At 38.1% G+C, this 144,179-nt stretch overlaps 1 protein-coding gene across 1 annotated transcript; it reads right to left on the reverse strand.

Moving 5' to 3' along the window:
- Positions 1–284: 284 nt before the first annotated feature.
- SESN3 (sestrin 3) lies at positions 285–65,925 on the reverse strand. Its single transcript, XM_010358691.2, has 10 exons — positions 65,511–65,925; positions 28,198–28,263; positions 26,149–26,346; positions 24,531–24,713; positions 20,093–20,329; positions 19,246–19,420; positions 13,217–13,335; positions 12,225–12,415; positions 9,704–9,848; positions 285–8,129 (listed from the first exon to the last, which is right to left on the reverse strand). Exons 1-10 carry the CDS (start codon positions 65,586–65,588, stop codon positions 8,043–8,045), a joined length of 1,479 nt encoding a protein of 492 aa, XP_010356993.1. The 5' UTR covers positions 65,589–65,925; the 3' UTR covers positions 285–8,042.
- Positions 65,926–144,179: the final 78,254 nt, after the last annotated feature.

Genomic DNA, 144,179 nt, shown 5'->3' on the forward strand with positions numbered 1-144,179 from the left:
GGTTAACAAGAGACAATAATAAAGTTAATTTGCCTCTTGCTGAGATCACAATTATTTTAAAAGGTAACAATGACTATACATTTTGCACAACTTACACTACTGCAATATTCTACAAATAGAATATTGAGTGATAAGAAATGTCACCAGGAAACTGGGTTAGGAAAAAAATAGTGAAAATAATGACTCCTATAATTGTGATATCTTTAAGAATACATGTCTCAATAATCAAGCAGAAATAAATCAAGCGAGAATGCTACTCCAATATAAACAAAGTAGGCAAATGATTGGTGTTCAGTTTTGCCAATTTTATTGAACCAATAAAATTCCTACTAATAACAATGAAATAAATTTCTGCAAGTATAAATGTGATACAGTTTAACAAAACCCATTGTTCTGTACCTATAAATAGATTTTCAAAATGTCATAAAAAGTGCAGTTATGAATTGTTAACATGTTAATACACAGTTCCTTTATTTCAAATGTGTTTGTCTTGACTCACTAACAGTTCCTTCTGCATCTGTCCAAATAATATTACCCATCCCTCCAAAAAAAAAAAAAAAAAAGAGGCATTAAAGCACTAGAATATTACACATAAACTGATCCATTTAGGTCAGCTTTAGTCAGAACTGTAAAATCAGCAACATAAGAAAAACAAAACCTAGTAATACATACAAAAGCTTTCATGGGTTCTAGAACCTTCTTAACTGCTGACTCATGTGGAGGGCATTAGGAGTTGAAAAGGCTTATATGGTTAACTACCTTAGACTATATCTACAGCAGGGTCTGGTTTGCCAGAACAAGTTTAAAGTGGCTGTTTACTAAGTTTGTTATCTTCAGAATTGAAACTATAAGACCGCCATTTGACCCTGAAACTTGTGTGAATCTTAAATTGCATCAAATATCTATTTGATAAAAGCTTATTCTAATTTAAAACCTTATAGAGTAAGAGACTGATATATATAGCAGTCTTAAAGATCACGTCATCTGCCTTACATTAGTCCAGTCACGTGCTTCGTAAAAAAAAAAAAAAAAATTACAGTAACAAAGCACAGGACTACAAAGGCAAAACATCACAGCTTCTGATTACACTGAATAAAAAGTACCAAGAAACGCAAAAGATAATTCTGTATTAATACTGATGAATTAAAGAACTATAATAGACGTTTCACAGCATGCTACATATATCGCTCACAACTTAAGGATAAATGTCTAACGTTGAAAGTCAAGAAGTTGGCAATCTGATTTCATGTGCAATTCAGCTACAAAGTCTTAATATATACATTCATTATGTAGCTGTCCTGCAAAACCAGGATTTTTTAAAAAGAGTTTTCAAGTTCAACTTCTATTTCATAAGTTAAAAGATGCATCCAGTTCTTCCATGACCAGGAAAGTTATTTTCAGGCTTAAAGGAGCTAATCCAAGTAGCAAGGCCGTGTTCCAAGTGGACCTGACAGGGTTCTTTATTACCTTGCTCAGACTGTGTATGTGTATGTGCCTATAGTAGTAGCACTGAGAAGATGCCAAACTGGCTGTGGTTTGCTTTCTGTGTCTCTTATTTTGGATTGAAAAGAGTAAATGTGAAGAGAAAGAGGAAGGGGAAACTGTATTTTCTCTCCAGAGAAGACTAAATAATGCAAAGGAAATATCTGCACTAGATATATAGTTTGGATCACTTTCCTTGGTGAACAAGGGTACCATTTAACTCTTTTACCTTAGAGAACCAGTGAAATTCAGAAAGCGGAAGTCTCTCATTACAAAGGAAACTTCTTGGCCACCCAACTAATACATTTCCTTTTTTCTACCTTTTAATCCTTCCTTATCAGACTTGGGGAGCCAGTTGAAAATGTGTAAAGATATTAATTTAAGAAAGAGATGTACAATAAGTTTTATTCTGTAAGTTTCATAATGTATGCCCTTAACTAATCAGGATTTGCGAACAATATTTTAACACTATAGACCAGAGAGATTCTCTCTGATACTCTTTCGGTAGAAATTATACATTCATTTTTTTAAGAGGTTAACTTGAGGGGTGCAAGAAAATAGACTGTTCTAGCAAAATTGACATAACAAAAATTCTATTCATCATATTTAGACTTACTAATGTTTGATGTTGTCCTGTGAACTGTAAAATTGGGTATTTGTTCTAAAGGCTATTTTGTGGTATGCCCTGCACTATTTCAAAGATTTCCACAAGCATTCAAAAGAATCAGATATTCATTCTCTGTTCCCCCCATATATATATATATAATATATATATATAAATATATTTTTTCATTCTGTACTTCATGGTGGTACAGTCATAATTAGTTTAAAGCTAAAATGAACACTTCATGGCATATAATTTAATACAAACCGCCTCATTCAGTCTCCATTATTAAGTTTCATTTCTTAACTAGGACATCAATTCATTCCTGAGCCCTGAAAGGCATTTACTGGAATCTACTATCAGGTTGAGTTGTTCATGAATGAGATGGAAAACATCCAAATACCGCAAGAAATAATAATTATCTATACTTGCAAATGGGATGGTTCATCAGGTCAGACAACCGTGTACAGTGTCCCATGTTAGAAACCTGACATAATTTTACATTTATGAACAACCTCAAGTGCACCTAGCTGGAGAGGAAGAACTATTACATCTTCTTCCTCTTTGCATTTCCTCTTCCTTCTGGATAGGAAGGAAGTGCAGCTGGATATACCCTAAGTGCAGCTAGGAGAATAAAGACTACAAAGTCAATGCATTTTCTTTTCATCCCATGGAACATTTTTTTCCTCCCATAAGAATAGGATAGCAACAGAGGTTAGAGGCTTAGTCTAACCCAGGAAAGCCTGGTTAAACCCTTATGTACCCAATTTTGTGTTATTTTATTATATTATAAATCAAATGGGCTTCTGTGATCCCATGGGACCATCTAAATACCCTTTGCCATATGTCCTTCTATTAGAAATGTGTTTCAAGGCCCAAACACCACCAATAAAACAAATGTCTGGAACACCACCCTATTTGCATGCCAGAAATTTCCCATTCCACTGAAGGGTTATCAGTCATTCTGGATTGCTGGAGAATTTTAACTTTACATTCAAATAGCTTGGACTAACAACAGTATTCATAACCTAATGCAAATCCAAGTTAGGATGGCAATTCAATCACTTTAAAATTCTGCTATATGCTAAATTCTGAATGATAGAAATAGTTCAATTTCTGTATCATGTATAAATATAAAGATTCCTACTTTGATAGAAGGCAAATATCTTTTATGATTTATTTAAAATATGGAAGTTGTATTACTGAACAACAGTGAGTGAATCCATGAAAAGGTTAGATATTCTGAATTTATAGGCTCTTTGGGGATGAGGTAGAGGAGAGCAAGATATTTCGGCAGCTGGGAAAAGGGTAGAACAGAATAGGGTGACACAATTTACACTCGATACTGCATAACATCTGGTAGAGTGTCTAGGGCAAAGGTTAGCCAAAGTATAGCTGGATGGTTGAGGGATTTAGAAGGAGTTGGGATGAATCCATAGTCTCAATGAATGGAGAAAAAGTAACTCAGGAAAGTAAATGCTGGTGACTTATCAGCAGGTGGCTGGTGATGTTTGGTTTGGATTGTGAAAGCTGCTTAGACCAAGATGGGCTGAGGGAAGGGGAGGAGAGTAAGCATGTAGAGGTTGAGGCACTTGGAGGAAGAAGAAGCAGGCAGGAAAGGGTGAACTGAATGCAGATAGGAGCTCCCACATGGGAAATATTTTCTCTAGATTAGGAGTACGATGCTGAGGGCAGCCACGCTCTCAGCACTATGTTCCTTGTATTCTTTGAAAACTTTTCCTTCCTCATAGGGCTCTGCCTTGACATATACCTCTACCTCTATTATCCATTTCACCCCAGCTATTTTTAAGTTCTAGGTCTCACCTGGGCAGATTCTAGGTCTGTTAACCAAGCCAAATTAGCATTGAAATAAGCTCCACTTACAGTGGGCATATAAGTTCTGTTGACTGAGATAAATACATTCATGTTACAGTACTGTTTTGAAGAAAGACTATTTAATTTGATTCTCAGTCTCCAGAGGGATATAATAGGGAAACAGAGTTTATGTTGACGGCCACCTAGAATAGGTTCTGATTACACAAATTAGGTAACTTAAAATTCAATCTGAGCAGAGGAGCCACAACTTTCAGTTCGCTGTGGAATTGTACTACTAAGCAAATGTGACATACTATTTACATAACATTATTGTTATATACTGTTTACTCCATGTAAGACCATCTCTTTGCATAAAAGCAGTCCTATTAGAGAGAAGAATTTAAGGTCTTGTTTTCCAGAGAAATGATTTAGAATTGTCTTTAAAATACAACCTAAAACACCTTATTTTGCTAACACAGTGCAAATCATTTTTATAACATGCACTGTAATTTATTTTTTCCATAAGGAATTGTCCTTAAGAGTTCAAAAGAATCTTACCATCAAATAGGCATGTACCCTCCCTCCACTAAAAATGGTGAACTATTTTAAGTACAGATCTTTAATTATTTGTTGATCATTTTATTTTGCTGTGGCACAGAAAACTAAGATTTCGGATTTTAAAATAACGTTATAAGGAGGAAAAGGAAAAGGTCACTCTGGAATAATAATTAGCGTTTAGGAGCATTTAAAATCTTTAGGAGACATTATAACAATTAAATAGGAGACCTGGTTCAAATTTTATAGGATTCTTACATAAAACTTATATTGACTTTTCTGTTGTAAAAACAGCCCTGTGTTTCTCTGCCATTATTTGGGCTTACAACCATAATTAAAGGCCAAGGCTATGCCCCAGATTCCATGTTAGCCATCTTTTATTTTAAAAATACCCCAAATGGGACAAATTCATACTGGGACTGAGACAATGTACTTAGTTCAAAAAGGTGAAGGAGGTAATAAGCTGTCTCAAAAGCCTCTTTTCCCCTAATGGTCATGCATCCACCTGAGGAAGCCTCATCTGAAGAAGCCAGTGAGGCACCAGCCTGGCTACTCCCATAGTCAGGTGGGTTAAAGAACAGATTATTTTCAGATGGGGGAGTATCTCAATATTTCTTGAGGTGATGTGAGAAATTACAAATTACCATTGAAGCTGGAAATCTTGAAATTCCAAAGTAAATAGACATTATTCAAGCATACACATCAGTGGACTATTAAGACTAATTTTAACATAATAAGCAAAGAATTAAAGAATTCACATTCACATGTGCTTTTCTCACGTACACTTGCACATTTAAGTTTGGCACAATGTGAGTGCAAGGTGTAGATCAGCATATTGCATAATCACATCATTATACCAATTGAACCAGACATCTCTTTTAAAAATATCACATTTTAATATAAAAAGCTATACTATAAATTACTAAATAGTAAATTCAATACTCTGAAAAAATACCACCCTGGAAAACCGCATCAGAATTTCAAGTTTGCATTGGATAAAGAGAATTAACAGCAAACTCGTTGTAAAATGGTATTCACAACCTGAAATGCTGTGCATGCTGCGTATTAGTAGGTGCTTTAGCACCTGCAGAAGTCAATTTTTCTAGGCTGGTTCACTGAGGTTCATAAATATATTGTTTTGTTTTTGTTTATAGTTCCAAGTCAACTTATTTTCCTGACTATTGATGAAATAGATCAATGCTGAGCTAAAAAGAAACTTTGCAAGGAAAGAGATCTATTAAAGGCACTAATATTTCCATAGCCTAAACTCCAACTACTTACATTTCCAGGGAAAAAAATAAACAACAACTAAGTGGCCATTTTAGTTACTTAAACCTTGTTTCCCCTTTTGGTCTAAAGCTCATATGGTGTTTTGTGAGAATTTCTCCTCCTTTCAATACATACAAATCATTTTTTATCCTGTTATACAGTTCACCTGCACAAAAATATAGGGCTATTAATTGAAAGCATCTGGTAAAAACACAAATTCAAGAATAAAAGACATCCTCAACTTGAAAGTTGTAAAGTTAGGGAAGTCAAATGGACATTTATGTTGCCATTTGTGTTTTGCCATTCTCCTAAATATTTTCTTCGTATTACATATCTACATAATGTAATATTGAATAAAACACATGGCATATGCAATAAAACAGAAGAGATATGGCACAAGTTCTCTGAATAATCTCTTTAAACCACCCTGTCTTCAAAAATATTAGTAATTTTTTCCTCACATGGAAGATTTCAAACAGGATCCTGGAATCCAAAAATGCAGAACTACCTTATGTTAATAAGTGTACAGTCATATTTGTTTTCCTTTCTGGAACAAAATTTAAAAGAAAGCAACCCAATATATTGTACCAGAAGAGGATGATAAATGGAAGAGGAAAATGATTTAATGAAACACTAGTTCACGATTCTTTCACAAAAGTTAAATCTTATATCACAAGTAAGTCTAAAATGAAATCTTTGCTGGAACAGAAAATTGTATCTATATTATTTACTGTGAAAAATGGATATGTTTTCAAAAATTAGCATGTATGTGTACAATTCAAGTCACCCTTAACTAACCAAAAAGTGTTTAAAAAGCAGTGCAGTTGTGTCCTACTGGATAGTTGTAAGCATCTCTTTAGGCACTTTACTGGTTCGTTGACATAATACAAATTAAAGCTATAAACACATAATGTTGTGCTCTCTGAAGATAGTCTAATCAAGCAAGCAACGTAAACCAATGCAAAAATGTGACTTTTTGGCCGCTTATTCCTCCCCTATGACTTGATAACTTTTTAAAACCAGTTGTCCAAGGAGATTTTTCTGGGGAAGGGAATGCTTTGGCATTATGAAAGGAACATTGTTCAATCCCAGTAAGGTAAAACTGAAAAAAGCCTGTGCAATAAAGAAATTTGAAAAAAATTTCTTTATGGCTCTGTTGAAAAGGACACTTTTGCAGTGACATGACGGGGAACGTTTAGTTGAGTAATTTTTGAACATATTGCACTCTGTTTTTGTTGTTCAATCACATTAATGCATAGAAACACAATTTTTACCTTTGAATAATAAACTGTCTAACCTAAGAACAAAAGTCATGGAAAATAATTTCTAAAAGCCTAACAGGAAAAAAATAGGCATATTAACCTTCTTTTGCTTAACGAAATATAGAAAAAAAACTATGAGAAAGGAAAAATGTGCAAAGAAAATTTTTGGTCAGTCTTGTGTGGGTATGGTTTATATGTGCCAACTAAATGAACTGTAAGCAGCACTGTGAGCACTGATTATTTAAGGTGACTGAGGATTACTGTCAGTGATAGGATTGTGTATAATTCCACTTATAATATATACATCTGATACGGAAAACTGAAACTTCTGTTTTAGAAGAGAAAGAAAATAGCTGAATTTGGCATTTCAGTAGCATGCTATAGAATTCATCATGATTAATTTCACATTAAATTATGGGCAATGGCTGTATCACATTTCATGTTATCGCCAATAGCAGTAAAACAACAACAAATGAACAAACAAACAAAAAAAACAGTGCCTGACAAATAATCTCCTGGGGACACAAATACGTGTCCAGTGAGCAGCTTGGTTCAACAGCGCATGCTTTTCCTCCACCAGATTTAGGACACAACATTAAAATTTTAGAATGGCCAGAGAGGTCACTCTTTGCTGAATTCCAACATCTGAAAAACAATTGCTTGAGCAGATTGTAAGCACTTGTCCTTATTCTTAAAAAAAAGGGTGGGGTTGGGAGGGAGAAAAAATACACATACACACAACTCAAAAGCGCTGAAGTTAAGCACTAATAAGCCAGATTCATGATTTATGATCAGTATCCAAAACTCCAACTATCAACAATGCAAAGTAGTGCTCCTCAGTATTATTTTTGCAATTGTTAGTAATGTTAAGCATCAAGGAAAATAAAACACATCATTGCACATTACAGCCGCAAAAAACAGAAACAAAAAACAAACGGCTAAACTTTGACATTAGAGAACTGAATAATTTTTGATGTTATATCACAAATAGCTTCTGATATTTATCTTATGTGAAAGGTCTTTACACATGTATGACATTTTCCTTGGGTGATACTTCAGGTCAAATGCCGAGTTATGGCACGAAGAGCATAAAGAAGTTCAGCTTGCATTCGTGCTTCCATTAAAAGTAGATTGACATGAACCTAGAAGTGAAAATGTCATCAGTTTAGTAACCATTATAAACACCTAAAATATCTTATTAGACATTCACAAAGGTTTTTTAATGTCTATATAAGCAATATTCACACACACCCCTAGACATATTTATCCATGTTCATGATGCAACACTCAAACCTGTGTCTATAAAAAATGGCTCTGTGAGCAGTAAAAATAACCCATAAAATCTAAAAAATTCTGATAGCTTTATTAAAGTTGTTATTCTTGTAAAGTCAATCTTTTGGGTTATAAAATAAAACTAATTTTTATAAATTATAATTTTCCTACAAATTATATTTCTTTCTAGTTATAAAATTTTACATGGCTAAAAATCAGCCCTCATTTTTTTTTGACAGTTTATGCTTATCCTGTGAAAAGCTTTAACATTTATTAGGTTTTCTAACTTAATGTTTCCTATATATTTCTTTCAAATAAATATTTTTATGTAACAGTATATTTGGCACAAAAGTCCTGAATTATATTGTCAAAACACTAAATTACCAAGTTTGGGAAAAATCTATCGTCTTTTTTTTTGAGAGATGGAGTCTTGCTCTGTTGCCCAGGCTGGATTGCAGTGGAGTGATCTCGGCTCACTGCAACCTCCGCCTCCTGGGTTCAAGCGATTCTCCTGCCTCAGATTCCCAAGCAGCTGAGACTACAGGCATGTGCAACCATGCCCAGCTAAAATTTTTGTATTTTTTAGTAGAAAAGGGGTTTCACTATATGTTGGCCTGGCTGGTCTTGAACTCCTGACCTCAAGTGATCCACCTGCCTCGGTCTCCCAAAGTGCTGGGATCACAGGTGTGAGCCACCGTGCTCAGCAGAAACCATTGTCTTAATAGGTTAATTCTAGTGGTTAAAAAATCTCAAAATGGATGTGCCTTCTGGGCCAAAATACAATTACACCTAACACAACATTTCAGTATGTCTGATTTTTATTAACAGGTTGAACTGTAGACAGTTTTCCAAATGTACTTTGAAGATATCAATGCTTAGATCTAGTATTTCAAAGGCTCGTGATAAACTTTTATTTTATACACTATGTTGAACACAGCATATAACCATAATTGGGTTACTATTCAATAAATCTGAATTTAAAAAATATTTAAAAAACCCAGATAGTGGCTGGGTGCAGTGGCTCCTGCCTGTAATCCCAGCACTTTGGGAGGCCGAGGTGGGCGGATCACCTGAGGTCAGGAGTTTACGACCAGTCTGGCTAACGTGGTGAAACCCCATCTCTACCAAAAATACAAAAATTAGCCAGGCGTGGTGGCGGGCACCTGTAATCTCAGCTACTCGGGAGGGTGAGGCAGAAGAATTACTTGAACCTGGGAGGTGGAGGTTGCAGTGAGCCGAGATTGCACCACTGCACTCCAGCCTGGGCGAAAGAGTGAGGCTCATCTCTAAAAAACAAACAAAAAAACCCCAGATAGCTAGATGATGCCACTTCCATGTCAATGGCAATAATTTATTAATACTTTCATGTGTTATTTTTTCATAACTATTACTTCTTATACTGAAGAACTGTCCTTGGTATAATGCTTAACATTGAAACGCTTACCTTTTCTGAGTGTTTGAACTGCCGCCAGTAACTATCATACATGCGTTTTGTAGTCCTCTCAGGATAGCAGGTCACTGTTTTAATGTAAACCTTCAGGCTTCTTTCAAGTAATTGATTAACTTCTCCATAATCATAGTCATCATACCTATGAGCAACACAACAATAGCTTTATAATGACAAAATTCAAATATTTAATTTCCAAAGCTATACTAAGGACATTTATTGTCTAGTAATTAAATACTAAAAGCTCGTTAATTAATTGAATCCACAAATGTTTACTGAGTACCCATTATGTGCCATGGGTACTCAGTAGTAGTGATATACCAGTGACCAAAATAGACAAAAATCCTTGGTCTCATGGAGCTTAAATTTTGTTGAAGTAAAAAGGAAAAAAAATTAAAAAGATAAACATATTGTAGTCAGATGATAACTGCCATGGAGAGGAAATGGAACTTGGTCTGGGAGGAGAGCAGTTGTTACTTTAAATAGGGTGGGCAGGAAGGCTTCTCTGAAAGGTTGATATTTGAACAATACCAGATGGTGGTAAAGAAGCAAGTGTAAAGGACTTGAGGTAGGAGTCAAGTGTTTCAGGGAAGAGGAAGTAATCACTGAGTCCCATGCTGCCAAATAGACAAATAAGATAACTGGGAACTGACCACTGGAAGTAGCTATATGGAGGTCACTAGCAACCTCGGTAAGAGCAGTTTTGTTGGTTGATAGGGACAAAAGCCTGATACTGTGAATAGGTTCAAGAGAGAATTGGAGATAAGAAAATAGTGACAGTAAATATATACAATTTTGTCAGAGATTTGCTTTGCACAAAAGCAGAAAAATGAGGCAGTAGCCAGAGGGAAATGAAAGGTGAAACTGAAATTTTCTTTAAAGATGGGAGAAATTAAGTGTGTTTCTATACTGATGGGAAAGATCCAATAAAGAGAGTAAAGCTGATTATGCTGGAGAGAGAAGGGAGTATTGCTAGAATTGAGATCTTTAGAAAATGAGAAATGGGATTTTGTGCATAAGTGGATAGGAACATAGACAGTAATGACAGCAGAGTAAATGGGCACAGATGCAGACAGGTAGGCAAATGTGGTATTGGGAGCTTGTGGAATTTCTCTGTTATATTTTCAGTTAATTTTTAACCCATATAATGCTTAGTTTAATAAAAAGAGTATCTCGATGCATTTATGTAAGCTTTATTTTGTAGCATCCAACAGATAAATATACTCACTACATTTGTTGCCTTGTATCCAATACATATTTATTGCATTTAAATTTAGTTCTATTAGTGTTTATTTTTCTTAGGTAGGTAGATATGATATATATGTGTTTTAAAATGTGTTGATTCTTTGATAACATTGTCTAGCATGGTAAATGGACAAATAGCTCAGTTATTATGTACAACTATAATCTATTACATGGAATATCATGTTATTAGTCGATTTATCAGTAAATTTTGGGGTTCTTTAGCTAAAATTATGGGAAATACTTTGCTTAACAGATTAAATTCTAATTATCATAAAGTCTTTCTGATATATATCGGATATATGGTCAAGTTGAATAATTTGTAACTGGAAATTTTTTGTCTGTTAATCTATTTCCATAAAAGCCTCAAACCACAAGTCAAAAAGGCACATTCTTCAATAAGTGCTTTCTTGATTAGACTATTCAATCTCATTTACTTACTGTCCTCTCAATGCCAATTTTCTAAATTTAAAGGTCATTAATTTATATTGGCTGATATATTTAATTTCAGTGTTATGTGATGTTATGTAAGCTTATGAAGGCACAACCTACTATAGTTTTGTTTATACTGTAATTGCCATTCCTTAAAAAATGTTTTTTTTTTTTTTTTTTTGAGACGGAGTCTCGCTCTGTCGCCCAGGCTGGAGTGCAGTGGCCGGTTCTCAGCTCACTGCAAGCTCCGCCTCCCGGGTTTACGCCATTCTCCTGCCTCAGCCTCCCGAGTAGCTAGGACTACATTAGCTGGGACTACAGGCGCCCGCCACCTCGCCCGGCTGGTTTTTTTTTTGTATTTTTTAGTAGAGATGGGGTTTCACCGTGTTAGCCAGGATGGTCTTGATCTCCTGACCTTGTGATCCGCCCGTCTCGGCCTCCCAAAGTGCTGGGATTACAGGCTTAAAAAGACCAAACTAACTAAACAAACCAGAATTTATTATAGTGATCTAAAGGGACACTACAACTGTTTTTTTAAAACTCACCTATTCTTCCAGGAAGGATTCTCAGATTTGGTCTAATTCTATCCTATCCCCAATGATTACTGATGCTTTTTTCCCTCCTTAGTAAATTTTTACCACTGTATTTATATGTGCATCAATGTTAAGATTCATGACACTTAAAGAAAAATGCTTCTCTATAAAATGAAATTAATTTTTAAAATCAGAAGTCTACATGTAATATTTTTTTCCCAGAGTCATATACCCCCAAACAAGATAAAAATAAGACTTATGCTTGAATTTTCACTTAGAAATGTATAAAACTGTCTCTACAATGAACATACCTGATTCCAAACATACAGTGAACGTAGTTAAATAAAGCTCTGCGCAGCATGGTTGTGTCAACATCCTCATGGGTGGCCATAGTGTTATATGTGAGATTGTAGACCATCCGAAACTTTTCATCAAGAAGATGTCCAATGTCAGAATAAAGTCTGTTCACCAGGGAGAACCCATGATTTTCCCAGGTATAGTCCTAAAAGAATAAAATGTATTTAATTACAAAGTGGGCATTTTCCATGTAAATGTATGTATTTATTAAATATAACTAATGAAGCAAGTAAGTGAGGCTATTTCTAATTTAATTCTAGGTTTGCAGCTTTACTAAGGCTTTACCTAGAACCCTTCACATCAGTTAGTAGATCAGAGTGTCTGGATGTTTCTTCAAAGGGTATGGGATTTGTCATGTTAGTGATGAACTCTAGTTATCTCCTACACTCAGGTACTATGCACATTATCCCCTTATCTGGAAGGGCCCCAGGAGATCTTGGAATATTCCTATGTGAACAAACCTACCCAGTGACACAGACAGTTAACAGATCATCTAAAATAACCATGAAGGAGTTTGTCATAATTCAATCTCATACCCTCTTTAGGAGTCACATCACTGCTGTGGCTATTTCCTAGGGGTTAAGATTAGAGTAGCCCTTAAGCCCACGACTACTGGTGTATGATATTATTCCAAGAAAAAGTGATGTCACCTGTTTTCCTCTCTGTTCCCTTCCAAAAAAATGGTATAAACATTATGCAAATACCATGTAGTAACAGAAGTAACTGAATAAAGCAGACTGTTTCCTTTTGTCTTCTTAGGGAGAAAAATGTTGAAATAATTATACATCTATTGGGAACTCCAATTAGACTAGGCTGAAACTAGGTTAGATACAAAGATTTATAGATCCTATCAAAAATTCTTTAGATGCCAATTTTTAAAATTTCAACACTTAACAGTTAAAATGACAGTATTTTCTAGTTTCTCTGAATTAATGACATATTATACCTGAGCTCGAAATGTTGGCAAATGCTCTTCTCCTCGTCTCGCAAAGTCTTCATAACCAAAACCAGGGTCTTCAATGTATCGAGAGACATCAGATGTTATAATCATGTCATCCTCAAAATCTAAGGACAATAATGAACAATCTAGTGTTAAGGATACTGTACGTGGTTAAGACAATAAATTGGAACTCCATTTTCTTCCACTTTTTAGCTTTTCCATGGATTTCTAAAGTGAAACCATTGACTCTGTGACTTAAATTTATATAAAATATCTACTGCTAAAGTTTTAAATATAATTTCATTACCAAATACTAGCAATCTTACCATTTAACTAGTTTTCCAGGTAAACTGACTAAACTATCTAAACAGTAGTAGCAAAGGGTAAATATGCTAGTTTTACTAATTTAGGAATGGAAGATAGCACAGGCCTGTAAGCATAAAGCTTAACCTTTTTTTTTTTTTTTTTTTTTTTTTTTTTTTGAGATAGATTCTCACTCTGTCACCCAGGCTGGAGTGCAGTGGTGCAATCTCGGCTCACTGCAACCTCTCTGCCTCCTGGGTTCAAGCGATTCTTCTGCCTCAGCCTTCTGAGTAGCTGGAACTACAGGTGCGTGCCACCATGCTCAGCTAATTTTTTGTATTTTCAGTAGAGAAAGGGTTTTGCCATGTTGGCCAGGCTGGTCTCAAACTCCTGACCTCGTGATCTACCCACCTTGGCCTCCCAAAGTGCAGCTTAACCATTTTTTGTTTTGTTTTGTTTTTATCTCTCCAGGGGATGAAGTGGGATGAGAGGAAGAAGAAGAGATGAAGGTGAAAGACCACTATGAGTTTAAGATAAACTTTGTTAAAATTACATGGTGTTTTACCTGGGTGTATTCACAATAAAAATTAGTTCAATATAGTTTATATTTAGTTTGCAAAAAAGCACATAGGGAGAAGGATCAGAAAGGACACTCAGTGGGGAGGTGAGCAGACTTTTGGATGCCGTTATCATTATCTTAATACACTTGAGTGCTAAATAGGGGGGCTCAGTTTGTGAACATTCAGTGAGCTTTATGCCTAAAATATGTGCACTTTTCTATGCATATGAAAACAAAAAGTATGCAACATATGGACTAAACAATGTCCTAATGAGACTGTGACTAGAATATTACCAAAGTGGCATTCAGGAAGATAGCAAGGCAATAATAATATTTTAAGAAAATTGATTTCTGCATACTTGATGACATTAACAATTTGCCACCAAAAAAGTTTAAATATCCAATGCATATTAATTTATGCAAAAATAATTCTATCTCACTTCTTATTTTAGGTTTGTCTGTCTTTACTATTTTTTCTGATTTTAACTATTAAAAGGGGATGAACAAGCTTCATTTACTAGCTTCTAGTCTAGAAAATGAACATGTATTTCTCAAAATAAAAGAACAACCTAGCTATTTTCCTGAAAGGAACAATATTTTCATTATAAGTATTTTAGTATTAAATGTCACATTTCATAAATAATAGTAAAACAGTATTATGGAATAATAAAAGACAAACTATAATTCTTAACTGTGAAAATTTTTGAGAGACTTAAAAAACAAGTGTAATTATGTTAATTCTTCCAAAAGAAAGGCCTGGTGGTAATACTTCATTATCTTTAATCTTTGCTATTGCATGAAAATCCTGACATTAAGTATTCTTTTCTCACAAGTTTTCAGCTGCCTTTAGGTCATTGCTGTGGACTAACTGGGTGCTTGATAATGGCAGGAAAGATTAAGTGCTCTGGCTACCCAATTTCGGATAAATCTTATAAAAATTCTTACCAAACTTCTTTATTACATATAAAGAAAGAGATGGTCTTTATTGAGTACTTACCATACACAAGTACTATACTACACACTTAATATCTATTTTTTGTTTCATTAATACAGAAAGAAATATCCATTTAAGAAATAAATGAACTGTATCTTACTAATACCATGGTCAGTACTGTGTCAGTAAGAAATACAATGTGTAGATGTTTAAGTATAAGATGATGTGAAAAACTTCCAAAATTAAATGCTTAAATTGATCTGAAGTTTTTAAGTGATTTTTCAGTCCTGTGAAGAGAATTTTCAGGCTTATTCCCAGCCTGATCCCATAACCACTTTATTTTCTCCTTGTGCTCTAGCACTCTATTTAGCTCAATAGAAATACTTTTAAAATGGTATTTTCAATGCATTATCTCTTAACATTTACAAACCAGCTTATACTTTCCTTAATTTGGTTCATTACATAATAATATAAATGAAGCAAACATTATAAAATGTAGTAGCAATCACTGAGGCTGCTATGAAAAGTAGTTTTATAGGTTGTAAAGTTTATGGGTTGCAAAGTAAAATAAAGCCAAAAACAGTAAGTAATAACTAAACTCTATAAAACAGTGTCTCTCTAGAAGCGATTCTTCCTTTGACACTGCACAACCAAGTGGTTTCATTTGGTAAATATTGATATCGGAGTTGACCATTACATAGTTGGCTCTTTAGTTTTTGTTTTGCTGATACACATTTTCAAGTTGTATGACTTTTTTTTTTTTTTTTTTTTTGAGACGGAGTCTTGCTCTGTAGCCCAGGCTGGAGTGCAGTGGTGCCATCTCAGCTCACTGCAAGCTCCGCCTCCTGGGTTTACGCCATTCTCCTGCCTCAGCCTACCGAGTAGCTGGGACTACAGGTGCCCACCACCTCGCCTGGCTAGTTTTTTGTATTTTTTTAGTAGAGCCGGGGTTTCACCGTGTTAGCAAGAATGGTCTCGATCTTCTGACCTCATGATCCGCCCGTCTCGGCCTCCCAAAGAGCTGGGATTACAGGCTTGAGCCACCGCGCCCGGCCATGACTTTTTAAACATTTTAAAATAAACAGTAAAAAGTAAGTAGTCAGCCAAATAAGAGAAGTGATCCTAGGAAAAATCTCTACACATTAATTTTTAACTTAAGAGTCAATTAACACCTGTTTCCTAGACAATTTTTATTCACAGAAAGAAATGTACAAAGGTCCCTCAATCCACAAATACTTTTCTCCTAAATTTATCTTAAGAAGTTAAAATTAGCATTGATTATTAAATCTAAAACTCTAGTTTTAATCCTATCTAAACAAATATTTCAAAGTCTGTACTCAAAAGAAATAGTATTTTGTTCATTATCTGCATTATTCTGCCCCTAAGAAGTAGTTACTGACATAATACAGGAAACGTTCTGTTGCAGTAATGGTATGCCTAACTGAAAAAACAAAAAACAGTAAAAGCTAGTTAACCCTGTTACCAAGCTACAGAATATGACACCTGTAGAATACTTTAAACGTTTATTTTCTTCAAAAGACTTGAAAAACTATTCTTAGAATCCTTACATAGAATCTGGAATACTTTATAACACTGGTCAAACCAAGACTTTTTTTATGCCGGAAAAAAAAAAAAATCTTTTTATTTCTGTTTTAAAACATGGTAAGTCTACACAAATGACTCAATTAGCTATTGTACTGAGTCTTTTTTCTATATTTTCTTTGTGCAGTCAGCAAATTTGGTACTGGCAATGATTAAGAGTGAAATATGTATTTATATATATGTGTTTAGATATATAAATATATACATATGTGGAGAGGTGTATGCATGTATATTGACATTATTTCCTTGAAATAGCCTCTTCTATTAAAATTAGAACATAATTTTTGGCTAAGGTCCAAGGCTTGCTAGTCAAAATTCACTTTTGAAGGCTGTAGTCCTGGCTTAAAGTTCCAAGAAGGTAGAGACTGAAATCGAAAGTATATTTTTAATATTTCAAAAGACCTAAGAGGAATAAAACATTGACATTTTTCAAGCTTTAGTTACTTAATGAAGCTCTTAAAAATTAATTTCTTAAAACACAGATACTACTAACTTTAATAAAAATGTTTACATTTTTAGACATTAGTTTACCTAGAAGGTTCATCATATATTCATTATTTTCCTTCACCCTCACCCGTTCTCTCTGGATGAATTTTATAATCAACTTTTAATTTCTGCTCCCAGTTATATGCTGGTAACTTCTAAAATTTTACCTTGACCTTAAAGTCCTCTCCTGATTTCCCATCTCTTCTACACTTTGTATTCCAAGAGTGGTTTGCATACCAGCAGCACCAGCATTACTTGGAGGCTTGATAGAAATGTGGCCTATCAGGCCCTACCCTAAACTGACTGATTCAACTTCTGCATCTCAACAAGATTCCCCAAGTGACTCATGAACACTGAAGTCTGAGAAGCACTATGCAAGACATTTCCTACTGGTTGTTTTACAGTCATCTCTACTCAAAATGTCCAAAATATGGTAGGTTGCATATTTCTTAAGGTTAGCAAGATCCTTACAGTAGGGCCTCTACCTACCTAACCAGATTTCTCTTTACACTACCTGTTTCATGATGTATGTCCTAACAACAAAGAACCACTTGTTCTTGGACCCAGCATCCTGTTTCCTTACCATCGTGCCTTTGCTAGGGCCTGGATGCCGTTTACGAGGTCCTCTTGTGCCCCTCAGTCATTACCTGACTTCCTCACACTCAACTGTGTTAAGACTTATTCTAGAGCCAAGGGTTGCAGGCATTCTTCCTTTAGGTTCCTCTTCTGCCAACACTGTTTGCCTATCAAGACTGGGTTCAGTGCCCTCTTCTAGGCTCATATCTTTCACATTCTGCTATGCGTTACAATTGTTTTTTTGCTACTAGAATGAGAGTGCCCTGAGAGCAGGAATCACACCTTATTTAGCCTTAAAACCTTAGTACCTAACATCATGCTGAAACTCTATGGGGTACTCAATAAGTGTTTGCAGAGTGAATATTAAACCAATAACCCAAACACTAGGTTTCTTTGTTTGGAATTTCCTGCTGACTAGAGGCTCTGATTTTAGTGACAGTAATCTTCAATGGATTAAATTAATTGAAAGGATTAAAATGGTTACTCAATTTGGTAGATAAAATTTTTCATAAAAAAGATCATCAGGAGAAATGATAAAAAGGGTTCTTGTTCTTCCTGGTAAAACTGAGAACTACTTATCAATATTTTATGTTTAACAAGTTACAGCTGAAACAATTCTCAAAATTTATGAGATTGATGAGTTTTAAGACAGGCAGTAGTTTTGAAGCTCTTTTAGATCAACAGAACCCTATTTTTAAAAAATATGTTATGTTATGTGTGATCCCAGCTACTCAGGAGGCTGAGGCAAGAGAACCGCTTGAACCCAGGAGGCAGAGGTTGCAGTGAACCAAGATAACGCCACCGAACTTCCAGCCCGGGTGAAAGAGCGAGACTCAGTCTCAAAAAAAAAAAAAAAAAAGTTATGCAGATGGATTACTTTTAAAGGGTTTAAGCTTTGTATGAGTCTATGCTATTTTAATATCATTTACTATGCGGTGCTCAATATCTTTTTGGTTGTAATTGAAAAGTTTCCCTCCTATTTCAGTCTCTTCGAATGTTAGAAAAACTGTTTTCAAGACTACAGCAAAGAATCTCAGCTTTTACACAGGATGAATTCCTCCAAATTCAATCAAAGAAAATGACCTAAATAATACATTTTTATAGAATTCCAAAGAAATGTAAATGCAAGTGCAGTGTAATTTTAGAACTAATCTGGAAAAGCAGCAGTGTGAGAATAATCTTCCCACACACCCCACGCACAAAAAAGGCAAAGTTTTTTTTTAAATTTTAACTATTGAAACAATATTTCACTTATCATTTTAAAAAATCACAAAAGTAGGATAAATTAAATATGCCTATCTAACTTTATAAGCAACTGATCTGCTTTAAGTAACATTTTATCCAGGATAGAGTATGAACTACAAAGCTGAAAGGTCCTCTCAACTCAATCTGAAATACATTCAAGGATGAACCAGCCTGAGGGAAAGCAATAGCATGACAGTAAGATAGAAGAGGAGAACTAAATAAGAGAAAGATGATAGCAGAATCATTTTTACATATCCATATGGAAAACACTGAAGTTGCTCTGTCAAGGGTTCTAACAACTACTAAAAGGCAAAAAGTACAAAAAAGCACCTGAATGAGGAAATGAATGAAAAGTATCTCCAGAGACCACAAAAAGACTTTCTTTCTTCTCCTTTTCAAAACGAGTGCTCATTTCTTCCTGAGACGCCTCTTCATCTTCCCTTTCTTCTTGAAGTCTTTTCATCCTTTCCATTAAGGCCTCTAGCTCACTTAGAGAATCCACAATCTGGAACCAGATAAGATAATGTTGGGTGCTATTCATACTAAAAGTGTTCCAGTAAATATCTCCATCTCCCAATGTCACCCTACTATGTACAGTGGCACAGGCACAGTTACGAAGTTCTTAAGTTGGTTTTTCACGAATTTCAAAGGAAATCATGACAGATTCCAACATTTTCAGAAGTATGATTTTTTTCAGTTATAAATATAAAAGTTTCTAAGTATATATGTGTGTGTGTTTGTTTGTGTGTGTGTATAAAATCTAGAATTCCAGCATTTGGTATACATTAAATATTACAATTTAGCTTCAAAAATGAGGGAGCACAATTGTTTTACTTTTTCCTGTCAGATATGTTTTCCATTGGTTGTTCCAGCATCTTATACATACAAGTATATTGTTTTGGGATCTACTGTCCAAAGGGTCTAACATTAAAAGCCTGTGATCACTAGAATGCATCACTGTTTAGTCTTCATGATTTGCAGTAATATGAATTTGCTTTAAAAGCCTCTTTAAAATAAATCAGAACTTCAGGTACCAAATTTTTACAGTAATAAATACTATGCAAAAATATTTTAAGTATATAATATCCTATCTAATTGGAGAAAAATTCTCTCTAGATATTTTTAATATTAGAAGTTCAAAGCAAAAAAGTAAAGAAAAATAGCTAAGAAAACTAACCCCAAAGTTGCTGCCTGAAAGGGATGCGTTCTCTATGTTGTTGTCATTAGCAAGATCACAAACGCAGAAATTGTTGACTGATATTAGCGTGAATCCATTGGAGATTTCTGGATCTCTCTCTGGATTGATACCACTACCAAAAACAAAGCTTGCCAAAGCATGATAATGTGCCAGGAGGACCACAGCATGTACCAGTTCAGGCAGAGACCAATTATTTTCTCCAGTTTTGACAAGTTTCTGAAATGAGAAAGCAAATCAGAGCAAATATAAAAATTCTAGAATGCTACAAAGCAATTTCAATGAAAATCTACCAATATTCATATATCCATTTAGAGTAACAAAACTTAAAACTCTCTTTAAAAAATGTTTCACATGTTAAAAATATGATTTTGGCCAATGCTCCATTAAAACTATCATACCTAACAATGTAATTACATTGTAGTGTCTTCTAAATCCCTTACACAACAGATCTTCTGCTTCCAAAGCATTTTTTATATAGTATGCTATTTTAATGAAATACTTTCAAAGAATCAAAGAACACTGGAGCTTGATAGGACTTTAAAGATCATCGAACAAAACCATTCATTTTAAGGTGTATTGGAAACTTCATCTCACAAAATCACAAAAAACCCCAATTCAACAAGTCAAGTTTCAGTTATCCTTTAGATACCTTCTAATGGAGAAAGACCCTGCAGCAGATGACAGAAATTGTAGAATAATACCTCACATTTCAATAAGAATTTTTAAAATTTCCAAGCACTTTTTCATATTTCACTTGACCCTCCAGCTGAATGATGGGATCACAAATGAAGTCATTAAAATCAGTAATTCCTCCACTTTGTCCAAGAGTGAATTCCACCAATTAATCCATCAGGCATTCTTTCCCATCAGTGTTCATTTTCTCTCCCTTTCTCTCTCTCTCTCACTCTGTGTGTGTGTGTGTGAGGTGTGCGTGAGGGGGAATCTCATCCCTCTCTTTCTCTCCTTCCAAATCTAGAACTTTCATTTGGCTTACTTAGTGGCTAAACCAAACCAAAACAAACAAACAAAAAAACTGCTTTATTTTGCTTTAACTACACACCATATACAATTTCATATATTACCAAAAGCTCAGGGAAAAGAAAAGAAAATCAGTCAAATTCTATCATCCTATGGTGGGGGGAGATAGGGAAAGATCTGTTAAAGAACAAAATTACAGCTAGATAGAAGGAATAAATTCTAGTGTTCTACACCACTGTAGGATGACTATAGTTAACAATAACATACAGTTTCAAATACCTAGGAGGAGGATATTGAACATTCTCAAAACAAAGACATAATAAATGTTTGAGATGATGGATATCCTAATTAATCTGATCGTTGTACATTATATATTATCAGAATATCACTATGTACCCAATGGATATGTACAATTATTTGTTAATTAAAAAATAAAATTTAAAAAGTGACCTTAAGACAAAAATATCATTATTACAATCTGTAATAATGTAAATAAAGAGGGTCATTAATTAATAATAAAATAATATACACCAGAAAATATACTTGCTTTACATCTGTATGCACCTAACCTTGTAGCCACAAAATATACTAAATGGTTGCAATACAGACTGAAAAAAATTCTACCACTCTTTTACATATTTTCTTTTATTTTTTATAAGCAAGCAATTATATAGTTATAAACACATATACCTGTATTTTTCTGATTTTCAGACATTTTGACAGGTTCATTTTTCATGAGGCCACAGTGTCATATTAATTTTTAAGCAAGGCCTCTCCTGTGTATCAATGGATGTATATAACTACTTCTTTCTTATACCATTATTCATATTCTAAATTTGTTTTGTTTATTTGCTTCTATAAACAGCATCTTCATACTATAGTTTTGTTCTTATTTTAGAAACATTTCCTAATGGGATTTTTAGAACAAAGAGTATTAATATTTTTATGATTTCAATAATACTGCCAAAGAGCTTTCCAAAAGGATTGTTACAATTTACAATGCCTTCACTAATCTTTGCAGGATTATCATTAAACCTGTAAGGACAGCCAACACTCACTATCTGTAATTTCTTGCCTCACATTCATTTCTACTTTTAAAAATTCATTACAATCTGGTTTCTTTTTCAAGCAAACCCCTGAAGCTACATTTACTAAGATTACACATGACCTTCCAAATGGCCAAATTTGACTATTTCTTTTTAGTCCTTATTTTATTTGATCTCTGCAGACTTTACATTGTTTACTTTCTTGCTTCTTGACATTAATCTCTCTTGACTTCAACAATTCCACATTTTGGGGAGGGAAGTATATTTGCTACCCTGAGAAAGATTTTTCTCTATTGCTGTATTCCATCCACAATCTTCCTTCCTTGGGCAATATCTCCCTTGGGCCATTCATTACTTCAACCTGACCTTTGCTTATCTGTAAACAACTATCCAATTTAACTTTTAACTCACACTTTATCTTGAGTTACAGATCTGTATTTCCTTTAGTAAGTGGGCATCACTTTGTGGATGTCATTATTTGTTGTTGTCAGCCTGTATATGCTCATGTCAGCTCATGTCATGAAGAAGGACACCTTAGTCATTCTCTTGTCCCACCCACTTTCTCCATCCTCACATCCCATCAGTCACCAAAGTCCTACTTATTTTCATGCAGAATCATTACTATAATCTTACCCTATGTTTCTCCCACGGTTTTAAAAAAAATCACCTCTCAGGTGTAGTACTATGACTGGTCTACTGCTTCCAGTCTGTACAATCTGTAATTCATCTTCTAAATCACCTAATGTATTTATATTACAACTTGGCACAAAAACCTTTAATGATTCTTGATTCTCTATCATGATGATCTCCAAGTTCTTGTGATCAAATGTACTTCCAAAAGTAACAGTTGGGAAACGTCCAACCCCAGATATTATATGTATTTATTTGTGAATTTATACACATAAAATATATTTTATATAGAATATATATGTGTACTGTAATAACATAAAATACACAAATACAAAAATTTAGAAGAATGAGATAAGAATATACACACATACACAAATATTTTGTTAATATTTTGGAAATTTTTCTTGTGTACCTCCTGAGTACTATAACATAATCCTGAAGACCATAACTTTCTGAGAATAAAATACAAATCCTTTAATACAGTATTCACTGGGTCATACAATATGATCTCAATTCTTCCCAGTTCCCACCTTACATAAACATCGCTACCCTTCAATCATCTGAAACTGTTGGCTATTCTTCCAGTATACCATATTAAATACTCTATTCTTTCTTTGAAATGCCCTGCTCTACTTGAGAACTCCCACTTATTCTTCAAGACCTAGCTCAAATGTTACCTCTTTTAGAAAAGAAACTTTCTGGTTCCATTCTCTTTATTCATACATTCATACACTGTTGTGCTGTGATTACTGTCATTACCCTGTTCTTCTTCTACCCTAGACTCCAAGCAAATCTATGGGCAGGGTCTTTACCCACCAAAGTATCTGGCACAAAGTAATTAAGACATGACATTAAAAACAATGATTAATTCCCCTATCTAGCTAACATATTATCAAATCAGAACATAAATCTAAAGGCAGCATCGTGCTTCACAGTTTCCCAGATACTTCATCAAAATCTGAGAGTATGCAGATTGATAAACACTATGATTGGTTGAAAGGGCAAATAACAAAAATGTAGTCTAACAAGAGGATCCACAAAACCAAGGACATTTCTATGCATTAGGAACAGATATTTTAAATAACAAAGATTTCCACTGATAATTTAGATGATAGTTCCTATCTATTGAACAGTTACCATGTGCCAAAAATAGTGCTAAGCATATTGAATAATGACCTCACCCTGTAGGCCTCGATGGAAGCACCTTCAGAAATACAAGTACTCTTAGTTAATCACGACAACTCTATTTCTCGTCTAAGCTCTAGTTTTAAAAGACATTTAAGCATTCACACACCAGCTGGCAAATCACTTTTTTATTTGCAAAATCATTTTTTGAGAATCTAAAACTTATGAAATGTTAGAACTATAAAAAAGTTTAAAACTCATTTAATCTAGCTCCCTCATTCTGTAGAGGAGAGAATTGAGACCCATAGAAGTTAATTTACTAAAAGGACACAAACTTGTAACAGAGTACAGACTAGATCCCAGGCATCCTATCATGCTAGTGTATTTTCTTCAGTCTATCTACTACTTAAAAATAGAAACGAAATTTTCTCATAGCCATTCACCAAAGTATTTGTACAAGGTAATTAATGATTACTTAAAGTATTCATTTGTGCTTAAATTAAACCCACTGACTTTCTAAACTTATCTTTTCTACACATATTAAGACACTATTATTTATGTTCCAAGTTCCTAATATACACATATTTAAAATAAAGTCCTAAGCAAATTCCTTTTTATTTCAAAGAAACACTCAGTACCTGAATGTGCTCTTTTGTGATCAGCCAAGGTCGGTGTGCTAGCAGCTTATTAATTTCATTAAGATTTTTCAGTCTTTGTGGCACATATTCCAAACCATTCAACCATTCAGCAATACCTCCAGTCTTTAAAAATTCATCCACATGCATGTTTATTAAGTAAGAACACTGATGTCTAGCTGCAGCCTGAAGCACAAAGAAAAACATTCATTGATAAAAGAATCACAGTAGAGTTTCATTCCACTATTTCTAAACAAATAATTCAGATGGAGCTAATGATTTTTATAGCCAGTACCTCTTTTCTTACAGAATCTCTTGTCTAAAACATCTGTCATAATGATGTAATAGATTCAATACATGAAGCTGATTACTTGTATAAGCAAATAATATCACCTGAAGCCAGTCATTTCCTTGTCTGGAAGTTGGTATACCTTAAGCCACCTTCTAGCTATGAATAGGAAATACAGGTCCATTTCAATATGACAAATATACCTACTACATTCTACTTAAAACATAATAAAATCTCATTAACTTATATTCTAATAACTCAGGATTCATCCTAATTTGATTACTTCTCTTATCCTCTTTAAGATAAATGTGATTTCAGTCATATTTGTACACATCTTCCTACTCAGATGACATGGAAGCTCACTGACCCTTTTCTTCCTATGCAGTCAGAATCAGCCCTCAATTGACCTCTCTTTTCTTTTCCTCAGGCTGCTTCTCAGTAAAACAGTATTATTTTATTCTTTCTATTCTCTACATCTTATTTTTCCGTATTTTACAAGCATTCTAAGTCTGCTTTCAGCCTTACTGTCATCAAAACCTTAAGCTAAAATTACAGCCTCAGTGAGGTTCATCATTCAATAAAACATGGAATGTTGCTTTTTGTTGTTGTTAAAAGTTCAGTAAGACTATAAAAAAGACAATCAAATCAAACGTGGTCAAACTTAATCTGCTAACTCCTGGCTAGTTATGCCAGCCCTGTCAGCCCAGTTTCTTCCCCAACTTCTCCACATATATAGCATTTTCATCATGTTCTTGTTGTTCTTTTTCTCCATTAAAGTCCAACACACACACAACTTTATAATTCTCCTCCCTGACCTCTATTGCATGTGAATAACTAGTTAACCAGTTTGTAATCAGAACTACACTTAGAAGTGTTATAATTCAATTCAAGAATTCTTCTCTCATTCAGATTCTCCATGAATGCTGACTGATACTTTCCTCTTACTTGGCCAAATTAGTGATATTCTTTATGTATAAAATTACTAAGAAAAATGTCACAAAAAACTTGTGCTTTTATAAAAACAAGATATCAAGAGCAAAGACAAAACTTGTGGGGTATTACTTTGCATGCTATAAGCATCTTTATTTGTAAAAGATTATGAAAAATGATTTTACTGAAAATTAAATGAGAAACATTCAGTGCATTAAGTGGCTTAACATATTCCAAATGTATCCAAGAAACTTGGTATCCAAAAGGCCGTAGGCTTCTTCAATTCTTACGTTCATAAATTATACTTAGCTCTATACACACACATGCACACACACCTATTTTGGAAGGGAGAAAGAATAAGTGAGGAAGGTGTTATGTGAATATAGGAAAATAAGTACCCACCATTATTGCAATATAGTGCCTGTATGGTAGAGGAAGGGGACCATCCATGCGCAACATGTAAAACTGGCTCCGCAAGAAAGACTCCAGGTACTGAGTGTGCAAACTCATGACCTGTGTGATGTTGTCCAGACGACCGGATGTAGAGTATTCTTCCACAAGAAAGTTAGTACGTTCATCCACTGTGTTTGCTTGGACAACCTTATAACCAAGAAACACAAAACAAAATGACTATTGAGCCATAAATACACCCTTGGTTTATATAAATTATGCCACTATTGAAGCAAATGAATATTCATTTGATATTAACAGACACAAAATTATGCAGTTGCTCATACTGGAAACAGAAATAAAAAAAGAAAGCACCAGTCATTTTTGGCTCTGGTACCACAATTTATTAAACAACAAATGTTAAATTATCAAACATTATACACACAGCTATGAAAATGAAGAAAAGAAGCTTCCATCTGTTTTGCTAGGCATATTAGGCAGATTTTTCAGGGCCCATTTGCCTGGCCATTGTCACACCAATGTGTGGTAAAGCACAAGCAGCAGCATCTGATTACATACATTTATAATTTCATTTATTAGCCTATGAAGATAAGCACATCATTTTTAGACAAATATTTTCAGTCTAATCCTTTGCTTGTTTTTGTGATTCAACATAAAAAAAGCTTTCTGAAGTCTTTTCAGGGACAAAGGAATATATAATAATTTGTAGAAAAGTGTTAATTGAAAAATTAATGAGGACACTAGAATACTGTCATTCCTATTTTGAGCCTAACAATAATAATTACTAAAAACAAGGCAAGTTATTAAAATGGACATTCTTCATCCTAGGAAATCAAAAGAGTTGTCTCAAAAATAGATTATTTATATATAGCTTCATATACAATGACAGTTTGGGCATCACACCAAGAACTGGCTCTGAAGTGTTAAGAGTTTATTAGCACCTTGTAGAAAGACTCAACACTGCTGGAGTTAATGGACATGAGTTGCATAATTCTAGGAGTGGTTCATTGTTTATTTGTATTTCAGAATTGGAGTTCTAGACTTATTTTAGAGATAAGGAAACAGATTTAAGATTAAATTCAAGCTCATGCACTTTATTAATAGCAGAGTCTGGTCTAGAATCCAGATTCCCTAACGCCCAGACTAACAGTCTTTCCAAACATCCACACTGCTGTTAAGAAACTGTTTACTCTTCAGAGCTGGCTTCACAGTCTGAAAAATAAGTACGCATTATACAAAGGTACTATTGACTTAGCGAAATTTAACCCCAAAGGAAATACAATGTTTGAAAAGTATAAATTGTGAGGAAATGTTAATTACAATAGTGTAACTCATTATGGAGTCAAGTATACTTTGATTTGCTCACTTCCCCACCATTTTGTCAACTACAGGCACCAAGATAGTTACAAATATAATGGGATCCAGATGAACCACATATAATTAGAAATAGAATATCTGTTATTTTTGTTTTGCTTTCCCCAGCAGAAGTTTCTTCTAACTGGATGTCTAAGATATATTAATAGATTCATATGATGCAATAGATCCTAAAAACCAGATTATCCTCCAATATATACTGTAAAAAATGACTGTGCTTCAGGAAGTCTTTATATGTAGTAGGCATATACATATAAAGCTATCTGAGGAAAAGAGGCATAAGCAGGGCAGCTTCTCCAGTGCATGGTCCTCACCCAGATCAGCTATTGTCACTGAGCTCCCAAAATGTTACTGTCACTTTGGATTTGCACTTAGGTGGGAAGGTCACTAAAAAGGTCATCTGATGATGAAAGAACTGTTGACTCTGGCAATGATCTGGCATTATTCTATTTCTATTAGTCCCTTCTTTAAGACAATGCTTGGCACATAATCGGTGCTCTGTAAATATTTGTGAAGCTGAAAAGAAAGTATCTCTATGGTTCTGACATGTGAATAAGAAACTCAAGAAAAAAATTCATTCCAACTTCCATATTAAAAAGAGATATTCTTTGATACAATTAAGTTATTTTTAAATCATAGTTTATATTTTAAGACAGATAAACTTACTTCCTTCTCTGGAATAAAGGCACTTGGTCCTCTTGTCAAGGGTTGAGATACTCTGATTCTTTTATCCTATTTTTAAAAGAAAAGTTTTATCTATTAATGATGACTTTCTAAGAAATGTTAAATTTGTACACATTTATTGCTAAGGTACCAAAATAAATAGAATAAATAATTAAATAAAATTATGTGAGACCAGAATAAGTGTTGGGTCTCTGATCAAAGAAAACCCATAGGGCCACTGTAAGGATGAGATAATGGGGCAAATGCCTACCACAGTGCTAAGTGCAGCATAGTCTCCTCAAAATGTCATATCCCTTAGTCATAGTCTACACCATAGACTTTAAGCCCATATTTGACATGCCTGAAAACCATTTACCTCCATAATAAAATAGTGTTTTATAGTAGTACACTGTTAGACATCAATTTGAAAACTAAAGAAAAGGTTAAATCCAAAGAGGATTACCTAACGACTCTCCAAAGCAATTACCTAATCTGTTTTTTTCCCCTAAAATAGCAATCAGCATATCTAACGTGAAGTTTTGAAACTTTAAGAAAAATGTAAAAACTAGGAAAGGAGAGGTTAGTTCAATATAAGGAATGAAGAACATAGTAATTCTTATTGTTCCACTTGCTATTCTATTGGTGGTATTAACAACTGATAGACTGCCAATGGTATGTCTGAATGCTGATTTTAAGTTTTTAAAAATTTGTTAACTTTTTAAAATTGAAAAATATTTTAGTATCCTCATTTAAGTGTGATATAAGTCATAAAAATTTGAATCAGAGAATAGGGTCCTTCTTCTCTCCCTCCCTTTCTCCCCCCATTACTAGGTAACCTGAGTCTTTATTGGTCCTTACAATCAAACAGCCTATCAAACACAAACTAGTTATTTAAATCTCTTAAATCCTTTATTTCATTAGGAAGCAGTTACAAGACAAATTGGTAAAAGTAGGCAGTCAGGCATTTAACATGATTTTTTTGAGAGCCTAATCAGATACTGTGATAGACTTTGAGGATACAGGGTGAGGAAAACAGATATGCTCTCTGCCCTCATGAGCTTTGAACACAATCTTCATCAATTTTGGGGGTCCTGTTGAAATAAATAAATTAAGCAATAACACTCTTAACCTGGTACATTTTCAGAAATAAGTAGGCATCTAGGTTATATTTACAAAATGATGACAAAGGCCTCAGTCTCCTGGTCAAGTACACTGGAGGACTGCATGTTAAGAGGATGAAGTCAGAATTCCAATATTGGTATTTCTTGTCTATGTCAACCAAATCTAGACTTAACCAGAAAGAATTTGAAGGAAAATTACAAGTTTCTTCCTTTTGCTAGCCTCCATAAGATATAGACAAAAAAAATTTCGAACACTGTCTCTATAACTCAATGAACTACACGGTTAAAGTAAGCTACAATCACACCACTGCACTCCAGCCTGGGTGACAGAGTGAGACCTCATCTCACAAAACCATCACAACAAAAAACTTAATGCAGTAGTATATGAAAAGCAATTTTCTGGACAACTATTCATTTCAAATGAACAAAGCAGCTGAAAAACTGATTATGAGGAAAAATTACGATTATGAGGTTTGAGGAAAAAAATTTCAACAGGGAGATGTCGATACCTTTAAATAATAAAAAGGACAAAATTTAGAGAACATGTAGCGGGAGCAAACGGGAGCAAAATATAAACTCTTTTATGTTAAGATGGACAATGGGATTTTGGAAACAAAGAATGATTTATTAAATTTGTTGATAAAATCATAATTTGATATAGTTAGTAACTAAATTTACCTTTAAATGTTTTATATTATTATTTTAAATATTTTCCAGAACAGGAGAGATTTAAATCTGCAAAAACATTTTCATTATAAATGGAACTGAAAGATACTGCACTTAAATGAATATAACATCTCTTAAGTGTTTAGCAATTGAAAAGAAGCAACTTAAACTCAATTTCATTTGTGTCAATATTGATTTTTTTTCATTTATTTAGCAAACATTAATTGAGCATTAACAATGTGCTAGGCACAGTGAGGACACAAATAAGAATTAGACTGGCAGAATGCATACAACCAACTATACGACATATGACATATACCATAGCAGGTGCATATAAAAAGTGATGAAAGAAGACATCATTTTAGCAATTATTTACTTAGTCATTTTCCTACTGTTGAATATTTTAGTTATATACAGTTTTCACTATTATAAGCAACCCTGTGATGAACACCTTCATATAAAGACAGTTGGGACATATTTTGTGGTGTTTATGATAGTTTCTTTCAGAAGATTCCCAGAAGTGGACTTACTATGGTTTGGGTTATAAATATCTTAAAACTTCTTGTTGCTTACTGCCAATATGCTAAACTAACAAAAATGTCTTACCAATTTTATTTTCATCAGCTCAGAAAATGTCCACTTAACTCACTAATTTCAAAACTAAAAAGCAGCATCCAAAAATGTGTTTGAAGCATTTTATTGTATGCTTATTTGTAGTAAAAAGTTCTTAAGCAGAGATGTGATCAGATCTGTGTTTTTAATAGTGTTGAGGGTGATGTAGCCCCTGGGCCTGAGAGGGAAAAATCCCAGCTGGGAAGCTCTGGTAATAGTCCAGGAGAGATAAAATATGGCCTGACCTAAAATATTTGTTTATATACCAAACATAAAAGAAAACTAACACAATTTTTAAGTTTTACCATCATGTATTCTTCCTCAATTATATTTTTTAATGTTGCCATTTTTGAAATGATCAGCCTAGTTTCTGCATAAGGAGAATCTTTTCTGGCAAGGACTCTGCTACTGTATTGTCTCAGTTGGCTGCTCTGTCTATTCACACGAAGGTGAAAAACAACTTTAAAAATGATCAAAGCAGTTCATAAATTCTACTCTAAACACATTTCATTCTGAAAATTTGTTTCCACCCACTTTTCTATCTCTGCATGCTTTTAAAGTCAGTAAGATCAAATACAAAAAAATAGGACAGGACTATATCCAAAAGATTGATTTTTTTTTTTAAAGATAAGACCATAAGCTAGAGTTCCGGTCAAATCATAATGCCTTTCCCCTGCCTTTCTTTCAAATCCCAAATGTCCAAGGACCAAGTTCCTACTTCACTCACACTAGCTTTCCTGAAGTTTCTAGACCTACGTTCCCCAACATGGTAAGCATCAGTCACATATGGCTAAATTTAAATGAATTAAAATTAAATAAAGTTAAAAACACAATTTCTCAGCCACATTAACCACATTTCAGGTGCTCAGTAGCCACACAGGGCCACATGTACTCTACAGAACAGTGCAGACATTTCCATCTTCCACTGCAGAGAGTTCTATTGGACAGTGCTGCTCTGGACTCGTTTGGTTTCGCTTTTTTAAAATTGCATTTTCAGACATTTTTATACCTTTTTGAAATGTTAAATGACTGCCCTGCAGAGTTATTCATTTGATGGTCACATCTACTCAATCCTAGAACCAAGCATTTTAGTGTAATTGCAGAAATGCTCTCAACCAATCAACCTATTCGTCCTATTTGGGCAAATTAGGAAGAGAAAAAATTAACAGCCAGTTCCAAGGACCCTTGTCACAATTTCTGCTTACATTACAGTCCCCAGAAAAGTATCAAGGGCACGCTCACTTTCCTTCCTTCTTTCTCTTTCTTGTGGTAATAAATACATAAATAAATAACATTCAAGGTTTACCCTTTTAAATTAAGTATATAACCCCAGTATTGTTAACTATATGCACGATGTTGTACAGAAGAGCTAGGACTTTTTCATTTTGCATAACTGAAATTTTACTCCCATTGAACAGCAACTCCTACTTCTCCCTGCCCCCAGGTCTAGAAACCACCATTCTACTTTTTGCTTTTTATGTAAACACAGTGTTTATATCACAGCTGAGATTCTCCCTATGTAATCCTCAGCTTTCTTACCTCTTTGCACAAGTCAAATCTACCTCCTTCTGGGCAACTCTCTCCTTCCTGGGCTTCCTTTTCTTTACTTTTTTCTTTTTTTTTTTTTGAGACGGAGTTTCATTCTTGTTGCCCAGGCTGCAGTGCAATGGCACGATCTCGGCTTACTGCAATCTCTGCCTCCTGGGCTCAAGCGATTCTCCTGCCTCAGCCTCCTGAGTTGCTGAGCTTCCATAACACTTTACCACCCAACCCACTAAATTCTTTGATCATTTACTTTTATGTTTCCTAGATGTCCCTTGCAACTCCTTCCTTATAAATACTGATTCTTTCAAGTCAATGGTCTCTTCTATGGCTACCATACTCTTTACACAAAACAAAATTCTACTCAAATTTTTTATGGTCACTACATTGTAGGGAAGACAATAGGAGCAGATGAAGGAAAAAATAAGGGCATATGATATGAAAATGAGCAACCCATGCAACCGCCTCCTGAATCTTTTTTATCTAGAGAACTTGCTAGCTCTTCTCCGCCCTCCAGTCTGGCTTTGGGTATTTTGTGACATAACCTGGATGCAACATTAGCACCTTAAAATCAACGTTTAAAATGAATCTTCTATATCAAACCAGCTGTTCCTCCTCACTTTCCTCTGTAGGTTCTAAAATCACCATACATACCAGCAACCCTGGCTCAGATTCACAGTTATCTTCGACTCTTTATCCTAGGGGCCTGCATTCAAAGAGTTGCTAAATCCTGTAACTGTCTGTTGCCAACTAAATCTTTAAGTCATCCTTTCCACACCCTCTTCTCAGTTGTAAGATTTCTCTCATGCCAAGAAATCTTTTCCCCTCACAAGTGAGTATAATATCAATTCTAGACTGTAGCTTTCCCCATTGTTGGGAAGTTTTGAGAAGATACCACATAAAAATGTCACAAAACATAATATAATATAAAATAAAACATTTATATTTTTCTTCTGCTTATTTTCCTCAATGTCAAAAAAAAAACACCCAAGACTAAAACAGCTATATTTTCTCAACAGATGCTACTTGATTAGAAAAATTCAAGGATTGCTCTAGGCTATGAGTGAAAACAAGCAGTGGCTGCACTAATTTTGAGGAAAATATTGCCATGCTTTTTCTCTAAGTATTTAAGCTAAAGCTACTATCTTATTTTTGGGAATAAATGAGTTTGATCATTTAGTCAAAGATCTAGTGAATCTTACACAATGGCTTTTAAATAATAAATCTTGTTTCATTTCTGTGAAAAACCAAAAAAAGTACTTGAATTTCTTTTGCTGTCACTAGCCACATGTGCCTATTTAAATTTAAGCTGATTAACTTTAAATAAAGTTAAGAATTTAGAGTTCAATTGCACTAGCGACATGTCAAGTGTTGAACAGCCACTTGTGGCTAGTGGGTACCATTCAGGACAATGTGAATCTAGGCTATTTCTACCATTGCCAAAGGTTCTATGGTATAGTGTTGCTTCATAATATTGTTCAGTTGCTAGGAAAATGCAAAGATATAAAATCGCTACAAAATCAGGAAGAAACATAGCATAATAAACATGTACTAAAGTACTTTCGTAGAAATAAAAGATTGACTTGAATGTTAAAACTGAAAAACCCAATAAAACCAACCAATTAACCTTAATAACAGAGAAGTTGAGAGATACCATTCTTCAGTCTTAATTTGATGGCAACTTTGAAATTACTAACTAAAAAGAATGAAAGAAATTCTCTAAAATGTTGACTTGAGTTTAAAAAAAAGGAATATAAAAGTACTTAAAAAATTTTAAGCAGTAATAACTTTATTGTGATTTGTTTTCAGAATTTGCTATTTTTCATGAAATCTTAAAATTTAATCAAGAAGAAAACTAGTTATAAAATAGGAACTCACACTTTCTATGTGTCACCTGTATGTGTTCTAAGAGATTATTTTACAAGTTTTATAATCTCAAGAATGTTACCATTAGGAAAATTTATTTTTACAGATACCTCATTATAACTGAAAAAAGTTATGCCTGAAATTCATCAGTTGAGATTATGCCTATAAAGCAATTATCTGCTAGAAAACAAAACACTGAAAGGATGAAGATGAATTACATTTGGAAAATCACTTGTTTTGACACTTAGCAGCTAAGCAACTTATTAGATCCCTTTAAAGGATATGAATTGATCCCAACAGAAAATTAAGATACTTATATTTGGAAGTCAGAAACTCTTAAAATTGTGAGTCTTTAGGAGTAATCAGCAAATTACTTGCCCCTAAAAGACTGACTTCCAAAGAAAATTAATTACTGCACTTTAAGCTACTAAATGCTTTAAAATAAACTATTAAAATTAATTTTCACTTATCTTTTTTCAGTGTTTTTTATTAAAAGTGGAAAAGCAAAATCATACACTTCTATCCATTAAAATGTAAATTTTAAAATTTTATAAAATTTTATAATTTATCTCAGTAGGGGAGCAAAATGTGTAATTAATTTACAGAGAAACACTTAAGGATCTTTTTTTAAAGAAAATCTGTTCGACATATAAAATGTTCTGGTAAAGTAAAATTTGACTCCATAGAGAATGCTAGCCCCACAATTTTTAAAGATATCCTTAGAAGATAATTTAATAGTGCCAACATTATTTTTTAAATACACTATAATGACAAAATATCTTAAATACAAAACACATGCCCCAAACAAAATTTTTGGTGTGACTGTAAGAAGGCCAATTGTAATGGTCTATACAAATAGTAAACTGCAGTTTTTGACCTTCCTTTTATTGTTATAGATGTTCCATTTTGGCTGAAACACTGCAACAACAACAACAAAAAAGCAGGTATAAACAGGCAGCTCTATGCTATGAAATAATGCTGATGTAACCCTAGGTGAAAAAACGACAGGTTTTAAATGAATTATAATGGATTGGTACTTTTACAGTAAACTTAACTTTAAAGGCCAGTCACTAACTGGAACACAAATTCTGTTCCCACTATCTCTAAAAGAAAAATCCGAAAGACAGTTTTAAAAAATGTGACTTCTATACCATATTAAAATATGTACTGATGTTCACCAGATTTTAATAACTGAGATCGAAAGTTATTCCATAAGAAAAGATCTGAAAGCAGAAAATGGCAATGGCACCAAGGGTGAGAATCTTTTAAATTACACCAACATCTCCTCTCTTACTTGAAGCTAGAGTGGTTCAAGGAACCTCTGAGCATCAGAAGCCCAGCAGATATTACAGGGGTGTCAGAAATTCACTGACACTCCAAAGAGCACTCAAAATTCTCTTTCATAATGGGGAATCTCATCTAATCCTAAGAGCCTGAGACTTTAAGAGTGACCTCTTTTTAACTGAGCTATTAAAGCCAAGGCTATCAAGTCCTTCCTGCAACAGTTTTACCTCTGGGTAGAATCATTTGAGGAACATAGGAAAGATCTTGCTACTAATAGCGTGAAATCTAGCCTTTTTCAACAATACATATGAAATTCGATTTTTAACTTCAACTCTCAAAACATTTCCATTCAAAAGTACTGTAGTTATCAACTGTATTATAGCAATTTCTTTACCTCCTCTCTCTCTACTGAATCATCAGCTCCTTGTAGGCCGGTCGGTCAGTACCTTGTTCATCTTTGACTACTTCAATCTTAGAATGGTGTACATGTGAGGTAAACTTCTGGTCTGGTTTTTACAGCTTTATGTAATAATGGTCATTTGCATAGCAGTATGTTTTTCTATTTCACTTTTCCAAAAGAATGAGTTCTAAGAAATAATATGAGATATTATGATTAAGCACTCTCATTTTAAAAAAATCTTGGTGTGCCATTTGGTAAGAACCATTACATAAATTTTACTTGTTTTACTAACTGTGAGCCCAAAGCTACACAAGTTCACCTTGTGAGTACTCTGGAAATGGTAGCCATGAGTACTGCTATTATTAGTGGAAACTGGCAGTAGCACTCATTGTAGTGGAAGCAGTAAAGTACTTAAAGATGAATGGATTCATCCCAGCACTAAAAGAATTAAAATGAATGAAGAATTAAAAATGTATATCCATCTAGCAAAGGGCAGCTAATGAGTTTAATTTGCATTGCAGTACAGCTGAATTTCTAAATAAGCTTTTGCTTGGCTACTAACAAAATCCCTTAATTTTTAGTCATTAGAACACATAGTGAACTTGTTCAAAGTGCAAACAAGTTTTTATATTTATACACTGACTACGGAGTGGCAAGCTTCTAAAAACAAAATGACCACTTCAAGGTAGCCCAAGAACCCTGTACGATCCCAGAATTATACAAATCTAAAAAGGTGGAAATAATTAAGAACAAATACTGTGGGAGAGTCTTTAAGCAACACCATCAGCATTGTACTACTAGTCCTTTAAACTGGAAATAAATCTAAAATCACACTCATGTCCACTGTCACCCAGAGGCAAGTGGCAAAGAACACACTTTTTCCACTTTCCATGTAATGCCACAGAATGACATAAATCAAAGCTACAGTCAGCTGTAAATCTAAAAGGTAATTGATAGTTTTTAAATGACTTGTCTTTTCTGTGCTCTGTGGAATTTAGATGTATTTGAACCAGTGTATTCCTGAGGATCTGCCTTCCCTTTTTCTCTCTACTGAAAGGCTATCCATACTTCCTTTAAGCCCTGTCTCAAATACCAACTCCTTTGGTCTTCCTTCTCTCCTAACTCCCAAGCTTTCCTATGAATTTAAATTTATTTTTCTTAAGGTTCAGTTATACTGTTTCCCTCTCTTATAGCTATTAACATATATCATTATCTTATTGCTCCTTTCAGACTATAAGCTCCTTAAAGAGTAGAATCAATTTCTAATACAATATCTGTAGCATTACAGCTCAGCAAAGTGAAAATAATGGATTCTCATATATTTTTTGAATTGAATTAAGGAGATAGGAGTCTGGCTGTAGGCTCTTTCATCCATTTCTCCTCCTTGAACAGAACAAGAACATCCTGTGGATTTAAGGAAATTAATGTTCTCTGTATTCTTATTAGAAACACCAATAAGTTAAACCAATATATAAAACACAGTCCTAAACATCAATCTACTTACTATCTTCCATGTGCCCTCTGGACGTCTATTTGTTTATTTTCTTAATTATTAAAACAAACAGTATCTGTAACTTCCTATAATTTGTATCACTTTCTTAGAAATCAGTAATATTCCATGCTGTGACACTAATCTTGGGCAACAAAGTCTCCTGTACAAGCTTTTAAGTGTTGAACACTTTCTATAGAGTTTTAGCGCTACAAAATATAGCTGTTGAATATGCTAGTAAAATTTTGAGCTAAAGCCCAAGAAAATGAGGAGAGAACTATAAATCTTAGTAGCTGAGATAATGCAAGTCCATAATAAGCACTTAACTCATTGCTTCCTTATTAACATAAAGACAATATGCTTTTCTACCACTAATTATAAGATCTGGTCCCAAAAAAGTATTAAGACGGGCTTTACTTCTATATGAATAATTTTTTTACAGTTTCTGTATTGTGTAACAATAAAATTTCCCTTTGAATTTTAGAAAGCTTTACTTATTAAAATGTCTCAATTAGATGAAAAGAAATTAAAATTGGAAGCTTTAGAAAGTAAAATTCCCATTAGAAACAATTATAGTTGTGTAACATTCTAATATTACTCAGTAGATGGTTGAATAGTTACTAGTACTTTTGGAGAAACAAAAATATGCAGTGAATGTAGTTATCTTGGTGTATGAGGGAAAAGCAGAGTTTTAAATCAAGCTTCAATATTCAGCATCTACCAGCTTGACTACAGCATTATAAAATCAAAAGGCTTTAGGTTATTCCAATGGAACAGAATGACAGGATGGTTTTCAGATTTTTCAAAACACAACGATAAAATACAAGTCACTTACTCAGCTTAGAGGAATCAGGGAAATGTATTAAATGCATTTGATTTCTAGAGATTTACAAAACAAATTATAAGCATTTAGCCATATGGAAACCAGTACTTCTTTACGCACTGAGTCAGAAATAACAAGAACTCATGTTCTCATTTAAATTGAGAAAGTACCTTTCACACAGCCTCCCAGGATCACAACAATGGTGTAAATTCAAGTATGCTTGATTTTACTTTGAATTATATTAAACTTCAGTTTTAATAAAACTTAAAAGAAGTCTTTATTCCTAGTTTTAAAAGGAGCAGTGGCGTTTTCATTTTTACCCGGAATAGAATGAACAGATCTGATCTGTACAGTAAATGCACGAAGACATCATTTCTGCTCTATTTTGTCAATCCCCAAGTCTATAAGCAGAAAACTACAAGATTGTGCTTTAATGTACACAGATAAACTTAAAATCTACTGTAATCAGAATTAAAACCATTCTTATGCTCATTTAAGTAAACAGTTCACAGACGTCTTGATGTCAGGATCTCTTTATAGTCTTAAAAATTATTGACCCCTCTGCTTCTGGGCAAGGGAGTGGTTTGCTGGTGTGGACATCTGTGTCCATGTGAAGGGTAGTGGTCATGTGGCTCAGACTTGTGCTATCCAGCAGTATGTCTCCAAATCCCTGGTAGCCTATTACCAGAAATATGTGAATGAGGCTTCCAAGAAGCAGATCAAAGACATCTTCATCCAGTACGACTGGATCCTACTGATAGGTGACCCCTTTGCTGCAAATTCAAAAAGTTAGGAGGCATTGCAGTTATATAAGAATGTGTCCTTATATTTTAGAAATACATACTAACGTATACAGCAGGTAGAAGAAAATGAGCTTTGAGATTTAATTATTTCAGCAGCAATAATAGCAACACAGGACTGATGAAGTTAACAGTGACAAAAATCTAACCAATATTAAATTTGGTCATGGGTTTACGAAGCTTCATTACACTATTTTTTCTGCTTTTGTGTTGCTTGAAATTTTAATAATTTTTTAAGTGACTAGCAAGGTACCTGAGATAAATAGGCATTTAAATAAATTACAATTATTACAATAAAGTTTTTGTAATTTATAATACAAGTTAATGAAAAATAAATGTTATTAATAAACCTTACTAAAATTGAAATTAAACACTGTAACTTTTATAAAGAAGAATTATTAATTCATTTGATTATTTTTTAAACCTCTGTTATGTACTGAATGTTCCTATCCCCCCCTCAAAATTTATATGTTGAAATCCTAACCCCCAATGTGATGGTATTAAGAGGTGGGGCCTTTGGAAGGTAATTAGATCGTAAGAGTAGAGTCTTCATGAATGGGATTAGTGCCCTTTATAAAAGAGACCCCGAGAGCTCCCTGGCCCTCTTCTGCCCTGTTGAGGACACAGTACAAAGATAGCTGTCTATGAACTAGGAAGCAGACATTCATTAGACATAATTTGCTGGCACCCTGATCTAGGACTTCTCAGCTTGTAGAACTGTGAGAAATAAATGTTCATTGCTTCTGTCATCCAATCTTTGCTTTTTGTTATAGCAGCCTGCATGGACTAAGACAAGCCCATTTTCTGGAAGGTGTTGAACTAAATGCTTGAAAATACAAAGATAAATGAAGCACAAGTGCTAACTTCAAGGAAATGCCAGGTAAATAAGTATGGATGCACAATTACAACATATGTTAGGAGCTATAATGGGAGTAACCAAAACAGGAATGCCTCACTCTGCCTGCAAGAGTATGGACTAAAACAGCCTTCCAGATGAGATAAATCTTGGGAAGGAGTAGAAATTTGTCAGGATACCTAGAAAAGGATAGTTAAGTCTATGTGGATACAACAATACCAGGAAAAAGAAATATAAAATACAAAGACATGACACATCGAGGGAACTATGTTGTTCTACATGATTCCTGGAACTTTCTCGGGGAATAAGACTAGAGACATAGGCAAGAGTCGCGTCACGAATGTCAGACTAAAGAGCTTTGATGTTATATAAACAATGGGCAATAGTAAAATAATTATATTTGTCTTTTAAGAAAATATCTCTGACATCCATTAGAAAGTAGTGTGGGATGGGGGAGGCTGGGGGAAATATGAGCTATTAGTAGGCTACTATATTATGTAGGAAAGAGAAGATTTGGGTTAATTAAGCAGTATGGATTAAAGAAAAGGAATTATATTGATCGCTAGTTAGGAGACTAAATGGAACTGAGTGACTAATGGAATATCAGGGTAAAATACTGAGAGAAGTCTAGGATTCCTCACAGAATTCTGAATTAGATTACCGGATGGATGAATAATGGCAACACCAACTGATATAAAAGAAATCCACACAATAAGGCGGCTTAGATTTAGGTTGATTCTCACAATCTAGGGATACATGCTTATAAGACAGTAATGTGGAAGGATATGGGTTTCAGGGAGATGAAAACACTGTCAAGAATCAAATGCTTCATTATTTTAATTTGCATTTAAAGACCCAAACTTTTATTATGCATTACACCTTAATATTTAATAACAACTGTATACTAGGTTATCTCACCATCTGTTCACAAACTTCTTCTCAGTGACTCTAATTTGCTTTCCGTTTCTAATACTACTTACTACCCCTGTTTAGCCTATCATTTTATCCTTAGCTTATTGAGGGGGTGGTGTTGGGGGAAGGACAGTAGAGGCAGAAAGGCAAGATATCCAACATTCTGGCCCCTAATCTAACTTTTCAACTTTTGTTTTCCAAGTGTTCCCTTAGATGAACACTTTACTTCACATAAACCTCAAGATAGTTCCTAAATTCTGTATATTGACTCATTCAAAACCACAGTGAGTTTTCCCATCTTCTGGATTCCCATTTATGTGACACCTGGTATCATTTTGTGAAAGAGAAGATAAACCTCTTTTATATACCTTTTATATAAAAGTGTTTATCTTCTCTTTCACTAATTATAAAAGAAGTGTTCCAGCTTAATGACTAATTCAAATCAGGTACTCAATAAATGTTGATTGATAACACACTATTTCTATATAGTACTCAGCCTATTACACATTTAATGATATTAGAAACTATTTTTGAACAATAAGCAGTTTAAAATGTTTTTTGGCATCCTGGATTTATGCCAGTCCTAAAATACACACACACACACACACACACACACACACACACACACACACACACACACATAATTTAATACAGTTACTTCACAACATCCAAAGTTTCTCAATTCCTATTTTGGCAAGAAAATTCTCAGAGTGCAGTTTTTGATAGAAAGAAAAAGCTATAATTACGCTATAATTAAGATCTGTGAAAGTAATTATCTTCTAATAATCACAAAGACTTCCTTTAATTTGTCATTCTCCTGATATCTCCTCCCATTTTCCAGATTAGTTTGCATACAGATGCTATTCAGGCCCTTTTCTGTTCTTTATCATTCTTTTTTAAGTAACTTAACTGAGGATAACAGGATTTGTTATCCTGAGCCTGTACTTAAGGTTTCAATGTTAGTGTACTAAATCAATAGTTTTTCAGTTAACTCAAAATAAACAGGGTCATTTATATCACCTAAACATTACTACTGTTTTTTTAGATGTAATCTTGCTCTGTTGCCCAAGCTGGAGTACAGTGGCGTGATCTCAGCTCATTGTAACCTCCGCCTCCTGGGTTCAAGCGTTTCTTCTGCCTCAGCCTCCTGAGTAGGTGGGGCTACAGAGGCATTTTTTTGTATTTCTAGTAGAGACGGGGTTTCACCATCTTGGCCAGGCTGGTCTCGAACTCCTGACCTCGTGATCCATCTGCCTTGGCCTCCCAAAGTGCTGGGATTATAGGTGTGAGCCATCATGCCCACTCAATTTATGTTGTTCATAAATGATCCAGTGAACAAGCATACCATAATCTAAAAAAAAGAAATAATAATAATCTATTTATTGTTAGGATTTATGGTATTCAATGATTTTCTTCTTTCCTTAGTTTTTTTTTTTTAATGAATCAAGGATTATGTTAAAGTATTTTATGTAAATGATAGAGTAGTCTTTTAAACAATCTTTATATGACTAGTAACCTTTATAATCTAGTAGTGTGAATAACAATTGAAAGTCCTCAAAAAATAACGTATGGACTTGTCCTCACATATTTTTATTTTAAAAATATATTAAATAATTTTAGTTCCAGCATGAAGTATTACTGGGCCTGTATATATTAGTGAGGTTTAACTTTACATTAACTGTTTTGTAGAGAGTTCATATAATCATGACAGGACTTCAAATACAGCTGTTCCTTCCCAAAGAAAGTAATTGCCAAAAAATACATTTTTTTCTTCTAAAAGAAGAGCTGCATGATCATCAGTGTGCCAAATGTGCTTATAACTATCAGAGCATATGGGTTGGCTGGTAGGTAGTAATTCCTCACTTAAATGGCTACTATTGACTTTCTTCACAAATTGAAAAAAACTACTTTAAATTTCATATGGAACCAAAAAAAGCCCATATAGCCAAGACAATCCTAAACAAAAAGAGCAAAGCTGGAGGCATCATGCTACCTGGCTTCAAACTATACTACAAGTAACCAAAATAGCATGGCACTGGTTCCAAAACAGATATATAGACGAATGAAGCAGAACAGAGGCCTCAGAAATAATATCACACATCGACAACCATCTGATCTATGACAAACCTGACAAACACAAGCAATGAGGAAAGGATTCCCTATTTAATAAATGATGTTGGGAAAACTGGCTAGCCATATGCAGAAAACTGAAACTGGATCCCTTCCTTATACCTTATACAAAAATTAACTCAACGTAGATTAAGGACTTAAATGTAAGACCTAAAACCATAAATTCCCTAGAAGAAAACCTAGGCAATACCATTCAGGACATAGGCATGGGCAAAGACTTCATGACTAAAACACCAAAAGCAATGGCAACAAAAGCCAAAATAGACAAATGGGATCTAATTAAAGAGCTTCTGCACAGCAAAAGAAACTATCATCAGAGTGAACAGGCAATCTACAGAATGGGAAGAAATTTTTGCAATCTATCCATCTGACAAAGGACTAATTTCCAGTATCTACAAGGAACTTAAACAAGTGTACAAGAAAAAAACAAACAACCCCATCAAAAAGTGGAAAGGGATATGAACAGACACTTCTCGAAAGAAGACATTTATGTGGCCAACAAACATATGAAAAAAAAGCTCATCATCACTGGTCATTAGAGAAATGCAAATCAAAAACACAATGAGATACCACCTCACGCCAGTTAGAATGGCGATCATTAAAAAGTCAGGAAACAACAGATGCTGGAAAGGATGTGGAGAAAATAGGAATGCTTTTATACTGTTGGTGGGAGTGTAAATTCGTTCAACTATTGTGGAAGACAGTGTGCAATTCCTCAAGGACCTAGAACCAGAAATACCATTTGACCCAGCAATCCCATTACTGGGTATATACCCAAAGGATTATAAATTATTCTACTCTAAAGACACATACACATGTATGTTTACTGCAGCACTATTCACAATAGCAAAGGCTTGGAACTAACCCAAATGCCTATCAATGATAGACTGGATAAAGAAAATGTGGCACATATACACCATGGAATACTATGCAGCCATAAAAAAGGATGAGTTTGGCCAGGCGTGGTGGCTCACGCCTGTAATAACAGCACTTTGGGAGGCTGAGGCGGGTGGATCTCCTGAGGTTAGAAGTTTGAGACCAGCCTGGCTAACATGGCGAAACCCCGTTTCTACTAAAAATACAAAAATCAGCCGGGTGTGGTGGTATGCACCTGTAGTCTCAGCTACTCTGGAGGCTGAGGCAGAAGAATAGCTTGATCCCAGGAGACGAAGGTTGCAGTGAGCCAAGATCGCGCCATTGCACGCCAACCTGGGCAACAAGAGAGAAACTCCATCTCCAAAAAAAAAAAAAAAAAAAAAAGGATGAGTTCATGCCCTTTGCAGGGACATGGATGAAGCTGGAAACCATCCTTCTCAGCAAACTAACACAGGAACAGAAAATCAAACACCGCATATTCTCGCTCATAAGTGGGAGTTGAACAATGAGAACACAAGGACACAGGGAGGGGAACATCACACACCAGAGCCTGTTGGGGAGTAGGGGGTTAGGGGAGGGATAGCATTAGGAGAAATACCTAATGTAGATGACGGGTTGATGGGTGCAGCAAACCACCATGGCATATGTATACCTATGTAACAAACCTGCACATTCTTCTGCACATGTATCCCAGAACTTAAAGTATAATTAAAGTATATATGTATATGGCACTCTACCTTGAAAAAGAAAGTTGCTTATGGAAGTGGTTACTGCAAGGCCTATAGCCTGTAAGTTATAAAGTAGCAGCAGAAGGATGATCTGAAATTAGACAGAACAATGTAACACCAGATATGAATGGATGGCGCTCATAACACATTGGTGAACTAAAGGTAGAGGGTAGATGTTTGAAGTACGTATCCTAATACACAAAATTCACTGTTATGCTCAAATCATTCCCTAATACATCAATTGAAACAAATTTGCATTAAGTATTATAGCAGAACTGAGAGCATTTTGCATTCTACCACTAAATCACTTAATAAGAACTAAATCACAGTTCTTATTAAAACAGAAAGGAAGACTAAAGAAACTTGTTACCCCAATATACTAGATTCAAGACTCTTTAATAAACAGAGTTTGTATTTTTTAAAAGTTAATTTGACAAAGTTCACAGGCAAGATAAAGGGAATGTGAAAAATCCAAACTTGGTAAATCTGCTTTTATTTAGGACATAGAGTTCATTACAAATAATACTCTATAAATATTATTCTTCTTTATATCAAAGGTTTGGCCAGACTAAAAAAAAAGGAAAAAACAAAAGCAGCTAGTTTACAATTACACTTGCATTATGTGAAAAACAAATTCAGAGAAAAAGATACCCAGTATTATCAAGAGAAATAAGATGCTCTGACACAATTATAGGGGAAAAGAATAAAAAATATCCCAGATAATCATTAATTACTTCCTGGTGCATATAAAAGTATGTGCTAAAACAATAATGACAAACCAAGTTTGCAAATTCTAAAGTTGTAATCAAGTAAACCAGCAAAATTTCTATTGACCAAAAGGTTTTTATACATTTTTAAGAAACACAGATAGTTAAAATTACTTGCAGAAACACTGATCTTTAGAAATGATGATCAGTAGACTATTCCCTCTAAAAGTAGCAAAATCCAAATTATCTTACTATTCATTCTGCTTTTAAAGGCTCTTAAAGAGGAAACCAAATCTCTTAGCTCTCTCTATAAAGATTATGTCTATCAGCTCTCAATCAAGAAATGCAAACGTATTTACCTATATCAGAGTTTGTGGACTAATAAATGGAAACAGAATCATCAGGGGACTTGAATTAAAAACTTCGGCAATTAATAAAAATGTCAAGGTAGTTCATTTCTGAGTTAGAAATGGGATAAAACATCACATTTCTATATGCTTTCCTTTTATTTCTGGACATCAAGAATTTCTATAATATCTGGGTTGAAGGAAAGCAAACACAGAAGAAAACAGTCAGGGGAATGGTTGTTAATAGTTTTAAACAAGTTACCTTGTGTACCTAATAACCTCATCTATGAAATGAGGATAATAGCACATACCTCCCTCATAGGGTAAGTGTGGTATAAGGCCTAAAATTGAAGTCCAATATTATAGGATCCCTTGAATCTGGTAAAATTGGGAGGACCTTAAAAGATAATTGCAAGTTCCCCTTCCCTCCCCACCTTGCTCATGGGCATAAGGTCCCCTGGCCAAACAGCTCACCTTCTCAAATGAACCAGGTGTAATTCCCACTTATTCCTGGGTGGCAGGTTTCAGTTCACTGCCAGTTCGTGTAATTATGTAAACAAGCCAATCATAGCTTCATATAGAAACGTGGGGCATCTCACCCTCTTTATTCTACAAAGCCTGTCTCACTGCCCCTGGATGCTCATTCTGTTCCAGAATACAACTTCCAAGTGCACTGCATGGTGTGCAGTGTCCTTTCCCCCTGGGCTGTGTGTATATGTGACTAATAAATCAAACTGTTGATCTCATCTGTACAGTGTTAGGTATTATATGTTCAGCCACCCCCATGACCCAAGAGTGGCAGTCCCTCCCACAGCAGTGGGTGAATAGAAGGCTATTAAAACAGGCAGTGAGAATATTATATGAATAAATATCTGTAAAGCTCTTAAGAGTGTGACATTATCTATACAACTATAAAAGGCTCGTGTCTGTAATCCCAGCACTTTGGGAGGCCAAGGCGGGTGGGTCACAAGGTCAGGAGTTTGAGACCAGCCTGGCCAATATTGTGAAACCCCATCTACACTAGAAAGAAAATACAAAAATTAGCTGGGCATGGTGGCGCGTGCCTGTAGTCCCAGCTACTCAGGAGGCTGAGGCAGGAGAATCGCTTGAACCTGGGATGCAGAGGTTGCAGTGAGCCGAGATCATGCCACTGCACTCCAGCCTGGGGGACAGAGCAAAACTCCGTCTCAAAAAAAAAAAGTATTATTAGAATTATTAAGTTATTATTAGAATTATGCAATATTAAGTTCCTAAGTACAACACTAGACAAAATGTTTAGAAATTGTCTTACAAGCTAAAGAAAAGATGTACAGAATAGACTGGGTTTAGAAAACTATCAATTGGCTCAAAGGAGGCCCGTAATTCTATATTTTGTTCAACAAATGACCCATCCTATTAGAAATGGAAAATAAAATTGGAAAGTAAAGCCACTTAAGTAAAAAACACCCATTTATAAAATAACTGGTTATAGATACTCTATAATGCTATAACACATTTTGCATTTTTGAGAATTAAAATATATATTTTTAAAAATCATTAAAAATAGTCCATTGAAACCACATACCTTTGCCTTAAACGTAAGAACAAGTATTTAATATTTAACTACCCTTCTTTTCCATACAGTAATGTATTAAATTAATTGAAACTTAATCCATGCTTTCACAAGTGAAGATACATAATAATCTATTAACCTCTACAAAAAGTCAAAAGGTATAGTTTTTCATTTTTAGCCATCTTTATCGTTATTTATAAAACATCTTTCTCTCTAACCACACAGTAAGCTCTCTAAAACCTAGGACAGACTCCATATACCTTTTTTTAGTCTTCAAAAATCCTAGTATACATATTAATTAAATAATTCTAAAATTACATTATTTTATAAAGTAGCCATCTTTTTCTATTTCAATTCCTAATAGAAAATATCTCTAGATTAACACATAGTGCTCAGATTATATATTTAAGTTCCTGAAATTTATGCAGTTTTATTATCTACCATATGGTATAAAAGTATAGCAATACAACTGCAGCTATCGCTTGAATTCATAGTTAAGGAAAAGAACTAATATTCTGATGAAATATTAATAAGCACATCAGATTCCTAAAGAGAATGACTGATATGACAACATAAAGAAATATGCTATAGATAGGCACAGTACCTTCATTCATTTCCAGATTGTATTTATCTATGTCTATGCATCCGAGTCCTCATTAGCCTCCTACACACACAGTATTATTCCCTTGGTGATTTACCCATAGCTGCTTTAGATATCTATTAAACCTGTGAACATTTGTCTTTATCTCAATGCATCTTTAATTTGCCATCTCATTTGAATCTACTGTCTGTACTATCCATCACTTAAATTATCTGTTCTTCTCCATTATATCAAAAAGGCTTTTAAAATTTTTATAAAATATATGTTTATTGTTAAAAACAAAGGACAATGAAGAGAAGTAGATCGTAAAAATAATCTCCTGTAACCCCACCACCCAGAAATTAATACTGTTAATTTTGGATTCCTTCTTTCTGTATTTATTTTTTTTTAAATGAAAAAAATCTTCATATTCCTAAAAAACAAAAACAAAAAAAACTTGGTCTTTTCCAATCAATAACATATTATGGATGTCTGTCCACTTCTATACATAGATCTACATCCTATGAGTTGCCCAGTATTCCACCGTATTTATGTCACATAATTTATTTAACCAATTCCCTCATTAACAGTAATCTTAGAGTATTAAGCATTTACCGATGATATGTTAAAGATGAGAGCTGATTCAATTGAAAATGAGCCCTATATTGAGATAAGATTTAGTCAAGGTTGGGAGGCCGAGACGGGCGGATCACGAGGTCAGGAGATCGAGACCATCCTGGCTAACACGGTGAAACCCCGTCTCTACTAAAAAAAATACAAAAAAACTAGCCAGGCGAGGTGGCGGGCGCCTGTAGTCCCAGTTACTCGGGAGGCTGAGGCAGGAGAATGGCGTAAACCCGGGAGGCAGAGCTTGCAGTGAGCTGAGATCCGGCCACTGCACTCCAGCCCGGGCGACAGAGCGAGACTCCGTCTCAAAAAAAAAAAAAAAAAAAAAAAAAAAAAAGATTTAGTCAAGGGGCAAACAACAATAGAAAGGAAAAAGACAAAGATTACCGATGACAATGTGGTCTTATTCTCTAGCTTCTAATATACAGCACTGTCACTGACCTTTACTGAAAGCTAGGTGAACAAGCAGCTAGAATCAAAGGGCTCTGCTTTTAAGTAAGTGTGGATGCAAGAGTGAACACGGGAAGCAGGCTGCCAGTGGAGTCTTTTAAATAGGATAAGTGATCTGTAGACCCCAAATCGTAGGAGTTGGCTGGAAAAAAACTGGCATAATTTGTTAAGCTTTTATTTTTAATCTTGTTATTGCTTCCAGTGATCCAGAGATAGTTCTGTTTAAATGTACTTATGAATGACCCATAATTTAGTCAGTATTTTTATTCTTTATGAGAGTAAAATTACAACCAGAGCTAGGCAACTCTTTTTTCCTCAGGCATGGACCCAATCCTATATCTAAGCTTCTCAAGTTCTCTATCAATCTGAAGATAATAATTATCATTCATTAATTCAGAGAAGGAATTCTGTAACATTTCAAAATACTCAAATAAAAAGTCCTATGTAAAAAAAAGAAAAAAAGATAAAGTTCTGCTGCCTTAATCAGTCATGCAATAACTGACAGGAAATATTCTCATACCTTACTTTTGCCATACTGCTATTTTAGACCATGAAAATGCTTTTCACATTTTTCTTTTTCATGAGACTCAAAGTCAAAAGCTGACTGTCCATTGCCATGGAGACAGTTCTATTTAAGGTACTATATTAGCCCTTTCCTCACAGAAGGAGATAGAAAAATGTTCAATAGAAAAGCGTCACCTACCATGGTTTAGAATTAATTACATATGCTTCTGGGGCAGCCCATGCATAAGGAACTTTGGAATTAAAGTGGGATAATTTAATACAGCCCACTATTCACATAAGTAACATCAATACAGGTTAAATTTTAGTACTAACTTAGAGTTAATATGAGGAAAAGACCCATTACCTCAAAATTAGATGCAACCAAAGAACAAAATAAAATTACTTATAGTTACTGTCCTAGATAGAACTGCAACTAACTGAAACAATCTTTGCTTTTCAAAGAGCAACCGTCTATTTATCTATGGTCCATGTATAATACACATGCCATGGGTTTCTTTTGTTTTAATTTGTAGGCCTCCTGTCTCCAAATGGAGACTTTCTGACACTCCATTTTTAATCAAAGAGTAAGCTACTATAGGTGAAACAGAACATCCATAATTTTTATATATATATATCTTTTTAATATTGTCCAAGAGATTCAAAAGAATTAAATAAAAAATAACAATCCCAAATCTGTCATCAGGACAAATGTTATCATTTCTTCTTTGATTAAAAAAAGTTCTTTTCTTATGAAAGCTTACAATATCAATCTTCCTTGAAATAAAAATAATCTAAATGGAAAGACCTACCAGAGTCTACCAGCATTAGTGCCAAAATGCTTATTTTTATGTAAGCAAGCACGTCCAAGAGATATTTTCACTTGATTCCAGTCGTAAACAAGCTTTCAAAACCCAATTCCTTTTTCCCCAAGCTAAAGTTCAGAATGTAGCAACAATAAAATACGACATATTTTTCTTACAGTGAGAGCATATTATATGAAGGTCTCAAATCTGTATTTTGTAAAACAGGCAAAAGGAATCTTCCTGATTCTAGCACTGGTACTGCCAATATCATCTATCTCAAACAACTGATAATGCATGTTGAAACTAAAGTGGATGTAAACAATTTTCATTTGTGGATGCATTTGGTTAATAATACTAGACTGGTGGTACTAAATTCTTAAGAGTATTAGAGTCACCTGGAAGGCTTGTTACACTACAGATGGTTGGGTCCCATCCCCAGAATTTCAGAAGATTCAGCAGGTCTAGGGGTGGGGGGTGGGGAAGTAATCTAACAAACTCCCAGTTGATACTGATACTGCTGGTTCTAGAACCACACTGCAGAACCATCATCCTAGACATTAAACAAACTGATTCGCCTGTGGAATTGTTATTCCTTGCTGGTTAATACTTCAATCTTTCTCCAAATGAAACATTTTAAATAAAACAATAGCTTCAGTCTGGGGGAGGGGAAGTAAGAACAGTCAATCATAGCAATTTGGGAAGGATATTAATTCAATGAAGACGAAGTTAAGTCCTAAAAATTGTTATCTAGTTTGGTGAAATGCTGAATTACAATGACATTCAGGAAAATAAACACCTGACATGTAGTAAATGGTCTGTGTCCCCTGTGAATTCGACTGGCCTTGATAAACAAATATCTATTATAAAATAATGAAGAGGAACTTAGTATTTGAATGTGAATTTTTCCTAGAAATAACCGTAAACCAATTATGTGGCACATATGCTCTAGAAAAGGTATGTATCAAGTTTCTGTGAATCCAGTCTAGCTTTTCCACTGACTTATGTCTTCATTTTAGAAATCCTTTATCTTAAATTGATTGATATACAATAGACAGCACACTGTATTTTAGTTTCTAAGTGTTCTACACCTTCTGTCAAATGATCCATAAACAATAAAATGTGTTAAGATGACTACAAAGGTAGAATAAAAAGAAATGACCTTTTATAGTAACAAAAGACTCCTCTTTTACAGTCATGTAATGTATACCTATCACTGAAAAGGCAATGGACAGGTTAGGAGTGATAGAAGACATGTTACTTCATTTTTGTGACATCACAGTACTTTTTACGAATGATAACACAGTGGTTTATTAAATGCAAAATTTATTAAATATACACTGTCAAAATGAGTTCAAATTTTAGTAGCACTCTAAAATGAAAAATGAAATGCTTTAGCACATTGATGGCAGCATCCTAGGTAATTTCTTATTCAGTGTTTTTAAAAATCAAATTGTTTTTAAAAATCAAATTGTTTCTATAAATATGTACATCTAACTATAAATGGAGTTATCATTGAGGTACTTATTATCAATTCATTCCATTTTCCATTGTGACAAATATGTTCTCCACAACAGCTCTAATAAAAATCTAATAATTAGTAAAGGAAGTAAGATAAAATCACATAGATGTTAGCAATAATTAGTAAAGGAGGCAAGATTAAAAAAAAAAAGTTTAACATCAATTAAGAGTAAAATACTGGTTGGGTGCAGTGGCTCGCACCTGTAATCCCAGCACTTCAGGAAGCCGAGGCGGGTAGATTACGAGGTCAGGAGTTCGAGACCAGCCTGACCAACATGGTGAAACCCTGCCTCTACTAAAAATACAAAAACTAGCTGGGTGTGGTGGCGTGTGCCTGCACTCCCAGCTACTCAAGAGGCTGAGGCAGGAGAATTGCTTGAACCCTGGAGGCGGAGGTTGCAGTGAGCCGAGATCACGCCACTGTACTCCAGCCTGGACAACAGAGCAAGACTGCCTCAAAAAAAAAAAAGTAAAATATTTTCCACTACTATATGCTTATTATACATCATGCAAATTTGTTTTTTAAAACCACACGCATTTAGATTAGTGATTGCTTTACAAGATAAAAGAGAGTAAGATAAGAAAGGTCACCCATATCAATGTATGCATATTGTGCATTTAATTCTCCCATATGTAATCATAAAACTACACAACCATAACAAGAGTTAGTCAGGAGACTCCCTACCAAATCTAATTTGAAGCATACATTAATAAACTGCTTAACTGTCGGCGACTGTGGCTCACACCAGTAATCCCAGCACTTTGGAAGGCCAAGGTGGTTGGATCATTTGAGGTCAGGAGTTCGAGACCAGCCTGGCCAACATGGTGAAACCCCATCTCTACTAAAAATACAAAAATTAGCCGGGCATGGTGGCAGACATCTGTAATCCCAGCTACTTGGGAGGCTGAGGCAGGAGAATTGCTTGAACCTGGGAGGCGGAGGTTGTAGTGAGCTGAGATGGCGTTGCTGTACTCCAGCCTGGGCAATAAGAGCGAGACTCTGTCTAAAAAAAAAAAAAGCTTAATTGTCAATCCTCATTTCAAAGGAAGAATTCTGACTGAATAGGGCTTGAATCTTGCACACTGAACTAGTTATGTCATGGTTTGATCTAGGTATCGTTAGATCCCAACCATGGAACGCATCACATACTGATGCTTTCACAAATGTGCAGCCTAGATAATGGTGCCATATTAACTACATTGATTAAATGCTCAGTGTGCAATTTTAAAAGCTTATCCCCAAAAAAAGTATTCTGAATGACTTGATTTTCCATTTTTTAATTACTGACGTCCACCACTTCTGCTCATCAGAGGAAGGGTTTGTTTCTGCTGAATAACCTGCCTCTCACAACACTCCCCAACACCAACACTCACGTATTCCTGCATCAGGTACCAGCTTTGTCCCCTCTGGAGTTAAGTATATGGTTCATTTATTACGTGACACATTTCTTGAGCACCATTGTGCTAATGTTGGTTAGGGAAGGTAGGTAGGGAATTAGGATTTTAAGACAATAAGACGATTAGTTCAAAGTTTTACAATTATTTACTATAGAACTACTGTGCTTATGTGTATGGCCTGTAAGCCCAAAATATTATTACCCAGCCCATTACAGAAAGTTTACCAAATCCTGCTCTTGCCATCTTGTCAACTGGGAGGCATAACCCTGATGATCTCTGTGAGATCCAGGCATGTGTTGCAAGTCATCACGCTATGTAGGTAAAAACCCTGATGTTCTCATTCTAAGTTTGTTCAGTGCCTAACAGATGAGAGCACTTAATGTTTCCTAAATAAATAAAAGATATTCATATAGTACTCAGTGATTTATAAATGTTAATAGCCTTAACATTTCTGGCCTAAGAATCTGAAGGCCAGTAAAAGGTAATAGCATTTGACATAGAATTCTGATAAGCATAAAATGGCAATCTGTATAATTTTACAAAAAAAGAAAACTGTTTCTATATTCCTATCTACCTAAACATACATTTACCCTCATTTTTAAGAGCACCAAATACTAAACAGGTTTCTTGTATAATCAAAAGAATACTTACGAGTTTATGCAAATTTTGAGTGTTCAACATTGCACCGTGCCTAAAGAATATTCGAAACTAGAGCTTTAGTTATTTTTAACAGCTATACAATATAAAAATTAATCTCATGAGATTAATTATATAGGTCATACTCTATCAAAACAATAAAACTACAACACAAATAGGTATTCCACACCCCAACTGAGAGTTCACTAATTTCAAGTAACATACAAAAGTTTTGATAAAAGAATTTGAACATTACATGGAATTTAGAGCTAAGATATCTTACTTTCGTTTAAAAGCCATTTATTTTTATTAGTTTTAAGTTTTTTTTTCTTTACTGGAGCACATTTGCTGGACTGATTTGTTTTACTTTACTAATTTACACCAAAAAATTGAGATATACATATTAAATATCTAATTTTATATCAAAAAGGAACTTTCTGGGTAGGTAAAATCTGATTTCTTTTTCATTTGTGTTACCTTAAAGACAAAAATAAATAATAACAAATATGCTACTCAACTTAAAATTCACCATGCTGGGCTCAAACCTTAGTCAGTACAAAGTGAACAAAGTGAACAAGGATAAACCAGCTTGATATTGGCCATCGGTGTCCCAACACCCTGCTTATTACCCAACTTTATCTCTTTCTTCATTTCAACTCCTACCTAAATATTGGATAGAACTTCATTAACACAGTTTTCCTATTAGACACAGCACATTTGACAAGCACATTCTTGGAGTAAACATATTGAAAAATACTTTTTTGCCAAAATCATTACCTTTTTAATGTTGAGTAAACAAGTTAGGAAAGACAGTCTCCAGTGAAGCAGTTACTTGAATTTGAGGATATATGTTCCTCTGGAAACAATGTTATACCCAGTGGTTAGGTTTCTAGGCTAATTAACAAATGCCTGAACATACCTGTAGTATTAATAGTACTCTGGAACTTAACCACATATCTTACTGTGTTTCTATGGAAAACTCTCAGAATTGGAGTTCTAACTTAAAATAAATAGCAGAACCACATCTCCCTATAAATCCCTCTCCCCAGCACAAATCCTTTGTTAGACTGGAAAATCTTCTAGAGATGTAGATTCTGTAGACTATAGGGGATGTAGGTTGGGGAATGATAGCAGTCCAAGGGTTTCTTCGGTTCCTTTAAACAAAATTTTTGTCTTAACATATAATGAAAGCCAAACGAGTAGTGGAAATCGGCATTCATGTTATTATTTATCTTCATAAATAATTGTTTTACTGAAAAAAACTTACAAAAAAGTGAGAATATTTCTTAGAGGTCCAATTTGCGAGACACATACTTAAACTCAAAATGCTACCAGATAATATCTTTTGTCAGAGACACTAGAGCAGTATTAAATGACTCCATGTTATTGAACTAATTAATGACTGGCTGGCAGGAGGAGGAGGGCAAAGTATGCCGGTAAGTTAGGAAAAAAAATCTTGAGGTTAAGAAAGAATGGTCACATAATTAGGATTTACACAGATAAAAGAGATAACTATATAGGCTAAAACTGTTCAATAAGAACTTTAATGTGTTTCTCAATAGATTTAATCTTATAAAATAATTTTTTGCATTTCTAATGTAAAAATAAGATAGAATACATATGAATTTGAAATCACTCCTATAAACTCTTGAATAATCAGGTCCTATTAAGTTTCATTAGTTTTACATTTTATAACAGCCTTTTACACAAAGAAAAACATGAAATATAAGACAAGGCAGTGTTTATACCTGCATAATGAGCCAGGCTTTGGAGTTCAACCTGGTTGCAAATCCTAAGTCTGTCACTTACTGGTACTATAACCTTTAAGAAGTTAAGAATGCCCTGTGAGCCCTAGTTTCTTTATGCATAATCTGTGAATAATAATTCATTGCAGGTTGTGATGCTTGAATGTGATAACATATGCAGAGCTTAAATGCTTAGCACAGACTATGGCACGCAAGCAGTATTCAGTAGAAGCTATTGTCATTATAGATATTATAAAATGTGTTTTGAAAGTAAGAGTCACAGCTGGGCCGGGTGGCTCGTGCCTTTAATCCTAGCATTTTGGGAGGCCAAGGCAGGCAGATCACTTGAGGTCAGGAGTTTGAAGCCAGCGTGGCCAACATGGTGAAACCCTGTCTCTACTAAAAATACAAAAAATTAGCTGGGCATGGTGGTGGGTGCCTATAATCCCAGCTACTTGGGAGGCTGAGGCAGGAGAATCACTTGAACCCGGGAGGCGGAGGTTTCAGTGAGTCGAGATGGCGCCACTGTACTCCAGCCTGGGTGACAGAGTAAGACTCCATCTCAGAAAAAAAAAAAAAAAAAAAAGGAAGTAAGAATCACAGTCTCGGATAATTACAATGATCTTCTACAAAACCCAGTTTTAGTACCCATGAGGTAAATGTGATCTTTCTAAATATTCAGCATATATATTGATAACTGAAAAGACAATTTTCATTTCTTCTACTGACTAGTTCCATCTTTTCAGTATAGGAAGATGTAAAAATAAAATATGTATCTAGAAAGAAGAACATATCTTTCCATTACAAGTAGCTATTAATTAGGAGGGAATAAAAAGAAAATAAGTGTTACTAAAATACATATTTTATACTTGTTAAGAAGTGTCTGGTGGTGCAAGAAATAATACGGCCCTAAATCAGCCATTTTAATTTTTGGTCTTATTTATTCACATATAATATTTTCAGGCCGGGCGCGGTGGCTCAAGCCTGTAATCCCAGCACTTTGGGAGGCCGAGACGGGCGGATCACGAGGTCAGGAGATCGAGACCATCCTGGCTAATATGGTGAAACCCCGTCTCTACTAAAAAATACAAAAAACTAGCCGGGCGACGAGGCGGGCGCCTGTAGTCCCAGCTACTGGGGAGGCTAAGACAGGAGAATGGCTTGAACCCGGGAGGCGGAGCTTGCAGTGAGCTGAGAGCTGGCCACTGCACTCCAGCCTGGGCGGCAGAGCAAGACTCCGTCTCAAAAAAAAATATATATATATATATTTTCAATACATTCTTTGTAAAACATAAGGTTAAATGCCTGTCATACCTTATTAGAAACTTTAGGCAGCATAATGCAAGATATTTCAACCAGCCTAAATAGGAATAAAATATCTTATGATATTCATGCGTCCCTCAAGGGGCAGCCAATATACTGGCCTACAGACCAATCAATGACTCACTTCTGCATGGATCTAAAAAGTAAAGGCTAGTTATGGGGTAGTCTAGGCCTATGAACAATTCTATTTCACATTTACCAAGGGAGTGCCTGCTGGCCAAGGGGTTCATAGTTGGTTTGGGAGACTTTCAAAGTAAAGGGCTTGTGGAAGTGGAAGACTGAAAGGCTAAGTCAGAATTCTCAAGTCAAACTGGAACCCTAGGCTCACCTAGAATCTTGGAATTTTGAAGGTATACCCTTAACTAGTCAAAAACAGCCATTCCTTATAAAACATTAACAGATTCCAAGAAGTGGAGCATGTGTCCATTTAAAAGCAATGGCCACTTTACGTTTCTGAGAAGGACCAGCAGCTAAGGCTGGTGTCTTGACCCTGTCTCTTTGTGGGACATTCTTGCTCCCTATTAGAATTTCCTTCAAAAGTGATATATTTAATTGAAACATTTTCATGGCCACAAGGATGATGAAATGCTTGAGGGCAAAAACAAAGAAGCAAAGAAGTCCAGGCACCAATGCACTCAAAGATTATTTTCTCAAATAATCTTTGCTATTGCACTTCTGAAAGTGTTTCTTATAAAGAGAACAAAATAAAGCCATAAAAGAACAGACATATTTTGGAAAATGAGAAAAGTTTTCATACAGTTGGCTGTATTGTATTGTATCTAATATAAATACACTACTGATATTTTTTAAATAAATGTCTTTAAATCAAAATCCTATTTTGCTAACAATAAACTCTCCATTAACTAGATCCCAAATAAGAGGCAACCTAGTTGGAGAAATATTTATGTAATTGTTAATTATAATTCAGTATGCTAAGTGCAATAAATGCAGTGCAATTGAATATCATGGCAGTCCAGAGGATAGAAGGAGAAGGAAGACTTGGAAGATTAGAAAAGGCTTTTTGGAAATGTCATCAGACTTTTGAAGAACAGTCTTTCTTCGAATTTTTGAAAGACAAACAGTAATTCTATATAGTAACTACAGGTTTAGATTACAAAGGACACATATTTTAAATAGTTCAAATCACATAGGTTTAAGGAAACTGTTATGGGGACACATGACTAAACGTTTTGGCTTGGTAATGTATTTACTTTATATAGTGAATTCCACTTCCTGCCCGCCATCTCTACTCCTATCACAGTGATGTCTAAGGGACAATTTAGATACAGCTAGTCACTTACAGGTCTCACCAGATCTAGTCAGACAGAGTAAATAGACCCTTATGCTTATGCCTTCAAGACTACACTGAATGCAGGTAGTTGCTGGCTGTCATAGCTTTTGTGTATAGTGTACCACACCCCTTCCACCCCACCCCTGCAAACCCACCACACACACATAGAAAGTCCACTGTACCTTTGTGGATTTATTTAGGAACTCCCACATTCAGAGCTATCCCATCTCCTGTTTACAGCAGTGGTTTTGTTTTCCTTTGTCTTAATCTTAACAATGCTTGTTATCAGTACCCTGCATTAACAGTTCTGTCTCTTCTCTCAGACTTTTTCTTGTTCCTCCGGCTGCTGCTTCTCCCACACTTCTCAGCTTTCAAGCCAAACAGGCTAACCTTGCTACTCAGGGTCTTTCTTTCCCTTGCAGCCAAGAACCAATCAATTAGGTATAATGGACATAATTTTTGGATTTGACCTTTCTTCAGCTGTTGCACAGTACTAAAGGAGAATATTCCTTCCAAGTGAAAGAACTTTTTTTTTTTTCCCTCCCTGGTTTCTATCAGATAAAAAGATGCTCATGGAAATTAGGGAAAGATCATTTCCAGTTAGCCAGTTACTGTGGTAGTAGAGAAGCTTCTAGGACGTCACTGAAAGGGTGGTAGACAGCATCTGCAAGTCATACACACACCAAACAGAGGTAACTGAGTTGGCTTTATCAACATTTTCTGTCAGTGGTATTAAGCTTTTTATTTTCCCCATAGAACTACACTTATATATACCATATACTGGCATCAGTAGTAACTCTGGCTTAGTAGTTCATACATGTCTTGGTCCTGGAACCCCTTCACACTCTTAAAAATTATTGAGGACCCCAAAGAGCCTTTGTTTATGTGTGGGTTATAACTGCCAACATTTATTGTATTAGAAATTAAACCCGAGAAAACTTTGAAATGTTTAACTCATTTAAAATAATAATAAAATCTATTACATGTGAGTATAAATCACATTATTTTTAGGAATAATTGTATTTTCCAAAACATAAAAAGTGAGAAGAGTGACATTTACATTTTGCAAATCTCTTTAATGTCTATTTCATACAAGACAGTTAAATTTTCCCCATTCAATCTGCTGTGATGCGTTTTAATGGAACTGTGCGAGAAAAATCGAACCTGACATAGCTATATAGTCGGAAAAAGAAGATAAGTGTGAATATGTTTCTTTGATACCACACTAAAACTCAACAAGTATAGCTTCTTAAAGGCTAATTACAATGTGGTATCTGAAATCATATCCATGACCTCAAATGTTTATATCATATTAAAATCCACTTGTACATTTCACAGTTTGAATGGATTTTACCCATATATGATTTTGATAAACATTTCCTCAAAAGTAAGCAAAGTGATCCTGAAAAACTAGAGGAAAACAACTGACAATAATCATTGTCAGGGATAAAAAGAATGGTCAGCTACAAAGATTACCTTGTCCATTACGCTCTAATTGGCTGCTCTTGGCAGAAAAGGAAAGAAAGACCCCAATTAATAATGTCTTTCTCTGTTGGTCATTTGAAAAATATTGGCTCAATGAGTTACGTAAATCTTTCAAATACTGACAAATTTTATTATACATTATCAAAAAATTACATCCACTAATATCATACTTGATCTCAAGGGGACAGCCTTTAAGAATCGGGAAGCTTTAAGGCTACTGGTGACAGATACATATTTTTAAAAATTATATTTTTTCCCTGAAATCTTGAATTTTATCACTGGCAGCAAATACTGTCAATTAGTTTCCTTGAATTTTCAGGGTCATATTATTCATTTATAAGATAATGTTTACCAAACACCCAGGTCTGAGTAACCAAATTTTGTCTGACAGCTGTTATTTCCAGTAAAAATGGGGTTACATGAAAAAAGTGGCTAGTTCAGCTTGCAACTAAAACAACTGCACAAGTTTTCTCCTCGAGCCAGCCAGTTTGCTATGCAGTGGATGCACTTTATATTTTCCATTTTGTCATATGGGGTATTAAAAAGATGGACACAAAAAGGTCAAGATTCAACAAAATTTAAATGTTTACTGCTTCTTCAAGGACATTCAGTGATATTGAAATTTTCTCCCCATTGTTGAATGTGCTGTGGTACAGAATATAGTGATAACTGTTTGGTGCCACTAACCTGATTGATACTAAGGGGCTACCATAGTTTTACCCCCACTGCTTTTGCTCTCAGTCAAGAAGGCAAATAAAGTCTTTGTATACTTATGAACACAATTTTGACCTCTCAGGCCTTCTGAAAGGGTTTTGGACCCACAGGGATCCAAGGACCATATTTTGAGAACTGCTGCTTTATCTTATTAAAGAATTAGTCAAACAACTGTTAGAGAGATAAAAGCAGCCAGCTTACTCTTCTCCCACTCCTTCAGTTAATCTTCAACAGTATTTAAAGTGTGGCTAACTTTCATGTTTCCAACCAATATTACCTGGAGAATCTTAGGTGCCTTTGGGCATTCCACAGATGCTGAAGCTGGGAGTAGGGATATTCCCTAGCAGCCTCAATATCGCAGAGAACAAATTGAAACAGCTTATTACAAAGGCAGTATTAAGAATTAAATGGATTTCTTTGTTATTGGTTGTATGACTGAGATCAGGCCACTTAAATCTTCTCAGTTTGTGAGAATCAACTGAGATAATGTGAAAGCACCCTAAACACTGTGAAGGTCAATACAAACTTAAGTTATTATAATCCAATTCTTTCAAAGGAAGAAAATGGGGAGAAAAGGTTAAGAGAAGAGATGGGGAGAAAAGGTTAAGAGACTTTTACTTCCATCTCTTCTCCTAAACTAAAATAATTAAAAATTTTTGCTTTACCCTAGATTTACCCCCACTTTCATTAAGCACAATTTTCCTTAACTGTTAGTCTTTACAAACTAAATACCAATTCCCCTTATCTACTGAAGTGTCAAGGAGGCAATTTAATTGAGAATCAAAAGTCAATGCCTTGAATTACTATTTAAGTGCACGGGTGGGAAATACAGATAGAAATATGGAAATCAAAAATAAGTAAAAAAAAAGTCATTCTGACTAAAAGCATAATCTTTACCTCTCATTTACAGGCAATAATTAAACAGGACAGAAAAGTGAGTATTAACCAAATTACTCAGTATGTACTGAAATATATTCCCACAACACAGAAAGAACTAAGTAAGAGAGTCTGGGAAAATGGAAAAATACATAGACTTGTCCTTTTCTTTCTTACATGGTTTACTAACTTCATTAACACACATCTCTCTCCAACTATACGGCAACCTGTAAGGCAAGTAAAAATTATCAACATTTTACAGAGAAAACTCTGCTTCGAAATCAAAAGATCTGTCAAAGACCTAACTGCAACCACATCTGTGGCTTCCAGTATCACTACATTAGTAGTTATGTTTTGTATTTATTTAGTGGTGGGGAGTTGGGGTAAGCAGCAGAACACTTTTTACAAATTAAATCTTCTATTGAACCTGAACTATAAAGCATATAAATATACCAACCAACTTTCAAGTATTTTAGTAATAAAGTAACAACTACTGATAACAATAAATTTGTGTTCTCACAAGTAAACATTTAACTTAAGTAAATACGCAAGGAATTCTTTTGAATAAGCCAGTGCCTTCACAATCAATGACAATCTTTCTCATACATGACACAGTAACAAAAAAAAATTCAAGACCTGCACAAGAATAATTTTGTAATGAAAGATAATGGTGGTAGACTCCAGTGTATTAAAATTATGCGTACATATTTGGGGGTACCCATATTTTTAAATTACAATTTTAAAATGTTAAAACATACTTAAAAATTTAATGCAACTCAAGCATTTTAAAACCCCAAAGAATCTTAAGGGTCCATACGAAACAGTTTAAAAACCATTGCATAAAGGTTTGCCATCACGAATTTACTACTTGATCTCTGCTTAGGATATTTAAAATAATCAAGTTAAAAATTGCCTTTGACAATCAAAAATATGTAACACAAGAAAACTGATTAACCAAGGCATAACGTAACTAGTGGTCCACAGATAAAGCAAATACCTTTTATTGGCTAAACCATATAAAGTTGCTATTACTTAACAATTTTGACCATAAAAATGAGACCCATATAGTTCAATCTACTATTTTTCTTTTTTTTTGAGAAAGAGTTTTGCTCTTGTTGCTCAAGCTGGAGTGCAGTGGTGCGACCTTGGCTCACCGCAAACTCCGCCTCCCAGGTTCAAGGGATTCTCCTGCCTTAGCCTCCTGAGTAACTGGGACTACAGGCACATGCTACAATGACCAGCTAATTTTTGTATTTTTAGTAGAGACAGGTTTCACCTTGTTGGCCAGGATGGTCTCGATCTCTTGACCTCGTGATCTGCACACCTCGGCCTCCCAAAGTGCTGGGATTACAGGCATGAGCCACCATGCCCAGCCTTCAATCTAGTATTTTTCATTTTGACAGTATCTTTGTTTATAAAACCATCAAAAAGCTGTCAAAATATATGATCATATAACAAAGTAAAAAGTGCAATAACAATACAAAGATACATCACTATAACTATCTTTACATTAAAAAAGTTTAAATGTTAGATCATCTAAACTTAGAGCACAAAATTATTCATTCAAGTAGCACTAACTGCTCAATACCCAAAGTACATTGTAATATGCCACTTTTTTATTTACTGGAAGATGAGTGGACTGATAATTAGCTACCTTCCTCAATGCAGTTTGACATCACTTTTCAAATTAAAAGATTATGTTCTTCTAGTTATCACTCGAATTTCTTCAAGTAAAAGATTCAACTTAAAGACTCGTTAACTTTATAAAATAAATAGAAGCATTTCCTCTTTTATTGAAAACTTTACTGAACTACATCACTGACAATAGAGCAAGTTAGACTTAAGAGTTAGGGATTTCAGGATAGTTTTGATGGTTCATTTATTTATGGATATGGTTTACCTCTCCATTCTTTTTACTGACCTAAGGTTACCAAATTAGGTGCATTCAATATTTTAGTAAGTCTCTTTATTTTGGAGGATACTAAATCAAAACTGTAAATGGACTTCTAAGAATAAATGCAATTCTCATACAACAAACAATTCAACATTCAGGCACTGGGTTAAACTAAATTATTTCATTTGAAGGTGAATTCCATTCCTTGTGAAGTTCCCCTAAAATTCAACACACTGCAACAAATTAAGTCACTTACTGAGAGAATAACACTTTCTGCCCCATATAAAGGTGACCCTTCTTCCATCATTCTATAGAAATATAAAATCAAAAGTAATTCACACTGGATGAGCATGAGTTTCATTCTTCCATTATGAATTAGACTGAAGAAACATTCAAAACGCTATGACTCACTTGGCTATATTACTGAACACTTTATTAAATGGAAAACAAGATAAATTCAAAGAATCACATTTTGAGAGTTACAGATGACTTTTAACTTAGAGTTGTATCAACAAGAAAAACATGTCTTTATTAGAAATAAATTTTTCACTGTTATTTTAAGAATGATGAAACATTTAAAATGCTACATACTGATTCTCTTAAGAGCACTTCAAAGTGGCACTCTTAAAAAGCTGCAAATGTTGCCAAGTCATGTTATAACTGGCTCAAAGAATCTTACTTCCATTAAGTTATTTCATGCCACTGCATGAATCAATATTAAATACCTTGGAGTTACTAAAAACTGGAATACTGGCAGAGATGTGCACAGCAATTATAAAATATGAAAATGTGAATACTCCTTTTCCACGTTTCTTTTAATAATGGCTAGAAATGAGGATGTTCTTTCTAGGTAAACAGAAATAGTTTCTTAAAAGCTAAAGGAAAGATGTAATATCTTAAATGCTAGCAAAGTGTCATGGATCCACAGCCATAGCTCTCTTAAAAGAAAAATGAAATACATTTTGAAGCCTAATATTACCTCCGAACATTTTATTAGCCTAACAAATTGCCAGAGCCATTAAAACTTTTTTTTATCAAAGTCAATACAGTGCTCTTTTTCCTTACTCAATTAAAAAACATAACTTGCTGTCATTTTAACCAGGCTGCACTTTAATCAAATGTGTCTTAAACTACACATTTTTTCATGTCAAAGACATAACATAAATTTAAAAATTAAGAAATACATTTTTTTGAAAGTTAAGTTCAGATGACATCTGGCCCTGCAGTGAAAGAGTTAACATTCAGCTAAGCTGATCTGCACTTCTGATCCATTACATTTCTCACAAGCTACCCTACAATGAGCTGAGCAAGTATCAACTGTAATTTGATCCTAGAGTTTTTGGAAAAAAATAACTGCACATACTCAACATGCACATTTAATAAAAATCTGTTTCAAGAGAAACATATCCAATAAACACAATTTAAGGCATATTTAACTGTTCAATTAACCTCAAATCTGCAATCCCTTTGCTCTCACGCTCTCAAATAAAATAGGAAGAAAAAAAAAAAAGCAGCAGCCCTACTGCAGGGAAAAGAGGCTTGAAAAACAACTTTGATTGGCACTTGGCCTGACCCACAGAGGAAGAAAAACAGTTTTTGGACAAAGAGCGCAAATATTTGAGCTTGCTTACTTACGTGCTTTTTTCTTTCTTCCTTAAAAAAAAAAAAATGTAGAAAGAACAATCCCAAAGTGAACTGTATTTAGAGATACTGACTAAAAACGGTACAATATTCATCTCCGCTTTCAGTCCCAATGCATTTGCACAGCTCAGCAATTTTAATTCATTTGTAGTGAACAAACAGAAGCATCTCACCTAACGTTTCCACTAATAAAATGTAAAAATAGAGTTTGAATACGAATAAACTGATTACAATATTACTTTGGGGCAGCTTTTAAAATCTGATCAGAAACTCTAGAGACCTTTTTTTCATTCCTTTCCCCATCCCTCTCGTCCTTCCCCACGGGGCGATTAAGCCAAGTAAGCTAAACAATACTGGAGTAAACTTTCTATCAGTCACTCTAGGAAGCAGCAATAAACTGATGGTGCGCCTGATTTTTCTGGATCAACACGGGGGGAGGAGGGTGTTAAGGAGGAATAACCCACATCCACCTCAGTCTCCTCCTCCCCCAACCCCAGCCTCAGGAACTGGCCAGGTCGAATTGCATTTCCCATGGGCATAAAGTTCAAGATGCTTTACTGGTTCCTTTTCGAGACTACAGACACAGGACGACCATCCAAACAATTTGAAAAGAGGGGTGTTGGGCAAGGCGCGCAAGGCAGAAGCAACCGAATAAACAAAAACAACACTCGCAAGAGTTAGCTACAGCAAAGAGGGGCTAGCCAGGTTCCTCGGGATCCGACCCAGCTGCTCTGATTTCACACCGATCTCCATCAACAGCTAAACTGCACAGGGAGGAGGATCGAATCGATCCCTACCGTCCTCCGCCCAAGGAGCTGACCCGGGGTAGCAAGGTAGGGAAATCAGCCGTAAAGGAGAGCAAAGGCACCAAAGAAAAAGAACAAGGGAAGAAAAAATATCCCAACCCCTCCGGACTTGCGTCTGTCCCGGCGGAAATAAAAAGCCGCAGCAGTCCAAACCCTCCAGCCCTCAACCCACGCCCCCTTTTTCAGTCCCTGCGGAGGGACGGTGCCCGGGAATCCCTCTGAGCCTCCCCCAATGCGCGCCCGGGGACGAGCCACCCAAGCCCCGGTCGGCAAGAAGCGACCCTCGCCGGCAGGACCCCAGGCCGAACCCGTACCTTCCGCAGCACTTTCCGGCAGTTGGTACAGAGCAGGTAGTTGGCGGCGGCCGACGGGCTGCTGCCGCCCCGGTTCATCGTGGCTGCGGGCGCCGAGGCGCAAGCGGGCGGAGGGCCGGGTCCGGGCTGTCACTGCGGCCACTGCGGGGCCGGTCCGTCCCCCCGCCGCCAGCCGCGATTCCGCCTCAGCCTCCTCAAGGCGGGATGTCGGGAGGAGAGGCGACTGCCCGAAAGCGAGCGGCACTGCCAGAGGCGACCACCGCGGCAGCTGCCCCAGCGACGGCGGAGACGGCGGCGGCTGCTCCTCACCGGCCCGTTGTTCCACCCGCCCCCATCCTCCAGACCCCCGCCCCCGCCAGGCTAGGACGAGCAGCCGCCACCGCTGCCACCGCCACCGCCGCCGCCTCAGCGCCTCAGTGCGGCCCCGCCTCCGCCGCTCCACCACCTTCACCACTTCGACGCTCCGGTACCGCCCCTCCCGCCAATCGGACCGCTCCGGCTACGCCCCCCGGGCGCTAGCCCGCAGCCAATGAGCAACGAGAGCCCGGTTGGGAGTCGCGCCGGCCAATCGCAGGGGCCGAGGAAGCCTTGAATCTCCGGGCAAGTTAAGTTTGTCTCCGAGGCTCGGAACTGAAGGGAGATGGCGGTTAGCTGAGTAGTAGGGTAGCAGGGAACAGTTTGCTCTCCTCTGCCAATAAGAGAACGAGGGTGTGTCATATGCAAATACACTGCCATCCAAGCCCCACCCCCAAGATAAGCCACGCCCCCTCTCTAGGTCCCTGCAAAAGTGGTGAGCGGAATGAGATAAATAGTTGGGAGCTAGAGCTCGCTAGAGAGTCTAAGATTGAGCTAAATATTTCCTGGTCTCTCGAGAAAGGGGGAGGGGAGTGGGAGGATTAAATGTTCCTTCCTTCAGGGCAGTGGTTAGGCTTTCTCTCCACCAAAATCTAACTTTAGCTGTAAAGAAGACTGCAGTTATGAAGGACTTTGTATCCAGGGATCTCAAAGAACTTTATGCATCATTTATTGTGAACCGTGTTTTGCAAAGACTTCAGTTACTTGAGGCTTGAGAGGCGGATAGGGGATAAATGTCTGAGTTATATATATATTTATGCAAGTAATCGAGTTTGAGGGGAGAGACACAAAACCTCTGGTTTAGCGGTTTCCTCCTGTTTCTGAAGCACCTTCTCGCGGTTATCTTAGAGATGTAAGTTCCTTTACTTGTCCAGCACGAAAAGGCCAAAGGGACTTGTTTTCTCACCCAAAAGACCTTCCTGAGGCAGCTGTTCAGATACACGCAGAGCACAGAGCCCTGCTCAGAGAGGAAGGTTCAGAGAACAAATTGCCGTTTAAAACTATTGGGACAAACCTGCCTCTTCCAAAGCTTAGCATGTTGAGTCAGGGTTTTAGCGTCCACGTTCTGCGGAGAGAAGGCAGACTTGATTGGGGAAAGCGCAGGCTGACCGAGTGTGGGGGGACAGACGGGTAGGGGAGCCAGGTCTCCCGAAGGGGCTAGCAATGCGCGTCCGAGTCGAATGCGGGTTCCCGATGCTAGACGCCCGCAACCTGCTCCCGAGTGAGAACAAAGGCAGACGCAGAGCGAGAACCTGATTGGTGCCCGGTCCTCACTCGTGTCCTCCGGGCCCCAGAGATAACTTGCATCGCCTTCTGGCACGGAGCGCTGTGCAGTGATCACTGGAGCCCAGCTCCCTACCCGGCCATGGCCGTGGCCACAGGACTATGCATTATGACATCACCTGTTTTCGATTTTTAGAACCTAATCAGTATTCTCGGCTTCTCCTTTTTTAAAGGTCTCTAGCGTACCAGGATTTGTGAAGGCCTGCAGTTCGTAGAATGAAATCTATGTGGAGATGATTTAAAAGAACGGTTTCACTGGTTTGCATTTCTTTCTTTTCTTCTTTAAAAAAAAAAAAAAAAAAAAAAAAAAAAAAAACCCTGGTTTCCTTAGGGATTCAGGGTGGTGTTATGCAAAATCGGAAAGGTACACTTGGAGGAGCTAGCAAGTTTAGCATATCAAAGGTATTAGACCAAATTGTGCGGTTAAAACTGCCAATCTCATTTCTCAACAGCTGTCTCCTCTCTGTCCCTTTTTAGAGACCAACACATATAAACCAAGTCTACACAAGGAACAAAGGAAATGGAAATCTGCTAGTGTCAGGTTTAAATAGATTAAAATAGAGTAGAAAACCCCAAAAGGGTCTAAGTGATGTAGTTGGGTAAAGGTGTTGATCCATTTCTCCAGTGTTAGCTAAAGTTCGCTTGATGCTGTGTAGACATATATAACGAAAGACCGATGGTGTGGGGAAGGTGCTTAAGATTCAGTTAGAAGAAACTGTAAAAGCAAGCAAATTCAGAAAAGGAAGGAATTACCACATGCCCTTCGATGCAGAGAACGAAGAAATCCAGGGAGAAAGTCAGCAAGGCACAGTTTTTATAAGAAACACATATGTGTCCCCATTTAGTGGTAAATTTCTTGGGCTATATTCCTGACTGGTTCTGGCTTTTAAAGCAGATTTTTATGTGAGTACATTTTAAAGGAAAGGAGAAATTGAAAGATGAAGTGAATTTTTGTGCAGATTGAATTTTCTCAAATAGTATTTTAAATTCATATTGTTTTCTAGCACATTCTTCTTATAACCTTTTCTTTTCTTTTTTCACTTGACAGCTAAAATCCTTTTGAAATGAGTTCCTTTAAGTTCTAACTAAATCCCCCAGAAAAGAAAGCCAAGAGAATCTAGCCCTATACAATAACACCCTCTAACAAAGATTGATAAAGGGAGATTTTAGTAGATGAATATCTTCAATAATACATGGTCACATACATGTATCTGACCATATGATGGATCTCTCCACCAAATTCCTCCAAACTATTATAATATGTATTGTCTGTAGTGCTATTTACTTGGCAGTTAATCATGTATTGCATTGTAACATTTCTTATACTGAACCATTATATATGTGTTTATGTTCTGCCCTCAACTACTCAATGCCAGTACCTTATTCTTAACATAGCAGCCACTCTTTCTGGTCTGTCCTCACACCCTCACTCTCATCATAGTTGTTCTCCTCTCTCATGGAAATGTTCAGTTTCTGGTCATCTCCTTTCTCTTCCATTCTTCACCTAACCTTCCTTCCTTTCCTAGCCAGCCTGAATACCATAAAGAGAATGTGATTTCAAACCCAGGATCACACTTAAAAGGGAAAGAAACAAAAGCCAGTTCTTTTTATTGCACATAGAACAAGGAGAAACTCCGCCCCTTTTGTTGTCCGGTATGTTTAACACAAGAAAGAACTTTAGAAAAGTAGGATATGAGTGAAAATTACAACCAATGTTGAGAACTACGTTTTAATTTTTTATTACAAAATTAGGATGATAACTTCATTAAACATTGCACATCATTTCAAAACTGTTATCTCATAATCATTTTGCTTGTTTTGAAATATTCTTTTTAAATGTGATTTTTTTTTAAAACAAGAAATCCATAAAATCACATGGCTTGGATGTACCATAACTTACTTAATCCTTGTGCTATTGTTGAGTATGTGGGTTGTTTCAGGTTTTTCATGATTGTAAATAACAAAATAAACTTCCTCATACTTAAGTTTCTGGCAGCATCTCTGATTCCTAGGCCTGGCATTTCTGAGTAAAAGGGTACACATATGTCTTAAGGCTCCTGGTGCAACTTGCTAAAATATTTTGTGGCAGATTTGAATAAGAACACAGGTGAGAGCAATCATTTAAAGCTATCATTCTGCATAAGGTCCATCAGCATTCCACTTACCTCTACCTTAATCCCTTTCCCTTCTTCCTTCAGCCTGGTGAATATCTTCGCCTGTTGGAACATTTCCTGAATCAAGCACTTGTCCAAGCACCTGTATTGCCCCTCTATACCTCTTCTTTACCAAAAAGCTTACTATGCAAATGATAGCTTTAAATCTTGTTTTCTCATTAGATTTCAAACCCCTTGAAGGCAGGGATAGAGTAACATTTACTTTGTATCCTTGGCTCCTAGCTCAACCAATAGGGAAGTGCTCAAAAAAATATTGGAGAAAGGAGAAAGTAATGAGTTTTGCTCTCTATAAAAGCACCCCAATAAATGTGAATTGAATTGTTCAGAAAAATCCACTGCTTTGAAGCAGAGAGATTAGGTTCATGTTCTTACCTGTCACCAATCTTTCGCTGACATTGAAAGTATTAACTATTATGGGTTGGGCATCATTCTCTCTTTTATGAAATGAAAGTTGTTGCCACAAACCAGAGGTGTAGGAAGGGTTGAAGGAAAATTTTTGTGTTTAGCACATTTGATTGAAGTTACCCTTTTAATAATATGCTGTGACTTTGGACTTGAAATTGTTTACTTCTTTAGATATTCTCATTCTATTGACCAAAGAACTGAGTTCCTCTATAGTTTCAAAATAAGGATTTAACTGAGAAAAATCAATTACTAAAGATAATTTTAAAATTCCATTTCTTGAGACAATAGGTCATTTTCTAACATTTTGTCTCTTCAAGCTTCTTTTTCTTTCTCAAGGGCACACCCAAAGCATTTGGATTGCTCAGACAGTGCTGCATTATTTACACATTTGCAAATACTGTAATTTGTTTCTTGCACAAAGGAATTTACACTTCACACAATTGTAAATTGATTGCTCCCTTAGAGCTGTTAATTAGATTCCTGCTATTTTTTCCTAAGGCCAGAGACCAATACTACTCCAAAGGAGAAATAAGAGAATCTGTTCTCAAAAAGGCCACTACTTTAGTTCCCACCCCATTCCACCTCTTCAATCACCCACCTCCACTAAGATTATTCTTATCAAAGCTCGTTTTTCAAAACACAAATATTCCATCAGGACCCAAATTTCTGTCAGTTTTCTCTTCTAACATTTCAGATCAGAGTGTTCTTTATTTAACCTCACTATAAAGCAGACTACAAAAGGCCTACAGATGTGAAGGGTGTGTGGTTTATTTGTTTGGCTTGCACAGTCAGCCAGCATGACGCTTTAAAAAAATTTTTTTGAATTGCTTTCAAATATTCACAATTTAGGATTTTTTTAAAACCAAAAATCTAGATTTCCATTTTCTTTAGAAACATTGTCAGATCTGGTCACACTGGGCTTATATTCCCAAATGGCCTATTATTTGGTTTGGACATACACTCTTCTGTTTACTAAGGTCCCTGCCACTCCCTAGGGGTTATATTTTTGTCATTTTATTTACATTATCTTCTTGCTCTTTGTAGGGATTTGAATTTGTGACCTCTATAAACCTTCTCCAGCATCTAAATTACTGATATGTTAGTTATCACTGTTAACTTTCTCAGAGAACATTAATTAAAAATAAATTTGTCATCTCTTTAACAAAAGCTAAGGAAAGGGGTCACATGCAAGCAATATTGTGATGTATGATGATATCAGGTACCCTAAAAATACGTATATATGTGTATATTAATATGGTTTGGCTGTGTCCCCACCCAAATCTCAACTTGAATTGTATCTCCCAGAATTCCTACGAGTTGTGGTAGGGACCCAGTGGGAGGTAATTGAATCATGGGGGCTGGTCTTTCCCATGCTATTCTCATGATAGTGAGTAAGTCTCATGAGATCTGATAGGTTTATCAGGGGTTTCCACTTTTGCTTTTTCCCCATCTTTCTCTTGCCACCACCATGATTCTGAGGCCTCCCCAGCCATGTGGAACTGTAAGTCCAATTGAACTTTTTTATTCCCAGTTTCAGGTATGTCTTTATCAGCAGTGTGAAAATGAACATATATATATATACACACACACACACATATATATACAGTATATATAGTAGGCATATATATCTCACAATGGGGAGGACAATTACCTAACTAAGAAGGGACTACTATGTCCTTTATGCTGCTAACTCTACTTCTTATCCTCATTCTGCTCAAATCCCTATTCTAATTGTTGCTTTAGGATAAAGGAGCCACAGGGAATGTGGCAATATTGGAAGAGCAAGGAAGCCAGGCCTGATGCATTGAGAGTGTTTTATTTGATGGGCAGTATCACATAGAGGCTGGAAGCCCTGGCTCTGGAGTTAGACATAAATTTGAGCATTGACTTTCCTTCTTACTAAATGTATGACCTTAGGCAAATTACTAAATTTCTCTATGCTTTCAATCTCGTCATCTGTAAGATGGAGTAAAAATGCTACCTAACTCAAAGGGCAATTGTAAAGATGGACTGAAATAATGCATTATAGTTGCTCAGCAAAGTGACTGAAACATTGTAAGCCCTAAATAAATGCTTGCTGTGAGCTGACACAATATAAAGGATGTTATACTTTCCACATACTGTGTGACCTTGGTCTAGTTACTTAACTTTTCTCATCTCAGTGTTTGTCATCTGCAGAAATGAAAATATTAAGATTAGCTTTGTCATAGAGTTTTTTGAAGATTAAATGATTCTACGTAAAACACTTTAAAACAATGCGTAGCTTATAAGAAATGTCATGTAAATTCTTTTATTATATACTGTTGTCAGGAGATTTTTTTATTTGTCTTTTTTTTTTTCCAGTGAAGATCTTTGATTTTGAGATACTTGTCTCAAAAGTAGGGTAATGTAGGGTAATAGAAATAGCACTGGACAGAAAGTCAAGAGACCTAGGGTTTAGTTCAGTGCTGCTGTGAACTGTATCATATATAGTTACAGGAGTGAACGATATATGAACTATATGGTATATGCAAGCTGGGAATCACAGCTTATCTATCACTTGGAGTCACTTCCTTATCTATTAAATGTGGAAGAATGACTAAATTGGGTCAAAGCAGATCCAGGTTTTGTGGGGGCTAGGCTATAGGAACCTTCTTTGAAAAAAGGAATATAAAATTATGGATGCAAAATTATTAATAGTTATGAAAGTGAATACTTATTTAAAATCAGCAATAAAATCACAATAAATTTTTAAAAGATGAAAAATACTATAAAATCACACAAGCCAGAAAAATAACAAATTTTTATTAACTGCCTGACACAACCCTATATTACTTTTTCCCTACATCTTTGGGGCTGTATATTCCATTTTCCTCTTCATATGTTAATGACTTTTTTTTTTCTTTTGAGACAAGCTCTTGCTCTGTTATCCAGGCTGGAGTGCAGTGGCACGACTTTGGCTCACTGCAACCTCTGCCTCCTGGCATCAAGCAATTCTCCTGCCTCAGCCTCGAAAGTAGCTAAGACTACAGGTGCATGCCACCACACCCAGCTAATTTTTGTATTTTTTTAGTAGAGACAGGATTTCGCCATGTTGACCAGGCTGGTCTTGAACTCCTAAACTCAGGTGATCCACCCACCTCGGCCTCCCAAAGTGCTGGATTACAGACATGAGCCACCATGCCTCTTCTGTTAATGATTTTTGTAATACTATCTTTTTTTAGAGGGAATGGAAAGATAATTCAATCTTTCCCCTAGCACACATTCCTAGTTCTGAGTGTCCTCGGACACATGTGTGTCATGAAATAGCCTGTGACCTTAAATCTTTGTGATATTATGCCTGGTGAATTGGCCCAGTGAGCAGTGGGAGTATTCCTAGAACCTATTCTTTTATTGAGACCACTGGAAATAACAACCATACACTGAAATGACTGTGAGCCCCATAAATTTAACTTATAAACTCAAGCTAAAGGTATGTCCATCTCAACTTCCCCTCAGCCAGATCAACAAAGATACCCACAGCTTCTCCAATGCCTCCAGCATGAGGGAGATTGTGAAAGATGGAAATTGGTATACAAAGAAACTGTGGTCTTTATCAATAGTGGTTATAATAGCTTACTTTTGAAATGTATTTAAAAGTATGACCATGTGAGTCAATTGCTTGAACCTCTCTCAGGACCTCAGAAGGGGCCAATGCTAGTGATGGATCCTAAAGTTTAAACTTTATTAAATTCACGATTAATCCATGTCTCAGTAGAGAATTTCAAAGACCTCTTTAAACTCTATAATTTTGTGATTTGTTTTGTCTTAGTGTATTTCAACAAGAATTAGTGGAAACAGCATATAGGAGAAGTAGGAGAATTTTTTTCAAGTACGCAGGGTAAAAATAAAAGGAACTCTATCCTCATATATCACGAGAGTTGTATTGGTTTTTGTTTGTTCTCCCAGTGATTTTTTGTTGTTGTTAGCCACTGTCTTCTTGATATTCCAAATCCACTGTCCCAAGTATTCAACGCTTCTTTCAGAAATGAGAAAACTAAGACAGCAATATTATATTTTTTAAATATATTTAAAATATTACCGTAAAATATACTGGCTGTCTGGGTGTTAAAAATGAAAATAGATTAATACAATAGAAAAAGTCACACAAGCATAAGGCAGTTTGGGAATGGGTTATGGTTAATGACAGTAAAGAGGAGTTATAATTTGTTGACTTAGAAGTCTTAGATAACATAGTATTCTATTGTAAGGAATTTACAGGAAATCAACACAGGACTGAGGTGGGATTGAAGGGGACCTCTGAAGGGAATAATTCATACCTCTACTTTCAGATCTTCTGGATGTGACTATGGCACATCTAGACTTTGAGCATCTTTAGGGACAAGACTGATTCATCTGACTATTTCTAGTACTTGGAACCTAAAAGGTGCTCAAAAAACCCACTGGATGAAATGATTAGATATATTAGAGTTTGTTAGCTAGAAATCAAGTGAACAGATTGTTTTAACCAAAAAATTCCCAAATGTCTTAAAATTGTAAATTTATTTTTATACAAAGGTAAAATTTGCCTTATGAGCAAGAAGACACATTCACAAAGTATATGTGAATGATAGCAGCAAAGACAGCAATTTCAAAGATGAAATGTCTTGAGATGATGCATTCTCACATGAACTGCAAGCTTGGAATCACAGCAGCAACTTTTGAGATTCTGGAAGGCTGCAAAATTGGAAAATTGTGCTTTGAAGTATATGCTGTCCAGATAATCCTTTATTTAGTCATTTATTTATTGAACCCTTACCAAGCAGTAAGTCCTGGTGATAAAAGTAACAAAGGACAGGCTTATAATCTAATAGTGAGACTGAAGTATAATCTCTGCATTGTTACAGAAGATAAATAGAAAATGGAGAATAGAATGTAAAAAGGGTTATTAGCAGAGTCCAGAAAGATCTTTTGAGCATTTATGCCTATAACTGGATACATCTCAGTGGCAGTGTTGAAGACATGTGATACAGAATTATTGCTGTGTTCCAGTGCAATGTACAATGTCAACAGGAAGATAGGATTAACCCCTATAAATACCAAAGAACAATACAAAACAGTGTATGATGAAATCACCTCCTAATTCCATGTTCATTACCTCACTCATACATGCATTCAAGCACTCCATGTTTGTGGAGTGCTTACCATGTTCCAGCCACTTGACTAGTCATGAAGATAGAGTGATGAACATAAGAGTCAGAATTTATAACCTAGCAGAGAAGATGGACTTTAAACAAATAATCCCAGTGTGTAACGAGTGTTATAGTAGGGAAAAACACAGGAAGGGAACATAAAGCAGGGTGATCAGACCTGGTCCAGGCCTCCCCTGGTCTAGGCCTTCCCCGAGGAAGTGAAATGTTAATCCAAGAAGTGGGCTGCCTCCTGGTTTCCAACAGTAACTCCCAGAGACTCCACCTAGTAGGTCCTTTCCCAGTGTTTCAGTTCCCCATTTTAATATAGTTCATGCTCCAATCGCAAAACTCCTATGAATCCTGGCTTTTTACATTGCAGTAGGCAAACTTTCATGAGGGGTGCAAGTCTTCCTTTCTTGTCTGAGGGACACGATCCCTATTAAAAATTCACCAAAATTTTCATCTATTTTTCCGAATTAAATAATATCACTTTATTATCTAACATTTAGCATTTCACACTTAGGCCCCACCCTGTTGATTTCCATTTGTGTATGTGCAAGTGATATGTGTGCACCATTTCTGGCAAGTACATTGATATTATCTGTCTTAAGACAGTAAAGCACTTGAAGATAACCATCATATTTCTAGTCTATATTCTGGAATCCCCAAAACCTTCATGGTAGTGATGATAATCGTCATAGATATAGTAACAGAAGCAACCACTATCATTTACTGAGTACTTAGTACGTGCCAATACTTATTCAATAACCTACATAAATTATTTTGCCTAATACTTGTAAAACGCCTATGAAGTAGCTATAATTATCTCCATTTAAATGTGATTTTTAGGGACTGAAAGTTTGGTCAAGGTCACAAAAGGTAGAGCTCTGATTTGAACCCAGATCTGCTTGATGCCACCAGCATTTACAGTGTTACAAAATCGTGCTTTGGCATTATTCAGTTAGTCATTTTTATAAATATCTTTGAACTAATTATCTGTGTTAGGTTACCAAACTGTAAGGTCCACTAGATTAAATCTCTCATACATTTACCAAATATAGCTCACTGGACACCTATTCAAATAAATGCTATGAGAATAGGCAAAGACATAGCCATTATTCTCTATTCCAGTATTTTATTACCCACTGGCATATTACGCGAAAAATATTTGGGTGATCTTTGGATAAGAAAACTACCTTTGTTGGTGCCCAAGCCAAAATTCCAAATGTTCTGAGACATAAGTCTGAAGATTCTTAGGCACTTGGCTAGTCACAGAGATAAAGTGACAGACATGATGAAGATAAAGTTGATAAAATTAACAATTAAGGGTAGAGGAAGGAGATGCTGTTGGTACTTTCACATGCTATACCAAGGCAAGTACAGGTCTATCGCTGGGATTAGATTCTCTAGAAATAAGATGAATAAACTGGTTTCCACATAACCTGCCAGCAAATTCAAGATGTTCATATCAACCTGTCCTATCCACAGCCTCCTCTAAGTAAATCTTTCTGCTGGTGGCCTTATTCTAAATAATCATGCTCTGTACTGTGTGAGTCAACCGAGGAATAGACAGTTGACTCAAAGACAGTCATTCTGTAACCTAGCCATCCATCTGTATGGACTAGCTCAAAATGATAATCTGAGCCAATCAGATTCCTTTCTTGGAAGTTTGGCATCAGGAAACTATGATACTAAGCCAGTTGGCAGCAAAGTCAGATTGTAAGAGGATGTCATGAACCATATGCAAACTAAAACGAAGAAGGAACAGAACGGATAGGAAGTAAAGGGTGAGGAAGCTGGGAGGGGTAGGAGGATGGGGCAAGACACAGAAAGAAAGCAAAGAAGCTAAGACATTGGTATTTAGAGTTCCTTAAATCCTAGTGTGTTTCTACTTCCAGTCTTGTGTATCTTTGTAATAATTTCCTTCACTGATCTAATCTCTTCCCACTGCTGATTTTGTGAAGTAACTTAATTCTGTTTCTTTCAACCAAAAGAGACTGATGGAAATAATCTTCCTTCATTTCCATGTCAAGCACTTATACATATGAAATATTACCCTTAGTTCTCATTAGTAAATGGATGTGAAAGTCAGGACATTCCAAAAGAAAGAACTAGAACTCACTGGGCCAGAAAACCCCCATTTCAGTTTTTACACAGAAAAATTCTTACAGTCTATGTTTCACTAAGAATGTCTGCTGTGCAAAAACCTCAAACTTTTTAGAATGTTTTTTTCTGTTGCAAGTTAGAGAACGACAATCAGTAATCTATTACCCAAAGTGCTTCTCCTCTCCAGGTTCCATGTTGAAGTGATTCTAATATGTCTGTGCTATCAATTGCCCACACAGAAAACTGAGAGACAAAGGCTTTCTCCCTTTCCACACATTATCCTTCATTCAGACTTAATGCCTGCAGGTCCAGTTTAATGATTTCCCAGAGTTTATGAACAAAAAAGAAAAACAAAGCAATAAAAACAAAAATCAAAGTTAAATTTCCTCAAAAGTTTTCCAGAAGGAAGTAGTCAGGACAAAAACAAAGGGAATGAGGGCACTTTGTCTCAGGATGCAAATTAAAGATCACTGTGGTGGTCTCTGTGGGGTGGTTATAAAGGGACCATGTGTGTACTAGGAAGTCATTTAGTTTCGGAAATGTAAATATGTGTAAATGTTTTAATTTTACTCAACTTGCCAGAGGTAGAATGTCCCTGGACAACTAACTGATATGTTTCTTTAGGGTCAATCGCTAGCTTTAGTGGAGGAGCCTCAGCTAATCACAGTAGAGCTGGGCTGTTCTGGTTTTCCATTCCTTTGCATCGTGTTCCTCATCTCTGCAGAAGGCACTGCTCCTTCCTTTCCTTTCTAAATCTCTTTCTCTCTCTCTCTCTTTCTCTCGCTCTTGTTCTCTCTCCCCGCCTGGTTTATCCTGGACTCATGCTGAGCTCAGCAACCCTTGAACTCATTTTCTATCTGATATGTGAAATAGTTCTTAGGATTCACTACACCTTTGGAAAATAAATGAGGTACTTCACTCTGCCATCTTTCAGGTATGGTGAAGAAAATAAAATGGCCTCCCTGGGCAGTACTAGATGGGTTGTGGTTGTGCTGGCCTTGCTCTTGATGAGATAGCACTACTGTTATTTCTGTATATACCAGATCTGTCACTTTGTATTTTCTATTCCTCAGTGAAGACATGAACATCTAGACATTCCACATGTCTATGGGGAACTAGAGTGTCCAGGAATGGAAGCAAATGGAAACATTCTCATTATGCAAGTGTAACTTTAGCTGTGACCTAAATTGTATTGCCTAAAGACTTCTATAAGAGTGAAATTGAAAATTTTCTGTTTTTTTTTTACCTCAATTTTGTATAATCTAGTCAGCATTCAAAAACTCCTCAAACTTCATTTTTCATTATTTCATAGGTTTTTTTGTGAGGATTAAATTAAAAGACATATATAAAGCACAGGTTTATCCCCTAGATAGAACAGGTTATCCCCTATCATGAGTACTCAGTAAATGTTAGCTATTTGTGTTATTTTTAAAAGATTTCGGCCGGGCGCGGTGGCTCAAGCCTGTAATCTCAGCACTTTGGGAGGCCGAGACGGGTGGATCACGAGGTCAGGAGATCGAAACCATCCTGGCTAACACGGTGAAACCCCGTCTCTACTAAAAAATACAAAAAAAAAAAAACTAGCTGGGCGAGGTGACGGGCGCCTGTAGTCCCAGCTACTCGGGAGGCTGAGGCAGGAGAATGGCGTAAACCCGGGAGGCAGAGCTTGCAGTGAGCTGAGATCCGGCCACTGCACTCCAGCCTGGGCGACAGAGCGAGACTCCGTCTCAAAAATAAAATAAAATAAAATAAAAGATTTCATACAAAAATATATATTTTAAACAGCAATTGAAATTTACTTGAATTTTAATGTTTTGGGTTCCCTAGTACCATTTACCAAGACAGTTTGTTTTGATTTAAAAGGGCCTCAAGTGCTTGATAACACTCAGGGTTTATCATTAAACATCTTTATTGCACTTGTGTTTGCAAAGTACATTTTTGTCTTCTGTTAGCTAGTCTATCCAGTCAGATTCTAAGAGAACTCAGTGTCAGTGATACTGTTGAATAATGAAGAAACTAAGGTCATGGAGAAATTAAATGACATGAATGTGTTCTTCATTCTAACCTCTCTCTAGATGAAGACAGATGATTTCTAAAATTTGGCTTTACATGTGTATGCAGATGAGTCTATGTGTACACACACAAATACACACACATGTATATTTACCCTTACGTGTCCTGCTCCCAACAAATTCTCTTTTTTCTAAGCTAAAGATCATTCTTTAAGTTTTTAACTGAAAAATTACAGTTTTTCAGTTAATGAAAAGGAGATATTGTTCCCATTTAAGAGCTGGAACTCTGAGATAGAGTGCTTTGGAATACTTCTAGAGCTTTTTCTACTGGCCATAGGTAATGATTCCTACTTTCACTCAGCAGGAAGCAACTACCTTTTGTGATATGAACAAAATATAGAAGATAATATGTCCAATGTATTCTGTATGACTCAAGGAAGAACCCAAACATAAATAGGTCTGGTTTTTATAAATATGGGGCTGGGTTCAGAGGGTCCCCTTTGTGGTAAATGGGTAAGAGTGTTTAAGTGTGTACCAAGCACCACAGTTCTTCTAGAAGGTCTTCTTTGCCTTTTATGATTGCCTTCTGTCTGTAGAAGCCTCTTTCTTTGTAAGTCTGGCTTAGTCATCAGGCAAAATGCCTTATTTATTTCTGGTTGTTTATAAAACCAAAGAACCATACTACAGGATATTTATACTGTTGTCTATCAAAGCATTCACCAGAAGAGGAGATAAGCAATTCATCTGCTAAAAAATATTACGGCCTATGAATTATGAGTGCACATGAAGAAGTCCCTGCTTTACCAGGTCATAAGTAAATGATTTTCTTCTCTTGAGCTAATGATGCAGCTCATTTAGGTTGATTTCACCTTCCTCAGATGTCATAAACCTAATTTCTGCTTTTCGCCTATAGTGCTTAGCTCATTGTGCAGTGGCATCTCAGGTAAGAGGGGCTGAAGCAAAGTCTGAGTTCAGTCCTCCTAAGAACATTGGGAAGAGTTCTCCCCTTTTTCAAAGAACCAGAGGGTATATTTAGCCAAACAAGAATATGTTTCTAGATATGGGGGGTAACCAAGTAGGGTATGATTTGTTTTTCTAAGACCACCAGAGCGGGCACAAAAGAACCAGCGAGTAGGCAAGTGTAGGAGCAAAACTGCAAGTTTATTTTGGTCACCTAAGGTGTGGGGAAGAGGTCTGTCGGCCTCCGGCAAAGAAGGCCGACAGAGCCCCCCGGTGGGGCTCTCGGACGGAGTTCCCGCAGTCCTGACATCCCGACAGGAGTGGAGGACTGAGGAAGGCCGCGTGTGGCGTGCCTCCCGAGCGGCTTTTCTAGGAGTGGGAGGGCAATATGCGGGGCACGGGCGTGTCAGGGGGCGTTCCACAGGTGCGACCAGGTAAATCTTGGTCTCTTCGGATTGACGTCACCTGGCGCATGCCTAGTTGGTCTGCACCTTCCCGGGCACCGGCTGCATTTTGGCGCGCGCGGGAAAAGTTGGTGAAGAACCCGGAAGTGCACCATCTTGCCTCCGTTCATCCAAACAGGGTAACATTCTTCTGAGTGGAAAAAGCAAAAGGAAGGTAGATGCCTTTAATGTGTTGGTATCATAGTTTCCACAGCCCTGGTGCTTCCCATAGTAGCTTTGAAATGAAGACCAGCAGTCCGTTCCCCTAGATAAGGCGACAACTCAGGGTGAGTAGAGGTTGGAGTCACACCCTACCAGCTCTGGGCCAGCTCAGCTTTTTGTTCTCTTTGCCTTTTTGTCTTCAGGGCTCCAGCAACATCATTCAACCCCATTCTGGAGTGAGATTAGGTGGATTCCTTAGAGCCTGTGAATCACCACTACTGATGCAAAGTCAGAAGAGCTAACATATCACTGGGATCCATGGGCTCTGAGGAATAACCAGTTTCAACAATGTTACATGATTTCAAGGCCTTTTCATGTCTCTTGCTTTTGGCCCTGTCACATATATCTGATATACTTCCAATTTTTCGTGTCCCAGTCTCCCATCCCTTTTATTAATCTGCTTCTTTTCACATCATCTGTCCTACTTCCTGCCACCTTCTAACTATAGCAAACTGCTAAACCCTAGCACCTTTGCTCTATTGTTAAAATTCTCCTTAAAAGTCACCCAAATTATCCTGGTAGCAAAGTAGAAGAGCTTAAAAATATTTTTGCAGTGAAAAGCCTAGGGGTGACTTACCTAAATATGTCCTATTTGCTATCAGTAGTTCATGCTCCTGACAGGGGGAAGTTATGGGATTTTGCCTAGACATACTTTGGTCATTCTGTGTTTTGTGCTACCCATGATGAATCAGCTATTGTTTAAGCAAATGAAAGCAAGTGTCTTGTGGAGTGGTAATGGAGACATTGGTGGCATTCACATGGCTGAAAATTTGCAGCTCATCTCTGGCCCCATCCATGAACTGAATTCTTACCCCAGAATATTCTTCTGAAAGAAAGACCATTTTCATTGCTAGACTCTAAGCTCCATGAGGGCACACACTGTGTCTGGATTCTGTTCATTCATGTATTCCAGATGACATAGAATGAAGCTTCTCTCATTGTAGGTGTTCAATAAGTCTTTGTTAATTTAAATTCCTACCTGATGAAGTTATTACTCTAGCACAGCACAAAGTTCTTTTCCATTAAATATCACAATATCAACTGGATATGGCAGGGCAGAGTTTAATATGCTAATTTAAATACACAGAAATGAAAAGATTGTTATATCCATCATGGACCTTGGAATAAACATGAATTTCTGAGGGCTGTAAATGTATCTCAGAGAACAGGATTAGGAACAAAGTAGAAATAAGTAAAATTTAAGGAAGAGCTCAGACATGAAGGGTAGTGGATAAAGAGAAAATGCATTTTTTTTTTATTATAGAAATGCAAAATTGATAAAGAGTTCTCAGCTTAACTGAAATACCAAGTATTTTCTCAGGACCTTAGCACCATTACTACTAAATAAAATAAATAAAATATAGAATTTAGATGAGATAAGATCCCTTCCGAATTTAAAAAGGAGATTACGATTACAAATGATCAAAAATATATAAAATATAAATTAAACTGAGGACCTTATTCTTTCTTTTGGGAATGGGTCTCAGTCTAGAACAAAGAATCTTAATCTAAAATCTATCACTATACTGCTTTGGATCTTTGAATTTCCTAAAACTGTGCAAAAAATTTATATATATATATATTTTCCTGAGGAGCAAGAATCTGCAGTTTTCATCAAATTCCCAAAGTGAACCCCAAAAACCATATAAACCACTAGAGTATAATATTTTAGGTTGTCTCTTTATAAGATTTGGCAGAATACTTTCAATGTGTCAGGCATCATGCTAAATATTTATACGTATTAACTCATTTAACCCTAACTTCATGATACCACTGCTTTTCTGAGAAGTAAGTAAACATTCTCAAATTCATACAGCTGATACATGGTGGTGCTGGGATACCAACTATCTTCCTTTTGAGTAGACAGAACGTTTGCCAACAACCAGGGCCTTTTCAGTCTTCGCCATCATTTTCCATTTAAATCATCCTTTATATAGTAATGGCCTCCTAAGGATCCTAAAGCCTTACTGTGTTCAAGCAGCATTCCTCTATGGAAAAAGCCTTCTAAAGCACAGAGGCAACCCTCTCCAGACTGCTCCCTTCAGTTTTTTCCATTGTAAAACTAGCCTGCAGTAAGCATAATTTTGTCTTAACTGTCTATTCTAGACTCAAGTCTGGCCACATGGCACAAATGGACAACCCATACATTTGGAGAAACTCCAAAAAATCCATCTCAAGCACTGATTGGTCCTGGCCCTGTTTCAAAATTTTACTAACCTTCCACAAATTGTGATTCCAGACACGTTTATACCTTGGACCCCAGGATAATGGAAGGCACAAAAGAGGCAGAAATTAAAATGTTAGTCCATCTGGGTACACAGTGTGGGCCAGCAATGACAGTGGAACCCATTGCCTCCTAGGTCACCTGAGGGTAGTACATCTGTGCTTTCTGTAAATGGGTTGACAAAGTAATCCAGAGCAGTTTTCTTGATGTTTCTTAACTCACACCGTAAATACAGTGTGCTACTTAACAATAGCAACTAAGATTTAATAAGCAACAGGAAGCATTTTTAAAAACAAGTGAAAAGCTGAGATCAGAATTCCAGTGAACTTTCTAATTCAGCTACTACTGCCATTATTCAGGAGCAAAATAACGTGAAATTTACGATGGAGGCTGGAGAGGCAAGTAAGATAAAGCTTTGCTATTCTCTGCCCAAGAGAAGAGTGGGGATCATCCAAACCTTTTCGTGAACTTCAAATTCTGAAGGTTAAGTCATATACCATATCACTGCACATGGAAAAAATAACATCCACAGCAAAGGTGACACCTGAGAGGTCATACACCCTGTTAGAAAAGCTGAAAGCATCAATCTGAGAAAAATAAGTGAAACTCAAGACCCACATCAGAACTATGGGTGACATAAGGGGTTGAGGGTTGTGGGATTTGAGACATTGCCAATCTTCTCGCTTTTCTCCCTTTTTATTCTTTACAACCCAACCACTGATAGAAGCCACTTGTTTGACCTGAACTAATCTGTTATGTTTTCTGTGCCTCCAAAGGTGCCGATTTCAGTGTCTGCTGTGTTGCAGTAGTGCCTTTGCTGAGTTTGAAACTGGAAACTCCAAGTAAGTAGATGCCTTTTCTTCAGACATGCCAGGGAAAAACTTACTTTAGTAAAAATAACCTTTCTGCCATCTTCATCAAGTCAACACAGAAAACTGATATTTCGTCATGAAGGAACTTGATTAAACTGTTTCACTTTATCATTTTACATCTTGATACAATAATATGGTTACCGGTTATTTTCTTGCAACACTTCTCACCTTCTTTGCAATTGTTTTTGTTTGTTTGTTTGTCTTTTTGCTCAGTTGCCTTCTCCACGAGATTATATGCTTCATGAGGACGCTTTTTCTCATTATTATATCCTCAATACAATAATGTTTTGGAAGAAAACAAATAAAGTCCATGCAGAAAAGTCATCTGATCTGTTACAAGAATAGTGAATTCTTATCAGGTTAATAAAACATGAGTTGCATTACTCAAGAGTTTTTAATAACCAGTGGTTGTAAACCAAATTTATATCATGTATCATGTGTAAATGTAATATTGAATATAGTTGTAAGTTTCAGGATAGGAATTAGTGTTCAGGCTGCAGTGAGTAATTGCTACTTTTGTCATCCTTTGGGTAACTCTTAGCCAGCTTGGGTCTGCAAAATTGCCCTCTCGTTTGCATTCAGCCGTGTCCTTGTTCTAGGAGTCTCCTCCCCCAGATGCAGTGGGTCTAGCATTGGTATGTGATTCTCTGTTCCTCCAGGGAACAGCCCTCCCTACGGTTATGAGGCTTTGTTCATCCGTACTCTCAGCTGTCCTTTCTTTGCTTTGAGGAGAAATGTGCTGAACCTGTGGGGCCCCTACACTGAAGCTGCACAGGGATAGTTGGGAGAGGGGGAGAAAAAGAAAGAGACGGGGAGGTTAAAAAGACAAGAGTGTGTGTGCATGTGCATGTGTGTGAGTGTGAGAGGCTGGGGAGGAGTGCTCCATGAAAAGAGACTGGCACTTGTTCAGACCGGAAGGAACTCAAAGAGTGGGAGCAGTATATGAGCCAGGAAGAGAGCAGTGGGAAGTGGGGCTTTAGGACAAATGGGGAAGAGGTCCCACCTTCTACATCATGCAAAAGATTTTGACTTTTATCTTAAGAAGAAAATGGGAGGAGAAAGCCTAGGGCAGTGTCAGAAAGACTGTACATGAGCCGAGAACTGAAACAGCCTTCTCTGGTGATTCTGACCACAGCCCATTCTTTAGTGGAGCCTGTTCCTTTGGCCATTCTTAGTTTTGACTCCGTTTCAGAAAGATATATTGAGCACATACTCTGTTTTAGGCCCTATGCTAGACAAGGGAGAGATATTAAAATATTTAAGATGTGACCCCTGTCCTTGAGGATATGACAGTTTAGTAATGACATTTTGTTTCATTAAAGAAGCTAATAGTCCAACCAAGAGCTTCCAGCTAATCATTCCCTGTGTCTTCTCACATGGAGTGCTTCTGAACCAGTATTTTCACTTCCTGTTCTTATACGTTTGATTTTTTTTAAATACAAATTTTTACATTTTTCTTGGTTTCAGGCCATCCTTCCTGCCTGCTATATCTTTTTGAATCATGCTGCTAGCTCTTTCATCCAACTTTATGCTACATGCAGATCTGATGAACATGTCTTCTTTTTATTAACTCAAGATCTTACTTAAAAAATTGGTCCAGCACTTTGGGAGGCCGAGGCCGGCGAATCACTTGAGGTAGGAGTTCGAGACCAAACTGCCCAACATGGTGAAACCCCCATCTCTACTAAAAACACAAAAATTAGCCGGGCATGGTGGTGCACGCCTTTAATCCCAGCTACTGGGGAGGCGGAAGCAGGAGAATCGCTTGAACCCGGGAGGCGGAGGTTGCAGTGAGCCAAGATCACACCACTGCACTCCAGCCTGGGTAATAAAATGAGACTGTCTCAAAAAAAAAAAAACATTGATGACAGGTCTCAGAGGGTCCTTGAGCCTTTTAGCATGGCACAAGTAGAGATTTCTTTCCAGGTGGTTCTTAATTGATGGGTCAGTACATGTAGGGTACCATACACTGTTTTTTTCCTGGGAAGCCTCTCCCTATTTTATAGCTAGAAATAAGTGCCTGATTTATGGGCACCCACAGCACCTGTGAATACCTATGCCACACTACTCGTGACATTACATTTTAATGTTGTTATGCATCTATCAGTATGGGGCTGTTGTTTTATTCATCACGATAGTCTCAAAATTGAGTACAGTGTATTTGTATTGCATGTGACAGACACTCAGTAAACATTGTTCGGTGCCCTAACCTGCATGATTTTTTACAGACTTTTTATTTATTTATTTATTTAGAGACAGAGTCTCACTCTGTTGCCCGGCTGGAGTGCACTGGCGTGATCTTGGCTCACTGCAACCTCTACTTTCCAGGTTCAAGCGATTCTCCTGACTCAGCCTCCTGAGTAGCTGGGATTACAGGTGCCTGCCACCACGCTCGGCTAATTTTTTGTATTTTTAATACAGACGGGGTTTCCCCATGTTAGCCAGGATGCTCTCAGTCTCCTGACCTCATGATCTGCCCGCCTTGGCCTCCCAAAGTGCTGGGATTATAGGCGTGAGCCACCGCACCCGGCTTTTTATGGACTTTCAAAACAGCCAGGCTATTTGATAAATTTTGAGGGTTGAAATATAAAATGTAGCCCTTCTGGCAGTTCCCAGTTTAGCTGTATGTAATTAGGAACTGGGTCCCACGTTCATGCCTTGGGGTTGACTCCACAGAATCATACACTTTGGTCTCTGGAGCACTTCCTGATATGTCATAGGAGTTTTTAGTGTCTTCAGAGTATCTCAGAGATTTTACAAATGATGCAGTGAAATCAGGAGAAAAGAGATGCGTAACCTCATTATCACTGATCTCCAATTTCATGGGAAGGACATGTAGAAAGATCCTGGAATTTGATAATAGAACTCTGGTGAACAGGTATACTAAATAAATATAATAAAAACTACAGCTTAATTTGGGAAAGCTCATTGAAAGAGAAATAAAAATTCTTCTTTTTGATGTAAACCATCTGGAGATATTTAGAGTTTTCGTTCTGTCCCCACATGTTTTGCCTTTTTCTTTGATTACTTAAACTATGAGGACCACAGATTCTGATTTTTGAAATTTGCTTTCATTAATTCCTCTCCATCTTTTTTTTTTTTTTTTCCTTAATGTATCTGAGTTTCTATCAGTTTAGCAAAAATACTTGGCAACATTTACTGGGATTTTTGAACATCCCACATCCAATTCCGTGTTAGGGATTTCACAGGTATTATCCTATTTAATCCTCTTCTATAAGAGGCAGGTATGTTACTCTGCTTGATTTATTAAAAAGAAAGAAAGAAAGAAACAGACAGAGGGAGGTCAAATCATCCCCACTCTTATCTTGGTTTCCGTCTTTTCCGCTCCCCCTGTAGTCTGCTGGTGTGTTGCAGAGCTGAGGTTTTAATAGGACCTGATTCCAGAGCCTGAACTCTTAATCTGGCACACAATTTTGCAAAGGGCTCAAAGTCATAGAATGTCATATTGGAAGCGTCCTTAGAGATCATCTACCTTAGAACATAATGTCTAGCTGTGGACCTGATTTGCTCCTACTTTCTGGGCAAAATGAATCTCCCAGAGTGAAAAATAGGTAGGGGAAATGGATGAAGTGGGAGTGGGGCTGGGTGGGTTGATTCCAAGTCCCAGACTCACAGCAGGGACTTTCATGTCTGGAATTTTGTTTTTTGTTTGTTTGTTTGTTTTTGAGTCAGAGTCTTGCTCTGTCACCCAGGCTGCAGTGCAGTGGCGCCATCTCGGCTCACCGCAACCTCCACTTCCCGAGTTCAAGCGATTCTCAAGCCTCAGTCTCCTGAGTAGCTGGGATTACATGCTCCTGCCACCACGCCTGGCTAATTTCTTTATATTTTTAATAGGTTTCATCATGTTGGCTAGGTTGGTCTCGAACTCCTGACCTAAAGTGATCCGCCTGCCTTGGCCTTCCAGAGTGCTAGGATTCCAGGTGTTAGTCACTGTGCCTGTCTGGAGTTTTGGAATTGGATGGTGCACACATTTTTTTTAGCCTACATTAATGTCTTTCTTTATCATTAAAATGTTCGTTTAATAATCATGTGAGGTTGAGGTCTAATTTCAGTTTCAACTGCCACTGACTATGTGACCATAGGATTTTGTTGTTTTTGCTCAGCATTTACTGTGCCATATTTTAAGACACACATTTCAGGCAAAAGAGATAGCAGAAGCAAAGGTGTGGTAGGTCCACTGAACAGGGAGGCAGAGAGCTGGATGTGGGAACTGCCCATTACTCTGGGGACTCTATGAGACAACAATTCTGTTTTTCAGCACAACAAATTGTTACCTTCAAATAACACAGAAAGACAAAAATCAGTAAGTTTGTATTTCCACAGGCAGTGAAAATGTGAAGATCTGAGTGGTGTGAAATGAAGTCACTTTCAGAGAGAACATTTTGCTGAAATTTGGAGTAAGCAATATGTGCCTAAGTCATACACAGGAAGTAGGAGACCTGGGGGTCAAGGGGACAAACAACCCCATGGTGAAAAAAAGCAATTACTGGGAAAATGAGGGAAGATTGCAAAGTACACAGAATCAGCTATGCACATTGTGAAATATAAGTCACCACACTACGTGTTTTGAGGCTGCAGTCACAAAGATCAAGATAGAAAATAAAAATATTCACTTCCATGTCTGAGTAATCTTTGCCCCCCATTCTTTCATTCCTTTCCTCCAACATTTTAGTCTCCTAAGCCTTTTTGAAGGATTCTTTGTCTCATTTAAAAATAAAGATGGGTAAGGGAACATTGTTTTCGCCTGAGCAAACCAAATGTGGCAGGCTCCGTGAAGTATACCCATGTTTTTCTGCTCTGCTTATGTAAAAATAACTTAGGGAAGCTGAAATATTTTGTATGTGAATTAAAGGTTAAAAAGAAGAAGGGTTTGGAGCAATGAATGAGATGAAAGACAAAGCTGTGCCAGGAAAGATGAAAGCCAAGCTAAGAGTGGTTAATCATCCCAGCCAGAGATAAACAAGAGAAATCCAGTGCCTCCTGAGAGCTGAGGAGCCCCTCTATCCACCATGGAAATGTCTCTGACATCTGAGTTACCGAGCTAGTTACTAAGCCTGCTATTTCTGCTCTGTCAAAATCATTCCATTAAAACTTAAAATAAGCCTGCAACTGGATAATCTTATCCCTTACAGAAGCCTTATGTAATAAATGCAAATGTGCATCTGAATTATTAGGCTTCTATTTTTTTTTCCCTCAAAGCTGCACTTAATCAGTAAAAGCTTGTGAAAGCCTAAAGATTTCTAAAATAAATGTGTATCTAAGAGCATCTCTAATGTTGTCTTGAGAGCTACCAAGAGGTTTAGAAGAAAAGGCCTCGTGTGGAGAACAAGAATTGCTGGGTTCTGGCACTGGTTTAGCTACTTAATTTGCACTGATTCTTGCAAATCACTTAGCTTCCCAAGGTTGAAAGATTCTATGTCTGAGTGAAAAGAGTTCAGAAACTAGGATTAAAAACCATGGGTTTGCGTCCCAGCTTTGTCATGTGCGAGCTATGTGGCTGACAACGCATTTAATATTTGGGGGTTTGTTTTCTTATCTATACGGTGGGGGAAGTAATTGTACCTCATTCATAGGACTGCTGTGAAGAACATATGAGACACTGTATATAAAAAAGTTCTTTGCACACTGTAAAGGGCAACAGACAAGTTGGCTTTTGCCATTACTTCCCCAGTTTACCTAAGGCTTACAGAATGCTGGGAAAATAAATGAGAGGTAATAAGGCATTTTTTATAGAAAGTCCTAAATATTACTTCACAATTCTTTGTAGCAAGTGAAGACATAGTTTAATACTGATAGTAAAGGCAAATGAACTAATCAGAAGGCCAGCGTCACCTAGAAGATGTGTAAGACATCTTCCATCTACAGTCAAAGGCAAACGATAAGGTGTTTTTCTTATTCTCTTGTATTCTAGAGGCTGTTGGGGGTTGGGTGGCTTGGAAGGGAAAGTGCCACACAATAGCATTTGCTAGATTACTGCATGGGGGTGGGGAGGGCTCTTTAATTTAAGAGGCATAAGATGACTGAAGTGATCACACAAAAAAGATATCTTCCAATTCCATTTGAGCTACGATCTGATCTCGCTGTTGAGTACAATGTCCCCTTCACAAGAATCAGAAGTCAGCATCAGGGCTGTGCTGCATAAGTTTTCCACCCAGTAACAGGATGATGTCAGCAGCCAGGGAGAACGACCAATCAGCAGGCAGAATGAATCAGAGCGTGCTGGGATTTTGCTCAACTGTCTCTTAGCAAAGCAAGCTATGCTCTGAAGTGCAGGGGTTATTTGCACTTCCTCTGCATTTGAAGCTGAGGCTGAATGACTCTTTAGCTGAAAAGGTACCAAGGAGTGTGCAAGCAGTTGAGATGATTTGCATCCAAGCAGCCAGTCTCATAAGTCATGAGTCATATTTGTTTTCCTGAAAGTATTTTTTTGCAATAAAAAATTCAGCATTAATAAAGATTCTGAAGTCTTGATTTATATGTTGTGTCTTATAATCGCTTGAAACCTGTTTTGTTTCATGCATTGTGCTGCTGGGCAGCTCTTGGCACATGAGCTACAAGTAAAGTTCAATACTGCCTCTTAGAGAGTTTGAATTTGCCTCTGATGTTTCAAGTCTTCTTTCTAATGACAAGCAGCCTGGAAATCAACAGCTGTTTCATTTCTGGGGCAAAAGCACTAATTCTCCAATTACACTAAAATGTGTTTTGTGTGTGCTTTAAAAATAAGTCTAAGCTGGAAGGGTATGATGTGACTTGTAGACATTGTCTCATGGGTGGGAGTGGAGAGGGCTTTGTAGCATTTCTGAAAACATGAAGTTATTTCCCAATATTTTGTCAGTTTTTCTGATCTTGGTAGACAGTGACAGCAGTATTGGAAAAGGGTGCAATCGAAGGGTTAAACCTACTATTACATATCCCAGTCAATTAGACCTCCCAGGCAGGTTCCTCACTGGCATTATCTGAAGACAATTTCTGTGCTATCTAAGGCCAGAAAGCAGTCTTTCCTGTGAGTGGTGAAAACACATCTTTCCAAAAGAAAATATATATCTAAGAGAGGGAGTGATTTTTCATCTTGTCTTCTTTCAGAGTCCTTGGTAGGTCTCAGGAAGCACCATGGACTGCAATTTATTAGCCCAGACCTGCTGCAACCTATCCTTCTACAGTTTGCTTCTTGGCTGAATGCCTCGTTTTCCTCATTACTGAAATGAAAAAGGGTTTACAAAGCTAGCTAATTTGAACTAATTAGGGACGGGCTATTCTGAAATACTAAGAATGCTGGATTTGAGAATATTCCTTAAAGAAAAGCTGACATTACATTCAAAGGTTGGTAATATGCTGGAGAAGAGAGCACAGCCTCCAGAGTTTAGGCTTCCCAGCGTTTGAATCCCAGCTCCAGCCATTACCAGCTCTATACTTCCAGCCACCTCTCCATTCCACAGGTGCAAACTGGGGCAATGCTTAGCTCGAAGGATGGTTGTGAAGATAAACAATCTCTCACCACCAAACGCAAGCAAAACACATAGTAGCTACTCAATAATTCATAGACCCTCCACCCCCTTTAAACTGGAAATAAACAACTTGTTGGCTGATAGAAATTCCAGAGGGACCTGCTTTCACAAATACTGTAGGATTTGTAATTAGCATGTAAAAAGACTGCTTCCAGCCCTTGAAAGCATGTTGTCTTTTAAAGGCTCTTAGGCAGACTCAAGAAGCCTTGTTTGCCCTCTAGCATTAATTTGCTTAGCAAATTCTCACTGCTAGGGCAAAATTAAATTTCAGTTTAGGCTCTGTTTGATTGACCACAAACTCTAAATGAAGGTGGCTTTAGTGTGATCTAACTTTCACTTGTTTGGGAGCTTTGAGATTAATGCAATGGGCCTTTGAGTGATTCTATAAGGCCCTGGCACTCTTTATAAGAAAGACGTAAATGTGAAGTATCTGAACTAATGCTGTTATCACCATTCCCTTTCCTCAGCTGAACATCCCTCAAGGGGTGCTTCTGGTGCCAGAGAAGTTCAGAAAAACTTTTGACAAAGCAAACTTTTGACAGACTAGGAGTCTGTATAGAGGTGAAAGCCCTGGGAAGGTATGATGTTATAGCAGCTGTAGAACCCAGAGACTTCTGGAGGAAGTCGGGTAGGGGATGCATTTCCTGAGTGAGGGCAAATCAGCTATTTTGGACTCTTAGGTTCCTCATTAGTCAGAAATCAAGAAGACTACAGAAATGGTAACATTCTGCTATTGCTACTGGTCCTTTCTCCTGAGAAATGCAATTGCTGACTAAGATATAACTTCGTAGATTCGCTGTCCACTCAAGACTTAGTTTACCGCAACACAGAGAAGGTCTCTTTCTTCCTGCTGTACAGAAAGATAAACTGACAGTCTGTGGGTAAGCTCAGGGACTTGCAAAATATCACATTAGGACATCAGGATGGAGATACTAAATGCGGAAACAATGAAACCGGAAGCTGAGATCTCCAGACAGTACCTCCATTATTCCAATCACTTCAAGTCCAAATGGAGAAGTTTAAAATGAGTACCTTTAACCAAGAGTGCAAGACCTGCTTAATTTTGAGTAATTGGATCTCTGTATATGGGCCTAAGAGATCTTTACCTATATTTAGGCAAAGGGAAGCAAATTCATTCCAAGAGAGTGTCCTTTTTCTTTTTTTGTCAGAAAATTTGATATGGTATCATGGGTTAAATAAATTTCTTACTTGGAAGGGTCACATTATTTGGGAACAGGTTCACTGCAGATATAATTAGTTAAGATGACGTATATAGGAGTAGCGTGGGCTCCCTATCCAACATGACAGGTGTCCTTATAAGAAGATGACAGTGTGAAGGCAGGTGCACACAGGAAGAAAGCCATGTGAACACAGAGGATTGGACTGGTAAATCTACAAGCCAAGAAACACCGAAGACTGTTGACAAACCACCAGAAGCCAGGAAGAGGCAAGGCAGGGTTCCCTAGAGGCTTCAGAATGAACTTGGCCCTGCTAATACCTTGATTTTGGAGTTCTCCAGAAGTAGGAGACAATAAATTTCTATTATGTTGAGCCACCCAATTTATGGTACCTTGTTACAGCAGCCCTAGCAAACTAATATATATGGCAATAACCAAAATGACCGGACTGGGAAAAGCTGCCAGCTATGTGTAATTTTGAGCAAATAACTTGACCCCTGAGGAAGAAAATTTCTTACCTGTGAAATAGGAGTAGAGTAGGTGACTTAAAAGGACTCTAAAGTCCTTTGAGGGCATGTAGTGTCTCCCAGTGTTTTCTAGCTTTCCTTCTGATCTACCCCTTGACTCCTATCCATCTCTCTGTTTCTACTTGCGTATATCTTAGTTCAGGGCCCAGTTATTCCTCGCCTGGAAAACTGTAAAACTTTTCTTGCTTTCACTCTCTCACTGTACAACATAAGTGCCTGTGGAATCTTTGTAGACAGAGATCTGATAACATAATTCTCCTACATACCCCCTCTACAGCGGATGCTGCTTACAGAATCCTGTTGAAACTCTTTAGCTTGATACCTGGCTCTTCATATCTGGACCAAACATCTCTCTTCAGGTTTGTCTCCCACGAACTCCCTCCCAGTTCCCCTCATGTCCACATTTGATGTGTTCTAGCCATACTAAAATATTAAGTCATGAACTTCTCTTTTCTTAAATCCTGCACTCACTTGCTCTCTAGGGACTTCCCACCTGCCCTTTTATTCTCCACAAAACAAGGAGCAATTTGAGGAAAGAAACTGTGTTTCTTTCACTGTTTTTGTTTTTGTTTTGAAACAGGGTCTCCTCTGTCAGCCAGGCTGGAGTGCAGTGACGCAGTCACAACTCACTGCAACCTTGATTTTCCAGGCTCAAGTGATCCTCCCACTTCAGCTTCCCAAGTAGCTGGGACTTGGGCATACACCACCATGCACACCACAATGCCCAGCTAATTTTTGTATTTTTTGTAGAGACTGGGTTTTGCCATGTAGCCCAGGTTAGTCTCAAACTGGGCTCAAGTCATCTACTCACCTTGGTCTCCCAATGTGCTGGTATTACAGGCATGAACCACTGTGCTCAGCCTGTTTTTGTTTTTTTGAGACAGTCTTGCTCTGTTGTCCAGGAAGGAGTGCAGTGGCCTGAACATGGCTCACTGCAGCCTCAACTTCCTGGGCTCAAGTGATCCTCTTGCCTCAGCCTCCCATGTAGCCGGGATTACAGGTATGGGCCACCACACCCAACTAATTTTTTGTTTTTTGTAGAAATGGTATCTCACCATGTTGTCCAGGTTGGTCTTGAATTCCTGGGCTCAAACGATCCTCCCACTGCAGCCTCTCAAAGAGCTGGGATTACAGGCATAAGCTACTGCACCTGACCTCAATTCACTGTTTATTCTCTATTACCTAGTACTTTCCTTAGCATGTAGTAAAAACTTGGTAAGTATGAGTTGAAGAAAGGAATCATTTATTCTTCAAGATCCATTTCAAAGATTTTTTAAAAATATGAATACCTGAGTGAGGTGTTCCCTCCTAGATCCCACTGCACTCTGTCACAATTTTCTTAAATCATTTCTCCTATCTGTGAATCTTGCCAGATCCATGCATGGTGCTTTGCACTAAACTAAATAAATGTGGTGTGGATAGACAAATAAATAATAAACAAGTTCTAACTATTAAACATGTTTGGATGTACTATTGTTTACTGTGAAAATCTTCAACTCATCTGAGGTAGGCGAAAAAGTTTAACCCTGACTCAACCAACTTGACTTGTTTAATCAGATTGTGGCCATAGTGGTTTAGTTCAGTCGGTCAGAGTGTATGCAGAAGGTTGGTTTCCTCAGTTTTGCTCTTATTTGAGGTTAGTTAGCTGGAAACTAACTAGATGGTACTGGGAAACTCTGGAGAGCAAGGCCTCCCCTTCCATTTGAATGGCGACAGAGTGAAAGAGTGCAGAGGGTTCAGCACAAACTCAGCAGGGTGGTCAGTAGCTCAGCCTGAGGGCAGTGGTCAGGAGCTGGGTAGTGACTGGTAATAGGCTCCTCGCAATGTGGATCTCTGCTTCGGTAACCCCCTCTTTCTCTTTCTCCATGGGTCAGTTTGGCCAAATAAGGCCCCAGGTGGGTGGGGAAGAAGTGAACCCTCCTGGGAAATGATGCACACACTTCTCCCCAGCAGTAAGAAGCACACACTTCTCATTGCAAATGGGTCCCAGTACAAGGCTGACCTGGTGGGCTTAGTCTTACACACAGATCAGAACCATCATTTGAATTATAAGGATAATGACTATGTATTGGATGCTTACTATGTGTCAAGTTCTCTCTCTCTGTCTCTGACTTATGTCAAGGTCAAGTTAAATCTGCAAGTCAACTAACTGCAATACGGGAATTGAGATAGAAAATTGTTAGTTGATGTGTCCAAGGTCACGCAGCTGGTGAGTGGCAGATACAAGAATGTAACTCAAGTCTGTTTGACTCAACAGACCTTTTTGACCAATAAACATGCTTTCCCAGTCCATTGTATTCTATCAGATTCATCAATTAATTAATCAACTAAAAATATTTATTTAATACCTGCTATATGCCAGACACAGTTGAGGTTCTGGGGATAATGTGGCAAACAAGACTTTAGATAAAGTCCCTACTCTCGTGGAGCTTACATTCTAGAGAAGGGAAATAGATGAGAAAAATATAAGCAAACAAATAATTTTAGTGAATACTAAGTGCTATGAAGAACATAAAATATGGTAAAGGATAGAAAGTGTAATTGGCAGTTTCTGAAATGGTCCCCAACAATCTTTGCCTTCTTGTATTCATGCCCTTTTATAATGACTTGATGTGTATGGACTTAGTGATTCACTTGTAATGAACAGAATATGGCAAAGATGCTATTTCTAAGAACGGGTTACAAAGAGACTTTGTATTTTGAAACACTTTTTGCATATAGGATTCAGTGAGATGCACGTGTTACATTCAGTAACATTATTACATTATTTTAAGTTACATTAAATAACAATTTGCCTTCGAGACAAACTTGGGTCTTTTAAAACATTTTGTAGAAAGAACTTCTCTAACTATTGATACGCCTGCTAAACTTCCTTGAGCTGAGGCCAACAGATTTTATGTCTTCTACCAATTTGGTTTAATGTCCCTGCCCAGGTCATTCTAAGCTCTCAATGCAGACAGTGAGCCCATTTTGATGTTCTCCAATAACCCAGATTTCTGAGAGCTGGAAGTATTAAAAGCCTGACCTTGACTTTTATGGGTACTAAAAGGCAACATTAAGGTTTTCAGGGGGTATTTTTGATATGCATTTTCTCAAGCTATGAAGAAATATGGAATGGGATTTTTTTCAATTAGACTAGGCCCTGACAAGAGTTTAAAAATTAAGCATTTATGAATAATAAATATACAAAAAAAGGTATAACTTTACAAGAAGTAAAAGGAATATAAAGGAAAAAATGATGAGATACAATTTTTCACCTTTCAAATTGCGGACTATAATGCTTAGTGCATATAGGATTTAGTGAGATGCAAAATCTTAGACAACTCATGTAGGATAAATTATTTGGAACAACCTTTGAAGTGAATTAGCTAGTCATATGTGTCAAGATTCTTAACCATATTCATCCCTTTTGACCCAGTGACACCACAGTGTCCTTAGCCCCTCAACTGCAACTGGTACTTTATAGACATTTAGTGTATATTTATGGAATTAATTAAATTAGATATAAACCTAACACAGCTTAAGAAAGTAATATTCAGTTATAAAAGTGTACAGGGATGTTTATTGAAACATTTATTTTAACAAGAAAAGTGGAAACAGCAGGAACGCCTAAAATAGAGGTTTTGTTAAATATGTTATAAAATGTTCATTTGATGGAATACTTTTCTGCCCTTAAAATGAGGACGAAACAAATTTTTTTTTTTTTTTTTGAGATAGAGTCTTGCTCTGTTGCCCAGGCTGGAGTGCAGTGGCATGATCTTGGCTCACTGCAAGCTCCGCCTCCTGAGTTCATGCCATTCTCCTGCCTCAGCCTCCCAAGTAGCTGGGACCACAGGCACCTGCCACCATGCCCAGCTAATTTTTTTGTATTTTTTAGTAGAGATGGAGTTTCACTGTGTTGGCCAGAATGGTTTTGATCTCCTGACCTCATGATCCACCCACCTCGGCCTCCCAAAGTGCTGGGATTACAAGCGTGAGCCACTGAGCCTGGCCAAAAATTTTTCAATAAGATGTGACAACATGGACAAACATCAATATATTAAGCTGGGTATATCATGGTCCCCAATATGTGCAAAGAGAAGGCAAATACATAGCTATACATATAAAAAAAATTTACAAGGAAATCCTCCAAAAATGTAAGTAGCAGTCTCTTAAGTGATTTTGTTGTCTTCTTTATACTATACTGTGTATAACATTTTTCTTCAATGATCTTGATTTACATTCAATATTACAAAAATAGCAATATATACATTTTAACAATAATTTAGAAAATCTAAGCCTATAAAATTTAGACCATTAAAACTATGAATCATACATTGAGCCAAAAGTTTACAGTAAAACACGCACACATGTACACAAACACCCACACACACACCCACACACACATGCACTTCTGGTTTTCCTCAAATGTTGGAATCATGATGGTTTTTCTCCTTTTATTGATTTTTAAACCAGATGAATCAATTCGTGTACACATAGGAGGAGGCCATGTGGAACAGTGGTGAAGAACACATTTTCAAGAACGAGGCTTTGTTAGTTTAAACCTGGGCTCTGACAATTAATTGCTGAGTGATCCTTGGCAAATTATTTAACCTCTTGGTGTCTCAGCTTTTTCATCTGTAAAATGGGAATATTAATAGTATCTATCTCATAGATAATTGCATATACTAAATGAGAATAGTATATGTGAAGCCCTGAGAACCATGCCTGGCACAAGGTGAGTGCAACCTGTGTTTTCCCTTGTCATTGTATAATTTCTAAACAAGCAGAGCTCTGTTTAGTGTCCAAGGTTTGAAATCCAAACCCTCTACCCACCCACCTAGAACCAAGAGGAGAAGCTTGACAGTAAGGCTCTGAATTATTTAGATGTCCATGTGTGCATGATTTAGAGAAGAAATGACAATAATGATGAAGTGAAAGGATTTAGATGAACTGAACCTTAAATAGCATAGTCTTTTAAAGCAAGCATTTTGAAATATGCCTTATTATGGGCACTAGGAATCTCTTGCCTTTAAATTTTCCAAAATAATATCAAGCTCTCAGTTCACAGAACGGTTCTCTCAACCTAAATGGAGAAGCAGAAAAAGCACAGAAGTCTTGGTGCCTATGAAATAGAAGTATCTTTCTTTGAACACTGAGTGGACATTTGAGAGGTCTAGATCATATTCTTCCTCCGCCTCCCGGAAGTCTCCTTTGGCCTGCTCAATTGCAAGACCCAATTCTTCGCTTTTCTGAAGTCCCTCAGCCCTTTTTCTAGTGCTTCTTCATGACTGTTCCCATTTCAGTCTTGTATTATGATTATTGTGTGTGTGTGTCAATATAGATTTCACATTTTATTCTTCCTGACATCACCTAACTACTCCTAGCATAGGAAAACCTGAGTAGTAGAACTTCAATTTTTTATTAAATTGCATATTAAAAATGTAGGTATTTAGAACTGGGAAAGATTTTTCTAGATGACGTTTCAGAGCTAAAGATCTAGAAGTACAGTGAAAACTGGAATTTGCAGTCAAAGGGATCTAGGGTTTTAACCACTCACAGGCTGTGAGACCTTGGGAAGCTTTCTAACATTTTTGGCATGGTCTTTGTTTCTAAGAATGAGTATGAAAATATCTGTCTCACAGAACTGATACTAGGGTAGAGATAATTGACTCAAGTGGTTGTCACTTGATGACACTAGTGAAAAACCTTGTTCAAGGACACATTGCCTGGTAGCTGCTAAAGCCACTGCACTATACTTTCTTAGTTTGTTTTGGATCAGCTTTGAGGTTTTGCCTAAATACTGTGGCTGTGATACGAGGATTTCTTCTAGAAGGAGAGGAAGTGGCATTTGTTGATGGTTTGCTGTATGCCAACAGCTTTACCTGTAGCTTTTGAAGCTACTCTTGTTGGCATAGCCTATGGAAATAGGTGCAAAATTCAAATGAGCGACATCACCTTCTCATGCTTCAAGTACTCTTGAGTGCTTTCTGAAGCTCTTGCTCACTTTACTCCCTTTCATTCAGAACTCAACAACCAAGATATCTGGAGATAGCAGATCAGATCACTGGACAGAAAACCTCTGGGAAATGAGAGGAACATTCACCTGTTTGGGATAATGGGAACTTCTGATGCCTTGAAACTCCTTTCATTGGCCGGGTGCGGTGGCTCAAGCCTGTAATCCCAGCACTTTGGGAGGCCGAGACGGGCGGATTACAAGGTCAGGAGATCGAGACCATCCTGGCTAACACGGTGAAACCCCGTCTCTACTAAAAAGTACAAAAAACTAGCCGGGCGAGGTGGCGGGCGCCTGTAGTCCCAGCTACTCCGGAGCCTGAGGCAGGAGAATGGCGTAAACCTGGGAGGCGGAGCTTGCAGTGAGCTGAGATCCGGCCACTGCACTCCAGCCTGGGTGACAGAGCGAGACTCTGTCTCAAAAAAAAAAAAAAAAAAAAAAAAAAAAGAAACTCCTTTCATTATGAAGCTCTCAGACTAAAGGGCTAAATGGACTTACAGCCTTCCTGTGAATATTGTGGGAGATACTTCAAGTGGCACTTTAATGTCCCATGTGTGCTACCATACCACTGCCAACTCCTGGCAAGGACAGTAACTCAGGACCTGCCACTGGCCTACCAATGGTCTTTTAAAATTATGAACAACCGCTATGTCCACATAACAAGACTTTTCAAATGAGGATAATAAGGGTGCACTCCAGACCTAATCTGACTCTTTTGATCTATGTTTTACGAAAAAGGGCAAACCAATCGTGCAAATTTGCTTTCCAGAGGAAAGAAACATTCGTGAGGACCTACTGTGTGCTGACACTGTTGCGCACTCCATTGTTATCCCATTTTTTCTTCACAACAGTCATGTGTCAACAACATTATGCTCATTTTACAGATGAAAAAATGTTAACGCAGTTTACTTATTTGCATCATGCCATGCATAAATATCAAGTACGGAGCTAGGAATCAAATTCTTTTTTTTTTTTTTTTTTTTAACTGCAAGGTCAATATTCTTTTGGCCACACTGTACATCTCATTTTAAATTATTTTCAACCTGGTGCGATGGGTCATGCCTGTAATCCCAGTACTTTGGGAGGCTGAGGTGGTGGATAACCTGAGCCCAGGAGTTCCGGACCAGCCTGAGCAACATGGCAAAACCCTGTCTCTACAAAACAAACAAACAAACAAACAGCTGGGATGATGGCAGTCATCTGTGGTGCCAGCTACCTGGGAGGCTGAGGTGGGAGGCTCACTTGAGCATGAGAGGTCCAGGCTGCAGTGAGCCATTAATAATGAATAATTATATTACTAACTGAGACAAGGTCTTGCTGTGTCACCCAGGCTGGAGTGCAGTGGTATGATAAAATAATAATCATAATAATATTAAATTATTTCCAGAGTGATGTTAAAAAAGAAATCATTTATGTATTCATTTTATTTAACAAACACCTATTGAATGAGGAGTGTGTCCCAGAGATAGTGGAGATAGAGTTCCAAGACAGTTTTTCCTCTCAGGAAGCTCACTCTGCAGTGCCTTTCCTATTTTAAGGATGGTGTTACTTTGCCTCGAAGGTCAACTGATTCTATTCAAATCGTTTCTCCAGGGGTGACCTTGAACAAAATCACATCTGTCACCAGAGCCATCACATGCTGAAACTATGAGTTTTTAGAAGATGATTTACAAGTTAGTTATTGGTTGGGTAAGTGGAGTATAGAAACGTTGCCAGTGGTTGGACCTATTAGGTGTGTGGGGTGTGGCAATACCTTCAAGAAGTCAGGCTGTCACTGCACATGACATGGCAAAACCCGAATTAATGATGACTGCTCTCCTAAATTACACTCTCTGGACAAAGGAACGGCTGGCAACACAGTTTTCTAAATGTAGAAACTGAATTTGTTAAAATTTATGAAGAAAATGTTTTCAGCTAATAATGTATATCAAAAGTGGTGTGTAAAGTTGTGGCCATGAAGGCTGCTACAAGGAAACTATGCCAAGGGGAAAACCGATGCACGCTGTGGGTCAGGCCGCTTCGTCTGTTGGCACTGAGGCTCTTTGCTAGCGTCTTTGGAGTTAGGTAGAGTGGGATTCAAATCTCAGTCTTCTCATTCACTTACACTCTCATGCTTGGATATGTTATTTAGCTTGCAAGAGCTGTGGTCTCCTCAACTGTAATAATAGCTCCTACTTCTTCCCTTGGTTGTAAGGATCAAATGAAATGATATCTGTTAAAGTGGCTCACGTTCTGTAATCCCCGGAGACCGAGGAGGGTGGATGGCCGAAGCCCAGGGTTCGAGACCAGTCTGGGTAACATGGTGAAACCTCATCTTAAAAAAAAATACAAAAAAATTAGCCAAGTGTGGCTAGCGTGCATCTGTAGTCCCAGCTACTCAGGAGGCTGAGGTGGGAGGATCACTTGAGCCTGGGAAGTGAAGATTGCAGTGAGCCAAGGTCGTGCCACTGCACTCCAGCCTGGGTGACAGAGTAAGACCCTGTCTCAAAAAAAAAAAACAAAAAACAAAAAAAAAAGGTAAGTATTAGTTGATGGGAAAAATCAGCATAGGAATAACAAAGATGTTAAATATTTGCCATACTTTCTTGTTTCGTGGTAACATCCATTTTTTTCTTTTTAACATCCTGCATGTCTACTATTAGAATCATTTTGCAATTAACTCACATAGAATGTGAGCTCCCCAGGGACAGGAACTTTATCTAATCGTCTGTGTCTCCTGCTTCTACAAAAGTGCTTGGTCCACAGTGGGCAGGTAGTCAATATATACGTTGAATGAATAAATGAATTCAATCAATCTCTCAAACTTTCGTATCCACTGTGAAGTTCTGTAAATGTTGTAGGAGACCCAAAGGGGAATAACAGATTTCTGTCTTTAGTATATTATCCTGAATTAGGGAAGACAAATGTGTAAATAGAAAATGACACTCCAAAATGACAATTTGAATAAGATAAGGACTCTAAGGTGAGACTTTGGAGGAGAAAGAGGGATATGGGAAAGCAGGAGAAAAGCTGCAAGGAGGTATTTGAATTGAACTAAAATAGGTAAGAAGAATATTGACAAGTAGAGATGATATGGGTAGGAAGGGAGGGTAGGGAATGGAGATGGTATTCCTGGAAGTAAATATTATGAGCAAAAGTATAGCAGCAGGAAAGAACCAGGTATGTTTGGAGACAAGGAGAAGTGCAATTTTACTAATAAATAGAATACTGAAGGGAACTTAAGGACAAGGACTGTGTTTCCAGAACACTTTGTACAGAGCCCAGAACCTCATCCAAGGTTCAGTAAATTAGCTATGAGTCACTGAAATGGAGTACTCTTGAAATGAGCATCCAGAAGCCCAGGGAGAAGATCGCTTAACCACAGAAAAGAAAGGTCTCCGGCATGGGGATCGCTACAGACAAAAGATGAAGCATGGGACTGATTATTATGTTGCTTTCAAACCCACCCACCAGCAGTGTCTGGGAGGATTTCACCACATTGTAGGAAATTAGGACTTGGAACCCGGGGTTTATTGGCTTGAGATCCGCCTGTCTCTGCATTTTGACTCTAAATAAAAAATATTGGTGCTTCCATTACAGAATTCATTTGTTTATAAGGGCATGCAGTTCAAAAGAACATCTGTATAACACAGAACTGTGTCTAGCAGGTGACATTCAGCCTCTTAATCTTGGTAGTTAGAGTGGAGAACAAAATACAGTCTATTGTATTTTGCAAAGAATACTCAACTGAGCTGCAGTGGAGAAACTTTGGATTGTCTTCAAGTGTCTAAGATTTCTATAGGACAAGACCAACCCCCAGGTGATTTCCTCCTGCCTGGGTTAGTGGGAACAATAGTAACAGCTAACTTTTACTGAACACAAACACCGTGCCAGACACTGTACATTATCTCATTTAACTTTCCCACACCAATGAGGTGGCTTCCCACTATTGTCTAATTGAGAAAATAAGGTTCTGTGAGATTAGACTGCTTAAGAAGGAAAACACAGCTTAGACTCAACATCAGGTTTATTTGATGAGCTAATTGCATTGCATTGCAATCACAGAGATTTGAAAAAAATTAAATAAGATTGTATTTGTTAAGTACGAAGAACTGAGGGACAATGCAAAACTCCCTTAAATTGGGGCTGATTTAATGGGGTGGAACAGGGAGGTTCAGAATGCATAAGGGGTAGAAGTCAAAGGTCAGCAAATGAAGTAGAGATAATTACAAAAGTAACAAGTTCCTGCTTTTACTTGTAAGGCAAAAACAGCTTCCCACCCCCATTGTCAGGTAGGGGTGGGTGGCATATTTCACCCTGGGTTTATGGTCTCTCTAGTAAAGGGCAGATATTTTCAATAAAATCCACATAGTGCATTGGCTCCATGGCCCATGTCACAAGGACAAGTCTACCAGGCTTCCCTGTGCCTGTGATGCAGCCATACCTTGAATCCTGGGCATTCACCTTGAGCAGGCCACTACTATCATTCTAATTAATCATTCAGCCTGGGGATTCACACTTCTCAGACACAAGCCAAGTGATATAGTTTGGATATTTGTCTCCACTCAAATCTCATGTTGAATTGTAATCCCCAATACTGGAGATGGGTTCTGGTGGGAGATGTCTGAATCATGGGGTGGATCCTTCATGGCTTGGTACTGTCTTTGTGATGATGAGTTCTTGTGAGATCTGGTCATTTAAAAGTGTGTGGCACCCCCCCACCTCCCACCCTCTTTCTTTCCCTCTCTCTCTCCTGCTCTTGCTTTCGCCATGTGATGTGCTTGCTACCAACTTCACCTTCCACTGTGGTTGAAAGCTCCCTGAGGCTTCACCAAAAACTGAGCAGATGACAGCACCATGCTTCCCGTAAAGCCTGTAGAACTGTGAGCCAATTAAACTTTTCTTTACAGATTACCCAGTCTCAAGTATTTCTTTAAAGCAGTGCAAGAATGGCCTAATACACCAAGTTGCCAGACACGTGCATGACATAAGAAGCTTACGCTTCTCCTGTCACACCCAGTGTGGTGCACTTCATGGAGTCAGCTCTGCCTACCAGTCCAGATCTACAGCCACCTCTGGAATGCAGGGAAAAGAAGGGAGGTGGTCATGTGGATCTTGAGGCTTCCAGGCAAGAGGCAATCAAGAAGGAAACTGAGAAGGTAAAATAGAGTTAGCAGTTGTAAGATTTCCAGTTTGGAATTAGGTCAGCAGAGTGGAGTAGAATAGAGGCAAAACCTTCTACTCTAACAAAAGGAAATGTTTTCGTACTGTTTTATGTTTTGATATTGAAATTTAAACTCTCTTAAACTGTTCTGAGTGCTAGTGGCTTTAGTTCTGTCAACCCCAGGCTCTTATAGTATGGATTTTAGTTTTCTGTTACCATTTGGCTAGAAGTTTGGAGTGGGGTAGAAGCAGAAACGGCCCCGGACAATTAAAGTGAATTGTGAAGGTGGAAGGGAAGTGGCTCAAAATGCAGACCCTGCTCAGCAATATTTGTGTTTGGGACAAGAGCAAACAAAGCCAAATGGAAACCAGATCTTTGAGTAATCTGCCAGCTGAGAGATGCCTCAGTAGGATAAACAATTGGCTAAGTATTCAGACTCTGAGGTACATCCAGGAATGGCAATCTGTTCATCATTCTCCTGTCTAAATGGCTTCCCTTTGCTCTTAGAAGAGAAATGAATATCTTTAACGCGACACAAGGCCCAGCACAATCTGGACCCTGTCCTCTCCATCACTGGGCTGTAGCCACATTGGCTTTCTCTCAGCTTCTGGGACATGCCAACACCATGCTTCATGTTGTACCCATCCTCAAGTTTGCACATGGTTTTCTCTCTTCCTGCATGTTTATTGTTTCCCTCTCCTCACCCCACCAAAAAACAGAACAGAACAAAACAAAACAAAACAAAACAAAATCATCTCTATTTCTTCCTGAAAGAGGATGTTAGCAATGTGAGTGCAGGCACCATGTTGTTCTTGTTCACACTCTGTCCCCACACCTAGAATAGTACCTGGCATGTAGTCAGTGCTCAATCAATATTTGTTGAATGGAGGCAGACTGTTTCAAACAGTCACAGTTTCATTGCATAATATTGTTGGACAATTGCATAATCTGTTGGACAAACTGTATAAACACAAAAGCTGGTTACATAGTATGCTTCTACAATACATTGCAAACTGGATGTCAATCAATGACTTGTACCTATAGAATGCCAAGTGCCATGCTTGGTGCTGTCAACTTGACAGTTGAATAGTTCCCTGAGTTCAAATTCTCCAAAGAAAAGCCTTAATGGTGTAGGGGTGGGGGAAGAGAGTCTAACGAAAGTGCCCTGTGCCTTTCCCACACGAGGGAGAGATAGAGAGGAATTGAAATGACAGTGGTGTGGTTTCAAATTCAGGCAGTGAACCAGCTCACATGGATGGAGTATCTTGGATTCAACATTCATTCAGTAACTAAGTATTGAGAGTTTACTAGATTATCTGTGTAAGAGTATCAAAGAAGACTGACAAACCTGGTGGAACTGGGCGTCTGATCTGCAGAACAATCTGGGCTGGTGCTATAATAAGTAATTGATTTCTGGCTTCAGTGGGTCCTCAGTGCTGCTAGCCTCAGTGCAGTGTAGCCTTTTCCTTGTCTTTGCTCAGTGTCCTCTTCAATTTCCTCAGTGACCTTTCCAATTCATCATCATTTTCATTTGACCCTCTACCTTGACTCCATTCTACTCATATTTAACACATGACCTCAAGTCCTGCTTCAAGAAATGTGAGGTCATCAGGCCTGAAATGCCTCAATTTTCTCCCTATAAGTGTATATTTAGCCTCATCTCTACCCAACTTTATTTCTTCTGCTCTGTTTTGGAGATTGAATCGTCTTTCTCTCATTCCAGTGTTCTTTAAAATTGTAAGCCTTAATTGGTTAGTGGAGCATGAAATCAACTTAGTGGGTCATGACTAGCATGCTTTAATGAAATAAAATAGAACAGAAAAGGAAATATCAGGGTACAAAATATGTAGTAAGGGCAAATATTATCTTTGTAAACTGGTCTTCATGTATATGAAGATGTGTATATCTTTGTGAATATACTGGGTATTTAGTGAGATATTTTCCTTACAGTGGGATACAGCCAAAATTATTAAGAGCACCATTCTACTTAAGTTCATTCCCCCCACCTATCACATTTCAACATAATTTCCTTTGACAATCTTCTATCTTCTTTATATATTTTGTATATTACTTTCTAGTGATTCTTTTCATTCATCTTATAATGCTGTCTAATTTCTTTCCGCTTAAAATGGTCCTCTCTCAACTTAGATTTTCTTCAACTCCTGTTCTTAGTCAAGAAGTGCAATCTAAGCAATAGCGTTTCTTCCTTCCTCCTGTGACCCCCATGCCATTAAAATTGCTTCTTAAGAGATTACAAATGCTTTTCACATTGCTAAATGGAATGCACATTATTTTAGGCCTATATTAGTTTGTATTTTTGTGTTTCCTTGTCATTGTTGGCCATCTGTTTGAAATTTTCAACATTCTGGATTTCTTTCCTGGTTCTTCTTCTACCACTCTGATCATTTCTCTGCTGCCCCTTCATGAATTCTTTATCTTTTTCCTGCTCCTTAAGCCTGGGTGTTCCCCAGGGTCTCAGTCTTACCCTCTGATCTTTTCCCTTGATCTGTTTCCCTGACTTCATCTTTTCTTCATCAGTTGATGACTCCCAAATCTATATCCCCAGCCCTTAACTCTTCCTTGAGGTTTGTCTTTTTTTTTTTTTTTTAACAATATCAAAATGCCCGCTAGGTTTATTTAATTGTCCCACAACACATCTCAAACTGAGCTCATCCTTGTCTCCAAATACACACTACCTATATTTCTTTGACCAGGCTGTTACCTGCATCTAAAATGCCCTTCCATGCCTTTATTCACCTGGCTAACCCTCATGTGTCTTTAAAATTCATCTCAGCTATCACCTCTTCCAGGAATCCTAGATGTGCTTAAAGTTCCACATTATCTGTGAATCTCTTTAAACATTTACCATATTGTATCAGTGTGGTTTGTTTTCTTGTCTTTCTCGTTAGACTGTAAGCATCTTAAGGGCTGAGAAATTTAAACAATTTTTGTGCTCCTAGTGCTGACCATAAGTGTCCAGTATATTATAAGTACTCAATAAATATTTCCTAAAGCCGTTGTCATAGTGGAGAACCAGAAACTATCCTGTGAATTCATACTCCACAAACAGGCCATCAAATAATTTTGAATTAGCTTACTCCAGGAGGATCTATAGTCTGATGTGCCCTATTGGTTAGCTTCCCCAGATTTACTGTATAATTGTTCTGCTTAATTGCCTTGTGCTGTGTAGACCTGGATATAGATACAAAGAGGAAATTTGATATCAAAAGTCGGGACTCAATTAGCTGTTAACTAAAACTAATGACATAGAGAATAGACATGACACATTTTGTCTAAGTTACTGAATATCCCAAAGGAAAATAATCAAGATATGGTCAGATTTGTTTAAAACCTCATTAAAGAAACTCTTTAAAATTGCATCACACCCATTACCGGATTTAATTACACTCCTAAATTATTGCCAAGACTAGTTTATTTTGTTTTCTATGGCAGGTCTGTAATAGAGTTGTAGCATGTCTGTCTAACCTTATAAGTAAAATGCTACTGTGTATTTGCTGTAGCATTAAGCTGAAAGGTCACTCAGAGATTCTTTTTGGTGGTCTCCCCTACTTCCTTCACTACCTTTGTATTTTTGATGCTCAGCTGTCATGGTCTTATTCCATTGTTAAAATCTAGGAAATTGAGAAATTGATATTGGGAGCTAGGTTCAGAGATATTTTTTCTATCAGCTTCTTAGAGGTCGGGTTTGTTTGGGGTGGGGAGAATGCAGCTTAATCTATGTAACTATTACCATAAACTGCTTAACAAATACTTGAATTAATGAGAGCATGCTCTGCTGATTTTGTTAGTTCTAATAATGCTCATAGTGAACAGTGATTCAATTTTCTCCCTCATGAGTTGATATGTAGGATCTGAGGGCCAGTGATATATTGAAAATGCCATTGTGTCATGTTTTGAATTTATAATAATTTAGACTTCTCATGTTTCCTCTGCAGCCTCATCAGGATTATACATGAGCTCAAAAATAAAAGAGAAGTCCCTGTAGTTGTAGTTCACACTTTTTTTTTTTCATTTTTCTTTTTTGACAGAGTCTTGCTCTGTCGCCCAGACTAAAGTGCGGTGGCACAACCTCAGCTCACTGCAACCTCTGCCTCCCAGGTTCATGCCATTCTCCTGCCTCAGACTCCCAAGTAGCTGGGACTACAGGTGCCCACCACCAGGCCTGGTTAATTTTTTGTATTTTTAGTAGAGATAGGGTTTCACCCTGTTAGGTAGGATGGTCTCAATCTCCTGACCTCATGATCCACCCACCTTGGCCTCCCAAAGTGCTGAGATTATAGACATGAGCCACCACACCTGGCCAGTTCACTCTTTAAAAATATAAATAATTCCACATATTAGACTAGCACTGTGTGGGTTACCAAGAGTTTTATACTATATTTAATTCTCAAAACAACCCTCACAATCACTTCTGATTTACAAATGACTAAACTAAGACTCAGAGAGGTTAGAGTGGCTTGTCCAAAGTCACACAATTAGTATCAGAGCCACCATACTGTTTGAAAGGCAGGGATTATTCAACAAAAGGCTTTTAAAATTTCCTTTTAATCTAGTTCAGTGAAATACTAGCTTTAGGGTAATGTATTTTGAACATCTAAATCTATCAACAGCTATTATCCAAGAATAATTATTTTTTTCTTATTTCTGGTTATAGCAAAACATTTATTGAAGTGGACTTCTTAAATGCTCATCATCACTGACCATCAGAGAAATGCAAATCAAAACCACAATGAGATACCATCTCACACCAGTTAGAATGGTGATCATTAAAAAGTCAGGAAACAACAGATGCTGGAGAGGATGTGGGGAAATAGGAACACTTTTACACTGTTGGTGGAACTGTAAACTAGTTCAACCATTGTGGAAGACGGTGTGGTGATTCCTCAAGGATCTAGAACTAGAAATACCATTTGACCCAGCCATCCCATTACTGGGTATATACCCAAAGAATTATAAATCATGCTGCTATAAAGACACACGCACATGTATGTTTATGCAGCACTATTCACAATAGCGAAGACTTGGAACCAACCCAAATGCCCATCAATGATAGACTGGATTAAGAAAATGTGACACATATACACCATGGAATACTATGCAGCATAAAAAAGGATGAGTTCATGTCCTTTGTAGGGACATAGATGAAGCTGGAAACCATCATTCTGAGCAAACTATCGCAAGGACGGAAAACCAAACACCGCATATTCTCACTCATAGGTGGGAAATGAACAGCGAGAACACGTGGACACAGTGGGGGGAACATCACACACTGGGGCTTGTCGTGGGGTGGGGGAAGGGGGGAGGGGTAGCATTAGGAGATATGCCTAATGTAAATGACGCGTTAATGTGTGCAGCACACCAACATGACACATGCATACATATGTAACAGACCTGCATGTTGTGCACATGTGCCCTAGAACATAAAGTATAATAAAAAAAAAAAGAAAGAAAAAGAAAAGAAGTGGACTTCTTCTAATGCTTATTTCCTGATTTTCTTCTTAGTTAGTGATGATGTAGAAATGTTCTCAATTTTACCTTTTGGGGACATTGAAATGAATTTAGTTATGTTCACTTCATCCAAATCCATTAATTTAATGATTTTAAAAAAAATCTCCATCCGTTTGGTCCTCACGGGGCCCATTATGGAATCAGACTGTTAAAGCTAGAAGATGCAACAGACCATTGATATGGTTAGGATTTCTGTCCCCACCCAAATCTCATCTTGAATTGTAATCCCTATAATTTTCATGTGTCAAGGGAGAGACCAGGTGGAGATAACTGAATGATGGTGGCAGTTTCCTGCATGCCATTCTAGTGATAGTGAGTGAGTTCTCATGAGCTCCGATAGTTTTATAAAGTGTTCTTCCTCCTTTGCTTGGCACTTCTCCTTCCTGCTGCTGTGTGAAGAAGGTACCTTCCTTCTTCTTCTGCCATGATTGTAAGTTTCCTGAGGCCTCCCCAGCCATGCTGAACTGTGAGTCAATTAAATCTCTTTCCTTTTTAAATTACCCAGTGTCGGGCAATTCTTTATACTGGTATGAAAATGGACTAATACAACCATACAATCGCAGGTATGGCAGGTCATATTGCTTATCTCTCCTTCTCACTCTAGTTCATTTCTATAGCATTGCGTTAACAAGGATTGTGAGGCTGTGTTGAGCTCAGTGGGAGCAAAAGCTATAATTGATTAACAATGCCAGCCATTGCTAATCACAGAGCTCATTATTGTTCTGTGGTCATCCTTGATTCTTATTCCTTTTGCTATTTATCTTCAATCTGTTTCAAAGTTCAATCAGTGAAATTTCTGAACTATATCGTGACTCCGATTAATCTTCACAATTTCTATATCTGTTAGGATATGCTAGGTTATTCTATGGGAACAAATCCCCACATCTCTGCAGTTTAAATGACAAATGTTTCCTTATCACTCATGTCCATTGCATATCAAGAGGAAGCTCTGCTCCACTTCTTTCTCACTCCAGGCTCCTCATTGGAAAGGCTCCATGATCTGGAATGTCCCCAGTGACAGTTGCAGGAGTAAGTAAGCACAGGAAAATCTCACCTAGCAATCAGGTCCTTTAGTCTGGAAGTGATACACATCATTTCTGCCCCCAAACCATTGGCCAGAACCAGCTACATGGTACCACTTAACTGTAAAGGGAATAAAAAAGAATTCTTTGATGTGCCTGGAAGGTGAGGAAAACAGACCTAGGTGAATGTTACATTTCCAATTCACTACCATCTCTCACCTGGATTCCTAAAACATCCTCACTAGTTTTTCTGCTTCTACTCTGGCCTCCCTGAAGTACATTTTCCATAGGGCAACTAGAAAATTTATTGAAAATATAAATCAAAACATCTCTCTCCAGCTAGTCACTTGATACATAAGAATTCTCCTTTGTGGGGGAGACTTCTGTTGTGTCCACAGTACCTTCTATGTTCCATGTATTCCTATGATGCCCATTTTCTTAAATCTTTCTTTTTGAATGAGGAATGGGTCAGAGCATCTTCACACAGAACCAGATGGAAGTAGAAAAGAGGGAATCCTTATAGAGAGTGGCCTTGTACACTGTTCTCTTGTGGAGAGCACTTGAGGAGTTACTGTGAGAGAAGCGAAAGTGTGTTAGCTATGGTGTGGAGCCCTTCATACGAGTGAGGATTGTGGCTATGCCTTCATTACCCAGACCACATTCCCTTTGCTAGCTCTGCTAGTTCAGCTTGGTATGAGAATACAAGGGAAGTAAGGAGTGGCTTGTTTTCCTCCATACAGGGCAAGGGAAAAATAAGTGATGAAGAAACAAGCACATATTGCTTTCTTCTTTCTTATCTCATCTCCTGCCTCTAGTAACTAAAAAATCATCTGAATCTTCCAATGCTGTATGATGGAAAGCAATCCTCAAAAATCTTTTCCAGTATCTTACTTGATACTTGAGGCAGTATCTTACTTCATCCATATTATTTCTCATATTATTTGGACTCAAATGAGTCTTATGGGCACAGCTACCTATACCAAGAGGGAAATATTAACAGCATAGAGAGGAAAATAAGCTATGCCCTAAAAATCTGACCTCTCCGTGATGTTTTCTGCCCTTCGCTACTATTATTATCTATTCTCTGATCCCAGACTTTGGACTTGGTTTGCTTCAACTTACGGTACTTGCTCCACCCTTCCTGCACTGGCTGATTCGTTCGGACCTGACTTCTGACTATTTTAGATTTATGTTATCTGTCCAACCTTTGTAGTCTTGAATACTTCTCCAGAGACACTACTCAGACTTTTTCCTCTATATAATTTCATTTCACTTAATCCATTCTATTTTCCTTGAGCATGCATCTGTTCTCAACACGCTTTCAATAATAATACCAATATATTTTATATATGCTTTGACATACATAAACATGACATACGTTTCTGGAGAGAACACTATGTTCCATTATATCACCATACCCCAGACAGAAATATTCTGAGAAATATAATTTACTTAATTTCAAAAAGCTATTACAGAGGTTCTGAGGTTCTTCACCACAGAACTTTCATTTCATAAATGTGAATTCACATAAATATAGAGCTGGAAGAAACCCTAGGAATTGTCTAGTTTTATTCTCTCCATGTACAATTTTCAGGAAACTGAAGCCAAGAAATAATAAGGCAAATGTCCAATATTACAAAGTTAACTTGTATTGTGCTAGAGGCCAGGCCCCTAGGCCCGGGGCACTGGCGTGTCCACTTCGTGATGTTGTCTTTGGGTTTCACATTATCATCATTACTCAAGATGTTGATATCCAAGTGTTCATTTTTTACAGTGAAAATATATGTTTGGAAATCTTTGGTTTGGGAGATTTAGCTTTAGATCATGGAGTTGTTCAAATAAGAAAAAAAGCATATTCCTCTCTAGAATGTAGTTATAAATTTTATCTTTTATATCTTGGAGATCACATTGTAATTTTCCTTTTTTATATTAGAGACCTATCTGAAATCTCCCTTTTTTGTATTTTATTTTGTGATGCAAAGTCTATTGTTGCCAAATGCAAATGAAATCTAGATAGGGACTGACAATCTGGAGCATTGCTTTGATACAAACAATACCAGTGATAGAAAAAATATAGAAATTCATAATCTAACATATGTTTCTTTCTATTAATTCCATTGGAAGAACCAGAGGCATCTATGAGCCACAGTCTATTTCCCATTCTATAAGCATTATGTTTGTGTTTTATTATTCTAACCCACATTTGGTCTCTGATACATCTACCTACTATTTATCCTTGCTTACTCAGGCTAGGCAAGGAAGAAATTTTAAAAGTATTTACGTGTTCAAAATCTCCTTTATGAAAACACAATATATTTCCAAAAGACACAGGCCATGGAAGCAAAGCACTCCAAGTATCCCAAGTAGAAAAGTAGTATCCAAATTGTCCATTTCTCTTGATATTAAATTCTTTTAGATTTTGATTCAACATATTATTCATTCCAAATTCCATTTTAATCTTGTCTATGAGGCTACAAAGACTACCCTGGAAAGCTGATCCCTCTTCACATATACATGATTCTACCATATTCTTAACTAGTAGAATCAGACAAAGCTAGTAAGAGACAGGAGTCAAAACAGGTTTCCATCAGTGGCTCATTGCTCTCGGTGAGAGTGAAAGCTGTGGATTTGAGCAAGATAACAATTCCAAAGTCTGAAGCATGGGGAAGGAATTTGAAATGCTTGTGTCTGATGAAGATGTGCTATGTGGCCTTGGGGAATATCACTCAATGTCTGGATGTCTTCATCAATCAACAGAAAAGGTCAACAGATATCTGCTTCCCCACAGTGCTGAGAATTTACTTAAAGGTCTGATGGTAGTGAAAAGTACTGAAACACTCCCTAATACATGAACTCCTAAGTCAGACTTTCATCAGAATGTGAAGGGAGAGAGCCAGTTTGGGAAAGGTAAGACTACTTGATTACCTTGAATTTTAGGGACGGGGCAGTTGTGATGAATTGCATATTCTGGTAACTGAGGATCAGCCATAAAACCTCTTTCACTTCTCTTGTTGTCATTCAAAATGTTTCTGAGATATATAAATGGACTTTTGCACTAATGAAGAATAATGTGAGGAATTGAGATTCTGGAGTTATGAAGATTGACGTTTAGATCCCACCTTGATCATGTAGAATGTATTAAGCAATTGATTTAGCCTATGTGAGCTTGAGTAAATCAGGGGTGATAACTGTCATGAAAATTGGTTATGAAGGTTAGAGTAAATTAAATTTCCAACTGAATATAAAGTCTTAAAAATGGCGCATGGCACATAATAGAAAATAGATAACTCAAAATGTCTTAGATTGGGTTCTTAAGACACAGAGCCTAAGACAGGGATTTTTATGCCAGCGATTTATTGAGAGAGTGCTCTCAGGAAAACTCATCAGGGAGGGAATCAGAGAAGCGGAATGAGGAGGGACCAAATAAAGGTGTGCACTCCCTTTGATCCCTTGAGGAACTCTAGATGGTGAATGGCATTGCAAAACTTTCTCACACTGAGAGGTACTGTGGGCGAGTGATGTGGAGACAACATTTTGGAGTCCTTTATCAACCAGTCATTTGCTACTGGCCACCTCTGGAGATAATGTGCAACCTCCCCTGTCTTTCCGAGAAAGATGTTTCCAGCCACTGAGGGCAATTCTTAGGAGTAGTGGGCAGCTCTGGGCTGTTAGCAGACAACACTTATAGCAGCTGGGGGATGAGGGCATTGGTCTGGTGAAGGATATGGGCAGGGCAATGTCTTCTATACTAAAGATAGCTGCATGCTTAATGAGGACAGAGGCTATAGCTCATGTGTTTTTATATTTCCTACTCATCCGTCATTCAATCATTCATTCAGCAATTATTTATTGTGTGCCACCTCTATTCCAGTCACTCTTTAGGCACACGGGCTAAATCACTGAATGAAATGAAGATCAGTTTCACATGGAGCTCACATTTCAGTAGGTTCAGTCGGAGAGAAATCATAAGCAAATAGGTATATAAATAATTACATATCTTATTATATAATGATAAGTACTATGGTAAAGGTATAAAAGGATTGTCTTTTCATCACTAAAAATGTGCACCATCTCGAGACTTGATTCCTAAACTCTGGTCTCCCTGTGGAGTATTGTAGATGTTTATTGTACAGAATAACATAGGCATGGATTTTTATTTTATTTTATTTTGTAGCGAAAGAAACCTTAGAGATTAAGTTCAAGGTTTGCTTGAATTTCCACTGATCTCAATATGTTCTTTAATTTGTTTTTACCTGTAGGTTTGATAGGATCTAATTTCTCAATTCATTTTTATTTCCTCCAAAATTGGAGTTTTGACACTTTTCAATTCATTATGCTTTCTGGCATTTGGAATTCATGCATTTATTCACTAATTTTGTAAAGAGAATTTAGTGTCTACTACATGCAAAACACCGATAAAGTTTGTAAAGGGTAAGACAAAAATCTCTGCCCCTAGGAGCTTATAATATACTAGGAAACTTAGGTTGGGTACACTAACAGCTCTACCATAAGGAAGAAAACACTGGAATCAAGAGACCTACATATGAAGCCCTACGGAATAGTAAGAGATTACTTGTGGCCAGCAAGGTTCAGAGAAGCCATATGGGGGAGATTTCCCCTGAGGCTCAAAGCCTGGCTGACATACAGATACTTGGACATGAAGGTAACAGGCCTTTGGATTAGAGAGAACCTATAACCAAGAAATAGAGGCAACAAAAGGCTAAATGCATTTGCAAGATAATGAATAGCTCTGGCTGGATCTCACTCCTGAGGCAAAAGAGTGGGTTAAAAAGAAATGTATGACTCAAAAGGGAAGAATTTGAAGGTGTTCTAGTCAAAGATTTTTTTTTTTGGTAGGCAGAAACAGAAACCCACTTGAGTTAACACATTTAAAAGGATTTAGTAAAATAAAATAGAGAGATTGCCCAAAATTCAAAATGGGGAAAGTACAACTAGGCTCATTGAACCTTGTAGGAAATTAGGAAGTTTCAAAAGCTCTCTTTGCGTCTCCTGTGAGATGTTTTGTCTCTAGTTCTTGTCTTCACTTCTCCTTATCTGTCTGTTTCACCCTTCTCTTTCCCTTACTGGTTTCCTGTGTTTACTTGTTTTTCTGATACAGATACTTGTTTCTAATGTCTGGTGATGAGCAAAGGCAATCACTTCCAGGTCTTGTGGTACAAAGTTTCTGGGAGATACCTGAGTCAAGTTACCTGGCACTGGAAGGCAGGCATCGGGAACTTGCTGCCCACTCAGCAGATTCTGGGCTGGGTGCCTTTGGAGGGGAATTCTGACTGGGCAGGCAGGACTGGGGACTTGTCATGCAGATGGCCTGGCTGAGTAGCTCCAGGGAAGTAGAGAGCCTAGGAAACTTTCTGAGTAGGAGTTTCCAGTTCACTTATTATTAGTAGTATTACTTTTTGCTATTTTTGCTTTGTTTCTCAGTTTTATAAACTGTTAGCAACATTGGTTCCCTCTAGAATTGTGTTAACTGTGCAAACTTGAACATCTGAAAACAGTGAGTACCTGGCACCAAGGTCTCTCAGAGGTGCAATTACATTAGATGCCCCTGATCTGGGAGTGTATATGACAGCACCTCACTAGACTCACTACCTTCTGTTGAAAGTACATGTCTTAAGAATTTATCTCCCTGTGGCCGGGCACGGTGGCTCATGCCTGTAATCCCAGCACTTTGGGAGGCCAAGGCGGGTGGATCATGAGGTCAGGAGTTCGAGACCAGCCTGGCCAAGATGGTGAAACCCCGTCTCTACTAAAAAAAAAAAACAAAAATTAGCTGGGCGTGGTGGTGCACGCCTGTGGTCCCAGCTACTTGGGAGGCTGAGGCAGGAGAATCGCTTGAACCCGGGAGGCAGAGGTTGTGGTGAGCCGAGATCGTGCCATTGCACTCCTGCCTGGATGACAAGAGTGAAACTTCATCTAAAAAAAAAAAAAAGAATTTTTCTCCCTGTGAGATTGAGGGTTTACAGGGATCACATCCTAGAGCCTAACATTGGACATTGAAATAAGCAGCTTTGTATCTGTACTCCAACTTGTCATTTACTGGTCAGTTGGAATGAGCTGGGACAAGTTACTTAAAACATCTTAGCTTCTGTTTTCTCATTTTTAAAGTGGGAATAGTATGTATTATTATTTATATACATGCAAGTTTGTGTGAGATCAAGCACAGTGTCTAATAGGTAAAAGTTACAATATTTATAGTTATTGTCATTATCCTTGTTTGTCTCAGGATTTCATACCATTAAAAATAAACAGTGATATAATTTTCTCATAAAACAAAATTCTGAGAGATGGGAGTGGGCTAGGCATTATAACATCATAATTAAGAGTACATTTTGTTTCAAAATTATGTCTCTAGCAAGTTAGGCCTCAATCTTCTTCTCTGTAAAATGGGGATAGTAACAACACCTGCCTTTATAAGCTTGGAGAGAATTTAACTAAAGAATGCATGCATAGTACTTAGCAGTGTGGTGCCTGGTGCATAGAAAATTATCAATAAACAGTTATTATTAGTAGTAATCTCTCTCTTTCTCTCACGTATCCACACACCACCACCACTAAATCTATCAAATACCCTGTCTTTGCTTCAGCTGATTTTTATTCCATATGGACCAGTATGGTTCCACAGTGATTAATAAACCTTACAGGGCAGGTGGAAAGAGAGAGAAAGAGAGAGGTGTTTGTGTATGCGTATAAGGGAGAAACATCTAAGACCATCTCAATATTCAAAATAACTGTTCCAGAGACCCTGGGCAAAGGCAGTGAAAAATCAAAGCAGCTAAATCCCCCTCAATCCCAAACCAAGTGTTTACTCCTTAGCAAAACCAAGCTGCTGAAAGAGAATCAGCAGAACAAAAGCAGAGACTTGGAAAGTAACTTTGAGAAATATTGGAGAGAACTGTAAAGCAACTGTCCTTTCTAATCCCAGAGTTGCTGAAACTACGGAAAAGCTAGTAGAAATTAACTGTTGGTGTCACAGGCAGAGCACCATATGCTGCTCCCTTCCCTGGAGAAAGAACAGCGAGCAATTGCTTCCCCCTCCCTGGCGAGGCTGCTGAGCTCAGCTTGCACTCACTTGGGCTCTCTAACGAAATGCAATTTAACAAGCCAGGCCCCAGCGTACTTAACCTTTGGACCACGGATGCCTACGTTTCTCCGGAGAAAGAGCCAGTTGTGCTTGTCTTAGTGACTGTGATGCAACCACTGAAGGGAAAAAAAGGCTTATACCCACTACGATTTTGCAATGGCTCCAACAAAGAGCTTAAAGGATTTCAGATGCATTCGGAAATTAAACTCTGCTGGTCCTCCTGAGCCAGCATCTATTCTGAATGCCAGAGGGACTGACAATGACAAAATCCAGACTCAACTGCTGATGCAGGCGTGGTGGTATTTGGGTTGTCTAGTCATGACAAGGCATAAACAAATCTCTTTGCCACTGTTTGCATGCGAAAAAATGGCATCTCATCAGGCCACTTTCTACCCAGCTCCACTGGCAAGTTGCCTCAATACCACGCCCCACCCCCAACTCCCTGAGTGGATCTTTGGGAAACTGGCCTTGAATATAGAACATGGAATTTTTAAAGAGAATAAATGTGCTCATTCCCTCTCTGGTTATATAAATATTTCTACTCAAAGGTAGACTGACAGTATGGAATTCAGAACAGTTGGACAAGAGGTTGGCTCCTGCTGACATCAATGAAAAGGGCCAGATCTCAGAGATGGGGTCTGACTAGAAGGAAATGAAAAATGAGAGTTTGCTACAAAGACAGAATATTTGTTTTAAGTAAGGCGCTTATAACACTTGCTTCTGGTGTGTACAGTGGGCCCCCACTTATCCATGGGGGAGAAGTTTGTGGATGCTTCAAACTGCAAATGGTACTGAATCCTGTATATACTGTCTCAGTCACTCTGATAACTGAGATAGCTACTAAGTAACCAGAAGGTGAGTAGTGTGCACAGTATGGGTACACTGGACAAAGGGATGATCATGTCCGGGATGGGAAGGTGTGAGATTTCACTGTGCTGCTCCTCCCTTACTCCTTTCTTATTTGTACATTTTGTGGCTTTGTACATTTTTTTTTTTTTTTTTTTTTTTTTTGAGGTGGAGTTTCGCTCTTGTTGCCCAGGCTGAAGTGCAATGGTGCAATTTCGGCTCACTGCAACCTCTGCCTCCCGGGTTCAAGCGAATCTCCTGCCTCAGCCTCCCGAGTAGCTGGGATTCCAGGTGCGCACCACCACAGCTGGCTAATTTTTCTGTATTTTTATTAGAGATGGGGTTTCACCATGGCCAAGCTGGTCTTGAACTCCTGACCTCAGGTGATTCTCCTGCCTTGGTCTCCCAGGCATGGCGTGAGCCACCGCGTGAGCCACCGCGCCTGGCTGTATGTTTCTCTGTAAGCAATTTAAAACTTGTAAATCATTTCATTTCTGAAATTTTTTGTTTAATATTTTCTGAATGAAGTTGACTGCAGGTAACTGAAACCACAGATAAGGGGGAACTACTCTGCTCTGTAGATGATAAGAAAGGAACTGGATTTCTGTAACCTGGACAAGAGAAACTAAAGGGAAGAGCATGTGGCAGAGGGGCTGGAACGAAGCAGTGGTGGAATTTTGTGACCATTTGTAAGGGAATGCAGGCTTACAGATGGAGGATACTGGCCTCCACTTTGATTTGCTTTACTTCAAGTTCTGGGGTATGAGTTATAAAGAAATGCGTTCTCTGTGTAATTAAAAATGCCTAAGATTTTGCACCAATGAGTCTGATTAGGCAGAGTAAGAAAGTATTGCTCCATAAATATTTGTTGAATTGAATGTTGCAATGGTTTGAATGAGTCCCCTCAAAGTTCATGTGTTGGAAACTCAATCCCGAATGCAACAGTGTTGAGAGGTGGAACCTTTAAGAAGTGATGTGGTCAGGCCGGGCTCGGTGGCTCAAGCCTGTAATCCCAGCACTTTGGGAGGCTGAGACGGGCGGATCACGAGGTCAGGAGATCGAGACCATCCTGGCTAACATGGTGAAACCCCGTCTCTACTAAAAATACAAAAAACTAGCCGGGCGAGGTGGCGGGCGCCTGTAGTCCCAGCTACTCCGGAGGCTGAGGCAGGAGAAAGGTGTAAACCCGGGAGGCGGAGCTTGCAGTGAGCTGAGATCCGGCCACTGCACTCCAGCCTGGGCGACAGAGCGAGACTCCGTCTCAAAAAAAAAAAAAAAAAAAAAAAAAAAAGAAGTGATGTGGTCATGAGGCTCTGCCATCATGAATGGGTTAAAGCAGGAGTGGGTTAGTTATCTTGGGAATGTGTGAATGGGTTCCTGGTAAAAGAATGAGCTCAGCCCTCTTGCCCTGTCTCGCATGTGCTCTCTAGTCTCTCATGTTCTACCATAGGATGATACAACACAGAGGCCCTCACAAGATGGCAGCCCCTTGATCTTGGACCTCCCACCCTCCAGAACTGTAAGAAATACTTTTTTCTTTATAAAAGACCTAGTCTGTGGTATTTTGTTCTTGTAACACAAATTGGACTGAGATAAATGCTCACGTTTCCAGCCTCACATTTTTGTCACTGTGACTATGTAATGTGAGTTTCATTGTAACATGACTCACTGACAAACAAAATTATACACTGCTGCACCACCCACCTCAACACAATACTGCACACTGACAAAGCCTCTGATGAGGGAGTTCAGGCTGCTTGCAAACCCTACCTGTACAGGGGCCACCTTCATATCCAGTGGATGGTAAAACAAATGAAATGATGATGGCATGACACAAAAACCTAGGTGGTCAGTCCCCAGTAGACCCCAAATAACCAGAAGATGATAACAAATTACCCTGAAAAGTGATGGATTACCTTTACTCTTGCCTTCCTGTCTTAAAAAAACCTAGTTTTTGTGATATGAGTAAAAAAGAAAAACATGAAGGGAGAAAAGAGAACAGAGTTAGGATGAGGAGAAGAAGGAGTGGGGTAAGAACAAAATAATTTTAATCATAAAACAAACAGCCTTAAGGACGTCAGAACTACAAGGAAGTTGGCTACTCACAAGCCAGAAGCCAGACTCTAGTCATATACAAACAAAAAGGGGATTGTGGGTATATGTACATGTGTGTGCATGTATGCATGTGTCAGAGACAGACACGGTCATATCAGATAGCCTCAGCACATGCCAGTTCCATCACCCACAATGGAAACTCAGCCATCTTGTAAGTTTCTTCTTTCCTTTCCCCAACATGGTATAAGTTATCAGGTTCTGTGATTATCTGCCTTAGCATAGGTGATGCAACCACTGAAGGGAAAAAAACAAAACAAAGCCTGAGACAAGTCTCGTATACAGTGGTTTAATATGAGAGTGGACCCAGGGAGCAGTGAAAGGTATAGCAGAATGAACAGACAAGGAGCAAAAAGTTTATCAAGTTTATATTACTGAGTTGGCCACCGCTGCAAATCTTTGATCCTGTGGGATCTTTTAAAGAGTCTTGTGAAATGCATCACTATTGTCCATGCAGAGAACTCTTCCTTACCATCACTCAACCATGTGGCATGTGGCAGAGGGGCTGGAAAGAAGCAGTGGTGGCACAAATTGGACTGAGATAAATGCTCATGGGGATTAGAATCATCGTATTTCTGGCTTGTGCGTGTGAGACTGCAGAGCAGGTTCCTGGGGCATTCCATGCAGTAACATCAGGTCAAGCATGGAGTACATGGTCTTGGCTCCATGCTCTGTTTGCACCTGCCCAGAGCTAGTTGAAGTCTGCGCAGAAATAGTGATGGCCACAGTGCGCAGAGTAAAGGGTAGGGCAGGAAGAATTTGAAATAGCACAAAAGAGGTATATAACTTTTTCCCAACTGTCACTACCCTAGTTTAGGGCATCTCTTGCCTGAGTAATTACAGCAACCTCCTAACTGAGCTTCCTGTCTGTGAATCTCTTTTCTTTCAAGTGCACTATGAATATACTACCAGAATCGTGTTTCTAAAACTCAGATCTGATCATATTCTTTCTTTCTTAAAAGGCTTCTCCTCCCTTACTCCTTTCTTATTTGCACATTTTGTGGCTTTGTATATTTCTTGACTTCCCTTTGGAGTTCTGGTGTAACACAAGAGGTGGTTTTCAAAATCTGCCCAATATACCTCTCTGGCCTCTTTTCTCACCTCCTCCAAACAAGCATCCTTCAAACTATCCCTGATTTGTGAACCTGCAAGATGCCCTTTGATCAGAGAGCCTGCCTGCTCTTGAGTGTATCCATGTCTGCCCCAGGACCATGCCTCAGCAAACTCTTCAGGAGGAGCAGACAGTTCTTTTACTCAAGGGTTCAGTTAATCAGCCCTAAAGGGCACAGAGCCTGATAATTGGGAGTTGTGGTGGTGGTGGTGGTTTTCCTAACCTGTTCCCCCACGCCAAACAAAGGTGCCCCTATTTCTAGTCCCTCATGGCAACACTCTCATTCTCTGCCTTAATCTCCACTATGTTGTCTCCTTCCTGAAACTTCCTCTTTAAAATCCTTCATATGGGTGGTCCACCCCAACCTCTCCTTTGGAAAAGGAAAATATCTTGGGAAGATCTCTTCTCAGCATGGAGTGTTGTAGGGAAGGGGGATTGGGAGATGATGGGTTCCACCTGAATTTACCTAACATTAAATTATAATTTCACATTTGCAAAATACTTAATTTTTTTTTCTTCTGAAGATCATATGGTCTATTCTCACCTGAGAAATACTCCTCAGTTAAAATGACATTGAGTCTATTAATTGCAAAGTAATAACTCTGGCTTTATGTGTTAAGGGAAGAAGGTAAACTCTATGAGGGCAGGATTTTTGTTGTTTATTAACTGTTTTATCCAGAGCACCTGGAAAAGCCTCTGACACACAGCAGGATATGCTCTTCTTTCTGGGGTTTCTCTTGTTACGAAATACCCCTTGTTTGGCAGAGAATAGATTGATTTTTGCCTTCCTTAAGTAATTCTTATGGGTGCTGAGGATTTGGAGAATGTGGAAGTGGTGTCTCAATTCTTTCAATGGGTTATAATTTCTAAGGATAACTTTATGAAAAACATTAAAATAAAGGCAATGTGGTATTTTTTTCCCCAAAGAAAATATATGAGTCCATAGAAGGAACTCTTTCATCCCAAAGACAGTTTCCCAGTTTCATGTCCTGAAAGCAGTCACTACTGACAGGCTGTGTTTTTAATTTTACTGGTAACCACTCAACTTCAGAAAATATACTTGCCCTTCTGTTTCTTGTTATCATTAGCTGGAGAGAATTATTGACTATGAAAGATCAGAAAGTAACACTACATTATTGCCCACTCATATTCCTCTTTCTCCTTGTCTACTATTTTTTCTTTCACATTTTACTTTTTAGAATGCTTTTTTGATCCAAATTTTGGGAGCTTTTTTCGACTTTTGTGGGATATCTAAATTATTTTGAGGTATTTTTGGGGTCTGCTGTATTCAGCATATTCCTGTCCACCTATTAAATTTCTTAGAACTTTTAATTTCCTATTTAGGACTGGTAGTTCCTTTTTACATAGCATTCTGTTCTTGTTTAATTGATGCAACATCTTGCATACCTGAGGATTTTAATTAAAATTTTTTGAAAAGATTCTTTCTGTTCCCTGGATTATCTGTTTCCTTTGTGATTTTGGTCCTTTTCTTGATATGCTGTTGGTTTTCTTCCAATATCTGATAATTTTCAGTTCATCTTTATGAGCGAGGGTTATGCCATCAGCTATACTTTTTCTGCGCCTGTATAGATACTTGGATTAAAGAGCTACTTCTAGGCTCTTTATAAGTAGGTTTTCCTCCAGAATGCAGTTTGGGGGTTCCTACCTACACTTGCAGAGGAGGATGGCTTTTTTTTTGGTGGCAGAGAACTTCGGAAGACAGTACTTCACTTAAGGGCAGAGTTGCCTTTCCTTGTAATTTCTCAACTTGCTCCTCCCCTTCCCCCTAAACACACTATTGTATGTCTATGTGGGAGGTTCAAGAACTACCTAAAGCCCTAGTTTTCTTTTCTGATACTCTCACAAGGTGTATTTTCCAGGAAGATTTTCCTTAGACAACCATTTCCTTAGACATATTTATTTATATTTATATGTTTATATATTATATATTGCATCTAATTATATATTTATATATTATAATAATATATAAATATATTATATATGCATTTATAAATATATATCATGTATAATATATTTATATATAAATATATATATATAATTTTATATATTATATATATTTTCCTTAGACAACCATTTCCTTAGAAATATTTTCCTTAGATAACCATTATTCATTTTTGTTTCAATGAAACGTTTAAAGGATGGAAATAGATGTGAACATTAAGTCTTACATTATATACCACATTTTTCTTTTACTGTATGTAGGTGTTAGAGTGATTAATAAAACACACATTTGCTCAAAAACTTTACTAAACATGGAGTAAATTTTGCTGTTATGTGCATTCTCAATTGGTAGATGCTAAAGCTACGACTGTTTTCATGAAGAGGTTAAAAAAAAACTCTTTGGTGTTAAAATTTCTCAACAAGGAACCTCTATCTTAGTTACACTGTCAATCATCTTGGGGTGACTCCTGAAATTTGATGCATGCTTGATGCCTTCATGATGCCTAGTTTTGATGCTCCATTTTGAATGCCCATCTAACCTCTTCTACTTGCAAAATCCTACTGTTTTGAAGGTCTAGCTCAATGATAAATTTCTTTGTAAAGTTTCTCCCCATGCTCTGAGACAGAATTAATTGCACTATCTTCATTATTCTCTGAGCACTCTGTCCATCCCTCTAGCATAGCAATTACCACATTATATGATTGTTGTTTACTTTCTCTCTCATTCACTGCACTCTATTCTTACTTATCTTTTCACTTTTTAAATTTCAAATACCCAATGCAGAATTAATACATATTGGCTTATATTGAATTGTGGATTTTTCTCTTATTATTATTAATGGTTGTCTCTGACTGTACACAATCAAACAAGGCCATAAACTGAATGGCTTTTCTTTAACCTTACCTCTGTGAAGCCTTCTAGGGGACAGCAGTCATTCCAACCACCATTCCTAGTGTTTTCTAAAGTTGTGCAGGAGATGAAGGTTCCTGCTTTGTGTTTCTGCTGAGATTATTACTTCTCCTTACAAGGACTTCCTATAAAAAGAGTAAAGACTCCATTTTGAAAGATCTTTAAGAAGAAATGAGGGAGAAAATGTAAATAATGTTCAATGAAGGTAAGAGTTATGGAGGAGAGAGGAGAACATGTCTCTTGCTATTGTCTAGAATTTCCCTTAGGGCAGAACTTGTGTTCACCATTGGCTTTCTATTATTTGTTCATTCATCCATTTACTGAATACATATTTAGGGATTGCCTATGGTGTGCCAGGCATTGCTTCAGTCCTAAGGAAAATGCTGAATATGGTAGACAAGGTCTCTCTCTTTATGTAGTTTACAATCTCCTGGGCATTTCACCAGGTTGCTCAGTGACTCATGTGGAAGTCAACCCAATGGCATGTCAATAGATAATTAGTCAATGGTGTCTGTCAGGTATTTCTTATGTGTTCGTATCAGTGCTAAGCTTTGTAGGTAGATCCTTTCTGTAAAGAATTTAGAATGTGAAAATTAGTAGAGTCCTGTACAAAATGGCATAAAGAGTCAGCAAATCAGATGGTTCATAATACAAGGACATTAGCAGTTTAGAGAGTCTTGTCTGGAAGTACCATAGATGGGCATACCAGAGGCCTTTGGATGATCCTCTGAAGCCCTTTTCCCCTGCTCCCTCTACCTCCAGTGCCTAGCATGCAGACTTGCCTGATGAAAGAGTTTTAAAATGTTTGCTGTGGTTGAAAGCCTATGCAATTGTATGTGGATCCAGGTCCACAGCCAAGTTTCATAGGAAGTGGTAATGAACTTGAGGCCTGAAGAATAAGGAGTAAATAGTTTGTGATGGGGCACAGGAGGATTCCAGATAGAACAAGAACATGTGTGGAGGCCTAGAGGAGGCAGAGAGCAGGGATTTCAAGGGCTGTATTCTGTCAGTATGGCAGGAGCATAGAGAAGGCAGTATGGGAGTGTCAGGAGATGAAGCTGGAAACACAGAAGTGAAATCATGTAGGATTTCGTTACCTTGTTGGTGTTATATAATAGAGGTCCTCTACCTGCATAATGCCCAATCATGGTGTGACACTCTCTCTGACTTTGACGTATTATAAATTCATTTTTGATTTTAGGTTTTGCTAACATACAAATTTGCAGACACCCACACAAATGCACATACAAAGTTTTATGAAAGAGCACTTGACATGATCCCTTTTGTGCTGACTATGAAGTCCTCCAATGACAAAAGTTGACGATTCAGTAGTTAATGATTATTTTGTAATGTCGACAAAAGAATAAAGTCACAAGGTCTTAAGACAACATGGATCTGTTGAAGGAGAGGGAAAATGGTTAAGCATGAAGACAGAGCTCAAGAAAAGATTAATATGGAAGATAAGAAATAGTACCCAGTATAAAAATTACCCTTGATGTGTGACTCAGCTCCAGCGTATAGTGAGTTCTATTCTTATGTCTGTAGCACAGGAGGAATCTAGATAGGACCTCATCCTCCTCTTCTACTAAGATTGCAAAAGGGAGATGAGCTATCCTATTTCTTCTTGCAAAATAACAAAGCTCGCTGGGAAGAGTATATTAGTGGGCCAATTACAGCTGCATACTTAAATATGCAGACAGCTTTCAATTACTGGAATGGAGAGAGATTAGAATGTAAAAAAAAAAAAAAAAAAAAAAAAAAAAAAGCCTAACGACAATCCAAAAGTCACTGAATCTTGGCTTTTGAATGAATTGCATTGTTTTTTTTTGCAGCAGCAGATTTGTGTTCCTAATTATGCCTTGCTTAAGCTAATATTAAAATGAGTTTGCATTCCCAGAGAAAGCACACACCAGCTGGGCAAAGAAAAGAGAGGGTCCAAAAACTTGGTGAGTGATGGGGTATGGGTAGTCATAAAGGAAGGGGTCTAGGGCTAAATATTTGCTATAATAGTAAAAAATAGCCCTCCCAGTTCTTCCCAAATCACATCAATATGCTGTAGCACACAAATACACATACACACACGAAAATTTATTATTGCTAAATCAAGAAACCAAATAAAAGCAAGCACAACTTTACATATATTGTAGAAAATAATTTCTTGTTTAACGTTATCTTGCATTTCAAAAACCAAATTGTCTTTGTTACAATATAGTGGTGGGGGGAATCATACTTAAAAGCTGTTTGACCTCTGTGAAATTTGAACTTTAATTATCGCTTAACCTACGAAAACTCTGCCAATATTATAACAGTAAGTCCCTTCAGAACCATAATTAAATTTCTGCCTGTGGGTTATATGGATAAATACTGTAAGAGGGGCAAATCAATTATGTGAACATTTAAGTGAGCCATAAAATCCAGGATTCCTTCTGGAGATGAGAGTTCCTAACTGTTATTTGAGAATTCTAGGATTATGTCAAAAGAATAATTATACCACCTTACTCTAGAGATAACTAAGGTTGATTACCATGCCTGGTAAGTGAGAGTCTGAGAAAGTACAATCGCAGTCATGGAATTTATACTGAGAGTCAGAGAATATTAGAGAGCAAAGAGGATGATAGAAGTAGCCGCTAAGATTTACTGAGTATTTACCATGGGGTATGCATGGCTTTAGTCCAACACTTCCTGTTAGAAGTAAGGAAATTGAGGTCTGCAGAGGTTAAAAGACTCAGTCAAGCTGCCCGATTAGGAATGGCCAGAGGCAGAACTAGAACCCAAGATTTCTGACTCTTACTCCAGGGCTTTTCTTCTACTCCAGACTCTGTCTGTAAGCTAGAAGATCCTATCAATCAATCACACCCGCGGGCTTTTCTTTTTCCATCACATAAATGTGCTGGGCACAGTGGAAAAAGCATGGACTTTAGACTCCAACCTCGATTTGATCACTTGCTTCTTACTGGAAATTCTGACCTGCTGAAGGACTGCTGTGTTTCTCCGCCGCTTCCTTGAATAAAGTCCAATATCCTTGCTTGGTCTGCAAGGCTGGCGCTGGTGGCTGAGGCTGTACTAGTCTTACCAGGTTCACCTTATGATGGTTCCACCTCTGGCCTCTGCTCTACCTGTCCTGGCGTATTTTCCCTTCTTTGAAAGGCCATGCTTCCTTCTGCTGTTGGGGCTCCTTGGTGCTGGTGTAGGGAGTGCTCATTTGCCCGCCTCCTAAGTAATTCCTTGGGTCTCAACTTCAATCTCGCTTCCTCGGGGAGGTCCTCTTGGATCTCCAGATTGGGTTGGCTCCCTCTGCTACTTGTTCTCACAGCATTTTCACTTGCCCTACCATAATTAATTAATTACTTGTGTGGTTGTTGAATTGACACTCCCCTACAAGGATGCAAGCTCTGTGAGGCAGGGGCAGGGCCTTTATTGTTCATTTTGGTGTCCCCAGTGCTGAGGTCCATAGGAGGCACTTAAATATCGTATGAATGAATGAACCCACCTTGAACCTGAGTTTTTTTCTTCTATAAAGTAGATATAACAAGCTTTGGGGATTGTCAGTGCTAAAAGCCATATTTATTTAAGGTATCCTGTTCAGCATTAGCAGCAGCATAGAACTTGATAAATGTGATTTCCATTTTATGCACCTTCTTCCTTCCAGGACAGTGCCCTGAGGCACCATGACTGCAGCAACATCTTAAAAAAAAAGATGGAATTACCTTCTGCATAGTTTAGGTACAAAGTGTATTTTATAAATTCTGTGTTCTTGCATCCTGGATGCCCACTGATGGCATATGAGGCAGCTTTCCATGAAACAGCGTATTTGATAAAACAGGGCACCTCACTCCCCAGCTGGACAGGATGACACAGCGCTTACTGTAGGCATCATTCTATCATTCTTTCCGGGTCAGAACATGAAGCTAATCACCCTGCTGAATATGGAACAGACGAAAGGGGCGCAGCTGCTCTTCTCAGCTGGTGAGCTGCTGGAGCTTGAACCAGTGTGGTTTTCAGGTGTCTTTTTCCCCCCAAACCCAGACAGAGTGACAAGGAAGTGGCTTGGATTTGTGCTTACTAGAAGCCCCTGGCCATGCTTTCCTTTGGAAGGAAACCCGTAGTTCTCTTCCTTCCCCCCGCAGCTAGAATCCAGACTGCCTGAAGACAATGAACTTTGTTTCCTTCTCAGCAGGCTCTCCTGTGGATTGTAACTCTCCTGCAAGCCCTTGACCCTCTGCTGCTTTGGAAACTCTGTGAGGAGTATGGAAGAGGAAACTGATAGACAATTGGGGCCAGGTTTTTGGTTTTTGTTTGTTTTTGGGTTTTTTTGAGACAGAGTTTCGCTCTTGTTGCCCAGGCTGGAGTGCAAAGCTACCATCCCGGCTCACTGCAACCTCCGCCCCCTGGGTTCAAGTGATTCTCTCGCGTCAGCCTCCCTAGTAGCTGGGATTACAGGTATGCACCACCGCGCCCGGCTAATTTTGTAACTTTAGTAGAGACGGGGTTTCTCCATGTTGGTCAGGTTGGTCTCGAACTCCCGGCCTCAGGTGATCTGCCCACCTCGGCTTCTCAAAATACTGGGATTACAGACGTGAGCCACCACGCCTAGCCTGTTTTTCATTTTTAACATAAGGAGAGGTGAGATGCGGCATGTTCAGGGATGTCGGCAGCAGAGAAGTCATGTCACAAACTCTTTAGGAACAAGCTATGGATGGGTCAAGTTTGGGTTTACATTAAAGGGAAAGGAAACATTTTATTGTAATTTAAGGCAATAAAACTGGTGTTTAAGGCCATGGGTATGAAATTAGATTTAGAACCAAGACTTGTCGTTTATCTGTCTGGCCTTGAGTAATTACTTTACCTTTCTAAAACTCAGTTTACTCATTTGCAAAGTGGACACACTTTTAGGACCTATCTTGTAGGGTAGGGATTGGCAAATTTTTTCTGAAAAGGGCCAGAGGGTAAATATTTTAGGCTTTACAATACAGATAGCCTTTGTATCAAATTCTTTTTGTTTCTATAAACCTTTTAAAATATACAATTAGCTTGAGGGCCATGCAAAGCAGGCCCAGAGCCATACTTGGCATCCCCTGTGTAGGGTTAGATGAGTAAGTGAGATATAATATATAACATTGGATCTAATGTTTTATCTATATACGTTATGTATTGGTCCATTACACTGGACCTAAAACATAGTGAATTCTCAATAAACAGTAGATGTGATTATTCACACCTGGTGATTGTTTGGAAGGCTAACTAAGGGCAATAGCCAGAGCTTCAGGCTTATTAACTCAGCAACCCTGCCACACACACATCTAACAGAACAGACATTTACAAAGGAAAATGTAACTCATACAAATCGGAACTATTAATATGATCCTCATTATTGGACTGAAAGTATTTGAAAATTAAATATTAAATGCCCCTTTTGGGGGACAGCCGGGTACAAGCCTTTGCCATGCACCCCTTGTGTTCTATTTCACTACATTCCTGCTAGGTAGTTTTTATTGTCCCTGTTACAGAAGAGGAGCAGAGGCTTGAGGAAGGGAACTACCCCCAAAACCAGTTCTGTCTGCCCAGGGCCTTCTAGTCTCTATTCTCTTTTTAATATACATGCATTTGCATCATCTTTTGCTCCCTGACTCTGAAATAGATGGCTGCCTGCTGAATGGAATTTAATGAGTGGTTCAGAGTCAGTTCCTAATTGTATACCTCCTGTGTACCAAGCCCTGTGCTACACACTGAAATTTTTTTGTGAATAGATAGCACAGTCTCTCTTGTTAAAGAGTTCAAAGTCTAGCAGGAAAGACACTACCTATATAGCAAATCATAACATATTATGAAAGTCTTCTATTAGTCACGCTTGGCAGAAACTTACCAAAGTCAAGTCTTTGTCTTTTGAAGGCCACTGTGACAATGCCTAGATTTGTATTAGAAATATCCAACTTGGATCCTATCACAATCTCCTACTCCGATATAAAATCTTCATCAGTTCCCTGTTACCCACAGAATGAAGCTCACACTTCTTGGATTCTATTCAAGGCTTTATACCAAAGCTTCCCAGTGGGTGTGCCAGATACGCCGAGATGCTGATCCACCGCAGCAGCCATGTCATTTCCCCCGATGTACACTACACATATGATCATTATTCTACACATGCCTTAATCTGAAGTGGTTTGGGACAAACTGTCTTTTATGAACTGTCCCTGACTTACTTTTCCTGCCTAATTGCCCTCAGTTGTCACAGTGTGCACATGGTGTCTGCTCACTGATCCTTATATATTGTCCATGTTTTTCAACCTCTGCGCCTTTGCTTATGTGGTTATCTCTGCCTAGAAGTCCTGCCCTACCATTTGACTACTTCTGCATAGCCTGCACATTCTTTACAACAATAACCCATAAATTAGGTCTTTCATGAAGAATTCTCCAAGTTCATTGTCCCTTGAACTTTAATAGTGTCTTATCTTTTTTCTGACACATGTCCTCTGTTATATCCTTAGTAGTAAAAGGACCTAGTGCTGCTGAGTCTTGCATGTAGTAGGGCTCAGGTGGTCAGCTGGCCAGACCGCCTGTCTTTCCTGCTCTATTTGTGGAATCTTAGGAAAATTACTTTTATCAGTGGCTCTTAAACATGGCTGCACATTAGAATTGCCTGAAAAGGTGTTTTGTTTTGTTCTTTAATATCTGGATGACCAGGAAATACCCCAGACCAATTAAATAAAAAACTCTAGAGGGTCGGCTCCAGCGTCAAAGCTCCCCAGGTGACTCCAATATGCAGTCAGGGTCAAGAGCCACTGTTTTAAACAATCTGAGCTTTGTTTCCAGGGTTTTTCTAAATATTAAATGCAATGTTTGCGAAAACTTGGCCCAGTGCCTGGTGTATAGTGAGTGTGCAGTAACTGTTAATTGTTGTATTATATTTTACCCTGGTTTTTCAGTTCATTGCTAATAATGTCTTGCACATAGTAGGTACTGAATAAACACTGGTTGAATGAAGAAATGCTACTTAGGGAGACCCAAGAGGAAGCCCCAGAAGGTTGTTGCTGAGAAGTGGCTTCAATGAGGAACTAAAGGTTGTGCCTGGAGAAGAGGCATGGGGTTGGCCGAGGGGCAAATGGTCTATCCTGGGTGCAGGCAATGGGCTGGAGGGGGGTGTTAGCCTTTACAGTTTTGAAAGCAATAATAAAACCAAATAAAAGCCAGTCTGCTTTTTGTTATCACCATGCACTGGAAATTCCTAGCAACACCAGTGATAAAATGTTTCTTGCAGGAGCAGACTTCTCCCAACATCCCTGCCCCCCTTCCCCTTACCTTGGTAACCACTGGCCTGCAGCCCAGCAGGAAAGGACTGAAGAGCTCTTATAGTCAGCACTATTAATGAGCTAAATGGCTTGAGAAAGAAACAAGGGAACTGTAAATTATATTTATAAATTAAGTCATATAAAGCTGGACTAAGTAATTAAACTGTGCACCCATAATTAAATACTTGTATAGCATTTGGGCTCTGAGATTTCTTTCCGCTGTAATAAACTAGCTTTGACCTCTAAATGGTTGGCGGTCTGTGTGGTGAGGTAATGACTCATACAGAGGTCCTGGGCGGAGTGATGCCAAGGTCACTGTCTAAACAGAAGGATCCTTGAGGGATGTCAATAGAGGTGGTCAATGCGATGGGTAAGAGATACACAGGTCAAGTGAAAAGTAGAGAGAAAGCCTCACACTCCCACGAACCTATGAGAAGCAACATTAGCATCCTAGATTAGTGAAGGAAGGCCGAGAAGCAGGCTGAGCAGAAAGGGAAGTCCTTCCTATTTTTGGTCCCAGACAACCCTCGCACTTTCATTTCCTGTTCTCCCCTTCTGCTGCCCCACCTAGAGCCCCAGATGTCAATATGCATTCTCTGAACACAATCTACTTCTAATGTCTCTCTCTCTGCCTTTGCCCTTATCATTCCCTGCATGTCCTTCCCTTCTCCTTTCCTTATCTAGCCATTTAGTCCTTCAAGCTTTAGCTCCAGGGTGCCTCAGGGAGTATATTTCTGGCTCATTTTGGTAGGTGGTAAGTGTTCCTCTGGTTCCCACAGTTACGTTGAGGTATAATCCTCTGCAGAACCTCTCCCCACATAAGGTCCTAGGGACCAAAGTCCCTCTTGTGAGTTCCTAAAAGTTGCTTGGCACAATGGAAGATGCTTAATACTAATCTGCTAAGTGAGGAAATGAATGAAGGGTAGTTCTGTGAAGGAGGTGGTATTCTTATTTTTCAGGTAGAAGAGCTAGACTGTAAGCTCTTGAGGCTAGGAGGTATATTTTATTCAATTCTGTATGGGCAACAGCAAAGTGCTCAGCAGACAGAAATTGTTCCAGGAATAATTGCTAGGTGAACAGGAGACATCAAAAGGAGATTGGCTTTGGCACAAATTCCCCTTATCCCAGCTCCTCGCCTCCAAATAGAGTAAGAATACTGCTAGCACAGGTGTCAATGTAAACTGGTGTTTACAAAGCATTATTGTCTGTGTTAGTAAAAATAGGTAGGAGGAGACCAGGAAACATAACCAGATCTAAGGTTGAAGTGAGATTTGTCGGAGGGGTGGGAGGAAAGAGATGGGAAAGAGGGATGCTGGAGCCTGGGAGGCCCAGATATGGGAATTCAGGGAAAGGATAAATAGAAGACAATGATGAAAAAGAAAGCCAGAGCAGCCTTAAAAGGGAGATGACACAAGAAATGAGGAGTCAAGAGGGCACAGTTAGGTTTGAGGGGAGAGTGATCAGCTGTCAGATAAGCTATGCAAATGGCAAGGGAATGTTTTCAGGATGAAAGAAGGATGGGGAGAGAACTGGGAGTTGGGGACACTGAACCAGGAGGCGCTGGGAGGAGTCCAGGGGAGAGGCCTAGCTGACTGTGTTGCTCACAAGCACCCAAATGGTTCAGAGACACACCAGGGTTTGAAATCTGCTGGCGGTGGTTAAAGAACTCAGACTCTGGGCTCACACAGAACTGCTGAGGGTAAAGGTCTGCATCGCCATTCCTTATGTGTGGCCTTGGGGAAGTTGTGTCATATCTCTAAATCTCAGTTTCCTTATATGTATAATGGGAATAAATGTATCTGCCTCTTAGTGTGGTTGTGAGAAATCAGTGAGTTAATATCTATGAGCAGTGCCTGGTCCAGAGTAAATGCTCAATAAATATCAGCAGTAATAGTTACATGTAAAATCTAATTTGACATTTGACTCACAGATTCCATGTTTTTCTGTGCCTTTTATCCCAAGAAAGGGGAATGCCCAAAGCGCCTCTGAGCACCCCTTATTTCTATAGGTAGCAGATATAGGAAGCTGGAGGGAAGAGCATTACACACTTCTTAGGCGTTGTTTTTATTAGGGCTTCACTATGTTCATTCTGTTATGAAGTTCTGTGTTCCCCAATGGGTTGCACAAGAGCCAACTGTGTATCCCTGGGGAAGTGAAGTGCCCTCTCTGAGCCTTAGATCATTCATTTGTAAGTTTAGAAGGATCGTTTTTCTAATTCCCTAATGACCTTTCTCATCTAACATTTCGTGATGCCAATAAGTCTAAATCAGTCAAGGCCTGAGGTGGGAGTGCAGGGAGAGGTGGGCACTGGCTGGGGACATCCTAGTTGCTTGTAAGGTCAGGGAGCTGCCGTGGTTGCGGTCTTCAGTCTCAGAGTTCCAGAGAGTACTCAGAACGGCTGTATATCTCGCATTGGGAGAAGGGCAGAGGGATGAATGTCCCAGCGGGCCTCTGTTCTGGTTAGGCAGTGGCCATGAAACATTTATTGGGGAACAGGGCAAGTATAAAGAAGTATTGCAGGAGGACCCTGCAGCCGTTTGTCTCTCTGCAGCCCTGAATTTACAGGATTGCCAGGTAAGAATTAGATTAGGTGCTGCAATGTTTTATCAGACCAGATGTCCTATCGTGTAAATCCCCTCAATATCAGCCCTTACAGGCTTAATGAAATTGCAAGAAAACCCCTGTGCTCTCTCCTTGAGCCCTCATATTTATTTAGGTCATCTATAATTTGAGAAAATATCCTTTTCAATACCCAAAGGCTCCTTTCTGTGCCTCTCTCTTTTTCTCTCTCTCTCTTTCCCTGCAGACATGTTTTTCTGTAAATACTGCAGCTCAGCTCTGAATCACACATCAAAGCATTTCTTCTTCATTCATCTTTTGAGGCCAAATTGCAATTTATAATGTCTGTGGTTTTCACTAATCTGTTTCCATGTCATCTCACTTTAAATCAGCAGAAAGCAGCTCACAATAACACACTGAAGCTGCCTCATGGAAGCAGAGAGTGTAATTTGAGTACGGCATTATTGAGTCTCAGTACCCACAGGTAGAACTGTCTGGAGCCTTTATTATACCCAACATTAATCTCGGTAAACAACTTGTTTTGATGAAAGCTGAAAGCCAGATGAAACAACAAAAATTCATGGTTATCAGAAAACAAAACGTGATCCCTTTCTCCTCCCACCTCTTCCGGCACTTTTCTGTGACATCTAAGGCTTTGATAATTTGGTCCCCATAAAGGGAGGGCGGAAGTCAGGCTGTTTGCCTCAAAGAACATGCCAATAGACCGTTCCAGAACCTTTTGAGAAGTGGACATTTGCAGAGCCGGGTCAGAGTCTAGGGCCTGGGAGGAGTCCTGGAGAGCTACAGGTTTTATGCTATTTTTTTTTTCCTCCTTGGAAGAAAGCATTCCTGAAGGCAATTATTATGCCTTGTTATTTAACCCCAGCTGGCTGTCTCCTGGGAACAGAGCTGACATCCATTGTGATCATCCTCAGCTTTTCAGGTGAAACATGGTTCCTTAGAGGCTCCAGGATCTAAGCGGGTGTGATAAACCAAGAACACGTACACTAATGGAAAACATTTGCATGGATAAGCTAGGGTTAAACACACCATTGAATAAAAACTGTATTGTTAAGCACATCAGTTTTTCACAAGTACTGGATGGAAATAATAGTATGAATAATCTTTATTCTTGCTGAATTTCTCTAGGGGACTTTAAGGAGCTTAGTTGTTACTCAGGCCAACCAATGGAAGGTTGATGATTTAGCATCTCCAAGTCCTCGAGTGCCTCGGGGTTTAATTTCAGGCCCAACTCCCTCCAGGCTAATAGAATCTGCTCTACTTTCCCGGAGAGGAGCCAGTAAAGATCTCCGTGTTTGATCTTCTGGGAAGTACACTAGGCACAGAAAGGTATCCAGTCGGGGGAGACCTGGGGGAGGTAGCGGGGAGTGTTGAGGGTCTGGGGAGATAGGGAAGGAGGAGAGTTTGGTTAAAATTCCTAGTCTTCCCTGGGAAGGAGATGCACCATCATGACACTATAGAGTGTGCTTTAGTTTACAAAGCAAATTCAGATCAAAAAGTTCTATATAATGTAAGTCAGGAAGGAGACATTATCTTCATTTTATAGATGAGAAAATCAAATCTCTGAGAGACTGCAGTAATTAATTGCCCACAATTACACAGCTATTGATACTAAGGGCAAAAGGAAATCTTCAAAGCCAGTGTTTGTGTCATACTCCAGTCTGCTCACAGAGACCCATGAGGCTAAGGTTAAACCCATCACTGAATAAGCACAGAGCTGGTACTTGCAGGTCATCCAGTCCTCACTGTAACTGAGTGAAGTAGATGTTATTATCTCCATTTTGCAGATGGATAAACTGAATTTTGGGGCATTTAAACCTTTTTCCCAATGTCACACAGCTAGTAAGTGGCAGAGCTTGGATTTGAACCTAAGTCTTCTCATCCTAAATGCAGCACTCTTTCTAAGTCACCTTGCTGGATATTGGAAAGTCAATCTGGAAATAAAGAATGTCAGCCCTTTGCTGTCCTGAATTGTCTGGATCCATTGTCTATACTAGGAAACTAATGAAAATTTCATCTACTTTTCTATAGAAATATAGGGTTGTAATGAAGAGTCCTTTGCCCTAATTATGTGCAGCACAATTATGTCCCTTCCTACTGAAGACAAAGGTAGCTTTATAGACGTGCTATGCAAATGTAGTTGGGGGGGGTGATGATTTTGTAATGAACTTGAAGTGGGTTGTCAGGATCAGACAATAAATGGATGAGGACAGGGCAGGGTAAGGCAAGGTGGAAAGGGGTGTGCTGCCCTCAAAAGTCTCATTCAGTTTTAAAAAAACGGTTTGGTGAGGAGGCTGACTAAAAGCAAAGACTAGAGACACATTACACGGTAAAAAGCACAGGAGTGGATAGATCTCCTCCAGATGGGGAGATGTAAAGCAGAAAGTGGTTTTGGGAATCTAACGAAAGCAAGGCCCGTCTATCTAAATAACTTCGCATGCACACACCACTGTTTTCCTAACCTGTAGCCTTGGAAAAGTGCCCTTTTCCAAGAGATAACACAAAAGAAGACTTAAGCAATTATTTATTAAACTCAGTCTGTCAGTGAGGCATCGGAATTGGGACTTGTTAAGGGAAAGATGGAATGGAATCTGGGAAAGCAAGGAACTGCTATGGAGTCTGTAGTTTGGGTCTGAAAAGGAGATTTGCATTTGGAACCCTGTCACAGAGAACCTGAAGCTCAAAACGCCAAGCCAAGCAGCTAAGCCAAGGCATATTGCATCCATTAAGAAACCAGCCAGCTGGGGGTGAAGTCGGCTGGGCCAGGAGCTAGTCTGCTGAGTGGAACTTTGCCAGGTGGGAATCGGTGACTAACCTGGGGAAAATATTTATAATTTACTTATCAGTAAACATCATGTACTCTGAAACGTGGCATGTTGAGGTCAAGTAGATTTTCTCTTAATGGCTTCCTGAGTGCATTCTGCCCACGGATTCACAGAAGAATGAGGAGCAGGGAGGGGAGGGTGCCAAGCTACAACCCCAACACGGCACCTCCAAAGAGAGAAGCAGATTGTACCCGCAGTCAGGAGGGGAGGTGAGGCTCATGGCCTGATCAGCGATTTGGTCCCGGAAGTCCAAAGTTGCCTTGTTAAGGGTAATCTTGTTCAGTGTCTTCTAGGTGAAATTACTGGGATGTCAGGTTTTAACTTCATATTTGTTAGCTGGACTTCACAGAAAATTAGAGGTTATAACTTTGATCAGTTTAAAGGTAAGTGGCTCTGTTAGAAACATTCTGCTTTTTAAGACTTGAGATGTTTCTCAGAATGGTATCCTGTCCATCTGGCACCGCAAAAGTAGGAAGTCAGGGAAATGGGTGTGTTAATTCTGAAGTAGGACTCACCTGAAATAGGAGTGAAACTGGCTGGATTATCCTACATTCTTTTCTTTGAAATAAAAAAAGGGCACCCAAGAAATTATTCAATCCTTTCCATGTTAGAATATAGCTGACAGGTTGATTTAGACAAAAGAAAAGACATGAACAAAAGCTACTCAGTCAGAACATCTGCAGAAGCTGCAATCAGACCGCATAGTCAAGATTTTTTCAATGACAATTAACATTCACTACACATCGATCAAATGCCTCTCTTTGGACAGGCACTGTGCTTGGTGCATGGGGTGAGGGATGGACAGTCCTTTCCTTGTGTAGAGACAAACTTGTTAACTGCTAGCATGAAGCAGAATCAAATAAATGGAAATAATGGGTTTGGAGAGGGTTACAACAATTGGGTTACAATGAATTCTGACCCATTAAAGTAAAGACTGTTTTGTCTGGTTGTGATTTGATGTGAGTAAATTTGGGATCTTTCCGCTAGGCAGGAAGAGAAACACTGAAAGCCAGAGAATGGGCCCGTAATTTTGGAAAGCCAAGAGAGGACTGATGGGGTTGCCAAAGCTGGAATGAAATTAGAGGGGAGGCCTCCATGCTCCCACTTTAGACCTTTGCAGAGGAATGGTGTGGCATTCGGGTAGGTCCTGAGGGTAAGAAGCATTTGCATGACAACAGCTTCTCAACTTTACACTGTTGACATTTGGGACCAGAGAGTTCTTTGTTGTAGGGGACTGTCCTATGTGTTGTAGCATGTGTAGCAGCATCCTTATCCATTACATGCAGTGGCACACTCTACCCAACTTGTGACAATCAGAAATGTTTCCAGACATTGCCAAATATCCCCTTTGACCTTCAACAGCATAGCTGGAGGCAAGAGGAAAGTGCTTCAGGCCAAATGACCCCTTTGAACAAAGGTTTGGTGGTGTGACTCTGCCTGGGTATGTTGGAGAATGATGGCCACAGGACGTAGTTAGGAGAGGGACATAGGATGAGAAGCGTCTGGAAAGGCAGTTTCAGGCTATGTTGAATACCTTGCTAATAAATTTGTCTTGATTTTGCAGGTAATTTGGAGAGCATGAGGTTTGGGAGGGGAGTGACAGAAGAACCTGGCGGGAGTATTGGAGATCTGAATGGAAAAGCAAGACAGTGAGCACAGAAGACAGGAGGCTGCACCTACCTGTCCAGATGAGAGGTAGATTGAGCTAAACTTAGTAAGGATGGAGAGGAGAGGGTGGGCATGAGAGACATTACTCAAGGAGATTTGAGACTTGGTGACAACCAATATGTGGTGGGTGAAGGCAAGAGAGAAATTAGATGACTGAGAGGGAAGATGATGTCTATGACTTAGGGAGAGGTGAAGAGGAGGAGGGGCAGATCTGCATTCAAAATGGTTTCATAAAGCCCATTTTTGTCCACACCTCCAGGTGAGTATGCAGGAGTCACTCAACAAATCCTTTTTATGGATCTTGATTTACCAGTTACTGGTTCAGGTGGAGCAAATCATCTGTTTAGTAGGGCAAAGACAAAGGTTTGCATAATATTAATATTAATAATAATAGCTACCATTTTTTAGCACTTACTATGTGTTAGGCACTGAGCCAATATTTTACACACTATCTCATTCAATATTCAAGCAGTCCCATGAGGTATATTACTTTTGTCCCCACCTTGAAGATGATTTCATTCATCACATATTTATTAAGTGACTACTATATGTGCCAGGCACTGTTTTGGGCATCCAGGACATATCACTGAATAAAACAGGGGGAATAAGTCCCTGCCATTGTGGAGCTTACCATTTAGTGGGGAAACTAAAATGAGGAAACTAGGACTTAGTGAGACGTGGTACCTGCACATTCACCCAGTGAGTGTGTGCCGGGCAAGATAAGGGCAGCAATGTACCTGTTGTGGTCAGCTGTGGTCAGGCCTACTTGAGCTCCCATGTGGACACAAATGGGAAACTCCCTTACAAGGCAACCACAAAAGAGGAAAGATTGCCCAGTGTTGGCACGTAAGAACTCTAAAACCCCAGAGGCTAGAAGTGAGGACAGGTAGTCTGGCTTCCTGTTTGACAGAATTATTGAATTATCTGGAGTTCATGTGTTTTCCTGGGTACTTCTATAAGCAGAGATATATAGGCAGTGTGCTCACAGCTCTCTGCAACTTTAATCAGTCATGCGTCTCCTTCCTGATTAATTGCCAAGACCGCAAATTTCAGTTAAGAGTCCATAAGAAATAAGGGGGTTAGTGAAGAGCTCTGTTGATCTACCTTTAACCTTACCTAGTTTAGATATTTTGCACTATTTGTTAGCTGCCTTGAGAGCAAATCAAAATAACCTCAGCTATAATTAAGGCCATCCTTCTTGCCCATCCTCGACTCTAGTCTGGACTCTATAGGTTGTCCTCGCTTACCTATTTAGGATTGCCAATGTTTCACATTCACCAGGGGCAGTGGCCTAATGGCTACCCCTGACCATATCCCTCCCCTACATCAGCTGAGAAAGGACAGACCTGCTTTTTGTACATTTGGGTGGAAGCTTTGTTTTTCTCAAGAAGAACAGGGATAGAAAAGCATTTTATCTTGCTTTCCTCCTGGGCAAGAGGAATGACTGCTTTGCGCTATGCAGGCCTCAGGGGCCTGTGGTCTGAGGGTTTCACGTGTGACATGAAACAGTTCAACTAGCTTCTTCTAGAGCCACGGAGGTTCACACTGGTCAGTAGTGTCCACTGCCCAAGACTGGGGAGGAAAATCCAAACTGATTGTACACAGAATGCACAAGGCCTGGCCTTGGAGTCCTGTACATTTAAATTAGGAAGCTTTTGGCCACAGTACATGTAAAACCACAACTGAAACAATGATGCAAGTGTTTGCTCATACATTGAGCAATCTGGAGTGGGTTATGGTTCTGGTATGACCGAGGCTTAACACCATCCTGAAAGACCTACGTTGCTTCCTACTTTCCATCCTGCCACCGTGATGTTGGCTTCATCCTCAGCCTGATGATAAAACAGCTACTGTATTCCCAGCCATCATTACTGGGCCAGTCATGGCCAGAGGAAGAAGAAAGATTTTCTTTTTCTAGTTTAGATGCAAGGAAACTGTCCCAGAAGCCTCCTAGCAGATTTCACCCTCACGTTGGATCAGTCAGAATTAGACCACATGCCCATTCCTAAACAAAGCCTTGCCAAAAGGAATGGGGCTACTATGGCTGACTTGTAGGCAAACCAGAATCACCATCTGGAGGTGGAACTGACGTCAGCTTCCCCTGAAGCCCATGGCTTTGTGAAGGAAGGTGGATACTTGAACCAAATCACATTTCTATTCAGGTGAAAGAAGAGAAGTGGGCAATAGATCTTGGATAGGCAACCAGGAGTGTTTGCCTCAACAGCTAGCCATGTGGCTCTCACTAGTTCAGTGCCTTCAGAGAAGGAAAGCAACTTACCTTTGAGTCTTCCCTCACTCAGCCCTACCCAGGGGCCCCCACATATGATGCATTTGGATTGTGCTAGCTGGAGGCTTGTGTTTCTTTCTTTTTTTTTTTTTTTAATTTTGTTCTGTTTTTAATGCTAGTTATAATCTTACTTTGTACTTAGGAAAGGCCTTTCTTCCAACAAGCTCCAGACACTTTTATAGACTTGATGACCTCTGCCCTGAGAATTATTATCTTCCATTTATGGAGGTGGTGTGAGGGTCACGAGGCAGCCCCAAAGGCCCAATCTGGAAGCAGAGCACATCCTGCTCTGGGTTTTCTAATAGGAGTGACAGGCTGGAAGGACTAAGACACCATCCATGAGAATGGCTCTGGGTGCAGAGGTGTGGTCTGTTAACAAAGGCTTCCTTTGTGCTGACTGGAGTTTCTGGAAAAAGTTAGCTCTCCAACAATCTTGGAGAAGTGCTCAGTGATTACATAGAAGCAGAGTGGATTAGAAAGGCTGAAATCAGTATTTGTCTATCTTGGCTCATTCTAGTTCATTCCCTTGCCTTTGGGGGAAAATCAAAGGGATTCTTTCAAGAAATATTTGGTTCCTTCCCTATGTTGGCCATCGTGTTGGGCATTGGACATATAGTCCGGAACAAGACACAATTCCTAACCTCAAAGAGTTCACAGATTGTTGGGGAGAAAACTTAAAATATAGGCAATTACAATGCAGTGGAATAAGTGCTTTGATCCCCCTCTGCTGGGTGCAGGGCTTCCAGGAAGACCTGCTGTTAAAGCTGAGATTGAAGGGACAGGGAGGAGTGAAATATTGTCTATTTCCAGGCAAGGCATGTTTTACCTGCAGTTTCTCAAAGTTTGAAGTGCATTAATTTTACAGAATGTTAACTTAAATCATTTTTTTTAAAAGAAAGCATAGATGATCAGGTAAGTTTGGGGAATGGTGGGGTAAGCAGTCTGTAGGACTTTGTAGAGCTTTTGATAACTGTATTAGTGATAACCATGAAATTCTGAGAGAGATATGAAGTGGATATTTGCCCTGTCATACCAACTACAAAATCTTTTTCCCTCCATCTTTCCCAGATGAGTGATTTTAATGCTGAGAACTTACAGTACTGTAACTGAGTTGAGATTGAGAGTAGCGGCAATAGCAAGTCAGAGGAAGCATCACAGTTCTGCTCTAAAAATATAGGTACTAGCTTTTCATATAATAGCTGTGCTTGTTTCATGAACCTATTTACATTCTGTAGTGGACACCATGGTCTCCCCTAATAATTAGACTCAGTCAATCATTTGTAGGAGAAATATTCTTCTTGCAGTGAATGGGTAAACTGTGGCCATGAGGCCCCATTTTCAGTGGGATGAAAGAGGAAGTATGCTAAGGACTTATGGGGGAAAGTTTCATGCTCTAAGAAAAAAGAAAAAAAAGGAAGAGGTAGCTTCTCTTCTTCCTCTAGACATTCTCTCTAGATGTGATGGCTGGAACTGTAGAGCCATCTGGCCAACAACCTGAGGATAAAACCAATACCTAGATGACAGAGTAGAGACTGAAGCTACCCAGATCTTTGATGACAACATTGAGCTTCTGATTCATCACACCTGGAGCCTGTCCTAACTATTGACTTAACTTTGACTTCTTGTTATGTAATAATACATTTCCTTTTATTTTAACTATTTCTAAGCAGACTTTTATGTTATTTGGAGTTAGAAGCATCCTGGCTAATAAACTTTCCTATTTTAATCTTCTCACATCCTTATCCCATTGACATATTTAGTCATTTCCTTGATGAAGGCACATTACTTAGATTTTCAGAGTGGAGGTAAAGTTGTCCTGGACTCAGGTGTCTGAGGCAGCAGGTGGTACATTAGTGAAGCACAAAAGCAGCTCCGAGACTCATGTGGTTTAGGCAAATGAGGACGGCTGTGGACTGATATTCTAGTGGGGTTGGTTAATGCAGTGCTTGAAGGGCTGAACATGGGCCTGCTGAAGACACCAGCCAGGCAGCTGGAACTCAGGAGTCAGGCAGGGCACAGAAAGAGGAGAAGCGCTTGTTAGGCCAAGTATTCTGGCAAAGGCCTGAACTCCCCTACAAAGTTTTCATGTACTCAGTCCCCCTCCCCCAGAACTTTTGCTGCTTCAACAGCTCTCTCCCCACTTCTCCTCCCTTTGGCTTCAGTAATGTCCCTTTAAGTATTTTGTGGCTTCTTTCCCTTGACATCACTTTATTTTTAGTGGTTCAAATTTATATTTGTACATATTCAATGAAATGTCCCTTTTTAATGTACAGGCCTGTTTACATGATTTATTAGTAATTGTGTCCATTAAGTTTTCTTAAACCATCTTAGCCCCTTTCAAGAGTATAGTTCAGTAGTATTAAGTGTATTCACATTGTTGCAAAACAGATCTCCAGAACGTTTTAATCTTATGTCATGGTTAATTTTATGTGTCAACTTGATTAGGCCACGGTGGGCCACGAGGTGCCAAGATTAAACCCTAATTCTGGGAGTGCCTTTGAGGGTGTTTCCAGATGAGATTAGATTTTAAATCTGTGGATTTAGTATAGTGGATTTCCTTCACCAACGTGGATGGGCATCATCCAATCCATTGAGAGCCTGAATAGGGCAAAAGGTGGAGGAAGGGAGGATTCGTCCCCTTCCTGCCTGCTTGCTTGAGCTGGCACATCAGTCTTCTCCTGACCTTGGCCTGGGATTTACACAATCAGCTCCCCTGGTTCTCAAGCCTTTGAACTTAGACTAGAATTACATCCGTGGCTTTCCTGGGTCTCCAGCTTGTAGATGCCAGATAATAGGACTCCTCAGCCTCCATAATGGCATGAGCCAATTCTGCATAATGTGTGTGTATATATAT

The sequence above is a fragment of the Rhinopithecus roxellana genome, chromosome 15 (assembly GCF_007565055.1).
Source record: "Rhinopithecus roxellana isolate Shanxi Qingling chromosome 15, ASM756505v1, whole genome shotgun sequence".
NCBI lineage: Eukaryota > Metazoa > Chordata > Mammalia > Primates > Cercopithecidae > Rhinopithecus > Rhinopithecus roxellana.

Excerpts from the sequence above, each read along its gene's own strand:
- SESN3 (XM_010358691.2), bottom strand. The coding sequence starts at position 65,588 with ATGAACCGGGGCGGCAGCAGCCCGTCGGCCGCCGCCAACTACCTGCTC. Across the intron at positions 19,421-20,092 it reads TTTCAGGCAGCAACTTTGGG|ATTGTGGATTCTCTAAGTGA; the intron begins GTTAGTTTTCTT and ends ATCTGGTTCCAG. Across the intron at positions 12,416-13,216 it reads TGCCAACATTTCGAGCTCAG|GACTATACCTGGGAAAATCA; the intron begins GTATAATATGTC and ends TTATTCTTTTAG.